Here is a 123,789-nt window from a genome sequence, read left to right as displayed (position 1 = left end):
CTTCTAAAATATATGTATCAAAGAAAGGTCTTGCTTGCTTGGCCCTAGGATCAGATTGATCCATGTACCCGGAATGAAACTTATCAAGTACAAAGTTCTTCCACTGGGAAACAGAAACAAAAATGTGCAGGCTATCTGTTTATTTAATCGATTTATCTGACTGCTTATCTGGCAAACACAACTCCAGACAGCTAACATGTAAAAACAATATATGTGGGTATGCACTGATATCTTGCCTTCATTATTTTTATAAATAACTCAAGTCAGTGAATATATCTAGAAATCTTTCCTCCTCCTATTTTCCCCACAACGACAGTCCTATGAGGTGGGATGGACTGAGAGTGAGTGACTGGTCCAAAGTCACCCAACCAGTTTTCATGCCTAAGGTGGGACCAGAACTCACAGTCTCTTGGCGATTGGCCCAAAGTCACCCAACCAGCCTTCATGTCTAAATTGGGACTAGAACTCCTAGTCTCCTGGTTTGTAGTCTGGTGCTTTAAATACTAGAGGAATACTAAATATTAATAAGGAAAGAATGACAGTGTAACTCTGTAATACCCACTCAAGAAAACCCCCCTAAAAAACAAACAGAGACTTACTGACTCTCAAGGCCTGGAGGACATCCAGCTCTTCAAAACTTACAAAAGACGTTGGGTGAGGAAAACTGGTTTGGAGAGAAACGATCTTGGAACGATTCTTGGTTGCCAACAAAATGTGAATCAACTGTGAAATGCAGTTGGCATAAAAACAAAAGCCATCTTAGGCTGTGTCAACTGAAAAAAGGCTCCCAATCTCAGGAACTAATCATTGCATTTTATTTCACAGTGATTAGTCCTCAAGACAAGGGTGATGTCCAATTCTGAACACTATAATTTTAAAAGGCTTCGGATGCACAAATAACATCAGGGAAGGACAATAAAGATGATTGGGAGAAAGCTGTCCACAGGATCTGGTCAGAAATTTTTTTAAAAAATGGTGTGGTTGATGCACATAAAAACAGATGGAGCTATCTTGATTATCCTCCATGGTTATCCCAGATCAGGAGTCTAGAAAGAAAGCCAGACCATAGAATTCATTTAATAATTAAGGACTAGAAACCAGGGGGCTATGAGTTCTAGTCCCAACTTTGGCATGAAAGCCAGCTGGGTGATGCTAGGCCACTCACTCTTTCTCAGCCCAACCTACCTCACAGGATTGTTGTTGTCGAGAAATAGGAGGAGGAAGAAGAATTAAGTATTTTGCTGCCTTGAGTTCTTTACGGTAATATAAACACAGAATATAAAATAAAAAATAAATAAAAACCAAGACAAACTGAAGCAAACTGAAGTTTTTAAGAAGAGATTAGATAGCCATTTGTCTGAAGTGGTGTAGGGTTTCCTGCCTAAGCAGGGGGTTGGACTAGAAGACCTCCACGGTCCCTTCCAACTCTGTTATTCTATTCTATTCTGTTCTGTTCTGTTCTGGAATGTTCTGGAATGTTCTGGAATGTTCTGTTCTGGAATGTTCTGTTCTGTTCTGGAATGTTCTTGATAAAGAATGGTTTGAAAGGAGATATGATTAGCACCTCCTGGAATCAGAATAAATTTACAGAATAAAAGTGTTTTAGCGGTGGGAGAAGTTACTCCCATTTAATTGGCTCAGCAACTAGATCAAGTTTCATTTCCTTTTGTGTGCGTGTATGGCTGAATTGAGAATTCTCACCCAAAGGTTTTGACAAAGATGAACACCACCCAAGATTGATGATTAAAGTATAAACAAATATTTATTGGACTTCCATTTCTAAAAAAATCTCACCCCTAGAATTACTGCCTTATCTTGCCTAAAGAACAATACTGTGAGACTCAAAAGTTGCCGAGCTTAAAAAGACTCAGAGATGCTAACAGAAGATAACGTTTTCTTGATGTCAGCCGTGATCCACAGAGACGGAAATGTTCCTTCAACAACTTTCTTCCTCAGAATGCTTCCATTATATTCTTATTAATCCTAAAGAAAATGTGAAGAAGTAAATTGGCCAAGTCTTTATTGGCCAAGTGTGATTGAACAGACAAAGATTTTGTCTCCGGCGCATAAACTCTCAGTGTGCATATAAACAACAAAGTGATAAATCGTAAATCATAATCCCAAAATACAATCATAAATCATAAGATACAGCCAATGAAGTGATACTCATAAGATATCAATAGGAGTAGGTAATAGGAAAGATGAGAAGGATAATAGCTTAGGCATAAAACAGTGCTGTAGGAATTACTGGTAGGTGTTCAGCAGAGTGATGGCATGGGGGCAAAGTTGTGTCTAGTTGTTTTGGCCTATAATGCCCTATAGCAGTGTCCTGAGGGGAGGAGTTGAAACAGTTTGGGTCCAGGATGTGAGGGGTGTATGGATATTTTCTCAACCTTCTTTCTGGCTCATGCAGTATACAGGCCCTCAATGGAAGGCAGATTGGTTGCAATTGTGTTTCTGCAGTCCTAACTATCTGTTGGAAGTCTGTACCTGTTTTGTTTGGTTGCGGTACCAAACTACACAATTATAGAAGTACAAATAACAGATTTAATAATTCCTCTATAGAACTATATCAGCAGCTCTTGGGGCACAGGAAAACATTGTATTTTAGGCTGAATTGGCAATGGAAGAAACCCTTTGTAACTTCATCAAGGTTGACCTCAACCTTGCATTTCCCATGACAGAGGTTTACTCAAATATATTTTCTTCAAACAAGGATTTAAGAAAAATCTCACCAAAATGAAAAATCTCTTTTGAACTTTGCTACCAATCCATAGGTGATTTGAAAAGCAAAATAGACCCAGGTTTACCCAATCAGTAGACAATCAGGCTATTGCTATAATGCATTGTAAGCCACCCTGAGTCTACGGAGAAGGGCGGCATATAAATTGGACTAATAAATAAATAAATAAATAAATTGTAGGAGGAGAGTTGGTTCCCAGTTGGCTGGGGAATTCTGAGGGTTGAAACCCACACATCTTAAAGTTGCCAGGGTTGAGAAACATTGGTTTACAGCAGTGATGGCTAACCTTTTTGCCGTCGCATGCCAAAAGCGGGGAGAGCATGGGGGGTTGCGGGTGCATGTGCCCACATCCATAATTCAATGTGCCCCGCCCTCCTGCGCATGCACACATGACCTCCCCACACTTCCCACTGCTTTTGGCACACAATGGCACAGTGGGCACGGTAGGCCCACTTTTCCCCCTCCCCAGGCTCCAGAGGCTTTCTAGGAGCCTGGGGAGGGCAAAAACAGCCTTCCCCATTCCCCTGGAGACCTTCCGGAGGCTGGAAACAGCCAGTTTCCCGACTTCCAGTGGGACCGGAAAGCCTGAAAATCAATTGGCTGGTGCGCGCATGTGCGCTGGAGCTGAGCTAGGGCAACACTCGCGTGCCCACCAATATGACTCCATGTGCCACCTGTGGCACCTGTGCCATAGGTTTGCCATCACGGGTTTATAGTGACATAAAATCAGAAGAAGTCTGGAAGCACCTTGTCCAGCTAACAAATTTTATTAAAAAGCAGCTCATGAAAGCAGGTGGAAGATCATTAATGAAAGATCCAACCTAGAATTAAGGAGAAATTTCCTGACAGTGAGAACAATTACCATATTTTTCAGACTATAAGATGCTCTGGACTATAAGACGCACGTAGCTTTTGAGGAGGAAAACAAGGAAAAAAATAATCTGCCTCTGTCTTCCAACATCCATCCGGCATTCATCTGGTCCGTTCGCTATGGCCCGTTTGCCACCACGGCCCGTTTGCCACAGCCCATTTGTGGGGGGGTATGTGCATCTTATACTCTGAAAAATACGGTAATCAGTGGAACAGCTTGCCTCCAGAAGTTGTGAGTGCTTCAACACTGGAGGTTTTTAAGAACAGATTGGACAACCATTTGTTCGGAATAGTATAGGGTCTCCAGCTTGAGCAGGGACCTCCAAGTCCATCCAACCCTGTTATTCTATGTTAAAAGCTTCTGCCTTTTAATAACATTTGTCAGTTGAAAAAAAGGTGCTACTAGACTCCTCCTGATTTATTCTACTCTGTGTCACTAGATGGTGCTAATCCTTTGTCAGCCAGACCTGTCTACAAATTTCTGAAGAAAATTGTAAAGAAAACAAGATTCTGTGTGGCAACACCTCCTGACTTCTGAGTTACTAAATTGCTGGGAAGATCTTGTATGTGGAATAATTTCTCAGACTGATTTATAATTTTAGGTGCCTGGGATACCCCTTGGTCATTCATTACAGGGAAATGGAACTTCCATGTACAAAAGCATTCTACCTCTGAGCCAGACATGCTAGGGACCAAGAGTAGAGGAAAAACATAGTTGAATATGCATTTATTTATTTTACTGGGTTCGATCCAATCCCTTTGTTATCAATTTGGATGAGTCGCTCCTTTACAAGGAGTCCTCATTTAGTAACCACAATTGGGACCAGCAACTCGGTCATTAAGCAAAGCGGGCGCTAAGTGAAACCACAACTGTGGTTATCATCTTACTTTTTGCATTCCTTTGATTTACAGGCCTCTGAAGATTGTTAATCTCAGGACTGGTTGCAAAGTTTTTTCTCCCCTCATCACTTTTCCCCTCATTTTAAACTGCTTTTAAATTTTATATGTTATGTTTTATCTCAGCTGTTTACCATCCTGAGTCCTGTTGGAGAAGGGCGGTATAAAAATAAAATAAAATAAATAAAATAAAATAAATCACTGTGGTAACTGAATGGTAACTAAATTGGGGAGTCGCTCAATAAGGACCACTGATAATTTTACCAAACTAGCTTACGTCAAACTAACCGGGGATCTTGGGGAGGGTTGCAAATCCAAAAATCCAAATTTAAAAAGAAGGATGTCAATTGGTGGTGATCTGTAGTCGAAGATATTTGATATTTGTTAGAGCAAGGAATGGGGTTTGGAATTTGCACCCATAAAAATGACCGCATTCTCCCCCTTACAAATGAACCAAGGCAAACAGTGGCTCTCCCTACCACCCACCCACCCTCCCTGACTTCTTTTGAAATGTCCCAGAATGCTGGCTCCATCTTTTTAATCAATCCCGCTGTTGCTAAGCAACCAGGCTGGCCATCTTCCAGGGAAACCGGCCTACCACACACAAGACACGCCCCCTTCGCTTCCACCCGGCGATCGGGGTTGATCTTGGTTTTAATATAAACCTTTTCCCCTGGTTTTTTTTGACTCAAATGCTTCATAGGGCAACTGATCAAGCACATTGTTGAGAAGATGCTTCTGGGGAAAAGAAAAAAAGGTGTGATCACAGATAAAAATGCTAGCCTGGACCATTGATTGATCCTCAGCACAACCAGCCTAGAGCTGCAAAAAATGTAGGATGATTTGCAGCTGGGCTGTCAGCCTGCATGGCCATCCAGAAACAATTGAGATCACCAGAATAAAGGGTGGATTTGCTTAGAGGGTCTTCTGTGGAATCCAAAATTAACCCTGGATATTGAAAATCGGGCTCCTTGGAATCTAGTCTTGGGAGGGGGAACTTATCTGAAACAAGACACCACACTTGGAATATTGCATCCAGTTCTGGTTAACACAATAAAACAAAACAAAAACACTGAAACCCTAGAAAGAATGCAGAGAAGAGCAACAAAAATGATTTTGTCTGAAGCAGAGGTGGGTTTTAGCAGGTTCTGACCAGTTCTGGAGAACCGGTACCGGTAGAGATTTTGAGTAGTTTGGAGAACTGGTAGTAAAAATTTTGACTGGCCCCGCCCACATCTATTCTCTGCCTCCCAAGTTCCAGCTGATCGGGAGGAAATGGGGATTTTGCAGTAACCTTCCCCTGGATTGGGGACGGAATGGAGATTTTACAGTATTCTTCCCCTGGAGTGGGGTGAGAATGGAGATTTTACAGTCTCCTTCCCCTGCCACGCCCACCAAGCCACGCCCACCAAGTCATGCCATGCCCACTAAGCCACACCCACAGAACCGGTAGTAAAAAATTTTGAAACCCATCACTGATCTGAAGGCTAAATCATATGATGAATGGTTGAGGGAGCTAGGTGTGATCGAGGGAGCCTAATGAAGAGAAGGATTGAGGGGATATTATAACTGTCTTCCAATACTTGAGGTGCTGTCACAGAGAAGAGGAGATTGATTTATTCTCCAAAGCACCAGAGGGCAGGACAAGAAGTAATGGGTGGAAGCTTGTTCCAGCCTAGAAGTAAGGATAAATTTTCTGAGAATTAATGAGTGGAATACTTGCCTCTTGAGATTGTGGATGCTCCATCACTGGAGATTTTCAAAAATAGACAGGACAACCATTTGACTGAGATACTATAAGTTCTCCTGCCTTAAAAGGGGGATTGGACTAGAAAAGGTCTCCTCCAGCCCTATAATTCTATGTTCTATGTCCTATATTTAAACCCAAGACTCTGTTTGATATCCTGTGAGGTTATCAAACAAAGTTTAGGCTGAAACGTCTCATTACCATATGGAAATGTGTGGACAGAAAATTAATGCTCACCCAAAAATCACACACCCACACATATACACAATTCAGAATCGATGGGGCTTCAAAATCCAGGGTGCCACTTCTAGAAATAGCCAGTGGTATTTTGCTCTTCTGATCCCCCTATTCAGTTGCCATGGAGACTGAATATACCTGGTTATGCAAAAATATCTTGATTATAAAAGTAATGGAAATGTCTGGATCCTGAAGCTAAGCAGGATTGGGGCTTGTTGGTAATTGTATGGGAGACCTAGCCTGTTAAGTCAATACACCACCAGAAGAAGATGATGGCAAGCCACTTCCACATTGTTGTCATGAAAGCTATACACACCTGTCTATTAAATCACCAGGAGTTAAACTTGAGATGAAAATGAATTTTATGGTCTCAAAAACAGCCTTTCATAACTTGATGAATGCCACTGCAGAACCTCCCCGTAGAGAGAGATGATTTAATAATAATGGAAACTATCAGTGGGAGTTCTCCCACAATCAGGAAAAAAAAAAACCCAGAAGATGATAACAAATCTGACAATTGTAAAAACAACAGAAAGTCAAAGAGAAACCAAGAAATCTGTCGGTAGAGGTTAGAGGAAAAAAGGTAAGAGACTGTTTGTAGACTGTTTCTACACATAAGGTTTTTAATTTACGTACCCTTCTCCTTTCCAGCCTACAGAACAGACTTCTCCATAAATTTTAACGTATCTGAAATTCTTCGGTTTTGTGGGAGCTTATCCAAATGATTCATTCCTGGCGGGGTGTTGAAACCTGACAATAACCAAGGCAACGCTTGTAGATAGAACAAAGATAAATTAAAATGAAATAAGTTGTTGCGTAATATTATAAACTTTAGAGCAGTGGTTCTCAACCTGTGGGTCGGGACCCCTTTGGGGGTCGAATGACATTTTCACAGGGGTCGCCTAAGACCATCGGAAAACACATATTTTCAATGGTTTTAGTAATAATTTTATGGTTGGGGGTCACCACCACATGAGGAACTGTATTAAAGGGTCGCGGCATTAGGAAGGTTGAGACCCACTGCTTAGAGGGTTTGACACACAGAACCAGGCACTGATAGATATATCCAGAATAACTTATTAATGGAGGCTTATATTTCATGGATTTAAGTGTAATTCAACTTTAATTCCAATTCAAATGTACACCAGTTAGAAATTGCAGCATTAGATAAAATTCAACATTCAGCTTCTATAAACCATTTTTTAAAAAAAAAACCTGGCAAGTTTAAGTGTGTGGAACTGGTTGGAGAATTCTGAGAGTTGAAGTCTACGCTTCTTAAATTTGCTAAGTTTGAAAATATTGTTCTATAAGGTGAAAGTTGTGTGCTTAAACTTTGGTGCTAAACAAAGAATTTTCACTATGAATCTAACATTTTAGAGACAATATGTTGTATTTGCCTAAATAATATTTAGGAAATTGGATAAGTATGATGGCATTAAGTACGGTAGCTTCTACACTAGCAGACCTCCACGCCTTCTGACAATCTGCCAGACGGCTTGATAGAAAAGCAGTGATCAGCAGATGGACTCAGAAAAACTGTTTTGTCATTATGAGAAATGTTTAGGAAATACCGTCTTTGTTTCCTTTAACACTTTAATGTTTGTATTTGATTGGGAATTTTTTTTTCTGAAATCAATAAAAAAACAAAATGGATTTAAGGATTCCTGCAGGGTAATTATTGTTAGTCCAATACTTAAATCAATTTTTACACCAAAGTTAACGCTTATATTTTAAAATATTTTAATGGTTCTGTCAATAGAATGGAATTTTTTTAAAGGAGGGGAATGAGGAATGTATTAGCTTTTTGAGTGACAGGCCAAAGGCCATATCCAAAAAATATGTAGAAAGAGGGAAGAAACTGGACCAGACCAAGAAAAAACTAATGTTACTTATATTGTGTAATTAAAAGTAATTTATTTGAATACAATTTGTTGCAATATTTTTCAGGATCAGACTCAATAAATTTAGTAAGAGTTAAAGGTTTAAATATATCTCCTTTTATTTACAATAGGCATTCTATATTCACTGAATATTCATAGGTAGAAGCAAGTAAGTGGGGACAAACAGCTCCTTATATATACAATGGGTGGAGCTAGATGTGGGAGTGGTGAATCATGAATACATTAAGCAGTGAAGAATAAGTTAACCCCTGATACCCCGTTCATATATTATTTACACATTACAGAATAAGGCATTTACATCTGACAAATCCCCCTCTAAATGCCGATTCGTTATACAACACCAATTACATTCAGATTCAGGACAGTACAAAACATATAATTTAGAAGTTAAGTATTTATGCTGCTTGGCAGGTAAAGGTTTTGTCAATATGTCAGCTAATTGTTCTGAAGTCTCACAATGCACAGCTTTAATAAATCCATCCTGAGATAATTGTCTCACATGTTTAAATTTTATGTCTATGTGTCTGGACCTTTGTCCAATGGCGTCAGATCTGGATATTTCAATAGCTGCTTTATTATCTTCATGCATAACAAAAGGTAAAGTAGGTTTTTTCCAAACATCTGAAATCAAATCATTAAACCATACAAGATTATTTGCAGCTTTAGATAAACAAACATATTCTGCTTCTGTCGTTGAAGTGGCCACTAATTCTTGTTTACCAGTGTACCAGTAAACTGGACAGTCATTTAAGAGGAATATATAACCAGATGTACTTTTTCTACATGATGTGTCTCCAGCCCAGTCTGCATCTGCATAACATGTAAGCTTTGGTTCTTTATTATCGTTAGGTTCCAACATTAAACAAAAGTCTAGTGTACTTTTCAGATATCTTAATATTCTTTTAACAGCTTCCCAGTGATACATTGTTGGCTTGCTGACATGTCTGGATAATAAATTGAGGGGTAAAGCGATATCTGGTCTTGTCCAATTAGATATATAAAGAAGTGAACCTATGACTGATCTATAAAATGTGTTGTCTTTGAATTCAGGGGATGATTCATCAGTATTTCTTAGAAAGTCAGTTTGCATAGGAGTATCGCAAGGTTTGGCATTACTTAGATTGCATTTGTTTAAGAGCTCTATGATCTTATCTCTCTGAGTAAGTTTGAACCCTCTTTTTGTTTTATTAATTTGAACACCAAGATATTTGTTTACTTTGCCTAAAGATTTCAATGAGAAATGTTCATTTAGCTTAGTTACAAAAGTTTCTCTTCTCTCTTTATGTTTTCCTATGTATAAAATGTCATCCACATAAATCAATACAAATTCCATGTAATCATCACCCTTTTTAACGAAAAAACAGTTATCAGCAGTGGTGGCATTGAAGTCCATGGTTTTAAGTACTTTTACTAAGCAATCATACCATCGTTTACCAGATTGTTTTAACCCGTATAAACTCTTGTTTAACAACCAAGTCTCATTTCTGTTAGTGTATTGACTGTGAGGTGCTCTTACATATATTTCCTTATCTAGTTTTGCGTGTAGGTACGCAGTCTGTATGTCATATTGGAATACATCGAGATTAAGTGCTGATGCTACCACTAGAGCTGTTTTGACACTCTCGGTTCTTACAGTGGGGGAATACGTGTCAGTGTAATCCTCCGGATATTTCTGTGCATAACCTTGTGCAACTAGTCTAGCTTTGTATAGGGTATTACCTCCCTCTAAGTTCTTAATTTTATATATCCACCTGGTACCAATAATTGTTTTATCCTTTGGTGCGATTGCAGGTGTAAATACATTTAGTCCTTGTAAACTTTCCATTTCTTTTTTCATTGCTAATTCCCATTTTTCTTTTTCTTCACGAGGGAGTTTTAACACTTCCTCATATGTATTAGATGTCTTTGACTCATCATCCATATGCATTATATAGTCCTTATATCTATTTGGCATCTGATTTCTGGTGTTTCTAATTGTTTTTTCAGGTTTACTATTGTTATCATGCAAATATCTTGCTTCCTTTTTTGTTAGTGTGTCTGTCTTTATTTTGTGTTGGCTATTTGTCCATGTTTTGGTTTTGTTTTTATATTTGTTGATGTTTTGTTTTTCTATGGTCTCTTTCTCTTGAGATTTTGTATCTTTGTTGTCACTTGGAAATATTTCATTGAGATGTATTTTAGACCAGTTGGCCTGTTCATGGAACACAGCTGTTCTGGAGACTATAAATTTGTTATTGCTATCAATGAATCTGTATCCTTTAGTACCTGTCTCATATCCCATAAATCTGAGTCTTCTGGATACGTTTTCTCCCTTTCTTCTCAGTTGCTTAGGTATGTGTACGTCTGCAGTGACCCCAAATATGTGCATGTGCGCCAATTTTGGTTTTCTATTATACATTACTTCATATGGTGTTTTATTTACAATGCTGGACCAGGTTCTATTCTGTGTATAATTGGAATAATGTAAGGCTTCTGACCAGAATTGTTTGCTTAAGCCAGCATCTTCCAATGTGCATCTAATCATGGTTTGTAATGTTGAGTTCTTCCTCTCTACAATCCCGTTCTGGAACGCAGAAAATGGACTAGACGTGTAATGTAACATTCCTTTGTCCTTTAACCATTGGGAGAATTCTTTAGACATGAATTCACATCCCCTATCTGTCATAATTTGTTTTATTCTGATATTGTGTTGTGTTTCTATGCGTTTATAAAATTCTTTAAATTTTTGGAAGGTTTCATCCTTGTGTTTTAATGTATAGACAAATCCATAACGGCTATAATCGTCTACTATGGTTAAGAAGTAACGTTTTCTATAAGTGATTGATGGAGTTAGTGGACCAACTAAGTCCATGTGTACTAAATCAAAAATTTGGTTGGTTGATCTGGTGGATTTTCTTGGCCTGGGGCTAGTCTTTAGTTTTGTAGATTTACATACTGAGCATTCCAAATAGTTTTCACAATTTTTTATTTTGACACCTTCTGCGTGTTCAGTCATTTTTTGTACTACAGGAAAACTGGCATGTCCTAACTTCCTATGTAAGATGTGAGCACACTCATCATGAATTGGCTTACCTATTTTTGTTTTTTTTTTCATTGTGTACATCTTTGTGATCATGAGATATTTTACATTCATCATTGTCACTGTTGCTAATGTTTCCATCATCTACTTCAATACAATCTTCTATATTTGAATCAATGTTGTGTAACCATTTTTCTTTTGTTATTAGATAAGGTAGGCCTCCTTTAATTATTACAGTGCCTATATCTATTTCATTTTTCTTTAAAGTCGCCTTTCCTTTAGAAAAAACTATGTTAATATCAGAATCTCTACTTAGTTTTATGGCACTTAGTATGTTATGAGGTATTTCAGGTATTAGCAATACCCCCTCTATTTTCCCTAGACCTGGCAGTATTACATTCCCTTTGCCTAACACTTGAACCTTTTCTTGGTTAGCTATCTTTATTACAAATTTATCTTCTACAAAAGAAGACAATATATCTTTGTTATTAGTGGTGTGATTAGTTGCTCCAGAATCAATAAGCCAATTACTATTTTCATTCTGCTGTGTGTTAGTGTTGTCTTGTTTATTTAATCCATTCAATGAACCAGATTTTCTATCCTTAGAATTATCTCTGCCCCCTCTATTGTCTTTGTAATTTGGTGGGCTTCTGTACCTATGTCTATCCATGGAAGACTGTCTATAATTGTATTTGTTTCTATATTCTGACCTATGTCTTTCTTTTGAAATTTTGGGGCAATCTCTTCTATTGTGTTCCCTGGATCCACAGTTGTGACATTTAAATGTTTCACTGTATTTTTCTTGGAAAGCTACTTTCCTATATGGTTTGTGTTCTATGTGGTTGTTAGAACGATTCCTTCTTGAATTGTCTTCTGCTATTAATTTATTGGATAGACTTTCTATGGATAAGTATCCTAGATTGATTGTGTCTAAATGTGACATATAATTGTCCCATGATGGATCAAGTGAGTTGATAATAACACTTTTCATTGTTTGATCTGAAATCACCTCCCCCCTTAAATGCAGCTCAGCTCTTATTTTGTTTAAAGATACTAAATGCTCACTTATGGAAACCCCTGGTTTTATCCTAGATGAAAAGAAATCTTTAGATATCCTTGTGGTGGTAGCTACACTGTCACTGTAAAACAAATTGAACATGCATTGAATAATTTCTGATACAGTCATATTTTGCTTAATGCTATGATACATTGCAGGAGACACGCTAGATATTAATAAGAAAAATGCTCTATGGTGTAAGCAGTCTATTTTTAGAGTCCAAGGTCTTTTTGGGGGACTAGTGATAAAAAAGAGTAAGTTTTCCTTCATAAAGACAACCTGGAGCTGCTGATACCATTCTTGCAAATTAATGCCATCTATCCTTAGCTTTGGGAAGTCACTGGGTAAATTTCCGACATTATTATGTCCATTACTTACAACCTGAGGTAGTCCGTGGTCTCGCAAATGCAGAAAGTTACAAAACGGCGTGGGGATGCTCGCGACGAGTCTGCACGGTCTCCTCGCCAGTTCATGTCTTCCCGGACCGTCTGCGTAGTCTTGCGCATGCGTGTTGTTCATTTCTTCCATGGAGTCGTCGTGAGAGGTTCTCCTCGTTGCGGCTCGCTCGTTCTGCTCCTCCTCAGACGAATTGGTCTCTGGCTCGATTTTGGGAGTCTTGACGATGGCGGCTGCTCTTCTTCTTCCTTTGACGGCGTTGGTGCTTGCTTCGGTCTGTGGCGTGGGGCGGTATCGGCAGGGCTCTCTGGGTTCGGGCGTCGTCACTCTCGTAGTCAGAATGGGAGCGGGCAGGTCTTGAGGCGTTGGCTTGCTCGCTCGCTTCTTCGTTAGCTTTTTTGTAATTCTTAGTTTTGGTCCAAAAGCAGCAAAAAGCGTTTTCATTGCTGATTTTATTTGATTGTTTGTTGAATCCCCTTCACTTTCCGATTCTGATTCTTCAGAGGTGTTAGAGTCTTCTTTTTCATTTTCGTTGTCTGATGTTTTTCGCGCCAGAAATTTTGAATTGAGCTTTCTGATTGGCTCTGCTTCGCTCACCCTGGAGGTCTGTTGAAACCAAGATGGCTGCCATTCAAAATTTCGCGCGGGATCACCGGTTTTCTTCTTCACAGCAATATTTTCTGTAGTCATATCACTCACTATTTTGGTGTCTTTTGATTTTTCATTAGTGATGTGCTTCTCTCTCGCTGCTCCGCTGTTCTTCAGCATATCTTGGAGGTTCGCGATGAGGCTTTCATCGTTCTTCTGGCTCTTCAATAGTTTTAATATTTCTGACCTGAGTTCGTTATTCTCTATTTCGATTTCCTCCTCATCATCATTTTCATCTATTATTTCTTCGTCTTCAGTGGTGTATTCTTCAGATTCTCTCGAAATCGCATTTGTGGATTCGTTGATTATTTCTTGTTCTGTTTCTATTTCTTTGCTGTATGCCCTGGTGTTGGGCCTATCTTTTTTAGACATTTTTAATTTTTTTATTGAGTCAATTAACCATCCTCTGCTACCAGCTTGTTGCAATATTTTTCAGGATCAGACTCAATAAATTTAGTAAGAGTTAAAGGTTTAAATATATCTCTTTTTATTTACAATAGGCATTCTATATTCACTGAATATTCATAGGTAGAAGCAAGTAAGTGGGGACAAACAGCTCCTTATATATACAATGGGTGGAGCTAGATGTGGGAGTGGTGAATCATGAATACATTAAGCAGTGAAGAATAAGTTAACCCCTGATACCCCGTTCATATATTATTTACACATTACAGAATAAGGCATTTACATCTGACACAATTAATATGGCAGGGGAGTTCACTCGGGAACATTTACTTATTTGTTTATCAAATTTAGAAACTGCCCCTCTCCCTCACAGAGTCTAAGCAGAATTGGATGTGGCAAAAACTGGATAGGAGACCACGAGAAAATCTGAGGGAAGTTGGTTAGATTGCAAGCAAAAAAAAAAAATCTGGAAGAAGGGAACTATTTAGCACTATTGCCAAGAAAACAAAATAAACATGCTCTGTAATCTTCAGGTATTGAACTTGACTTGAGGACATCAAAATGTAAAAAATAAACAGTGCTGTTGTGGCCCGCCAGTGGCCAGCAGAGCTGGCAGCAGATTCAGACAGTGAGGAGGTTGGGGAGGAATGTGGGCCAGTCCTGGAGTCTGGAGAAGGCTCGGACAATGGCTCTGAGTCGGAGGCAGAGAGGGGGCCTCCGGTAGTTCTTTGCTGCCTCCGGAGTCTCAGGAGTCTGACATCAGCAAGGCAGAAGAACAGCGTCAGCCTGTTCCCAGTGTGCGCATGTGCAGAGCTGCCAGAAGACAGGAACAATTAAGAAAACAGGGTCGACTTGGGAGTAAGGCTTGGAGATGATTGGCCCCTCCCTTAAGACATAAAAGAGAAGCGAACGGGACGTGAGCTTTTGCAGGAAGCAATTAGTTCATCTGGTCGGTAAAAGCTCTGAAAAAGTTCTGTTTGACTCTGTGCTAAGTTTGGCCTTGCATTGCATGTGGCAATTAGTTCTTTGGCAGCATTCCAAGGGAGATAAGGTAAGTGTTTGTAAACACTCCCCTGAAAGACTGTTTGAGAAGCCTTTTGGACTGGGAATGACAATAATTCACAGCCATATGAATTAAGGACTACGTTTCTGCCGTAGGAAGCCTAGGTCAGAACAAGTGCCCTACTGGACCTCTGGCCCATCTAGTCCAGCTGTCTGATCTCACAGTAATCCACCAACTGCACAATGAAGCCCAGCAGATAGCCTTCGGGGTAGTCACACTGTCGTCAATAACCATTGATCCCCAGGATTTCCATGACGCACTCCAATCCTTTTTTAAAACCAGCCAACCTGGTACGGAATTTCAAAATTTAATTGCAGGCAGTCCTTGACTTACAACCATTCATTTAGCGACCATTCCACATTACAATGGCACTGAAAAAAGTGACTTACAATTGATCCTTGCACCTATGGCCATCACGGCATCTCCACAGTCATGTGATCAACATTCAGGTGCTTAGCAACCAGCATGTATTTACAATGGCTGCAACATCCTGGGATCAAGTGATCGCCATTTGCGACTTTCCCAGCTGACTTCTGACAAGCAAAATCAATAGGAGAAGCCAGATTGGCTTAACAACTGTATTATTTATTTAACAACTGCAGTGGTAGTTTATTTATTTGTAAAATTCATTGGCTGCCCATCTTACCACTGGGTAACTGGGTGGTAAGGTTACAATCTTAACAATTTTAAGATTGTTACAATCTTAACAATCTTAAGCCCTGGTGGCTCAGTGGTTAAAGTGCAGTATTGCAGGCTAACTCTGCCCACAGCCTGGAGTTTGATCCTGACAGGCTCAAGGTTGACCAAGCCTTCCATCCTTCAGAGGTCGGTAAAATGAGGACCCAGATTGTTGGGAGCAAGAGGCTGGCATAAAGTACTATGGAGAGGTATATAAATCTAAATGCCATTGCTATTGCTACAATCTTAACAAATTGCTTTAACAATTGTGGCCAAAATGGTTGTAAGGTCAGGTGTGATTCATTTAACAACCATCTTGCTTAGCAATGAAAATTCTGGTCCCAATTGTGGTCGTAAATCGACGATTACCTGTATGTGTCGTGTAAAAACATATTTCCTTTTGTCTGCCCTGGTTTTTCAGGGAGTCAGTTTCGTTCTGTATTCTTTGTTTCTAATAGGAAAAAATAATTTCTTCTTGTCCATTTTATTCATCCCATGCAGAATTCTGTACACCTTAATCTTGATGCCTCTCATTTGCCTGTTTTCTACACTAAAATGGCCCAAATATAACTTTCTTCATTTTTATCTTGTCTGTTAAATACAGTTAATATGACTACTTCCCAAGCATTTAATAACATTCTTCTATGTTAACCTAACTCCCTTTTTATTTTAATCCCTTGATTCGGGGTAGAGTGGGATGACTGGATAGAGCTGAGCATTTATTGGCTGGATGCCCTTCCTGACACTATGCGGAGTTCGCAGCAGATATTTTTTCTTTGCGCCCTGAGAAACATCTGCTGCTACCTAGGATTGAACTCTCAACTTCCCAAGTGGGAGGCAAGTACCATATTTTTCGGAGTAGAAGACGCACCGGAGTATAAGACGCACCTTAGTTTTAGGGGAGGATAATAAGAAAAAAGCTGATTGGCAGGTGGATCCACCTCCCAGAATACCCCCAATCAGCTGTTCCCAGAGGTGAATTTTAGCAATGGGTTCCTTGGTTGTGAGCTCTGTGCCTTGCTTTTTTTTGGCTTTTTTTTCTGCCTCTGAAAGCCTTCAAAACAGAGCTTCAGAAAAAAAGCCTCTGAAGCTCTCTTTGGGGGCTTCTTTTTTGAAGCTTCCTTTCTGATGCTTTTTTCAGCCTCTGAAACCTCCGTTTGAGAAGCTGGGCGGGGCTACATTTGGAGTATAAGACGCACCCAGATTTCCACCCTCTTTTTTGGGTGGGAAATAAATACAATTCTCAACAATTCTCTTTTAAATACTTTCTGACCTGCTGCTTCTCTCCCCATTTACATCACAGATATATTTTAAAAGATTGAGCACAGCACAGCACAGTACAAAAAAAAAAAAAAAAAAAGATATAAAAGCTCCTTTTCAAAATCAGGACAGATATAGTAGGCTGAATAATGTTGCCTTCATTTCTGTTGTTGTTTTCCTTCTCAGTGATGTAAAGTAAAACAGATTTTAATTTCTTTCAAATGTGCTCTCGATTTGTGCTTTCCCTAATTAAAAGCTGCCTGAACCACCAACTGATTGAGAACGATGATTCTGTATATTTGCACCGAATCACGGGAGGAAATAGTTAGAGGAATTTCCTGACAGTGAGAACAATTAATCAATGGAACTGCTTGCCTCCCGGAATCCTGAGTGCTCCATTGCTGGAGGTTTCCAAGAAAAGATTGGACAGCCATTTGTCTGGGATAGAAAAAGAACTCCTGCCATGGGCAAGGGATTGGATGAGACCTCCAAGTTCCCGTCCACCCTGTGATTCTGTGAAAATTTATCAGCATTTGAATGTGATGGTGATTCCCCCTCCAATGGGCTTCCTTTTTTCATGTCTTAGTATTTCCACCCAGCAAATAATAGTCTTAGAAAAAGGCAGGGAAACCAAGAGGGATATGTAACTTCAGACATTTGATCTTGGAGAATTGTTTAAAAGTGAAAATGTAGCAAGAAGAACAAGAGTATTTCTGAGCATGTACAAAATATAATCTTTTCCCCTAAGAAAACATTGCCGATCATGGCAATCCTGGCATTCACAAGAAAAGATGATACAGGTAATCCTCAATTTATGACCACAACTGGGATCACAACTACCACGTTTCCCCAAAAATAGGACCTACCCCAAAAATAAGCCCTAGCCCGATTTTCACGCCTGCACCAAATATAAGCCCTACCCCTAAAGTAAGCCCTACTTAAGAGCCCGTGCAGCTGGCCGGCCACCCATTTTGTCTGGTTGCTGTTGACATGAGGCAGGTGGGGTGGGTGCAGTGGTGGGATTCAGCCAGTTCGCACCACTTTGGGAGAACCGGTTGTTATAACTTTCTGAGCAGTTTGCAAACTGGTTGTTGGAAGAAATCATTAGGGCAGAGAACCGGTTGTTAAATTACTTGAATCCCACCACTGGGTGGGTGCTGTGGCCACAAAGTGAGGTGGGGGTGATGGAGGATGAAGTGAGGTGTTGTGTGGGGTGGAGGATGAAGCCCCAACAGTATCCTTGGCTGCCTGGTCTGCAGAGCCCTGATGCTAGCGGAGTGAGTGGCCATGGCACCCCCCCCCCCATTTGCCTTGTACCTTGGAACCCGTGCATCTCTCAGCCTCCTACTCTGTTGCGGTAGGGAGCAAGGATAAGAAGCTTCATCCTACATCCTCCCCCACCGCCTCGTCTCATCCTCCACCCCACCTGCCTCAGCTGCTGCTCTGTTGTGGCCGCAAAAAAATAAGACCTACCCCGAAAATAAGCCCTGGTGCTTATTTTGGCTATCAAAGAATATATAAGACTGGGTCTTATTTTTGGGAAAGCATGGTACCATTGATAAGCAAGCCAGTTGTTAAGTCTACCACTGCAATTCTTCAGTTAGTAACATGGTTGTTAAGTGAATCTGGCTTCCCCATTGACTTGCTTGTCAGAAGGTCACAGAAGGGGATCACATGACCGCAAGGGATACTGCAGCCATCATAAATACGAGTCATTTGCCAAACATGTGAATTGTGATCACATGACCATGGGGAAGGCTGCAGTGCTCGCAGGTGTGAAAAACAGTCATAAATCACTTTTTTCAGTGTCGTCATAACTTCGAACAGCCACTAAACGCACTGTTGTTAAGTCGAGGACTACCTATACTAACCAAACCTACCCTATTTTAAAATTCTAAGCTCAGAGTCATCCTAATGGTTGCCATTTTCTGAGCCTAAAAATAGAAACTTTTAAATTATTATTAGTTTCAGCAAATTGCATCTACCCAAGAACTGAAGCATATTTTCACACTGTCAGCAAGCATTTCTGTACAACGTCCATTTTGCACATTTGAACCCAGGCATTAAATTGGAGTTAAGATGAAGCAGAGATAAGCATTTTCTTTACAGAATAATAGAGTTGGAAGGGACCTTGTAGGTCATCTAGTCCAACCCCCCCTCCGCCTAAGCAGGAGACCCTACACCATTTCTGACAGATGGCAGTCCAGTCTCTTCTCGAAAGCTTCCAGTGATGAAGCTCCCACAACTTCCGAAAGCAAGCTATTCCATTGGTTGATTGCTCTCATTGTTAGAAAATTTATCCTTATTTCTAGGTTGAATCTCTCCTTTATCATTTTCCATCCATTATTCCTTGTCTGGCCTTCAGGTACTTTGGAAAATAGCTGATTTTGAAAAAATCTTTTTTCTTTGGCATTTCTCAATTGCTTTAATGAGCATCATTTAATTATTTAAGTGTCCACGGATATATAATTCCTGCAAGGCAATGTGCAGAATCAAACCGGGCGGCTGGTTGTACAGAAAATGTAGAATATGCCACCAAAGCTAATATTTTACCGCATCCGTCTTTAAAGGGGTTTTTTTTTTCCTTTTAAAATTTAATTTCCTAGTGAACTGCTTTACATTTCCACATGATTTGGGGGACATCATAAAGAAATGGCTGTTGTGACTCTGAACCCCGAGCCCGTCTTATCGGAGGAAGAAGGTTCCGAAAGTGAAGGAGAGGAGTTGGCCAGGCCTCCCTCTCCAGGACCCTCCTCTCTGGCAATGCCTCAGGTGTCTCCCGAAGGAGAAGAGATAGGTATCTCCAAACAGTCGCAGTCGGACAGTGACGGAGATAAGTCTTGGCTGGATCCACGCCAGCGTCGGAGAGACAAGCGCACGCAGCAGAAAAGGAGGCGTGCCAGAGATTAAGCTGAGTCACTGGACCACACCTCATAGGGGATAAAAGGGGGTGTGGTAGCCATTCAGGCTTTGTGACGGACAAAACTAAACAACTAGCGAGTCGCATTGTATCTCTGAAACTACGTTATCTGCCTGCCTTGGATTTAATACGGACTGGACTTGACAATTCTGTGGCTTTGTGTATTTGTTTTGGTTTATCTGACGGAGGAGGAACACCTCCCTCTGTGAGTAAAGTTCTTGGCAAGCAGCTACTGGGTTGCTGCCAATCCTGTTATCGAAGGAATTTATTGTCTGCAAGTTTTATTTAACCCCTGGCTGACCGTTTGTGTGCGTGTGTGAGACGGGGACAGAACAATGGCAGTTTATATTGATCCTTCAAATCCAAAGTCCCTCCTTTCACCTAGTTACACTCCTGGGTTCTTTTGATGCTTTTTGACATGGACAAAGCCTGTCGGTGCTTTGGTAGGAAGGTTAGAGGAGAAACACAATCTCAGATGTCTCCTTCCGAGGTCAGAGCCCTCTTCCCGCCATCACAGCGGATAATGCGACAATCTATGGCTCCTGAGCACTGCCCCCGGGATCTTTGAATGACAGCTTAAACATCATCAAAAACATTGAGTCACGGTACGTTATGAGAAAACAGCTGGTTAAAACTTGCATGTGACATTAAAATAGCCTTTCAAGAGGGGGAGTGTGAAAACGTTATTAGAAGAAATGTTTAAGCCAGTTTGAAGGCTTAAAGCGCTCCAGAGGAACATCCTTGAGGAACCTCTGCCTCACATCACATCACTCACATGCACACACATCACCTCATTAGTTATATTAGCAAGCTGATCAGCAGGATCTCCAAGACATTTTGGGAGCAATATTGCACAAATAAAAATGGACCTCTATGTAACTTGACAGCACAGCATTTTGAAGAGAAGAAATTAAGACACACCCACCCACCCCAAACACTTTGAAATGTATCAAGAAAGATGATTAGGGAGCTGTAGGCTAAGGCATACGATGAATGGTTGCAGGAACTAATCTAATGAAGAGAAGGACCAGGGATGACATCAGGGGTGGGCTACTGAGGGTTTGCAGGGGTTCGGGAGAACCTCTAGCTAAGATTCTGTGCAGTTTGGAGAACCCCCAAATCCCATTCCTGGCTGGCCCCGCCCACCCCACCCCTGCCCTCCCCTCCCAGGAGTCCCCATGTGGCCCATTTTGGATACAGGTAAGTGCAGAATGCGCATGGAGGCTCGGGGAAGGCGAAAAATAGGCTTACTGGAAGTTCGGGAGGCCTCCAGAGGGTTTCCGGAGCCTGGGGAGGCCGTTTTTTGCCATTCCGGAGGCTCGAGGAAAGGCTCTGGAGCCTGGGGAGGGCAAAAATGTCCCCCCCTCATGGTGCAGGAGGCCTACTAGGCCACACCCACCATGGCCATGCCCACCCAGCAACTGGGCAGAGAACCCCTTGCTAAAATTTTTGAAGCCCACCACCGGATGACATATTAGCAGTCTTCCAATATTTGAGGAGCTGTCACAGAGAAAGGGGTTTGGGGTTTGACCTATTCTCCTAAGCACTTGAGGGCAGAACAAGAAGTAACGGATGGAAAATTAGCAAAGAGAGATCCAGCCTAGAACTAAGGAGAAATGTCTTGACAGTGAGAACAATTAATCAGTGGAACGGATTGCCTTTGGAAGTTGTGGGTTGCTCCATCAACAGAGGTTTTTAAGAAGCAATTGGACAGCCATTTGTCTGGAATAATATAGGGTCTCCTGCTTGAGCAAGGGGTTAGACTAGATTTACAGGGGTGTCAAACTGGCGGCCCGTGGGCCAGATGCGTCACACGCGAGCCACGCCCACCCCAGCTCCGTGAAGGGGAAAAAACATCACAATAGATCACGTGATGGCAACATGATACCACGAGTTTGACACCCATGGACTACATGATCCCCAAAGTCCCTTCCAACTCCGCTATTCTGTTATAGGAACCAGGAAGCAGTGTGAAAACTGCAAAAATTCGTGCCAGGAGTTCTTTCAGCCTATCCCATAGAAACATGTTTTATTGGTCAAGCTCAGATGTAACTTATACATGAATAACAAAATTCAGATTTGATCAGACTGAGTTGCAGGAAGATTAGCAACCTAAACTGTAATTCATGAAAGCTTATATCTTTTAATAAAATGCGTTACCCTGTAAAGTTGTTACCAAGCTCCCAATTTCCAGTCTAAATTCATATGATAATTGAATTCTTAATTTAACACAATGTCATGATATGAGTACAAAATGTCATAAAAATCAAACACAATAATGGTGTACTACCTACTAAGCTTTTCTGAATTACTAGCAGCTTTGCATGCCAACACCCAGATAGGATTATTAAGAAGCTGTCTTTTTAATGGCTTTATTCCAGTGGTGCGTTTCAAATTTTTTTACTACTGGTTCTGTGGGTGTGGCTTGATGGGCGTGGCATGGCTTGCTGGGTGTGGCTTGATGGGTGTGGCTTGGTGGGCGTAGCAGGGAAGGATACTGTAAAATCTCCATTCCCACCCTACTCCAGGGGAAGGATACTGTAAAATCTCCATTCCCTCCCCAATCCAGGGGAAAGTTACTGCAAGAGCCTTGGTAGTACAGTGGTCTAAGGCACCCTGTTATTAAGCTGGTTATTAAGACCAGATGCCTGCAATTACTGCAGGTTCGAATCTCGCCAAGGCTCAAGGTTGACTCAGCCTTCCATCCTTTCTAAGGTGGGTAAATTGAGGACCCAGTTGTGGGGGCAATAAGCTGACTTTGTATAAATATACAAAAGAATGAAGGCTATTGCTTAGCGCATTGTAAGCCGCCCTGAGTCTCCGGAGAAGGGCGGCATATAAATCAAATTAAAAAAAATAATAATAAAAATCCTCATTTCCTTCCGATCAGCTGGGACTTGGGAGGCAGAGAATAGATGGGGGCGGGGCCAGTCAGAATTTTTACTACCGGTTCTCTGAACTACTCAAACTTTCTGCTACCGGTTCTCCAGAACTGGTCAGAACCTGCTGAAACCCACCTCTGCTTTATTCACACCTTAACCTAGTTACTGAATTAACCTTTTTAAAAATTATTAATTTACACAATGAAATGAGTTGTATTCTTTCAAGTCTATGCAAGTTTTTTTTTTTTAAACCAAGGACCACTCTTGATCTTTGAGGGCTGAACTGCAGATTGAACAAAACTTTTCTGAACCCTGGGTAGGATTAAGGAAAAATGACATCTGATGTCCCTTAGTTTCAGTTTCGAAGAGTATCAGTAGAATATCATTGCTTTAATTACTGTTCAGCGGAATCTTCCTAAGTATGTGTAATTAATTGTATTTAATAATCCTTCTGTTCACACAACAGCGGACAGTCAAGCAGCAGCTTTTGGACAGAGATGAGGAGGTGGCACGTAAACTTTCAGGGGTCTCACAAAGCTCTGGGGTCAGGGGTTACCCTCAGGGGTGGGCTGCTGGGAGTTCGCAGGGGTTTGGGAGAGCCTCTAGCTAAGATTCTGTGCAGTTCAGAGAACCCTAAATCTCACTTCTGGATGGCTCCACCCACCCCTCCCAGGAGTCCCCACACAGTCCGTTTTGGATGCAGGTAAGTGCAGGAAGCATGCGGAGGCTCGGGGAGGGCGAAAAACGGGCCTACCGGAAGTTCAGGAAGGCCAGAAACGGGCCCGTTTCTGGCCTCCAGAGGGCCTCTGGAGCCTGGGGAGGTCATTTTCGCCCTCCCGGAGGCTTGAAAAAAGCCTCCAGAGCCCAGGGAGGGCAAAAACGCCCCCCCTGCCGTGGTGTAGGAGGCCGACTAGGCCACGCCCACCATGACCACGCCCACCCAGCAACAGGGCAGAGAACCCCTTGCTAAAATTTTTGAAGCCCATCCCTGGTTTTCATAGTGCAGGGACTGGTGCCATTAACCTGACTCTTTCCTAGCTCTTTCCTGGCCCCCTTCTCCTCCTTTCTCTTTTCCTTTATCAGCCTGGCATTATACATTTCCCATCTCTTGGGCTCTGGGGTTTCTGCACCCACTTCCAGACAAAGGGCTGAACCTGGGAGGTTTAACAAGAGACCCTTCCATTTGTGACGTTGCAAAAACCCCATCAGTGCATCGAATACTGGCTAACGACTGGTATATCTAGCTGTGGATCAGAAATACTTGAAAAACATTAGGGGACACATGCAGCTCGCTGGGAGTCAAACAGGCTTCCCAGAGAGCTGCCAGTGTCCCCTAATGTTTTTCAACTATTTATGGTCCATGAGTAGATTTACCAATCGCTGGCCAGTACTCGTGCACTTGTTGGAAGACATATCCATCTGGTTCAGTGCCAAGCTTGGAGAAAGACACTGGAAACATGGAGGCTGATTGGAAAGATGGTTTAATGATGAAGCAGACCCACCAAGCACATGGTTCTGGTGCAGCTGATCACATGGAGTTGAAACGGGGGGGGGGGGGGTATTTATACCTTCTCTTGGGCTTTGCACTTGAACTTCCTGTTCCTGTGCAAGAACATGTATTCTATTGGTTGTTGTCAGACTCCCATGGAGCCATGTACAAATCCTAGCAGTTTGTCTGAGCTACGTTTGGTTGAAATTTGACAGATGCAATGAAGGGGCTTGCTGGGCATATTCCTATTGTGCCTGAGGGCTAATCCTACCTTTGTTGAATCTTGAGTGAGGGTATTTGCTTATGAATAGAGCTATCTATTTCTTTATCTCTTTAAGTGCTGACATCTGCTGAGGGCTATTAAGAAAGGTGGGGGCTGCTTTCCAAGAGCACGTTTCCCCATTTCTCCATCCAGGGAAATATAATCTTCTGCCTTTTTAAAATATTTCTCAAAATATTTCATTCTTCTAGGAGGGGAGCGGGTGCTGACTTTCTACACACTGATTGGTGGTGGTTGTTGTTGTTTTTGCAATGTCAGAAATGAAAAGGTCTCCTGTTAAGGTTCAGAGTCCTGATAAAAGGCAGGATCGCGCCCACATTCCCGTCTTCTAGCTTTGCTAACAGCTGTAGGATTATGTGGTGGAGTTTCAGGAGAAGAGTTTTTCTCACTTTGGAAGCCTCCAGGTGTTTTGGAGTCCAACTCCCTTCACAGTTGTGCTACTTGGGGATGGTGCTAAGAATTGCTGGCTGGCGAAGGGAGGCGTCGGAATCCAAGAACAACTCCGGCGTAGTGTTGCCAGGTGTCCACTGTTTGAGCGGACAGTCCGCTTTTTTCACATTATGTTCACTATTTTTTTTCATTGGGAAATGAAAGTGGACATTTTTTTATTCAAAAGCTTTATGATGAAATTAAAATGTAATTTAATATTTTACATATTATTATAATATATTTGATGTTTTGAATTTTAAGTAAAGTTTTGAAGTGATTATTTTAATACGTGTTAAAATGTTTGTAAGAAAATATATAATTTAATTGTAAAAAAAATTTTTTTTCTTACTACTTAACCCCCCCCCCCCACCCGCACCCGCGCTTGTCCGCTATTTTTTGGAAGCAGAACCTGCCAACCCTACAAGTCTGGCGGGCGCTCAGGTGGAGAAGCCCGGCGAGCGTCTCAAACCTTCCTCTGCTGGCGCCAGGAGTGGGCGGGGCGCAACGAGAGCCACGCCCCAAATCCAAGCCGCTCCCTGTTGTGTACAGGTGTTGGGGCGGCAACAAAACTCCTCCTCTCTTTTTCAATCTCTTCCCCCCCCCCACCTCCTCTGGATTAGGAGAGCAGGTGCATGGCGCCCACTACAAAACAGCATCCGGACTGGTCCGCGTGGAAGGTGGCACTCTGGGTATGCTCAGATACTACCCCTCACCATTCCTCCCCCCCCACCAGTCATAGATGATACCATTCCTGCCTCAAAATTATTATTTGTATCATCGATCATCGTTGTGGCTGTTACTACCGGTATTACTATTATTTCCTATTTTAGTACTGGGGTTTCCCTTCTGTTCCTCCCCTTCCCCCTCTCCACGGGCTCGTAATCCTGCATTTGTGTTATTTTTCTACGGTAGCTCGCCATCCTACGCAAGGCTCCTTCTCTATGGAAACCAAAGCAAAGTCATACGGGCAAAGGCATGCAACGCGCGCACACACACACACACACACACACACACACACACACACACACACACACACCAGAGACGTAGCTCTCCACCATCACTACTACCTCCCCCTCCCCCTCTGCGCCCCCCACAAATCAATCCAAGCCCCCCTCCCCTTCGCCCCTTTGTGCTGAACCCTGCAGCAGCTGGAGGAAAGACTGACATGCACACACACACACACATACATTACACACACAAGCCATTTTGCTTTGGCAGAGGGAAAGGGCGGGTGAGATAGAGAGCTTTCCAAGCTCCTTCTGGTGAAGGGCGGGTGGGTGGGTGGGTGGGGTGCAGGTGGCCATTCTTGGAGTCCAAGCAGAGATCTCCACCCCACCCCCACCTCCTTTCACACGTTCCCCCTCTCTCTCTCTCCCTTGGTTTTCGTTTTTTTGTTTTTTGTTAAAACTGCTGGATTTGCTCTTCTCTCTTCGGAGAAGTGGTGGGCGAACTAACCTTTAAGGCAGCTCCTCTTTTTTTAATGAACGCCCCCTCCCCAATCGTTCAAGCCGAGAAGGGCATGGGGAAAATGCTACTCTGCCCCCTCCAGCAACCAGAAAGGTGAGAAGATTGGGGAAAGGGGTCCAAGCCGGGGAAACACCCCCCTCTCCTCCTGTTTTCCAGTCGGGGTGCATCGCAGATGTTGGGCAGGTATGTTTCATTCATTCATGCCTTCTTTCATTCATTCATTCATTCTTCCTTTCCCCTCCTCTCTCTCTTTTCCTTTATCCAACTGCCACTGCACGTTTCCCACCCTGGGTGCTCCTGGGGTTCTGCGCCTCATTTCCAGACAAAGAGTTGGACTTGTATTTGGTGATGCTTCTGGTGGCTGGGAGCACCCCAGAAAAACAAAAAAGAAAAAAACGAGGCATGCACCCCCCACTTCGCAATTGCCTCTACTGTGGGACGTTCCATCAACCCCTAGCAACAGCCATGTTTCTGGAGGCTCAGAGCCTTTCGGAGAATTTATCTGGAGAGGAGAGCACGCTTCCATTTTTTTCATGCCTGTTCTGTCTGGCCCCATGTAGCATTCGGGGTTAATTTTGGGGAGGGGGGCAGAGGGATGGGGGGGAGAAATGATTTGAAAACCAGCCTCTTATTTCAGCGTGATGGAATGTCAAGACCATCAATCATTCATTGATCCTCTCAACAGTTGCCACTCAAAAGGCAGACGAGGGGTGGAGGGAGGGAGGCAGGAAGAGAAGAAAGGGCATTTAACCAATGTGGGAAAACCTCTTTGCTCTCTCTTGACCACTTGCTAGTTTTTTTTTTTTTAAGCAGCTGCCAACACATTCACACACATAAACACACGAATTTGGAAATCCTGTGCCTTGGAACTTGTTTCTACCGTACATGGCAGGCATGCTTTTGCTGGCTTTTTTTGGTTAAAGTTTTCCAAAAGGCACCAGACAGAGCAAATGCAGAGGGTGATCCATCAGCTGTGATGGTTAAATGGATCCTGCATGTATAGAAGCCATATATATCAGTGAGTACAGGTGGTAGGAACAGTGCACATGGCTCAGCCTTTCTTTGTCCAAGGGCTCCTGTTGCAAACAGAATGTCAATATTAGAGATAACCAAAATGAGAGATTCTCCCCACATCGTTCTCTTCCTGCAACTGTTGTTATGGATCATTTTTTAGTGTGGGAGCTGCTTCGCTTGTCTTTGCATTGACCCTAGAGGAAAATTGATAATATTTTACAGAGGCGAGCATGGAAAGCTGAATCATGTCTACTGTCTCGTGTACCCTGTAACTAAACATCACTTGAAACTCTGCCGGGTTAACATAAATAATTAAAAAGGAAACCAAGAATCAGTGGATTGCTTTCTTGTCTCACCAAGTTTCAACTGAGATTCGGGATGGGTAGAGACTGGTGGGTTTTTTTTTTCTCCAAACAAGAATCTGTATCTCTGATCACTTTCAGAATCTTCAATCTTTCACTGCTGATTCAACATTCATTTCTGTAGAGAAACAGACATGACCAACATCTGTTTCATTCGTATTCTATGTATATGAAGTGTATATTATTCCTATTATGCTGTAACCACACTGAACTTTTAAAGGACGAATTCAAATGAAGATTTCTCCCTAAAGTTTTGGCGAGACCGCAGCTTGGGACTCAAAACACATGGTTTGGCTGTGCTAAACCAGATGCTAAAAAATCCTCCAGCTAAGCAAGATGTCAGATTGAAGGATCAGAAAGATTCTCTCTTGGAGGATTGCTAGAATTGCTACTGCCGAATAGAGTAGCGCGCTCTCGGCCCACCTGTTCCTCTGTCAAACTATCGTCATCATTCCAGACAAGTGGCATTATGTGTGATAGGAACTGTAGTCCAACTGTTCTAGGGGACATCGCATGTGCAGGGAGTCCTTGATTACGACCACAATTGGTCGAGAATTTCTGTTGCTAAGCAAAGTTGCTAAGTTGTTGAGTTGCACCTGATTTTATGACTTTTTCTGCCATGGTTGTTAACTGAATCATGCGGTTGTTAAGCGAATCCAACTTCCCCTATTGACTTGGTTTGTCAAAAGTGGGCTGGGAAGGTTGCAAATGGCAATCTCGTGACCCCAGGATGCTGCAATATCATGTATAAATTCTGGTTGTTTGATCACGGGATAATGGAGATGCTGCGATATGTCATAAATAACTTTTTCCAGTGCCATTATAACTTTGGATACTCGCTAAATGAATATTTGTAAATTGAGGACTACCTGTAGAAGATTGGAATAAATAATAATCCCAATTCAGATGGGACAATGGTGATCAGACTTGGCATGCAGCCAGCTTTGTTGGTCCGTTGGACTTGTTGCCTCTTGGGGATCTGGATGCCGGAAGGGAGGTGTGTAGGATAATGCACATTCCCTTATCCACTAATACCCCTTCTTCATGCCACATCTTAACAGGAGCAATGGGGTCTTCTAATATGTAAGGAGAGATGGTTATGGAGTGTGCTTGCAAATCAACATTTGGGTTTTGTCCAATGAGTAGAGTTTATGTTTCTTGTCCAATCTGCCAGTGGCAAAACAACACATGAAAACCATGTGGCTTGTAGATGCAATCTATGGGTGCCAGGATTTGAAACCAGCATGGTTGGTGTTTAGAAAATTCATTTCCAAAAGTGCCTGCCCACAAGAATGTCTAGAGCAGAGGGAATCAATAAACGAGCAGAGAAGAGCAACAAAGATGATTAGGGGACTGGAGGATAAACCATACGAAGAACAGTTTGAGCTATTGGGAATGTCTAGTTTAATGAAAAGAAGGACTAGGGGTGATATGATAGCACTGTTCCAATATTTGAGGGGCTGCCACAAAGAAGAGGGAGTCAACCTCTTGAAGGTAGGACAAGAAGCAATGGGTGGAAACTAATCAAGGAGAGAAGCAACTTAGAACTAAGGAGAAATTTCCTGACAGTTAGAACAATTAATCCGTGGAACAACTTGCCTCCAGAAGTTGTGAATGCTCCAACACTGGAAGTTTTTAAGAAGATATTGGATAACTATTGGTCTGAAGTGGTGTAGGGTTTCCTGCCTAAGCAGGGGGTTGGACTAGAAGACCTCCAAGGTCCCTTCCAACTCTGTTATTCTAAAAATTCTAAAGAGAGAAGGTTCATTTCTTTTACCTTGTTGGCAAGTAACCCAAAACCCTTGGATGAGTAGGACAGAAAATATATTAACATGCTATGCAACTGTTCTTCAGATATGTCAACTCACTTCCCTTCTAAGGACAAATTTCATAACAGTGTGAACAATTACAGTGGAATGACTTGCCTCTTAGAAGTTTTGGGTGCTCCAACCCTAGAGGTTTTTAAGAAGACATTGGACAGACATTTGTCTGAAATGGTATAGAGTTTCCTACTTGAGCAGGAGGTTGAACTAGAAGACCTCCAAGGTCCCTTCCAACTTCGTTATTCTGTTAAAGTCAAGATGACAGCCATATGATAGAACCTCTTTTTCCTTTTATGGGCAGTCCTTGACTTACGACCGACTCCAAAAAAGAAACTTGTGACCCAGTTTCAAAGTTTTACGTTCATACCTCTTCTCCTGCAGTCACTTGATTGCATTTTGTGTGGTCAGCAATTGAGCTCCACGGTCACTGAGTGTGACTTACATTTTGCTGGAAAACGAGGTTTACTTCCAGATTCTGGTAAAAATTGCCCCATGGTGAGCAATGGGTTTGCTTAACGACCACAGTGTTCGCTTTATGACTGTGGCATTTGCTTAATGACCACTGGAAAACTCGTAAAATCGGATCAGGTCACATGGTGACCTGCTTTACAACCATAACGAAACAACTTCCCTTGTACAACCCTGTAATCCCTTAATTCGGGGTAGAATCGGGGTGACAGGATGGAGCTGAGCATTTACTGCCAGATGCCCTTCTTGATGCCATGCAAAGTTCACAGCAGACATTTTTTCTTTGCGCCCTGAGAGAGAAACATTTGCCACAACCTAGGATTGAACTCTCAACCTTCCAAGTGGGAGGTGAGCATCTTCACCAATAGGCCACTACGCCACTCTTTCCAACCATTACTTATGACCGTGGGGCTTAATTATGATCATAGCTCAACTACCTGTATACGTGCATCCTTTGAACAGCACCTGTAAAAAAGATCAGCAGGGCTTCAGTTGCAATCATTATCTTACCTTTATGGACATTTTCCACCATAAATGCTTGTCCCTGCTCCTTAGAAATTTCAAAGACATTTTCCCTTCCTCTCCCTACTTTGCAAACTGCAACAAATGCACACACAGAGCCTCTTGCAGATAAAAATTGAGGATCTGTAGGAAGGCGTTGTAGGGCAGGAGCAGGGATGAAATTCAAATTTTTTTCCTACCGGTTCTGTGGGTGTGGCTTGGTGGGCTTGGCAGGGGAAGGATACTACAAAATCTCCATTCCCACCCCACTCCAGGGGAAGGATATTGCAAAATCTCCATTCCCACCCCACTCTGGGGCCAGCCAGAGGTGGTATTTGCCAGTTCTCCGAACTACTCAAAATTTCCACTACCGGTTCTCCAGAACCTGTTAGAACCTGCTGGATTTCACCCCTGGGCAGGAGGATAATATAGTATGTTGATTTGGGCCTTTGTAGAATTCTACTTCAGGTTCTGTCACTTCCCATTGTAGCAGTTTCTTCCATCTATCTATAGCAGAGGTCCTCAAACTTGGCAGCTGTAAGACTTGTGGACTTCAACTCCCAGAATTCTCCAGCCAGCATAGCATAGCTGGCTGAAGAATTCTGGGAGTTGAAGTCCACAAGTCTTAAAGCTGCCAAGTTTGAGGACCCCTGATCTATAGCTATATATCTTGTCTCCTAACAGAAGCTGAGCTGGGGCTTCCGTTCCCACGCCCTGCCCACCCGTTCCTATAAATCCCACTGCTGACACCATGATCTCTGCTAAGGACAAGACAAAGGCTCCCAAGGACAGCATGACGCTACTTCCCTGCTTCTACTTTGTTGAGGTAAGGACTAAAAAAAAATTAATGGTTTCCTAATCCACCATTCCCTGCCTCAAGAACTGGAGGAAGATGGAGGATCAGATGGCTCAAAGGTTTAAACTGGGCATCCTAGTTTAAGGGTGAATGTTGAACCCCCCATTTCTCTTTTCGGCTCCCAGATGTGGTAGCTCATTAGCACAGACTTGTTTTTCCAACTCTTTGCCCTGGTCCAATCTCTTTGCTTTACTTCCGGCCTCCAGTTGCCCATCGTCGCTTCCTCCATCGTGACTCTCTACTTCCTGGAGCTGACAGACCTCTTCAGGCCAGCCAAGGTGGGCTTCCAGTGTTACGACCGAGCCCTTTCCATGCCCTATGTGGAAAGCAATGAAGAAATGATTCCTTTGCTGATGCTGCTAAGCTTGGCATTTGCAGCTCCTGCAGCTTCTGTGAGTATTATTTGTTTGTTTATATTCTGCCTTTGTTATTTGTATAAATAACTCAAGGTGGTGAACATGCCTAATACTCCCTCCTCATACTTTCTCAACAACAACAACAATCCTGTGAGGTGGGTTGGACTGAAAGAGTATGTTCCAATATTTGAGGGGCTGCCACAGAGAGGAGGGGGTCAAGTTATTTTCCAAAGCACCCAAAGGCCAGACAAGGAATAATGGATGGAAAATGATTAAGGAGAGATTCAACCTAGAAATAAGGAGAAATTTTCTGACAGTGAGAACAATCAACCAATGGAACAGAAGTTGCCTTCGGAAGTGGTGGGAGCTTCATTACTGGAGGCTTTCGAGAAGAGACTGGACTGCCATTTGTCAGAAATGGTGTAGGGTCTCCTGCTTGGGTGGGGGGTTGGACTACATGACCTACAAGCAGCGGTGAAATGCTCCCGGTTCGGAACGGATCGCCCGATCCAGTAGCAATGGTGGCGGGTGGTTCGGAGAACCGATAGCAAAAATCCCTGCCCCCACCCCCCATGCCCAGCTGAACCGTGTGATCATCAGAGGCTTTTTTTTTACTTTTAAAAGCATTTTTTCTACAACCTCTTTGGCCAAAAAAATGCTTTTAAAAGTAAAAAAAAAAGCCTCTGATGATCGCACGGCTCAGCTGGGATCGTCAGAGCCTTTTAAAAGCATTTTTTCTACAACCTCTTCAGCTGATGCATAACCAGGTGTGAAATGCTTCCGGTTCAGACCGACTTGGGTGAGTAGGTAGCAATGGCAGCGGGCAGTTCGGAGAACCGGTAGCAAAAATCCCTGCCCCCACCCCCCATGCCCAGCTGAGCCGCACCATCATCAGAGCCTTTTTTCCTTTTAAATGGCTCTGACTTTCCAAGCTCTGACGATCCCAGCTGAGTTGCCTGCTAATCAGGCAACTCAGCTGGGATCGTCAGAGCCTTTTGAAAGCATTATTTTACATGGTTTTACATGTAAAAAAATGGTTTTAAAAGAAAAAAAATTTTGGCCATGCCCACCCAGTCACATACCCCCCCCCACACACACACCAAGCCACGCCCACAGAACCAGTAGTAACAAATTTTAGATTTCACCCCTGTGCATAACTCTGTAGAGCTCACAGTCTCCTGGGGATTGGCTCAAAAGTCATGCAGCCAGTTTTCATGCCTAAGTGGGGACTAGAACTCACAGTCTCCTGGCTTCTAGGCTGGCACTTTAGCCACTACACCAAACTGGTTCTTGGGCCATGGTACATTTCTCTACTCTTCTTTTATGTATTGGATTTGTAACCTAGCTTTATCTTGTACAACTCAAGATACTGTACATAATGCTCTCTCTTCCTGTGTTTTGCACAACTACAGTGCGGGGTGGGTTAGGTTGAGAGGGTGGGACTAGTCCAAAGGTTGACTTCCATGTTTCAGGGAGCAATACAATTCATAGTACCCTGGTTTTAGTCTAGCACAGTATTGCTCAACCTTGGCAATTTTAAGATGTGTGAGAACGTTAAGAATTCTGAGAACTCCCAGAATTCTCCAGAAAGCATATTGACTGGAGAATTCTGGGAGCTGAAGTCCACACATCTTAAAGTTGCCAAGATTGAGAAACACTGGTCTAAACACCTTAACTTGACCTCCACACTGGTCCTCGGTTCAGACATTTCATCCTATTTGCTCATTGGAAAACTTGTATCCAAAATGGCAATTTCTCTGGGGTGTCTACAGTGGAGGAAGGGATTCAAGATGGCATCTGAACCTTTGTGATCAAACTCTCACCTTGGAAGAAGACTGCCCAAATCATTAACAGCTATCTTTTTCCCCCCCATACAGTTCCCTCAGGAACACAAGGCAACCTACTCCCAACAGGGACCTTCCACATGGTTTGGGACTACAATTCCTAGTCACCATCTGGGAGTTAAAGACCCAAGGCATCTGGTAGAGAGCTGGCTGGAGGAAGGTGACATACGGATTCTGCTGGATCGATTCCCAAACCCCATTAATCCCACCGTTTCCAACAGTGACCAGCAAACGCTCACCAGATGGGCTTGAAATCAAAGAGTCCCTGCTTAGTTTTTCTATCTAATTTGGCCCTCCGAGTTGGAATTGCTGGTCAGAAAATCCATTTGGTCCACCAGGAGAAGCCCTCAGGCAGATCTTAAAGATCAGAAACGAGGGTTGCGCAGCAGTTCAGATGAAATAGCCAACACGGGATTGAGAGCATCCAAGGGCCCATCTAATTCGTCATGCTGACTGGGGAATTCTGGGAGTCAAAGTCCATCCTCAAATAGAGAGAGAGAGAGAGAGTCCAGGGCAGGCAGATGGAAGGAAGGAGCTGGCGTCTAACGCTGCTGCTTTGCTTGGCAGATCATGGTGGGCGAAGGCATCGTGTACTGCTTGCAGTCAAAGATGAAGGGCCGTAGCAATACTGAAGGCAGCATAAATGCCGGCGGTTGCAATTTCAACTCTTTTCTCCGCAGGACGGTCCGGTTTGTGGGTAAGCCTATTTCCACCCTTCCTCTTTTTTGGAATCAAATGTCCTAATGATGCCCCAACCACACCGTTGAAGCTGGCATCTTAACTTTTTTGACCACCCCAGTGTCTCTAGTTTAGGGGTGTCAAACACAAATTTCATTGAGGGCCGCATCAGGGTTGTGTTTGACCTTGGGGGGGGTGGAGTGGGTGTGGTGGGGTGGGCGTGGCCAGCTTGACATCACTCGTGTCAGGGGCGCTTGTGGTGGCTCGAGTGCTTTGCCAGCGAAAACGGGCTGGCGAGCTCCGTTTTTGGCTGCGACGGCCTCCTGCAACACTCTGCCAGTGAAAACAGAACTCGGGAGGGCCCTCCCGAGTTCCGTTTTCACTGGCAAAGGGTTGCAGGAGGCCGTCGCAGCCAAAAACGGAGCTCGCCAGCCTGTTTTCGCTGGCAGAGACATTGCGGGCCGGTCCTTCTCTGTTTCCAGGATGGCCCCGTGTAGGCACCCCTGTAGGCCAGATCTGGCTCCGGGGTCTTGAATGTAGGCCCTCCTTCAACTATGTACAGGTAATCCTCAAGTAAACCGTGATTGGGACTGGAAATTCTACACCTGCTTTAACAACCTTTTTGCTGTGGCTGCTAAGTGAATCGTGCAGTCATTAAGTGAATCCTCTCTCCCCCCATTGATTGCTTGTCAGAAGCCTCCTGGGAAGGTGATAAATAGAGATCACATGACGCCAAGATGCTGCGATTGTCATAAATACATACCGATTGCCAAGTGCCCAAATTTTGATCACATGACTGGGGGGACGTTGCAGTGGTCATGAGTGTGAGGACAGATCGCAAGTCAACTTTTTCAGTGCTGTTGTAACTTGGAATGGTTGTTAAGAGAATGGCCGTAAGTTGAGGACTACCTATATCCCTGAGTCTGAAAGACAAAGTGTTGGCCTACCAAGCTAGGATTACAAGGGTTTTTTCCCCCCCAGCAAATTCCAAATTAAAAAAAAAAAAGACAAAAATAGAAAATGAATACAAAGAGTCTTAACACTGCTGTTTTGAATCAACATTGGTGACCGAAAAGACACCTGTTTGCTTGTTCGCTGCGCTCTGAAGACCCTGTTGTTCCGCCAGGCAGGGCTATTAACATAATGTTTTAAATTGGGGTATTTTAAATTTCTGGGATTTTAATTGGAGCCTAATTATTTAATGATTTTAAATTTTAATTGTTGTCGTGTTTTTTGTGTTTTTAAATAGGCTGTACACCGCCCTGAGTCCTTCGGGAGAAGGGCGGTATAGAAATAAAATTATTATTATTATTATTATTATTATTGTTGTCACAGAAAAGCAGTGGATTCCTTTCTCAGTCAGATTAAGAATCCCTATTTATTTGATCATCAAATCAATTATTTCATTAATGATTCGGTCATCAGTAAAGCACCTTTTAGAACAAAATTCCCCCATTCCAGTAGGTCCTTCCCCCCCCCATCAGTTTTCTCTTTTATTTTTCATTCCTAGTCCACTGGGAAATTTGCCCCTCCCCTTGTTTAAAAAAAAAGATTGGCCTTAAAATTTAGAAGAGGTTCCTTTGTAAGAAAGAGGAAACCTTGATAGAAAACTGCCATCCTTCACTTTGTGTGGTGAGGGTTTGGCAGACAGCTTCTGTTTTTGGAGTGGAGGCTGGAAGATGCCCTTGGTCAAAGCATCCTTCTGCTTTCTCCACCAAGGGCATGGTAATTGGCAAAGCTGTGGCTCAGTGGCTAAGACGCTGAGCTTGTCGATCGAAAGGTCAGCACTTCAGCAGTTCGAATCCCTAGTGCTGCGTAATGGGGTGAGCTCCCGTTATTTGTCCCAGCTTCTGCCAACCTAGCAGTTCGAAAGCACGTAAAAAATGCAAGTAGAAAAATAGGGACCACTTTTGGTGGGAAGGTAACAGCGTTCCATGCGCTTTTGGCGTTTAGTCATGCCGGCCACATGACCACGGAGACATCTTTGGACAATGCTGGCTCTTCGGCTTTGAAATGGAGATGAGCACCGCCCCCTAGAGTCGGGAACGACTAGCACATATGTGCGAGGGGAACCTTTACCTTTACCTTGCTCTTTGAAAGCTAAGAAGAAACCTTCATATGCTCAAGGTTACTCTTTGTACCAATAGAAGAGAATATTTGTAGCTAAGGGTTTGAAGGGAGGGGGTCCTTGGTGCTCTCTGAGCTTGGTTGTTTTCCTGCAGACGCTTCATTGCCCAAACTAGGTAACATCATCAGTGCTGGTAGGGCGCGGGGTTTGCTCCCAGTTTACATTCTAGTGCAAGGGTGTCAAACTCAATTTCATTGACGGCTGCATCAGGGTTGTGTTTGACCTTGGGGGGTGGGTGGACAGGGTGGTGGTGGTCAGCTTGACGTCACTCATGTCGGGGGGCGCCTGTGGCGGCCCGAGTGCTCTGCCAGCAAAAATGGGCTCCCGAGCTCCGTTTTTAGCTGCGATGGCTTCCTGCAACCCTCTGCCAACGAAAACGGAACTCAGGTGGGGCACGTTTTTGTTGGCAGAGGCACCGTGGGGCAGTCCTTCGCTGTTTCCGGGGCAGCCCCACAGGCCAGATCTAAGCATCCTTGAGTTTGACACCCCTGTTCTAGTGGGTTGTCCTGGCAGTGTTGGTGATCTTGACGTTTCTGTGGTTGGGCTGTTTACAGTTAGCTTGTCTGGGGTATTGTTTACCTCTTGATTGTTAGTTTGATGTTAATCTTGGTGTTAATCTAAGCCAGGGGTCAGCAACCTGCGGCTCTGGAGCCGCATGTGGCTCTTTGGGCCCTCTGCTGTGCCTCCCTATCAAGTGATCTCAACACTGGCTGGCCCCGCCCCGCACCCTCCCCTCCTAGTTACTCCTCGCCTGGCATGAGAAGGTAAGGGCGACGGCAAGGGATGGAGAAGAGGCCAGGGCAGAGACAGAGAGATACAGAGAGAGAGAGGGGGGGGAGAGGGAGGGAGGGAGGGGAGAGAGAGATATGTCAAAAGGATTTTGTGGTTCCTTGTGTTTTTTAACAACTGGTTCTCTGCCCTAATGACCAGCTGGATAGGCTAGGGCCGTGATGGCGAACCTATGGCACGTGTGCCACAGGTGGCATGCAGAGCCATATCGGTGGGCACATGAGCTCAGCTCCGGCACACAAGTGCATGCTGGCCAGCTAATTTTCGGGCCTTCTGGGCCCACTGGAAGTCAGCAAACAGGCCGTTTCCAGCCTCGGGGGGGGAGGCTGTTTTCGCCCTCCCCAGGCTCCTAGAAAGGCTCTGGAGCCTGGGGAGGGCAAAAAAACAAGCCTACTGGGCTCATTGGGTACGCGGGGGTGGGGCACATAGAATTATGGGTGTGGGCACACGTGCGCGCGACCCCCCTGCATTTCCCCCGCTTTTGGCACGTGATGGCAAAAAGGTTAGCCATCACTGGGCTAGGTGGTCATGTGACCGGTGGAAGTGAGTGACATTGAGTTGGCCATGCCCACCCAGGTTTTGTGGCTCCTGGTGTTTTCTTTTCTGTGGGAAATGGGCCCAAATGGCTCTTTGAATGTTTAAGGTTGTAGACCCCTGATCTAAGCTTATCTAGATGCTGATTGCTGGTGGGGGAAGTATTTTGATCTTTTTCTTCCCTTTTTGGGGCTTGTTGATTGTCTCTTTTGCACAGCATGTACCAAAGACCCCTCCTTACTCTTGTCCTTTCATTCATTCATTCCACTAGTGACTCCCAGGCCTTAACCTTACCTGAATTTGCTCCCCCCCCTTCAGGTGTCCATGTGTTTGGCCTCTGTGCTACAGCCCTGGTGACCGATGTCATCCAATTAGCCACAGGATACCACGCCCCTTTCTTCTTGACCGTCTGTAAGCCCAACTACACTCTCTTGGCTATCTCCTGCGAGTCCAACCCTTACATCACTCAAGATATCTGCTCAGGGCAAGACCAGCATGCCATTCTCTCAGCCAGGTGAGTCCACCTACCTTTGTTTTACATCTGCTCTGGAAACCAACCTTTGCTGTCATGTGCAGTCTGGTTATTTCTAATTAAAAATTGTTATAACGTCCCTTTATATTCCGCCCAGAGTCACTCTGGATAGCCTGATGGGCGGCATATAAACTGAATAAATAAATAGGTGTAATTCCTTCAAGTTTACCTCAGTGGATCAGTTGCTATCACAACAATATTGACAATATTGTCAATATTGTCAGCAGGCTGACCTGGCCTGGCCTAACTCTCCTCTTTTAAATTTTTAATTTGTGATTTTATAAATTGGGTGTTTTAATCTGTGTTTCGGCCAAAATATTTAATAATTTTAAGGGATTTTTAATATTTGTATTATCTGTATTTTATCTTGGCTGTTTATCGCCCTGAGTCCTTCGGGAGTAGGGCGGTATAGAAATTTGATTAATAAATAATAATAATAAATAATAAACCACAGTTTGTTAGAAAATGTGCGTCAAATTTTGGGGAGAATCCAGTGGTGAAATTCAATTTTTTTTACTACCGGTTCTGTGGGTGTGGCTTGGTGGGCGTGGCAGGCGAAAGATACTACAAAATCTCCATTTCCACCCCACTCCAGGGGAAGAATATTGCAAAATCTCAATTCCCACCTCACTCTGGGACCAGCCAGAGGTGGTATTTGCCGGTTCTCCGAACTACTCAAAATTTCCGCTACCGGTTCTCTGAACTACTCAAGATTTCTGCTACCGGTTCTCCAGAACCTGTCAGAACCTGCTGGATTTCACCCCTGGGAGAAACTGACAGTCATTTGAAAATTTACTGTTAGAATTGTATTGTGCTTCTTTCTTGCACCTTTTTAAAGCCAGGTTTAGCCAACATCCAAGCAATAAGAGGTACTAAGATATTAAAAATAGATGTTAATGGTCCTAGTTAAGATTCCTTTCCTAAATAAACATTTTTGCAGCAGGAAACTAGCATTTAGTCCCTTGTACAGGTACTCCTCAACTTACAACCACAACAGAACCCAAAATTTCTCTTGTCAAGTGAGACATTTGTTAAGTCTTTTGCCCCATTGTATAACCTTTTTGCCTCAGTTCTTAAGTGAATCACTGCAGTTGACAAGTTAGTAACCCGATTGTTAAGTGAATCTGGCTCCCTCGTTGACTTTGCTTGTCCGAAGGTCGCAAAAAGTGAATGCATGACCTCTGCAATCGTCATAAATATGAATCAGTTGCCAAGCATCTGAATTTTGATCACATGTTCATGGGGATGCTGTAAAGGTCATAGCTGTGAAAACAGTCATAAGTCACTTCTTTCAATGCTGTTGTAACTTTGAACGGTCACTAAATGAACTGTTGTAAATCAAGGACTACATGTATACTAGTTTCTGCTTGCATAGTTGGTTAATTATTATTATGACTGAGCGCCAGTAGCACAATAATCTATTTTGCTACCTATAGATTTACTGTCTCATTCTGCTGTACTTATAAAGCCAGACATATGTAGCTGGATTGTACCTGTTTTCCCCTTTGCTTTTAACTTCCCACTTAATGACCCGCATGTCTTGGGGTTATGACAACAACAGGAATTGCCTCAATTTCTGTTGCTAAGCGATGCAGTTACATGTCATTGTGCTTTATGACTGCATCACTTAGGGACAATCCCAGTCCCAATTGCCGCCATAACTCAAAGACTATGTTGTGTCCCGCCAGCAGCCAGAGGAGCTGGTGGCAGACTCGGACAGTGAGGAGATTGGGGAGGAACATGGGCCAATCCTGAAGGCTCTGATGAGTGCTCTGCATCGGAGGCAGAGAGGGGGCCAGGGCGTCTGACAGTTGTCAGCTGCCTTCAGAATTGGACATCAGTGGGGCAGAAGAACAGCTGGAGCCTGTTCCCAGTGTGCGCATGCGCAGAGTTGCCAGGGGAAGGGAACAGCTAAGGAACAAGGGTCAACTCAGAAGTAAAGCCACAGGTGGACAGTGAATGGTCCCTCCCGTCCCTTCCAACTCTGTTATGTTAATCTGAATAAAGAGGAGCGAAAGGGGAGTGGAGTTTGCAGGAGACAATTAGTTTGCTTAATTGGTTCATGACTCTCATAGACATCTTGCCAAGTTTTGAAGATATCGGCTTGGCAGCTCTCCAGGCCAGATAACGTCTATGACTGTAAATTCTCCCTTGAAAGACTTTGCTGGATGTGAATGAGAGGAATTCACAGTAACTTAATAAAAAGGTTTTTTTTGTCAAGACAAGGAGTCTGCTTCATGCTCTCGGGAAGCCTGGGTCAGAACAGACTACCTGAATGGGTTTAATATTGCTATTTTTTACATGATTTTGTATATATTCTATGAATGTGTCAGTTTTAATTTTTAATACGATAAATATCACTAAATATAACCTATACCAAAAAAACAGCTTTTTTTTAGAGTCCGCCATAATTTTTAAAATTGGGAAGGGGTCTGGAGAGGAGAAGGGACGCGGTGGCTCAGTGGCTAAGACGCTGAGCTTGTCGATCAAAAGGTCTGCAGTTCAGCGGTTCGAATCCCTAGTGCCACGTAACAGGGTGAGCTCCCGTTACTTGTCCCAGCTTCTGCCAACCTAGCAGTTCGAAAGCACATAAAAAATGCAAGTAGAGAAATAGGGACCACCTTTGGTGGGAAGATAACAGCGTCCTTTGGTGTTGAGTCATGCTGGCCACGTAACCACGGAGACGTCTTCGGACAGTGCTGGCTCTTTGGCTTTGAAACGGAGATGAGCACTGCCCCCTAAAGTCGGGAACGACTAGCACATATGTGCAAGGGGAACCTTTACCTTCACCTTACCTGGAGAGGAGAAAGTTTTAAGAAATGCCTAAGTGCTTCTTCCTAAGTGCAGTTTTGGTTGAACTTTTCAGTGTGTTGTGAAATTAAGGTCTCCTAACTGCAGATGGATCATGGATGTTTGTATAATTGTCTTTTCTCCCTTCCAGGAAAACGTTCCCTTCTCAGCATGCCACCCTGTCTGCATTTGCTGCCGTCTACGTATCTGTGAGTTTTACTTGTTAATGTCAATACATTCGTGTAGCCTTACAATAAAGTAGAAGTAGTTCATCTAAAAACTTTCTTTTTCCAGCAAGCCGGGCTGGCCTAACACTTTTTAAAATGCTTTTAATTGTTTGTTATTATTTTTAATCATGGGGCCAAATTTATATATATCTTTTTAATTGTATTTTAATGTTTGTAGTTTATGCTTTTACTTGGCTGTTCACCGCCCTGAGTCCTCAGGGAGAAGGGCGGTATACAAATTTAAAAATAAAATAAATAAAATAAATCTAATGGTGTTTCCTGTCTGGTTTACCCTGGAAAGATGACCGTCTCCCTTATCATCCACAGATGTATTTCAACTCCATAATCTCAGACAGCACCAAGCTCCTCAAGCCAATCTTGGTGTTCGGTTTCGCCATCGCGGCTGGCATCTGTGGCTTGACGCAGATCACCCAGTACCGCAGCCACCCTATTGATGTTTACGTGGGCTTCTTGATTGGTTCTGGCATTGCTGCTTACTTGGTAAGTGCCTGTCTTTCCAAGTGCCATGGGAAGAAGGGGCAGGGAGCAGAAGGGCACCTGTTTACTAAAAGTAGAATAGAATGGAATGGAATGGAATGGAATGGAATGGAATATATGGAAGGAAAGGGAAGGGAAGGGAGAGAAAAGAGAAGAGAAGAGAAAATATGGAATGGAATGGAATGGAATGGAATAGAATAGAATAGAATAGAATAGAATAGAATAGAATAGAATAGAATAGAATAGAATAGAATAGAATAGAATAGAATATAGGGAAGGGAAGGGAAAAAAGAGAAGAGAAGAAAAGAAAAGAGAAGAGAAGAAAAGAAAAAAAAGAGAAGAGAAAATAGAATAGAACAGAACAGAACAGAACAGAACAGAACAGAACAGAATAATATTGTCACTTCGAATGTACAGTAATCGGCATACATTAAAATGAAATTTTGTTCCATACAGCTCTCAAAGGGTCACCACCTCCAATATACAATACATAAATATGACATAAATAAAATAAAATAAATAAATAATACAAAATTATGCATATACCCACATATATTATATGACACAGAGAAACAACACAGTCTAGTTTAGATGTATACATTTACATGGCAAGAAAAGCGAATCTTGCGAGTTTACCAGACGGATGGCATAGGGAACAAAGCTGTCACAGAATCTGGTAGTCCTGCTAGAAATACTTCGAAATCTCCTCCCAGAGGGGAGCAACAGAAATAGATTGTAAAGTGTGTGTGTGTGGGGTCACTAAGCACATAGCGCTTATAAGCAGTATCCTGAATGACAGGAAGCGAGCTTCCTATAATCTCGGCTGTCCTTACCACTCTCTACATGGACTTTCTATCTGAGGCACTGCTGCCACCAAACCAAAGAGCGATGCAGTTTGTTAAAACGCTTTCGATTGTGCCTGTCTGTCATAAATTGTGGTCACATGACTTCACGGTGCTGCAAAGGGTCATAAATGAGAGCCAAGTGCTCAAAATGGGAGGACATTAAAACTTCAAAACCAGGTCATAAGTAGCTTGTTCGGCATCTGTTATAAATTTAAGTTAGGACTGAGGACTGCCTGTATCTAGCCATTAGATCTCTCTTTTGCCCCACATTATTAAGTAATATAATGTCAGGCAGGAAAGACCAGGACCCATAAGTGAAGGTCCAATTCAACTGATTTATTGCTAAAAAGCACAGGAATCTTCTCAACTAATGATTAGCACCTGCTGTTCTGCCCCAGCTACAGACCCCAAAGAACGCTAAATTAAATCAGTCTTTTTCAAACAAAGGCTGTTAATTAACTTTCTTAACATCCTACAAGAATCCAAAGAATAAATAATCGTAATCTTACTATGGTTGGCAGAAAGCCCAGAAGCAATTTGCAGAGAACTAAGATCAAGACGCGAAGGAGAGTGAACAAAGTTGTTCCCTGCAAATTGCCTCAGTCGTCGTCCTTCCTTAAATAGGCTAAGGGAGTGGCCAATTAGCCCCAAGCCTTACTTTTGAGGAGACCTCCTCCTGAGGAGCCACTCCTGCCTTTTGGCAGCTCTGCGTGCCCGTGCATCGAGAAAAGGCTCCTCTTCTTCCTCTTCACTTATGGGAGCTTCTGGAGGTTCTGAAGGCCCTGGCTGAATCCCCACCTCTGGCACCACATCTTCTCCAGCCTCCTCATTGTCTGACTCGAGTGCCAGCTGCACAGGCTGCTGACGCAGCACCACACCAGCCTCCTCGCTGTCGGAATTAGCTACTAGCTGCACAGGCCGCTGATGGGCCACAACACTTGCTTGGAGTTAGATAAGGGCAGGGAGTGGGCTGTTGGAGGTTCACAGGGGTTCGGGAGAACTTCTAGCTAAGATTCTGTACAGTTCTGAGAACCCACAAATCCCACTCCTGGCTGGCCCTGCCTACCCCACTCTGCCCCTCCCAGGAGTCCCCACGCAGCCCGTTTTGGATGCAGGTAAGTACAGGGCATACACAGAGGCTCAGGGAGGGCGGAAAAGAGGTCTACCGGAAGTTTGGGAAGGCCGGAAATTGGACTGTTTCCAGCCTCCAGACCCTGGGGAGGTCATGTTCGCCCTCCCAAAGGCTCGAGGAAAGCCTCTGGAGCCTGGGGAGGGCAAAAATGCCCTCCTGCCATGGTGCAGGAGGCCAATTAAGCCATGCCCACCATGGCCACGCCCACCCAGCAACTGGGCAGAGAACCCCTTGCTAAAATTTTTGAAGCCCACCCTTGGATAAGGGTCCATGGAATTCAAGGGGAGTTAGACTGCTTAGGGAGTCTAGGCTGATCCCTCTTTTAACTCTCCCCTAGACTCTCCTCCTATATATAGTGTTGTGGCCCGTCGGGTGCCAGGAGAGCTAGCTGCAGAGTCAAATGAGGAGGAGGTGGAGGGAGAGCCTGGGCCAGCTTCAGAGCCTTTGGAAGGCTCTGATAAGGAAACAGTATCAGAGACAGAGCCGGAGCCTTTCATCCTCCCCCAGGTGGAGAGGCAGCTGTCTTCGAGGCCTGAACTGAGTGAGGGGGAGGAACAGATGGGGCCCATCCCAGATGCGCGTATGTGCAGAGAGGAGAACAGAGGAGAGCAAAGAAAAACAATAAACCGGCTCTCAGGGAGAGGCAGACGCAGACGATAGCCAGCCCCTCCCTGACTGGAAAATAAATAGGAGGGGTTTGGGAGTGGCCAGTTGTTGCAGACAACTGTTCGTTTCTAGGATACAGCAAGCAATTCAAATTTCTTGCCTAAACCCAGGTTTGTTGGGACTAATTACATTTGATTTTTTTGTTCATCCATGTGAATAAAACACCGTTAGTGCCCAGTTATAAAAAGGGGTTTGTTTTACTCACGAGTAGAGGTCTTATCATTACTTGCGAAGGCTGGGTCAGAACATATAGTCCCAGAGAGCTATACGAAATATGTTTTACTTATATAAAATAGGGAACAGGACAATATCTATTTCCATCCATCTCTGAGCTTTTTCAGATCTTTACCCCATGTTCCTTGCTACACACAGGCCTATCACGCAGTGGGCAACTTCCGGGCACCAATAGAAAAGGCTCCCTCTCACCCTCCTGCCAAGGACGCTCTGCGAGCCCTGACTCAACGTGGGCATGACTCCGTTTATCACCAGAACAAATCAGTCAGCACCGATGAGCTCAACCCCCAGACCCGGCTGGAAGGGATGAACCGGCAAGTGTCACGTGAGAAAAACTCGCTGGGGAGCTTGAAACGGGCAAGTGTTGATGTGGACCTTTTGGCACCTCGGAGCCCTATGGGCAAAGAAAACATGGTGACCTTCAGCAACACGTTACCACGAGTCAGCACCCCCTCAATGGATGACCCTGCCCGCCGCCATATGACCATCCACGTCCCGGTGGACGCCTCCCGATCTAAACAGCTGATCACTGAATGGAAACAGAAATCAGTGGAAGGCCGTGGAATGACCTTGGCAGAAGAGGTGGCGAGGCGGGTTGCCTCAGATTCCTTGGCTGGAGAAGAGGAGGATCATATCCCACCTTCCTTGTACCCCACTGTCCAGGCTCGAACGGCTGAGCGTGCCTCTATGGGTCCTCGGGTCCTCATCCAGCCAAGACCCAGGGCCACTCAACTGGTCCACATCCCTGAGGAAAGTCAAGCGAACGCCGGTGCTAATATTTCACCCAAAAGCAGCTCGGCTGTGAGGGCCAAGTGGATGATGATGGCTGAGAAGGGGGCCGCCCAACGAGTGGCCAACCCACCGCGCCTCATGCAGGTAATTGCCATGTCCAAGCAACCCGGGATGGTATCGGTGACACCCAAGCATTCAGAGACATCTTCGTCCTCCACCAGCTCTGACTCTTCCCAGTACTGCTCTCCCTCAGAAAGAGACAGCTCTAGCGTGGTTACCATCGATGCTCATGCCCCTCACCACCCAGTCGTACATCTGTCTTCTGGAAATGGCCCTTGGGAATGGAAGGCCACCCAGAAAGTTTCGGATAGCCAAGATGCTTACGAGCTCAACGAGATGAGCAAAGATTACCATGGATTCCGGCCTGCCAAAAGCGCTGGAGTCTCACCGGGTTCCTCTGTCAGCGACATTGAACAGGAGGAGGCCCGTTACGGCAGCGTGGCCACCATCAATGTGTCAGTGGGTCTGGGAGGGAGTGCATCGTTGATTTCAGCAGAAACCAGCCCCGGAGAAAGTCTTCTGGGAGCCTCCAGCCGGGAATCCACGCTGCGGAGAAAACCAGCTAGCTTAACAGTGGGGGAAAAGGACGGGCAAGCAGAAGAGACGGAAAACTATTATAAGAAGATGCAAGCTAACCGGGGATTTAAGGAGTAATCCCACCACCTACCTCCCTGGTCTCTGCTTACCTTGGACCAAATTATGATTAAAATTGTGACTTTTTTTTTCAAGCAAGCGTTGAATTTCAGATGGTGGGACTTCATAATGATTATATTCAAAAACCGAGGTAAAATCATCCGTTTTACCTGGTGCCACAGTCATTCAAAGGACTGAATATACATTCACAATAATGATGGAGTAGAGAGTCTCCCAAAGGGCCCAAACTTCTAGGATTCACAAAATGGAAGACGTTTTTTAAACAGAGAAGGTTTGGATCAAGTCACCTTTGGGATTATTTTACCTTCTGCGGTGGTAGGAGAGGATACTGTTGAAGAATCCTTGGTTGGATTTTCCAGAGGATTTACAAACAAACTAAAATGAGGACCCAGATTGTGGGGGCAATAAGCTGACTTTGTATAAATATACAAAAGTATGAAGGCTATTGCTTAACGCATTGTAAGCCGCCCTGAGTCTCCGGAGAAGAGCGGCATATAAATCAAATCAAAAACAAACAAACAAAAAAAACCCAACACAAATCTGGGTGGTATTAAAATAATCAAGGATTATTCCTCACTAGCGATTGTAACAATAACAAGAGTGAGAAGGTCAGAATGGAACAATCCAGTCTGGATTTATTTGGGGTGTCCTCCTCAGCAGTGCCGGTTGGATATATAACCCAGTCTTTCCCAACCTGATGCCTTTCAAAATGGTTGGATTTTCAAACTTGTCCTTTGGTGAGCCTTTGCTTGGGAAGCCTGAGGTCAAATTCCCCCTCTCCCCCCAGGAATCCGTATATGTATGTGGGGAGGTTGTAGTACTAAAGATGGGGTAAAGTGTTACAAAGGGGTGGGAGAATGTACCTCTAAAAGTTCTGAGATGTTTTGGAACAATGTTTCTCAAACCTGGCAACTTGAGATATAGGTGGACTTCAATTTCCAGAATTCCTCATCTTTGAATAGATGGGGAAGATAGGTGGACTTCAATGCCCATGAATTCTGGGAGTTGAAGTCATACCTTTTAAAAATATATAGACATATATTGATTTTTTTTTTAAAAAAAGAAACAATAATAAAAGACAATACAAACTAAACCCAGAAAGGAAAAGAAAAATAAGTAGAAAAGAAGAAAAAAAGGAAAGGGGGGGGAAAGAGAAAATATTTAAAGAAGTGATTTTTGATTGTTCATCACATTTACAAAGTTAGCCATTCTTCATCTCTTATAAGGTATATGCAAGTATATTTTCTTTCCATAGCTGATCCCTTACTCATATTCAGATTCATAAATTATTAACATTTCAATCCTAGTAACAACAAAAAGTTAATAAAGGGTTTCCGTAACTATATTGAAAAACATCTTAGTTTAACCTTGGTCAAACAAACCAACGTTGTATTCCTTTGCTTGTAGCAATCTTGAATTCATTCAGATGTTGTAAGGTATCATCTCTCTTCAGTTTTCCCATCTCAAAGGCTCCTTTGAAGCTTTAGCAAACCTCTTTTGTAAAACCAGTAAGGACATTCTTTTGGCGTATCATTTTCTTTATTTACACAGTATCTGAATGAATTCGGGATTATTAGAAGTAAAAAAGAGTACATGGTCGGTTTCTTTGACCAGGATTAAAATAAGACATATATTTTCACTTTTACTGTCATCTTTATTTTATAATCCATCTCCCAATATTTCTTGGAGTAATTCAAATGTCATGTAATTTTCTGCCATTTGTCTTAGTGACAACCTAAGCTGTCTCAGAGGGCTCAAACTTGGAGGAAACTGCTATAACAATAGCAGTAGCACTTAGATTTATATATCGCTTCATAGTGCTTTACAGCCCTCTCTAAGCGCTTTACAGAGTCAGCATATTGCCCCCAACAGTCTGCGTCCTCATTTTATCAAGCTCAGAAGGATGAAAGGCTGAGTCAACCTTGCTATCCTGCAGTCTTCTTAGGAGGAGGAACCATCCAGAGCATAAGTGAGCAATTTCCTGTCCTCTCCATGTTCAGAGAGGTTCTATGAGACCAGTCTACTCACTATTCTCTCAGTCATGGCTGCAACGTCATTTCCACTTGCTCAGAGACATGCTAGCTGACCATTCCTCACTCAGAAGTCAAAGTCTACGCATGTTGCCAAGTTTGAGAAACACTGCTTTAGAGAGAGAGATTTTTTTTCATTCAAGACTAAACTGGAAATCTGTAAATATCAAAGTGCTTGAAAGCGAAGAGAGAAGAGGATGGAAGTAAAACAGAAAGTTGTCACAAGCATTTTGGAGAATGTAATTTGGCTGTATTTGTTCTTCTGTCATACACAAGAATAGGTCATATACCAGGCAGTGGGAATAGTCCCTAAGTAGAGTCACGGTAAAGATTAGACAACTCTTAGTGAGTTTAAAAATATTGCCCATCACTATCAAAAGTATTTTCGGAAGCCCACTGAGCTTACAATATCTGCTTAGCTTCAAAGAACCACAGAAAAACATGTAAAACGCTTTGGGACAGAAGGAAATATTCATATAATTCAGTATCCATTTTAGGATCATTCCTCCATCCCATAGCACCTGAGATGTCGAGCGATGTTAAATATAGCCATAGAGTTTACATATTTAACTTGAAGTATAATTGTCAAGAGGAATGTTTCTCAACCTTGGTAACATGAAGATAGGTGGACTTCTAACTCCCAAAATTCTCCATGCTGGCTGGAAAATTCTGGGAGTTGAAGTCCACTTATCCTCATGTTGCAAAGCTTGAGAGATACTGGTCAAGAGGCTAAATTCTTTGCACAAAGCCTTACAGGCACTTAAACTGAAGGATCGAATGCCCCTGATGTCAATCAAGTTAGAAATATAAACCGTGTTGGACAGGCGTGAAATTTTAGACCCTATCTACCCTTGAAGAGGCATTTCTCAAAAATGATAGTTATTTCACAGAATTTAGTGGGAAATTTTGGATCTGTTTTACTGCATCTTCATCATTTTGAGGATGGAGTGAGGAACATGATCAGGATTTCTTCAAAGCAGGGATGGAAACAATGTAAAACAGCAGTTGCCCAATACCTAAAAAGCTGACCCCTAGACTGTAGGGCAGAGGTCTTCAAACTTGGCAGCTTTAAGACTTGTGGACTTCAAGATCCCTGCTGTAGGGCAACCCTTTACTCTGTTGTTTTGAGAGCATGGATGAAAACTAGTGAGTGGCTATCAGTTAAATATTAGAGAAACTTCCTAACAGTAGGAAATGCTCAGCAGCAGAACCGCCTATCTTACAAGGGGAGGAAACTTTTCTTGCAGGAGGTATTTAATAGAAAGTGCCCCTTGTTAGAGCGAAATGAATTTATTCTGGCAAAATAGAATTTGGGTTCCCACTTTTTGTATTTAATGCACTTGAAGGATCTAATCGCATTCAAATCAAATGAGGGCTTATTTCAGGCTGAGTGTTACTGAGATGTTGAAATTGTTTCTCACCCAGACCACTTTTGAGAGTGGCTTGCAATCATAGAACCACAACTGAATGAGGAAAGATATCTAGATACATTTAGCAGGATTAATCTATACTGGAGGAGGGCTAGTGGGATTCAGTGGGGTTTTCTTTGCCTAATCACCCCCTTTCAGATATAGGTCTTCTGTTTTTCATGAGACTCACTAGAAGAGTTAACCCAAACCAAGATCCAAGATGGCAGCTTCTATCTTCCTGTGGATTTTGCTCACGTTTTCCATTTGTGTGATGATGCCTTGAGGGAATTCAGTTTATCTCCGTAGCAACTGTGACAGGTAAAGGTTCTTTTAAGGGAATGTTGGCATGAATCAAAGGGTTTATCTAGAAGGAGGGCATATATATAACCATATAACCGTATGGTTTGGTGGGTGGGTTTGGGGGGAATAAGCCTTCCATTGAGGAAGTAAGAATGCTTAGATAGTGGTATTCGTTAGTGAAAGGGGAAGCATGAGGGAACAAGGTTGAGTTAGAAATTCATGGTGTTTTCGGGTTTCACCAATACAAGTCCTTGGTTTCTCCATGCCAGGATGTATTAAGATATTACAAAAGCCAGCTGTAAGCCAGGTACCTAAAAGCTGTCAATGATTTAAATATGTTTGGAACCCTGTTATTTCAATTAAAATTTGTAACTATGATTCCCCTCCAAAGTTGTAAGTGTGTGCTTGGGCACTGAAAAGCAGAATAAAGAACCCATTTGGCAGTGTCTGTTGATCCCGGGTTAAGAAGGATCTGGCCAATGCAGGCGTGGCAATGGCTGGAAGTTTGAGGAGCAGTTGTAAGTCCTTTCAGTGCCATCATCACTTTGAATAGTTGCTGAATAGATGGTCGTAATTCGAGGACTCCCTGTAGATACCAGGTCAGATCAGGACAATAGTCCTGCTCATCAAGGTGAGAACAAACCTAGAGCTAAGGAAAGATTTCCTGACAGAACAATTAATTAGTGGAGTGACTTGCCACCACAAGTTCTTGGTGCTCTAACACTGGAAGTTTTAAAGAAGAGATTGGACAACCATTTGCCTGAAATGATATAGCTGTTCCAAGTAACACCCCCAACCAGATAAGACTCTGAAGTAGGCATTTCCTCAAAGTTCCATTTTATTAGAGATGTCATATTGGCACATCTGGGAAAACCCGAATCTGAAATCTCCTGGGTTTTCCCCATCCAAAGGAAGGTCAGAGACCCTTCCCCTGCACCACGCGTCCATCACATGGTCCAATCAGGTCACCCTCCTAACTCGAGTTGCTTCCCAATCAACGCCTCTCCAGGTGCACGCCAAACGTACTTGAAACTCCCAGGGAAGGAAGGTTGTTATGGCTATACATCACACCCCGTCACCATCAACCCTCCTGCCAGTTCCCACAGCATGCCCGTCCACCAAGTGTGGCAGCCCTGAAGATCCAAAGAAAAAGATGGCCTCCAGGGCTGACAATAGCCGTGATGGTGAACTTATGGTACGTGCGCCAGAGGTGGCATGCAGAGCCCTCTCTGTGGGCATGCGTGCTGTCGCCAGCTGCTCTTCTGTTTTCCAGTGCACATATGCGCACCGGCCAGCTGATCTTCATGCATGCCAGAGCCCCAGAAACCCAAAGACTAGCTGGCTGGCACGTCTAGCTTTGGTTGGGCTTCGGGTTTCTGGCGCTCTGTTCTGCCCCAGCTATGGACCCCAAAGAACACAGCACACACAAAGTCTGTACAAACCTTCGTTTACTAAAATAAAATCAGTTTTTCAAACAAAGGCTGTTAATTAACTTTCTTAACAGCCTGCAAGAATCCAAAGAATAAATAATCTTAATCTTATTATGGTTGGCAGAAAGCCCAGAAGCAATTTGCAGAAAACTAAGATCAAGGCACAAAGGAGAGTGAACTGTTGATCCCTGCAAATTGCTTCAGTTGGTGTTCCTCCTTAAATAGGCTAAGGGAGTGACCAATTAGCCCCAAGCCTTACTCTCGAGGAGACCTAGTCCTGAGGAACCACTCCTGCCTTTTGGCAGCTCTGAGCACCCGTGCATCGAGAAGAGGCTCCTCCTCTTCGTCCTCTTCACTTATGGGAGCTTCTGGAGGTTCTGAAGGCCCTGGCTGAATCCCCACCTCTGGCACCACATCTTCTCCAGCCTCCTCATTGTCAGACTCGAGTGCCAGTTGCACAGGCTGCTGGCGCAGCACCACACCAGCCTCCGCGCTGTCCGAATCAGCCACCAGCCGCACAGGCCGCGTACGGGCCACAACACGCTCTGGCACACACGAAGACCAGCTGGCATGCCGGAAAGCAGAAGACCTGATGGCTGGCACATGCATGTGCGCCGGCAGCTGGTCTTCGAGTTTCTGGGGCTCCGGCATGCCCACGTGCACATGCGCACACACATGCATTCCGGGTTTGGGCACTCAGTGCCGAAAAGGTTCGCCATCACTGTGATATAGGATGTCCTGCTTGGGCAGAGGGTTGCACTAGAAGACATCTTAAGACCTCCCTTCCAACTCTGGAACAAATCAACCAACCTCCAGCTCTATTGTAATGTTTCTCAACCCTAGCAGAAGGAACAGAAAATAAGATGGTATGCTGGCTGAGGAATTCTGTCCATCCATCTTAAAGTTGCCAAGGTTGAAAACCACTGCATCTTATTTTCTGTTTCTTGCTCCAGGCTTCATTGCTGCTGTGACCAGTCCTTTATTGGCTTCTTCTTGGCAGCCTACTTGACTTGCCAGATGGTGATGGAATACATTTTTCCCCCCTTTGGAAATATCAACAGAAGTGAAAACGTTAAGACCTAGCTGGAGCTTTGTAGGATGCACTGCTGTGCAGTTATACCCCCCTGACTAAACCTTATCGGGGGGGGGGGGGGAGGAAAGAGAGAAAGGATGTTATGTAGTCCCACTGGATCTGGCAGACAATGTCAGCACTGACACTGCAGCTGATTCCTGCCACCACCAATCTTGGCATCTGCTATTTCTGTCTCTGGAAGTTTTTAATGAGAGATGTCAGGCTTTGAGACTTGAAACAGGGGGGCTCTGGTATCCATAATGAAACAAGTAAGGAAATGAGGCCAAGCGATCTTTTTGGGTAGCATAATGCAGAGGTTGTTTTTTTTTTTTCTTTCCAAACTTCAAGTTGAAAAAGTGCCCAAAACTTCTGATCAGGAGGAAAAGTTCTAATTGTAGAAAAAGGCTTGCATTCATCCTGATGAACCCAGTCAAATTCTGCAAGAATTCTGCCGTAGATGGAGCAGATCTGGTGCAGCCGTTCCTATTTTGACGCAACAGGAAAGCCCTTTCAGTGTTCTGCAGTGTCTTCATCACAACTTGAGTGATGAATTCTATCATCCCTACTATAGAGAGCTTGTAGAATTGACCATCATGGTGAAAGAGATGAATGTTCTGTCCCCATCTCACACACGCACCCCCACAGACAGGCAACAGTTAAAGAACTCAGCCGACAACAGTTTATCCGGTATCAGAATTGGCAGCAACCCAGTGGCTGGCTGCCAGGTATTCTTTACTCATGAGGGGGGAGTTTCTCCCTTCGTCCTTCGAACAAAGCCAATACACAATAATCAACAAAGTCCAGTAAATACAAAGAAGGTCGTCCGATATCCGTTTTTTGCTTGTCACAGAGCTGAACCGGCCACCACACCCTCTTTTATACCCTGTGGGGTGTGGTCCAGTGACTCAGCCTAATCCCTGGCACGCCTCTTCTTCTGTTGCGCGCGCTTATCTCTGCGACGCTGCCGAGGATCCAGCCAAGACTCATCTTCCTCATTACTGTCCACCTGTGGCTGCGTGGACGTGCTTGGCCCCGGGCCTATCTCTTGACCTTCGGAGGACACCGAAGGCATTGCCAGAGAGGAGGGTCCTGGAGAGGGAGGCCTTGTCAACTCCTCTCCTTCACTCTCGGAGTCCTCAACTGCCGATAACACAGGCTCAGGTAACGGAGCCACAACAATGAATTCTTGGGTAGAGACAAAGAATATCCAACACAATGGCCAGAGATCTGCTTTGGAAGCAATGGACTCGCTCAACCTAGGCCTCAGGATGACCTTGCTGTCCAATTTATTACTTATTTATTTATAAAATTTATAAGCTGCCCCTCTTACCTCAAGATAACTCAATTGAAAAATCCTATCGCACAGAAATTTTGATTTATTTTTATCCTGTCTTTATTTTTATAAATAACTCAAGGTGGTGAACATACATAATACTCCTTTCTCCTCCTAGTTTCCCCAAAACATCAACCCTGTGAGATGGGTTGGGCTGAGAGAGAGTGACTGGGCCTAAGGTCACCCAGCCAACTTACGTGCCTAAGGTGTGACTAGAAGTCACAGTCCCCTAGTGATTGGCCTAAAGCCACCTAGCCAGTTTTCATGCCTAAGGCAAAAGTGGGACTGGAACTCAAAGTCTCCTGGTGATAGGCCCAAGTCACCCAGCTGGCTTTCATGCCTAAGGCAGAACTAGAACTCAGTCCCTTGGTTTCTAGCCGGGTGCCTTAATCACTGGGCAAAACTGCCTCGTGTAAGTCCCACAGAGATGCTTCAAGTAGACTTCCTCAAGTGTGGAGAATTGTGTTGGTGTAGGGCAGGGGTCAGCAACTTTCGGCTCTGGAGCCGCATGTGGCTCTTTCACCCCTCTGCTGCAGCTCCCTGTCACTCAAAGTATGTGTCATAACCACCAATGTGCGACACCTGTCGGCACGTGATTTATTGACCTTTTCAACCCCCGGTAGGCCAACCATAGATAAATCCAAAAAAAGAAAAGTTTCAGAAGAAAACAGAACGTTTAATTCAACTACATATGCTAGTTTTGTGGCCACTCAAGAAATAGTCAGGCACGGGAAGGGTTTTGTGGCTCCTGGTGTTTTCTTTTCTGTGGGAAACGGGTCCAAATGGCTCTTTGAGTGCTTAAGGTTGCAAACCCCTGGTGTAGGGTGACAAAAAATGTCAGGAAGCCACTAGCATCTTTTCCAACTAACACATTTTATTAAAAAGCTCACACCAAGTCTCTAATGCTGAGGTCTGCAGCTCACAAGAGCTCATGACTTTTAATAAAATGTGAATCGGAAATAGTGCCACCTGTCTCTTATTTTGTTGTCTCTAAAGGGGAATGTCTTTTAAAGTATTCCGTAATTACTTGTCAAATTATTTCTCAAGGCAAATGCTTGGGATTAATTGCTCATATCCAAATAGATGAAAGCTAGAGTTCTGTTAACACCCTTGTATTCACCTAAACAGAGTTATCACCGAGTTGTCTAAAATACTGTATTTTCCACACAGCTGGTCTCTTATCATTTCAGAAACAAAATACGGACAGTGGTAGATCTGGGTCAAAAAAGAAACTCCTTGTTTAAAGACACAACCTGCGGCAAAACAGTTTCACATCAGGTCCTTGTAAGTGCTTCCATTGGGCACCCGGTAGATCGGTGTGCAAATACAGATACTCCTTGACTTACCTCCATTCATTCAGCAACCATAATGGCACTGAAAAAAGTGACCCAAGACTGGGTCTCACATTTATGACTGTTGCTGCATCCCCATGGCCATGTGACCAAAATTCAAGAGCTTAACAACTGGCATGTATTTATGACGGTTGCAGAGTCCCAGGGTCATGTGATCACTATTTGCAACCTTCCCAGATGACTTCAGACAAGCAAAAGTCAATGGAGGAAGCTGGATTCACTCACAACTGAATGATATACTTAACAACTACAGCAATTTGCATCAACAAGCATGGCAAAAATGTCGTAAAATCAGGCACCGCTTACTTAACAACTGCCCTGCTTAACAATGGAAATTCTGGTCCCCATTACGGTCGTAAGTTGAGGACTGCCTGTACACTGGGCAACTCACAAGCTAAGTTACATCAGTTTGGTGGATAATTATATGTCCCTCTAACCCTCCCTTGCCTGTTTCCGTAGTGACTAACAAGCAGCCAGCTTGCATTGAGTTGCAGAGACATAAATATGTACTCGGCAATGCTTTCTCCCTAAACACACACCCACACACCACAAAAGCTACTTCCAGCCCAGCCCTAAAGAGCACAATTGTTTCTTAAGCATCCAGTAGCTGGAATATTAGTGTAACTTCTTCTTACACTAATGCATCCTTCCCCATTTATCTCGTTCTTGGTTTTACAACTTTGTGACAGGGTATGTTTAGTTTTGGGGTGGCGCAGTGGCTCAGCAGTTAAGACACTGGGCTTGTTGGCTGGAAAGCTGGTAGCCCAGGTTCGAGACCCTAGCACCGCACAATGGGCGAGTTCCCGTCCTCACCCCGGCGCCTGCCAACCTAACAGTTCAAAAAACGTGCAAATGCAAGTAGATAAATAGGTACCACTTTGGTGGGAAGGTAACAGCGCTCTGTGATGTCATGCTGGCTACATGACTGTGGAAATGTCTTTGCAAACAGTCCTGCCTCAATGGCCTTGAAATGGAGAAGCGCCCCGCCCCACTATAGTTGGCAACAACTAGTGGAGTAAAATCTGCAGGGGCCCTTCTACCTTTATTACATCTCATTTTGGATTAGCAGTCGGTATTGTTGGATTGTGCATCTCTGCAAAACTAAGAATGAGCTTCTAATAAAGCAGGCTGGGATGAGGTGAGAAAAGTGTACTTGATTTAAGCTGTTGGAAACAGGTGTAGTGTGCACATTTCAAAGCATCTTTTTCCCTTTAAATCAGAAGCATTCCATTGTTCTCCTCAACATCTAATAAATGTCTGATATTTCAAACATTTAATTGTGACAAAACACAGCTGGGTTTGTTTGCGTGTGCACACATGAATACATATGTACACATTTACAGTAGAAACCCAATGTAAATGTTACATTATTCACGATATTAGGATATTTTCAAGCTTAAAGCTACAAAGGCCAGATAATTCACTTGTATACTACAAAATATATTAGTCCAGAAAATTTTGTTGTTACTTGTTTTGTTTAGAGGCGAGAAGTCATAGCGATCCTTTGGAAAATGAAGAGTGAAAGCCATCTGTACATCCTCTTCCAGCCTACATATTCACCAATATTGCATATGGCAGATCAAAAGTTAAATCGTGGTTGAGTTTATATACAGGTAGTCCTCAATTTACTATTCGTTTTGCAACCGTTTGAAGTTACAATGACACTGAAACAACTGACATGAGTGTTTTTCACATGTATAGCCGTTGCAGCCTCCCCATGGTCATGTGATCAAACTTTGGATGGTTGGCCATTGGCTCATATTTATGACAGTCGCAGTGTCCTGGGGTCATGTGATCTGCTTTTGGGACCTTCTGATAAGCAAAGTCAATGGGGAAGCCAGATTCACTTGTTACTAACTTAACAGTTACTAATATCGTTAACTGAATCTGGTCTCCCCATTGACTATGCTGGTCACGAAATGAACTGTTGTAAGCCGAGGACTATCTGTACTAAGCCAGGAGCAACCATTACTGAATGCACTATAATTATCTCTTTTAAGTTTCAAGTGCACATAGCATTTGGGCCATTAATATCCGCAGACAAGGTTAGTTAAAAGGATAGTACACAATTCGTGGCGTGACTGATGACTGAGTGCATCCACTTCTGGCAATCGGGATAAATTTAAATACTTTTTAAGGTCCTGCAAATGTTATACCATCGTTGAACGTGGCATTGACTGTTCTCAGACCGAGGCACAGGCTGGGAAAAGATGGCTTGCAACATGAGGCTGGTCTCCATTTCAAGGTTTGCAAAGCTGCCGTTTGCTGATCAAATCGCATCTTCTTATCTCTCTGGACACACACACACCAACCAACCCAATTGTGTCAGGAATATGTTATGGCTTAACAAGCTCGGCTGCCTTTTATTAGAAGGAAAGCATTGTAGCGAAACGATCTTGAACCAGAAGCCCAGAATTGAAGACTCTTTCACTCTTTTTTTAAGTTTTAAAAAGTACTCAGTTGTTGCACTGTATTAGTATTTATATTTTCTTGCACTTGAGACAAGGGACATCATGGATTGGTGAGTGAGACAGCATGGGGGGGGGGGGTAGAATTTGGTCCAGCTTCTCTGAGGGCAAGGAAACATTTTAATTTGAACGGTTGGTGGAGAATGGCAAACAGAAGCAAGCTAAAAACAGGGAACCAGAAGCAAGAAGAAAGAAGCTCTAGAGATAAGGCAGAATTACTCTGCTTCAGTTCCCCCCCCCCCCCAAGTTATTCATATTTTACTTACATTTCTCTTGGGAGAAATTTAAACGACAATCTTAAAGACTCAACTCTTTAGAATGGGCAAGAGATAAACATGATGCAAAAAGACGTAATGGCCAATTTGTAGCATAGCTCTTTTGTGGAACATTTTTTTCCCTCTTCTTTCAAAACCTCTTTCAAATGAGGAAAAGTGGGATCTTCTGGACAGGTTATTCCAGTGGTGAAATCCTGCTGGTCCTGTCTGGCTCGCGCAAACCGGTAGCAGCAGCGGTGCATGGTTCGGTAAACTGGTAGCGGAGGCAGCGCGAGGCTCCACCCACCCACCGGGATGTCATTACTTCCTGGTTTTAACCAGGAAGTAACCCGTCTTTTGACCCTCTGCGCATGCGCAGAACGCTTTGCGCATGTGCAGAGGGTCAAAAATTGAATGTGATGATGGCGCGTGTGCACACTTCCGAACCGGTAGGTAAGGTAAGTAGATTTCACCCCTCTTATGACATCTATAGCACGTCTGGGGAACCCACACATCCTATCATAAGGCACTTGTCAAGTGCCGGGGAAATCAGGAAATTCAGAGAGTTCAAATGAGTATAAAGTTTTATTGCAATCTTAAGATCTCTACAATAATCTGAACTATTTTACTATCAAGGGAAATTAGCGGGAGTTATATAAGATATAAAGGAATCCTAGATCTCTTGTAGGTGTGCACTCATGACTGATGATGCGTTTTACCCCTCCCTCTGTCTGAGTCTGGTCATCTCCTACAGTACTACCACTCATAGTGAACTACAGTACAGTTCGTGTGACATCTTTTGGCCAGCATTCATTTTTCTATGTGCCCTAAGAATTAGATGTATCATCTAATCAAACTCTGCAAGCCATACCTGTCTTTGAAGGGACTTCGTGCTCATTTCAAACATGGTGTCATATTAGAAGAGGACAAGTAGGCCTGCGATGGCTTCCTCTATCGGATGTCCACCCTCTGCAACACGAGAGAACTTAGCCCTCCTCCAATTGAAGCAGAAAGCTTCAAAATCTAACGTGCTAAAGTAGATCACAAAAATATTCTGGCAGGAAGAGGCAGAGGGAAGCATAAAATATGCAGGGAGGCGAATCCCCTTTCATTTCAAAGACACCCAAAGGACAACCGCATAATCCTTTTCCGGAATGTGACACCTTTTAGTGCACAAAAGGCCACTGTGCCTTGCTTATTAATTTGCGAAGACATTTTTCTTTTCCTGGATATTCTGCAAGAGGAACTTTCTGCAAAGAAACGCGACATCGCCAACCCCCCACCCTGCCGAGATGTAAAAGAATTTGACAAAGCCATAATTGCTCTATTTATCCAAGATGAGCCAGTTCAGCGGGCAGGGACAGAGTCAGCGAAGGGGGCCTCATCTGTTACAAAACATGCCCAGGGAGATTGGGGAGGGGGCGTCCCTGGAACCGCTCAGTGTGGGAATCCAGAGAGGCTGGGTGGAGGGATCAGGTTGTCATGGAAAAGCTAGGAAAAAAAAAAGTTAAGCCAAATAGGGGAAGCAGCTGGGCTGCCTACAGGTCAAAAACAAACCAATTGTGAAACTTGATGTTCCTCTTTTGCTCAAGAGTGTGATGGATGCCACCTGTTGAGGACTCCTGAGGGAGGGAGAGGGAAATAGAAGGGTTTGTTCCATGGGGGACACTGTCTCAGGTCACAGCTCATTCGGATGATTTATGGGGCTGCCCTGGCTCCCTTACTGACCTTGCTGTCACCATAGCAACAGCTCCCCCACCACCCCCAGTTCTGGGCATCACTTCCCACCGCTGTCGATAATAGCCAGACATGCTACGCATTTTCCCAAGGGAAAAGGTTTTTTTTGGTGGTCCATTCTGGTAGGGGAAAAAAAAATCACATTAAATGCCTACTCCTCCGAAGGGGAGTTGTTTTCCAGCTATTTTCAAGGCCTGAAAAAGTCAAGCCATTTTACAACTGCAAACCTGATCAGTGTTTGGTAAAAGGTGCAGTGCAGGGGGCGGGGAGGAGGAAAACTCCCAATTCTACAACGGAACATTTGTCTCGGGTTGTTGATATGTAGCAGGGAGAAAAGTCAAACCTCTAGATAAAACTCTGAAAAGGTCTGGATGCAGCTCAGTCAACACTGAAAGAGGATGAATGCATACTAAATCACCTGAAAATAAAGAGCCTGTGTTTTTCACAGATTGGTAACCTTAATTCAATTATTTTAAAACTAAAGCAATGCAACCTGTTGTTTAAATTAACAGAAAATAGCCATGTAAGACTTAATGGGTTAATAAATGGCACAGGAAGAAAAAAACAATGATTATGAAAAGGCTGCAGATCTTGGATCATGTTAAGGGAAACATAACCTGTGCATGACAAAACAAAGCAGGAGACCATCAAAATATAAACAACACCCTCCCATTTAATAGAATTTCTAGAACAGACCATTCAAATTATTGCCAAATAAGGTACATTTGGAGTTCAGCTTGTGGAAAGAGAGGAGTCAAGAACGGAAAACAGCCATCCCATTTGTCCCTTTCCACTATTTAATATAAAGATGCTTGTTTCCTATAATAAACTTGAATAGAATCCTATAAATAGCCAATAATTAACAGCTCATCAGTATGCATGGTAATCTGAACAGCAAGGGCAAGAGCCACCATACCAGAAGAGCCTCTTGCTTAAATTTTAGCTGGCATGTAACATTTAGTTATTAGCAGCCAGGCAGAAACAGGAACAAAGCCACTGATCAGTGTTGATAATGGCCCAAGTGGAGCTTTTAATTTATTTAAAGTCTTCCTTATTTTGATGTCCCTTGAGATGCTTTGGGACCGTCGTTCCCAGAATGCCAATCCGTGTCTTAGAAGTAACCAAACACACCTGGAAGATGCTACCATAGGTAGGGAAGAATGGGATTGTCAGATAATACACCTTTTCTGTAGCTACGCCTGCTCTCTTGTGCCACCTGAGGTTCGGCTGACCTCAATTCTGCAAGCCCACACTATTGGTGAATGGTGAATCCAATTTGTATCAACAAGTTGAAAACGGTGTATTTTTAAAAAATGTGTGGTTTGACCAGGGGTGCCTACATTTTTGGATAGAACTGCAAATGTATGAGTGACAATGTAGTAGGACTTTTCAGACAAATATCTTTAGTATCTTCTGAAGCTTTCTTTTCTACTGGGTTTCCTAATTTTGGTAAATATTACCTACATAGTTTAGTTTATTGTCACTGCACATGGTACAATGAAATTAAATGCCATCTTCAGTGTACATTATAAAAATAAAAACATTTTTTTTGTGTTAACAAAATTTATTTTCTAGCGAATTTATCTTGTGGCATTTATTTTCCAGCAAAACCCCAAATACCATAAAAAGTCATCAGGATTAGGCGTATTATAGAGTACCCCGCACCTTCAATTTCTCCATTAAGTTTCTCAATTAAAAAAGGTACACCAGAAAATAATCAAAACTAAAAGGGCAGATTATTAAACTTTAATCTTATTCTGTTCAGACTAGAATGAGAAATGAGGCTCAGTCTGAAGGAATTTGAAAGATTTATACCAGGCAGCAGCAGTAAATGCAATGGGATTGTTCCCCACCCCCAACTCTTCTAGAAATGTCGTTCTTTTTCTCTGTTACTGTGCTGGGCAACTGGTCAATTTTCCCACTAAAACCCAGACGGCCTTCCCATCTGAGCAGGCTTGTGTCAAATTCCGCACACATATTCAGAAGCCAAGACATGTGTAGACAAAATTCCACCTTAAGAATACACAGAGGAAGCTGCATTTTTAATAGGATGATGTCATTTCATAAATCAAGTTAGAGTGTAAGAAATTCAGTGAGGAGATTTGGGTCTAAAAGAGCTCATGCAGGCAGTCCTTGACTAACCATAATTGACCCTGCAATTTCAGTTAAGTTATGATGGTCATAAAATTGGTTACCACAGGACAGAACCTGATTTTATGATCCTATTTTGCCAAGTGGAAGTAAACACCAGCTTCCAAACCAGAAAGCCATACTGCAGTCACATGATGTGGGGCATCGCAAACAGCTATAAATGCAGGCTGGTTGCCAAGCACCCAAAATGCAGTCATGTGACGGGTTTGTGTTGGAACACAGAAACTGGGCAGTAAGTACCTTTCAGGAGGTCCTAAGTGACAGGTTGTAAGTTGAGGACTACCAGTACACATCATCATTGGAAGGGACATAATATAGCTTGCTACAGGTCGCAAAACCATATTTGTTAGAGAGGCTTAGTTCAAATCATCTTATTGGCATTTTTTTTTTCATACTCCAAAGGAGGATCTACGTGTTAAGAGTACAGATCCCTACATCACTAGATGTAGACAATGCATACCATGTGGGAGAAAAAAGATTGCATAAAATGGGAGGCAGCTAGAGTCACATTACAGGAGGAAGGGGTGTTAAGCCAAAACAAAAATAGCACAATAATATAGGTAGGAAAAAAACAGAAGCAAAGAATACAGAAGACATTTATTGAAAGCCAAAATAAAAAGTAGTACAGATAGGCCATTGACTGCTTTCTACAATCCAAACAAGCAAATAGCTAAACACTACAGAAAAGGGTACTACGTTTTGTTATAAAATACTTTTAATTTCAATTTTTTTTTTTGCATTACATTTTTTAAGCCAGGCAATCAAATTTGTGGTGTGTTTGGTAGCCCTCCCATCCCAACCCCAATACTGAACCTTTAATAGTTGGTTATCAAAATATACAATACATTTGTTTTGCTGTAAAAACTCGAGTTCTGCCATCCCCTCATGTCTTACAACAGGTATAAAAAATTATAAATATTTACACCTTTTTTTTCTCATTACTCACATTTACATGCAAAAAAAAACCAAAAAAAAAAAAAACACAGGATCAGGGAGGAAAAAAGATGAAGCCCCTCTTCCCAATTAACTACAATAAGATTTGTGTGCTTCTTGGAAAAACACACAAAGAAAAATCTTAATGTCTTGCCAACTGGTTCAAGTGATCGAAGAGGTCAGCAAGGAGCCTGCGTTCTGAGGACAAGAGAGGCTTATGGAACACTTAGAAAGTTAAAGTTCAGACAATTCTAACCAAGGTTCTGCTAGGATCTAGTGTTACTTCTGAGTGCCACTGGTGGCTGAATCATTGTGAAGGCCTAAATCCGAAAGGATCTTTAGCACTTGTCCCTTTAATTTTTAATATTGTTCTGGTGAATGTCAAAAAGTATTGGCTGTGAGCTTGCAGCCACTGGGAAACTATTTTCTGTCCCCCCCCCCTTCTAATGCCCCTCATCCTTGTTCTGGGCATTTAGAATGGAGTTAGGTACACAGGAAAGACTCTATTCCTCCACTGCCTGCAAGGCTCTCTAAATCCTCCAAGAATGGCTACTGCCAATCTTGCCTGCTGGCCCACTACTGCAGAGGGAAATAGAGGCTTTTACTTTCCATTCCCAACAACTGATTTGAAACTATGGCTTAATTGGGGCAAGTTGGCCAAGAACACATTCAACTTTTTACACAGACATAATATTCTCCAACAGCACTGCATAAAGACATCTTAGTGGCAAACTTCTTGCTCTGGGCCAGCCTCTGGCTATCTTTATCTGTGGCTGCAGAGGTTTGGAATGGAGCTGCCCTGTGCATGTGGTCAGACACCTCTCCAAGTTCTGCCATGCTACCCTTTACCCCAAAGTTAGCACCCTCTTATTGTGTGAATCAATATTTGTGATGAGAAACTCTAATAGGGGAATTGTTTAGCAGATAGTGTTATTCTAACTTTCTGAGATGGTACTGTTTGGCCAAAAGAGGACAGTTGTTAAATAGCTCAAATCTGTATTATATGCTGGCAATCCAAGCAGAACCTTACTCAAAATATCACACATTCCTCCAGCATAGTTCGGTTCCCCATAATTTTGGGGAGGATTTTTTTTTTAAAGTTAAGACTTTCCCAAAAGCAATGACAAAAGCACATCAACAGCTCATGTGAAACAGCAGGGAACACAGTGACTTGAGACAACATCACATACATTGAAAAAAAATAACTTTGGTCCACAATTTGAGTAAGTAACCCTGATATTAAGTATAAGATTCTGGTTTATCTTTAAAAATCTTACATGAGTTGGAACGCAATGTAAGGCAACACTGGAATACAAAGAAGGTAGATCAGCATGGAAAAGTTGGAGGCCACTAAGGATGGCATTTTAGGTGCTACTCTGAAAAAGATGTTAAGTTTATATTCTTTAAATAAAAGCATGGTTATTAAACTAAAATGACCCTTTAAACGTGGATCTCTTTTTTCAAAACGAGTGGCGGTCACTACTTTAAATATTGTTCAAAGTATAACATTAATTTTCAGCCATGAAATCACCTTGATAAACTAAATTCCTGCACTAGTTTTCCAGCTTACAAACAAAAATACAAGAGTACAGGATACAAGGGTAATAGAAAAGCAAGTCAGATATATTCATACCATCTTATCTATAAAAGAAAATATACTATTGCCTTTTTATATATGAATTAATTAGAATATTTGGTCAACTGGAAAGTATTGCTAGGCAAAAACAGATCGTATGTAAAAAAAATTATAATAAAAGGAATTAAAACAAGAAGTTGAAGCTATTACTATGAGAGGTCTTGCTGTAAGGGGTGAATCTAGGAGTGGGGTTTAAACGGCATCTTAATCCTTTAAGAGCCCAAAATATATTAATCTCAAACTCAAGTTCATGGAGTTTGATACTCCAAACAGATCTGTTCTTGGATTTCAATTTATGAAGTCTGGGACTACTTGTATCAAACAGAACTTGATGAAACTTATTGCAGACAATGAAATGTTGACGAGCAGGATAAGGAAACTTCCCTCTTCCTCCATCCCCCCATCAATCTGAGCTTCAATAGACTAGAAATGAAGGATTTATTTTTAATCAGCCTTCACCATGAGAAACATTGTGGGCATGGAAATTAACACAATCTGCAAGTTAAAGACATTTTAGGCAGAAATGTCTAGATTGCTTAACTGAGAAAGGTATCTGTCTTGTCTCCTCCTCTGTGGAAGACAGTAACCTTCAACTTCCCAGTTATCTACTGTTCCTTCTACCTCAGGTAAAAAAAATGTCTAAGGCACCAGAGGATAATCAATGAAAGGCTGAGGAAAAAGGCATCCCTCTCCCCTTCCCAAGGCATCTGTGTTTGGGGAATAATAAAAAAAGATGCTAAAGCTAACTGCACAGTTTGGGGGTCTCTTCCAGAGCTCATGGATAAAGGCATCACTGTGAAGTTGATAAGCTGTTTGGGGGAGGGGAGGGACTCTTTTGTTTTAAGTATGGGAGAAAAGGTAAAAGACTCCCAGAGAGGCTTCCAAAAAAGAATGTAAACGTTTAAGCTTCTGATTTTTTTTTCCTGGTCAAAGATTGTTATCTCATTCTCTGCAAGAAAGATTATAGCAATGTGAATTAAGATTTACTCATTGTTTTGTTTTGTTTTTTTAAAAAAACAGTAAACTGTTTTCTTCCTTAAAAAAATAAAATCTGTTTAAGGTCACTTCAGTTGCATTCTCTCTCTCTCTTATAAAGTGGCTTCTTTTTGTTTCTGGAATGATGGAAGTTGTCCCACCCCATGCTGGTGGTCCAGCCGTTGAAAAAAAAATGCAAGGCTGAGCCTATTAAGAAGAGTGGTGATTTGTTTTTTCAGTCAGGTCCATCTTGCTGCATGCTTTCCCAAAGCACTTAAATTGTGGATTTTGAAAAGGAGACACGCAAGTGGTGGTTCTCACCAAGGTCGTGGTTATGGAGGTCGATGAGTGACTGAATGGCTTCTTCCACGGTTCCCATCTGGATGAGAGCCATCTTGCGGTCTCTCCTGCCAAAAACAACTTCGGTCAGAGGAACAAGCAAATGTGTCCTAGACAAAATTAAGTTCATTTCAAACATTAGAGTCTAGCATCAGCCAACTGTCATGGATAGTAATCCCTTACATTCCGATGCGAGGTGATTTCATGGAGAATTTTTTATGAAAAAATAAGCTAACACTTATTTTCAAAGGCTTTAGAGAAATGCTAAATGTCGGATACAAAATCCAACAGATAATCCTCGACCTATGGCCATAATTGGGATTGGAATTTCTGTTGTAACTCCTTGCAGTCATAAGTTGAGTCAGACCTGATTTTGTGACAATTTTTACAGCAGTCATTTAAGGAAATCACTATGGTCATTAAGCAAGTACAATGGGCTTCCCCAATGGGCTTTTTTTTAAACTGAAAATTTGCCAAATTGTTGCGAATTGCAATCACGTGACTGCAGGATGCTGCAACTGGTTATAAATGTGAGCCAACTGCCAAGTGCCCAAATTGCAATTACATGACCATAGGTGAGACCAAAGCGGTTGTAACTTAGAACCAATGTTAAACAGTTGTAAGTTGAGGACTACCTGTACTAATTTATATAGAACCAGTCATTCTTGAATTGTTTGACCTAATTACTCCCTTTCTCAGCCTTGAATATTATTCCGACCAAAAAAGATAAAAGGCTGCGATTTTGAGGAAGGGAGGGAGAAAGGGGGGGGGGGGGACTCTGTTGTTTGGCACAAACATTTTGGTGGTGGCAGCAGCCCCAAACTGAGTCTTCGGAGAGGGGAGGCATACAAATGGAATTAATAAATAATAACAAACTGTATCCTCAACTCACAAATGAGCAATTATTCACAGGATATACCCAAAGTGCCCCCAGTTTAAGAAAGACTGCTCCACCTATTGCCTATAGAAAGCTAGACGTTCCCACGTAGCAAACAGAAACCTTCAGAGGAACAGGCAATCCTCAAGCATGAAGCAGAAAAGCATTCAAGGAAACCACTGACTGTCCTCCTCCCTTCTCCAGGGAAACTAAGGCCACTTACTGGAAGAATTTGAAGCCTTTCACCATCCCACCGTTGCTTGAGAAGAGCAGCTTGAGATCGTCTTCTATTATTGAAGGCCTGGAGCAGGAGGAACAATTGGGCACAAATTGAACAATGGGAGACTGGGATTTCAGATTCTCCCCCCCCCCCCAATGTGGAATCCTTGCTTCATTTCTGCAAACATCAACAAGTATCATTCCAACATCATTTATTTCTAATCACAATTCTATGATTTATAGAATCATCAGTCATTAACAGAAAAAGGCATCCAATTAATTTTCCCACTCTGATATAGACCAATGATATCAGCAAGCTACATACAAACAAGGCAATTTACCAGTTATCATGACCAAGGAGGAGGTATCTTCCACCTTCCGGACATATACCAACTGCTCCAAGGCAAATTCAGAGTGCGATCACCTGGATGTGGTAAGCCTGTTCCAAGTGGGACAAGCTCACAGACATCATGGAGGCCATTAATTTCTGAGCTATCCTGAACTTGTCACATTGCATTTTTTTTGTAAAGTTTTTTTTTTACTTTTTAAACACACAAACACACATATTAAACATCTTTTCTGAACAGAATATTGGCCCGGTCTTAAATTTGTACAAATTTTTGTTCTTCTTTAACACAATTTTATACAGTCAGGTCCAGAAATATTGGGACATCGACACAATTCTAACATCTTTGGCTCTATACACCACCACAATGGAATTGGAATGAAACAAACAAACACAATGTCCGTTAACTGCAGACTGTCAGCTTTAATTTGAGGGTATGTACATCCAACTCAGGTGAACGGGTGTAGGACTTACAGCAGTTTGTATATGTGCCTCCCACTTGTTAAGGGACCAAAAGTAATGGGACAATTGGCTTCTCAGCTGTTCCATGGCCAGGTGTGTGATATTCCCTCATTACCTCAATTACAATGTGCAGATAAAAGGCCCAGAGTTCATTTCAAGTGTGCTATTTGCATTGGGAATCTGTTGCTGTCAACTCTCAAGATGAGATCCAAAGAGCTGTCACTATCAGTGAAGCAAGCCATCATTAGGCTGAAGAAACAAAACAAACCCATCAGAGAGATAGCAAGAACATTAGGCGTGGCCAAAACAACTGTTTGAAACATTCTCAAAAAGAAGGAATGCACTGGTGAGCTCAGCAACACCAAAAGACCTGGGAGACCATGGAAAACAAGTGTGGTGGATGACCGAAGAATTCTTTCCCTGGTGAAGAAAACACCTTTCACAACAGTTGGCCAGATCAAGAACACTCTCCAGGAGGTAGGTGTATGTGTATTCACCAGAGTGAATACAGAGGGTTCACCACAAGATGTAAACCACTGGTGAGCTTCAAAAACAGGAAGGCCAGATTAGAGTTTGCCAAACAACATCTAACAAAGCCTTCACAGTTCTGGAACAAGATCCTATGGACAGATGAGACCAAGATCAACTTGTACCAGAGTGATGGGAAGAGAAGAGTGTGGAGAAGGAAAGGAATTGCTCATGATCCTAAGCATACCACCTCATCAGTGAAGCATGGTGGTGGTAGTGTCATGGCGTGGGCATGTATGGCTGCCAATGGAACTGGTTCTCTTGTATTTATTGATGATGTGACTGCTGACAAAAGCAGCAGGATGAATTCTGAAGTGTTTTGGGCAATATTATCTGCTCACATTCAGCCAAATGCTGCAGAACTCATTGGACGGCACTTCACAGTGCAGATGGACAATGACCCAAAGCATACTGCAAAAGCAACCAAAGAGTTTTTGAAGGGACAGAAGTGGAATGTTATGCAATGGCCAAGTCAATCACCTGACCTGAATCCCATTGAGCATGCATTTCACTTGCTGAAGACAAAACTGAAGGGAAAATGCCCCAAGAACAAGCAGGAACTGAAGACAGTTGCAGTAGAGGCCTGGCAGAGAATCACCAGGGATGAAACCCAGCGTCTGGTGATGTCTATGCGTTCCATACTTCAGGCTGTGATTGACTGCAAAGGATTTGCAACCAAGTATTAAGAAGGGAAAGTTTGATTTATGATTATTATTCTGTCCCATTACTTTTGGTCCCTTAACAAGTGGGAGGCACATATGCAAACTGCTGTAAGTCCTACACCGTTCACCTGAGTTGGATGTACATACCCTCAAATTAAAGCTGACAGTCTGCAGTTAACGCACATTGTGTTTGTTTCGTTCCAACTCCATTGTGGTGGTGTATAGAGCCAAAGATGTTAGAATTGTGTCGATGTCCCAATATTTCTGGACCTGACTGTATGTTCAATTTTTATCATAGCATTTATTCTAATTTTAAAAAACCAATATTACCCTTCAGTCACATTGCATTTGAGGTACATGACAAACTCACATAATAAGGATACCCAAAAATAAAAAATACAGGGCTACTTGTTACTTAAGGTATTTAGGTACTATGCTCAAAATTAATAAGAACCTGTTTTAATTAAGGAATCTCATTTCCCCCAAATAATCTGTGTGAAGGCTACAGCACTGGGCAAAGCTAGAACATGAAGTATTAACGGCCCATTTCTTCTCTCCTTGTCTCTGAAGCTGACACCTTTCTCTCAAACAGCAAACTATCATAGAAAGATTAGATAATCCTTGCTAGGGGACTGAACTGATTACTTATACATTGCATCTGAAACTGTTGCTCTTGCCCCAAATACAGGGCCTCAGGGATCTGATCTTTATCAGCCACCACTGTGTGAGCACAAAATCTCATCTGAGATTCAGTATATCTGAGATCAATGGGAGAGCAGACAAGGGAGAGCTGAATAAATGGAGAACATGTAGGATCTTCTCTGCTGATAGAAATCCACTTATCAAGTTGATATGCTTGAAGCCCTAAAAAAAAGTATTATATGATAAAAGTCATGACATTAACTGTGAGTATTGCTGGTATGAGTTGCTCTTAGACCTGAAAACAAACAAGCAAATTAACCGAACTACTGTTACCTTAGGACGGCACTACTTGAACACAAGTAGACTACTTACGGAATATTGGAGAGGTGAAGAGTGGCAGAAGGGGGAAAGATGTTTTGAAAGTTCTTGGAACCCGGTTTCTTAAAGCGATGAAGAGGGGAGTTGCCATAATCCTTGGTCAGCCCTTGGTCTTCCTGTCCTTCACGGGGCAACTGCACTGTCTGATGTTTTGACAGAGTTATGCGGATGGGCTTCCCGTGAAGCTTTTGACCATTGAGATGGCTCATGGCTGCCAAAAATGGAGAAAAAGGAGAATAACCTATAGTAGTTTGGCTTTCAGTGCAAATTCAAATGCATTATTTAATGGACTTGTACAAACCTCTCCACCACCAGGTACAAAAGTTCTACTTTCAATACAGCATAGCACTTAATTTGTCAAGAAATAAAACTCTGCTGACTTAAACCTCATTGCATAAGACCTTGGTTCAGACAATGCCAAAATCCCTTAGCTGTGCTATTCTCATAGGACAGTCAAAGGGTTCTTGAAAGTCATACATAGACACAAAACTTGAGGAATGGGTTTAATAAGAAAATACAAGTTGTCCTTAACTTACAACCATTCACTGAACATCCAAAATTACAGTGGTGCTTATGATTTTTGCAGCTTCCTTAGTCACATGATTAAAATTCAGCTCTTGGCAACTGGCCATGTATTTATATCAGCTGCAATGGCCCAGGGTCATGTGACTGCTGTTTGTGATCTTCCTGGCCAGCTTCTGGTAGGCAAAGTCAATGGGGAAGCCAGATTTGCTTAATAACTGCACAATTCACTTAACAACTACAGTGATTTGCTTAACAACTGTGGCAAAAAAGTCATAAAATTGAATGTGACTCATTTAACAACCACTTTGCTTAGTAACAGAAATTCTAGTCCCAATTGTGGTTATAAGTTAAAGACTACTGTATTCTGTCCACTATAAATGCCCCTTGGAAAAAGAAATTATTTTTAAAAAAATAGCAATAAGGAATGCCATCTTCCCTTTCTGTGGCTTTCACCATATGATTCGGGATCCTTCTGCCCCACTTTTTTTCTCTTAAAAATCTTTTTTTTAAATATATATTTAGGCAGTAACCTTAAGAATGATTAAGCCATCCTGAGAGCCTATAGTTGAAGAGGAGAAGAATAAAAATGCTTTAGGTAATGAAAAAATTCTAAGTGGTATTCTCTCAAGGATAAGCAATAAGGTTCATTGTTGAATTCAGAGCTAAGTCTATTTTTCTGCCATCAAGACAAGAGGATAAATTGGTATGGATGGAACATAGCTTACGTAGTACACTGCTCTAGGCTAAAAGAATGACATTTTTCGCATGTCGTTATTTTGCAGTGTTAACCTGATTCTTGGGGTGGAATCATCAATAGGATTAGATTCCTAGCTGAAAAACCTGTTCATGGAAGAATGCAGAGAATCGGTTCCTACATTTCCATCACTCAACTGAAAGATGTGAGTTTCAAAATGTATGTTAACAAATCTAATTTCTGATCTGGACAGGTAACAGCTTTCATAATGCTCTGCAATTCTTAAGATGAAAAAATATATGTTACAGCTATGTATTGCCACAAGGCTTAATGATATAAAAGACACAGAAAAACCCTGAAAAGCTTCAAAAGGGAAACCTTTCAGGATTATGTGATGCTTTTTATGATTTATATGCAAGACTGTTGCCAGTCAGATAATGTCAGTACACTAGATTTAATAGAAATTAATTTTCTGTGCTATTACTGTATTTCTTCACTGAGGTGTTATCACTAATGTTTAAGAAGATCCAAAGTAAAACACATCCTTTGGACCCAGCTCAGTCAAAGCCTTGCTGTTGCCAGTGGGAACCATGACAGCTTTGCAAGACAAAGAAAAGGCATGACATTTTATAGATGCACCTGACAAACAGGGTGGAGGATGGGAATGTAAGACCAAAGCACTTTCTCACTTTGGTCCTGAATACCTGCACCTCCTTAAATATGCCTGATGCACAAGACTATTTCAACCTCAAAAAACATATGCATGCCAAAACATAGAAAGACTGCAGAATTATTTTGGTCAACTAAGAAAAAAATACCCCACTAACCATAATGCATTAAAGAAAAATATGCATATAAGTGTAACCTCTCTGGGAAAAGTATGAACAAAAAAGCATTTTACTTCTTAACTTCTTTAAACATTAAGGCTGATTAAGGAAACACAACATTTAGTTGGAGAAGCATAAAGATTTCTATGTATTATATATAAAATGTATGATAATCTGCTTTTAATAAAATGAGTTTCAGCAAAAACAAAAACAAAAAAACCACAAAACAATAGATCCATTTTATTCACCACAGAAAAAAAATAATTAAAAAGTGTATATTTACCCAGTTGAGATTGATTGCCATCTGCCATTTGAACCAAGGCATTCTCCTTTTTATTGAACAAAATCTTCACTCTTTGTACATCACCATATACCCCTTAGGGAAGTCAGCAAAAAAAAAAAAAAAAAAAAAAAGCAAGTATTCAGAAAGAAACTTTACTTATCTCAAATTCATCCAAGACCCATTCAAACCCCAGACTGTTTTCACTCCACTTAAAAGTTGCTTTATTCTGCTGAGGATAAATCTGATCAGCAACAGAAAACTGGAGCAATTCTTTGGAGTACTGTATTTATAAGCATACTGGGGAGCACCCAACAAAATGCCAACTGCCGACAGCAGAGCTGAGATGAACCATTTCACATGCTATCTGTTCCTGAACTGCCCAACTGACATGCAAAGCAATCAAAACCATGCACAACAGGTAAATGAAACTAAACCAGCACAAATTTCGTAACTGGAGCATTCAACTAACGGCAAACCCTCCCTCAACCACACTTGCTTTCCCCAAAGTAAAATCTCAAAATGAAAAAAGGTAATAAAAAAAGTGTGAATGATAACATACCGAAAAGAATAAAGAGGCATTGGGGTGTAACTCTCTTTAGAGAACAGCAGAGCAAGGCAGCGGAGGGACAGGGAAGAGGTAAGGAATCGGAGGGGAGAGTGAAGGTTGCGCAAATCGTCGACAACGAAGGAAAGGTAGAGTCCCCGCAGGAAATGGCGAAATTGGTTGATGGATGATGAAGTTTTCAAGATGGTTAATATTGAAGGGCAAGTTGGTTTCCGAAGAGCAGGAAGGTTTTTTTTTTTTTTTGAGGGGGGCATTTTTATATATATGTATATATATTTGTTTCAAGCAACAACAGGAAGCAGAAGTACCGTGCAGTCAGTTGGCAAAGAAATTCCGGATCAGGGAGAAGGGGAGGAAAAAAAATATTGAGGGATGGGGTGGAGAGAAAAGAAAAAAAGTAGCAAAAAACAGGTCAGTAAATACATAAAAGAAATATGTCGTGTTCCATCAGTAAAGATTTATAGATTTCTAAAACATACAACACTTTCAACAGAAAAAAAAAACTAGTTAATAGGTTTTTTTTAACCTAGTGGAACACAACAATAAAAGAAGAGCACTTTACTTAAGTAAGATATAACTAAGAAGGAGAGGCAGTATTGCAACAGAGTGACTAAAGGGCATGATGGCAAGGTTCAGGACAGTGCCAAGAAACAGAGGCAGAGGCCCATTTAAAGCTCCAAAGAAAAACCTGCCAAGGACTCCCATCAGCTTTCTAAAGCAGAAGTGTTTACTTAGTTCTACCTTTAAACAACCCTGGAGAGGTTTTCAAGCAACGGGTGAAAAGGTTCTCTCTTCAATCTCAAGTTTTAAGCTTCTCTCCAAAATCTGGTGGGAACTGATTATTGTGAGAAACGTTAAGGCCCCAAGGAGTCATTGGTTTTAAATCTATATCTTTCTCTTAAGATAATTATCATCTGCTGAAAGTTAAAACAATCTGGCTTTAAATTCAGACTAATCTGGCATCAAATGTATACCAAACTGAAGTAAAATCCAGCTTTAACCTGGGCGAGGGCGGGATTCTTCTTTCCCCACCAGATATTTAGGTAAAGCTCCAGCTATGACAACGTTGCTGCCGAACTAAATCTAGCCCAATTTCTCCTTGTAGATTCTTCTACCTGAGAAATAGTATCTCAAGAACACCCTATATTCATAATAAAGTAAATGGGTGGCACAAAGGTGCCTTGAGTGGTCTTTCTAAAACCCAAAGTGTGAAGCAGCATTGTGCACACTGCATTTGAGATATACAACCTTGATACCCTAAAATGTCGATATACCAACTGACAGGCACACTTTGGTAGCACTTTAGCTTGAGGCTGCAGGCAACATTTATAAATCAAGAGTGATCAATACAAAACCCGACAAAAGTCTGAGAATCCATACTAGTCTACATCTCCTCAGCCACAATAGTTTGCCAGTCTCCTGTCTCTTATATATAGTTTCCAAAACTGGCGAAAGGGGGGGGGGGAAGGAGAGGGAGAGTATGAGTCCCTCTGGAGAATACTGCCTCTCAACTGTATGCACAGATTAAGTTTCTATAACACTGATTATACAAGCAATGAAAAATAAAAAGTTGAAGTCGTTAGTTCAGCTTCACTAGAGATATTTGTAGCTTCTAGCCCAAAAAAAGAAGCTGGATGAATGAGTAAAATAAAACACACAAAGAGGCATGAAATCAGTTGCTCAGCAATACTCACTTAGGCATATCTACTGAGTAAAATAGTCTCAGAATTTTGGTTGTACCGTTTCTCAAAGATATACTAACTAAAAAGCGCTACAGAGTATTTTTCATGCAGATCTGAGGTCAGAGGTGCTAAATCGAAGATGCAAAAAGAGATCCAATCAATTTCATAGTAACTTGTATTTTTGGTATGCTCAACCAGTATTCAGCTCTTTCGAATTCAGTTCCAGACATTTATTTTCCCTCTATTTTCAGAAGCACCTGCTTCAGCTATCCTTTTCTAATTTTAAAGAATTTACCTACTCATTTTCTGATCTCTACAAAAAATATTTTTTATTAAAACTGTAGAGATATCTGATTGCTAGGACAATATAGGATAGAATATGCTTCCACTCTGACGCAATTTGAGTTAAATCCGTAACAAGTTTATTAGGAATTTCCTCCTATTATGTTACTGAACATGAAAAAGGATTGAACAATAGTGTGCCTGATGCTACAGTCTTCACTTAAGTTCATTAATTGCTTACTCACTTCAGGAGACTCTGTAGCCATCAATCAGGTGCTTGAATGCTTAATTTTTATTTTGGAAAGAGAGTAAGAAAATGCTCAGGGAGAATTGAAACATTTTATTACTGCATCCTCCTTTTACTACAATTATCCAAGCCCCCTCTAGGATCTCAAATTAGGGCATTTGCTCTGTAACTAATCATCCATGCCAAATTTTTCCTACTGAAAAAGAGAGATCTGCTATCAGAATTCTAGCAATTCATAGGATTCCAGAGGGTCCTGGAATGAACTGAGTATTGCTGGCAAAATCTCATGTCCTGAAAAGAATAGTTATAGTGGATAGGTAAAAACAACAAAATGGTTAATTTCCTATTAATTTTCCAATTGATAATTCTTTCATCCATCCCTCTGCAGTAGAGCTTCTTACATAATTAATGTAAGCAGAAATTTAACTTTTAAGCATAGCTTTAAGCACTGGGGTTCAAGCAGTAAGCTCACCGCAGAGGCAAAACTGAATGTAATTTCTACTTCTTCAGTAACCCACTTCAAAGTCCAAGTGGATTTATTGAATTACATCCTTTGTGCAGAAGATCGTTTAACATGCCTTCAAGGTCCATTTTAAGGCAGCCAAATGTTTCAATCAAAAAGGGGAGAAAGTTAAATGGAACTGAAAATGTAAAATTATTTAAGAAGTTAAAGAACAGAATAAGGCACACAATTTTAAAGAATTTTGGTAAAGGAAAATGTATCAATGCACATCAAAGAAAATACATACTTGGCAAAAGATAAAATGAAGCTAAGCTGGCAGGGGAGGCAAAGATCAAGGCACCCATAAAGAGGACAGAATGAACACTGTCACTCCAACTGCAGGGTTTGAAAGTTACAACATGCCAAGGGGAGGACTACAGGGTTTTTGCTGTGGTGAGGAAGACCCAAGTAGAGACAAAACCAATAGGGTAAAAAGTACAGTGGAAAATTTCACAATGAAATGGTCTTAAAATTTTGCTTTGGGGAGTGAGAGCAGGCCAGCAAACACTTTGGCTCACATCAAGGGAGGAGCAACGATGTTAAGCCTTCCACCCACAGCCCATCAACTATCCAAACGCAGATGAGTGTGCCTACAGCTATTCTGGACGACAACTTCTAAGGCATACAACTGCCACCATGGTTGAGGGCAAGGTAGCGTAGTCCATGCCCCTTATTTCCTTTTGAATCAGCTGCTGGACTTTGATTTTAGACACTCCATTTCGGGGAGGAAAAAAATTCAGCATTTGAAGCTTCAGCACAAGATTTTTGGGGGAAGGAATAGTTGAGAGAGAAGCAAGGTCAGAAATTGGAAGGAAGCAAAAAATAAATGAGATAAGTTGGATAGAAAAGATTACAAGGCTTCCACTAACCTCTGGGTTCAAATTGCTAACCAGCAGAACAGAGTTCCCTGCCCCGGTAAGGCCGGGAATACCAAGCCGTCCTGCGGCAGCTGCGGCTGCTGCGGCTGATGGGATAGCCAAAGGAGCAAGTGCTCCATGTACATTTGGAACTGAGAGGCCTGAAAAAATTAAAAAGTATTAACCAGTAGAGTCCATAGCACATTCCCTGCTACGGCTTGCAGTGGAAATAAGGACCTTTGACCAACATGTTTCTTAAAAGAAGTACTTTTAGTGTACATTTTCTTTCATTCAGGGACCCAGAAACCAGATACGCTTGAACATTAATGGGCTGAAGCATCTCCAGTTCTGGCATTGCTCAGGACTCTGCTCTCAGCTTCCGACAGAGGGAATAAGCCTTGTGGGGCTGCATTTGGCTCTCCTTGGGTGATGTGAGAATCAGACAACTGCTTTTAAACAAGTTCTGCAAAATTTCATAGGCTTATTTAAGCAAAGTCACTGGGGGGAAGGGGAAGCAGGAAGGGAGATGACACACAAAGCAGTGCATTTGTACGTTTTTTTCACCAAGGCATGCTGGAAGTGCCTCATTCTTTTTTATCATGCAGGTATTAAAACCATAATTATGTACATTCCAGTCACTGACAAATGACATCATCCCAATACAAGCATCTAAACACGAGCTTATTCCATTGTATCAAAAGCACATAATCCTGAAGGGCACATAAGAGTCATTTACCTCCTTTGTCCATTAGAACAGGGATTATTGTGTGGGAATATGAATAGTTCTGCCTTATTTGTTTTTTATAGGATCAATGGGAGGAAAAGTATGTATATCTTGCAAGGATTATCAGTGTGTGCTTCAAATATTTATTTATTTATTTATTTATTTCAATTTATATGCCGCCTTTCTCCGGAGACTCAGGGCAGCTATATTCCCTTCCAAGCACTACATCCAGCAAAATTTAACAGTAAAAAAATCCATCAAAAGTTATTAACAGAAATTTTACACTTGAGACATTAAAATTATTAGAATTTCTACACTGGCTCGCGGTTGACTCAGCCTTCCATCCTTCCGAGGTGGGTAAAATGCGGACTCAGATTGTTGGGGACAATATGCTGGCTTTGTAAACTGCTTAGAGGGCTGTAAAGCACTATGAAGCGGTATATAAATCCAATTGCTATTGCAAATCTCAAATCTAAGACTTTTCAGCCTCTTCCCTTCCTATCAACTATAAAATCAACATACCCATGTGCTTTCCTCAAGGTAAAATACATTGTGTTCAGATAGACTGAAATGTTGCCACAGCCTAGCTATCTAAGCAAACTCTTTTTAATTAATGTATTGCCTTTATGGTGTCCATACTGTAAATCAACCTGAATGTTTTTATCTTACTAGGACAAAATGTTCCAAGCAAATGTTGAAACAAAAATGATATATAATGCACATTCTCATTAGGATCTAAGCCACTACATGTAAGAAGACTTTGGGCACATTGAAAACCCACTACTGGAACTAAGGACATATGTTAGTACAATTTCCATGGTGACAAGGATCATCACAGAATATAGGAACCTTATGAGCCTGTGGTCATAGATTTCTCAAATGGTGCTGATTACTATTCCCAATCTTCTACTAGCATTTAGGAGTCCAAAATAAGAGGGAGGAGGAAGGGCAATGGTACAACAAAACTGTGAGCAATGTTTAAAGAAACAGTACCTGCAGCTTGAGGAATTGCAAAAGCAGGAGGGAAGCCAGCTCCTGTATAAGGAGAGGCTGAAATGATCCCTGGAGCACCTACAAAATAGAAAAGATTGGTTAGTTCATTAGACATGACAAACTCCAGTTATCTGTACTAGGGTACATTTTAACCAAGGTATCTCACTGCATCTCTCTCTCTCTGCCTCTCACAATCCCTATTTTGAAAAACATACAAGTCTCACTCCCCTGAACTAACATCCTAGGAGCTGTGGTGGCACAGTGGTTAGAATGCAGTATTGCAGGCTAATTCAACTCACTGCCAGGAGTTCGATCCTCACCCACTCAGCCTTCCATCCTTCAGAGGTCGGTAAAATGAGGACCTAGATTGTTGGGGGCAATTATGCTGACTCTATAAAACCGCTTAGAGAGGGTTGTAAAGCGCTATGAAGTGGTATATAAGTCTAAGTGCTATTGCTATCCTCATCTGGATCAATATTTCAGACTTGTCCCTTCACAAAAAGGTGTGGGCAGATAAAGTTTAATAAACTGTCATTGCCAGCAGGACAACTGGTTTCCAATATTTGTTAATTGACAAGATGGTAACTTCTCTGCACTGCATAAGATTTACAAATTTTCTTAGAGGCAACTGAACTAATTTAACTGTTTTAATTGTTCAAACTGTTCATAGTTTCCTTTTGGATTGGGTATTCTGATAACCGTTCGTGTAAATTATAAATAAAGCTTAATTACCTTTTTCTTCACAGGTATTTGTAAAACTAGAAATGCTAGAATTTCTGTGGGGAATGCCTGGAAAGCTGTATTATAAACAGGTACATTTGACAAGTAAATTTGCTTCATAAGGCGAGAAAATCAGAAATCTCTGTATTCTTTTTTAGAGCAAAATAGAATGCTTGGAACAACTTTTGACATTTTAAATCTGCAAAGTAAATTTCCATGATACAGAGTTCACTCTGCCAATTATTTCCAGTAAAGGCTTCTGCCCACTAATTTTACCTTAAATGTGTCACATGATTTTTTTACTCTTCATAAACAGTTGTCTCACAGGAAATGAAGGAAATTCCCCAGTCTTTTCTTTCCTGATCAATAGAGCCTCAGGTGCCTCTAGAACACCACTCAACACATGGCTCTAAGAGAACTTGATACATCTTTTACATCAAGGGATTTTTATGTATGCAAAAGGAGGAAGACATATGAAAGGCTTAACTGTACTGAGTCTATTTATGAATGATAATATAACTTAAACATTTTATTTCATTTGTTGTTTGCTGTTCTTAGTGATTGATTCCCACAACGTCAAATAATTTACTAAGACTGTTAGTAAATTATTACTATTATAGTAATAATTTTAGTATTTGTACTAAATACTAATTTACTAATAATGTTAGTAAATTATTACTATTACTACTAATAATAAAATATTACTATTATTCTTCTCTTCCTTACTAGTATCAATCTCTTCCCACTTATTACTATAACCATTTTGCTTGTATCTTTCAATTTATATTTTTTATTTGTTTCCTAGTACAATTTGATAGCTTATTAGTAATCTTGACTATCACTAAGTCTTTTATCTTTTTATTCTTGATGAATGTATTTTATTCTCCTTATGTACACTGAGAGCATATACACCAAAGACAAATTCCTTGTGTGTCACACAAGGCCAATAAAGAACTCTATTAAAATTCTATTCTCTTATTAACTATTTAATTGTTGGATTTGGATATTATTATTTTCACCTACTAACAAGTGAAAAAAAATACAACCTTTTACTTAACAGTCACAACTGGGAATTTTAGTAGGTAAGTAATGGTTGTTAAATGAGTTATTGTGTGATTGGACCCATTTTATGACTTCTTTTTAAAAGGGTCATCATGGTCACTAAACAAATTTGGCTTCCCCAATTAACTTTGCCTGTTGGAAGCTGGTTGAGAAGGGCACAAATTGCAATCACTTGACTGTAAGATGCTGCAACTACTATAAATGCAAGCCAGTTGCAAAACACCCAAACACATGGCCATAGGGAGCTGCAATGGTTGTAATTCATTTTTCCTGAGGCCATTGAAACTTTGAACTGTTGGTAAATGAACAGTTGTAAGTTGTGGACTATCTGTACCTAGTTGTTTAGGATAACATAATGCCACAAGCTAGCAGAACATGGAAAGGAAGCTTGTAGCTACATTAGCACTTTGTGTTTGTCATCTTTCTGTCCTTACAAGCACTGTGTAAAGTAGAGTGATCTGATAGGAGGAAGAAAAGATGAAGTGGGCTGCCTAATTTGCCAGTTAATTATTGCTAAGAAGAAATAAAGATTATCCCAGATTTCCCAGTTAAAATTTTCCTGCTCAATCCCTTACCAAAAGCAGCTGCCATGGTCTGATCAAGGGAAGGTTGGTTGTCTCCAGAAGGCAGGTCTGGCCTGGTATAATCTCTGCTCTTATCGTTGTTGTATTTTACATTGAGGCTTGTGAGCTTGGAAAAGTCAATGCGGAGGGTGCAGCAAGCATTGTAGATGTTCTGCCCATCAAGAGACTATAGAAAACCAAAGCAGAGTACATCTAAGTCAAGCAAGTTACTTCAGGGGAAAAAAATTCTATACACTCCACATCCATCCAATGTATAATCTTAAGAGAGGAAGTCTTAAGAGAGTGCCCATACAATTGTTTGCAAAGACTTGACAGTTACATTTAGATGAACATGAAGATTAAATCTTTAAATCTCTGAGTAATGTACATTATAATGTAATACAATGCTGTAGCTAAAATTTAATCTAGAACAATCCTAGATTAACATGTCTTAGGTCCGGGGTATTTGCAGGACCATCTTGTACCCGCCTCCCACCATCCTGTTCGATCTCACAGGGCTGCCCTCCTCAGGGTACCGTCGGCCAGACAATGTCAGCGACATCCAGGGGTAGAGCGTTCTCTGTGGGCGCCCCTGTCCTCTGGAACGAGTTACCCACCGAGCTTCGGATGGCACCTGATCTCCGGTCCTTCCATCGGGACTTAAAGACCTGTCTGTTTCAACAAACGGGTTGACCTTGATCCTTGGGTATGTCTTATTTTGTTTGTTGTTTTAACTGGGTTTTAATCATTTTGAACTTTTATTATTTTATGTTTTTAACTTGTGTTCGCCGCCCTGAGTCCTTAGGGAGAAGGGCGGGATATACATTTTTGGTAAATAAATAAATAAATAAATCCTGTATTCCTCTGGAAAGAGTACACAGGAGCAGGCAATGTCTCAGAGGATGGAAATCAGTAGCACTCCTTGTTCTGCTTTTCCAACAATGCCTTTCCCTGCTATGTAGTTTTAGCAAGATTTCCTTCTTACTAGTGTTAAGGGATATGTACTATTCCTTACCTGGTTAAAGTAATTATATTTTTTCAGATTTAAGCCCTTTCAAAATTAACATCCCAATTAACAACTTAAAACTCTTATGTTTAAAACTTAAGACCTAATTCATAAAATTTGCATGATCTCTTTAATTTTCTAAAACTCACAACATTCCTCTAAGTCACCCAAAATGTCCCAGACAGTACTAGTCATAATGGTTTTAGTTTGGTCCTGCTGCATAGGCTTGCTTCTTGTAATATATTTGTATAATATGTTGAAGACATTATAGACTGGAAACAGAAACAAGAAAAGAACTCACCAATTTGGCATGCTGGGCACTCACAGGGTCTGCATATTGCAAGAGTGCTTGAAACTGGTTGTTCTTGGTAAATGTGATTATTTTCAGCACTGTCCCAAATTTGGAGAAAATCTGTGTTCGCACAAAACATAAAGAAGTCATAAAGTGATTGCTTCCAAGACTTTTCTGCAAGTGTGAAATAGGTTGGGGAATGATAACAACTTAACACAACAGAATTGCACCACAAACTTCCACTTCCAGAGGAAAAAGCCAAAAGATTCAAACATGTAAAGGAGCTAGTGACAAATTCTTTTTGAGGAAGAAGTTACATTACGTAAGTCATCTTTGCCCAGTCTCAAGGGACAGATCACATTTTTTGCAATTCCATCTTGAATTTAGCAACTCTAGGTGGCACTAGAGATACAGTAAAAAGAAACCTTGTAGGCCTCTTTCCCAAAATTTCCTTCATTTTGCATGCAGTGAACCAATCGCTTCTTCCAGAGCAAAGCCTGCTTGTAAACATTTACAGAAGCATGATCCCCGTGCTTTGCTTTCTGATAATATTTTAGAAAGACTGGAGAATTTTTTTTAACATAGCCACACAGTGGTTTGGATTCAATCTACAAAAGATACATCAATACATCTGAAGATTGGTTTTTTGTGATCTAAGCAAAAACCATTAGCTTCCTTAAGGTATTGCAGAGAGGTGCCACATTTGAGACCTTTTATGTTCAAAAACATGTTCCAGGGATTAAATCCAAAGTGTTCCACAGTCCTTGTGAAACAATGTCTAATATATGTAGCAATGCCATATTAACTGATAAGGACACAGGAACTCTTATTTTCATGGGCACGTGCCAGAGTTTTATCCAAAAGGCGTATCAGAATTTTTCCCTAATGCACCCGTAGTGAATAAACATGAATTACACATGGTAACTAGAACAATGTTCCTCAAACTGAAGGTGTCTGTAGTGCAATTCCCAATAAGTCCCAATAAGCATGATAAATGGTAAAAATAGAAGCTAGAATCAATTATTTGGTAGGAGAAAGCAAGGTTAGAGGACCTAGATCTAACACAAAAGCAGCTTTTGGACCTCAAGAATCCAATCTATTTTATAAGGATGGGAATAAAAATAATGCCTTGTAAGTAAGAATATACTGTATATGCTCCTAATCTAAGCAAATGTCAGAAAAAAACAGCGTGAGGGTTAAAGAAAGAAACCATAAGTAGTCATGCCACTTGTGGCACAAGTTATCACAGCTAATTCTCTGCCACATGCTGGCCATTGAAAGCTGGAAGTCACATCTCACCTGATGGAGGACATCTAGAGTAACAGGATAGAAGAGGTTTTCCACAATGATCCTCAGGACTGGGCTCTGACCAGCCATGGCCATACCAGCATCCACAGCTGCAGCAGAAGCAGACAGTGCCAGATTCCCAGACTGGACAGAATTGACTGCTTGCAAGGCGGCTTGAGCACGCTATGGAATCAAACGTTTTAATGCATCAATAAAGTAATAAACAGAAAAAAGCACATATCCATTATCCTATACTAGCAAAATTATTTTCTTTCAAATTCTCTCAAATGTGACATTCAGTTGCTACTTTATGAAGAAAAAAATTCTAGAGATGTTGTCTTGCGATTCTGCCCTTTATGAAAGGATGATTCACAACAAATTATTAGGAAGAAGCTGGGTAATCTGCTCTTCATATAAGATAAAAGGTTTTTCAATGAGTGCAGATATGCAAACATAAAAAAAATCCAGAATACAGCAACAGGTAGTCCTCACTTAACAATGTTCATTAGGACCAGAATTTTCATCACTAAGCAATGCGACATTATGTGATAGCATCACTTAGTGACGGCAATCCAATTCCCATCAGTGAAGATGGCAGGTCATTAAGAGAGGACCTCAGATGACCAGGAATTGCAACTTCCTGCCAGCTGCCAACAAACAAAGTTAATGGAGAAGCCGGAAAGTCCCAGTCACAACAAGCCTTTTCTTAGGTGGCTTGTAAACAGCCCAATGGGTGAACAGTGCTGCGGCATAGCACAAACATAGCCAGGCAACTATGTGTAGACTATAGAGTGTGGGCAGGGATGTGGGTGTGCACTACAGAGTACAAGATCCCTGGGATCTTATTTTGTCTGGTGAGGCTCCTTGGAAGAAAAACCTATGGGAGAGGGAGCAACCTTACCTGCTAGCTTCCCCATTGACTTTGCTTGTGGGAAGTCAGCAGGTAAGATTGTAGATGGTAATCACCAAAGCCACGGGATGCTGCAATCATCGTAAGCCATCATAAGATGGCTGTTTAAACTACTACTCATTCAGTGCTGTCACTGAATGAGCGGTTGTTAACCAAGGACTACCTGTGTTTCGCCTTAGCAATAATTATGAGATTAGCTGCAATACAATGTTTCCATGGTTAATGAATTTTTAAAAAGGCTGTAGTATAGGTCTAGCCCACTAAATCCCATTAAACCTAGGAAAACCTGCAGTCATATACATGTTTATTTAACACAGTAGCTATAAAACAAGACTCCAATCCAAATTATTGCGTCTAGCAAGAATTACTTTATTACAGGGGTTCCCCAACCTGCACGCTGTCGCCCACTACTGGGCTGTGGCCTATTCGCAACTGGGTCACATGAGTGGTGGGCTGGCGCATGCACGAGTGGTGGGCACCAACACTCACAGCCCAATTCTTGTCTGCTACTCACAAATGAAGATTGCAAAAGGAAACACTGCTTTTTTTATTAGATATCCCCCGATAAGCTTCTCCCAGCCTGTCATTTTTGTATTAACAATGTAAGAGTAATATCGACCGTTACTTCCTAACCTCAGAAAAATACTATGCAATTTGTTTTTTAGACCTCTTATGTCAGTAAAATCATAAGTCATTTTTTTGTTTCACACATAAGTCTCCAAATGATTTCCAGTCAGTGTAAATGTAGATAACAACTTCACATCCAAATAATTTGATAGGACTTTAATTAGTTTTTCTTTAATGTCTTCAGCAGAAACCTCTGGAATAGCTACAAGTCTTAAAGAAAACGTCTCAATTACAAGTCAGATTATCTAGTTCTCTTTGTAATTCTGTCTACAACTTCTGTTACTCTTCAAAATTTCCACTTCATCATTAATTTGTGTTATGTCTCCAGCACTTGTTTTACAGTTTCCCATCTTCTAGACTTATGTCATCTCTTCATCTTTACAAATCTTTCATCCATTTTTTTCAAAAGCTGTCAATTTAGTAGCAAGTGACTCAGCTAAACTACTCATTTTATGAAGCAAATCAGATATGATTCCTCTTTCTGCAGGTTGCTATAATGATCCTCCTCTCTCCTCTATTCTTTTGAAGTAGTTGCCATTATGGTATTATAATCCAAAAATAAAAATGTCCCAAACAAGGGAAAACGAAAGGTAAACTTCCCCTCTCCTTTCTCCCTTTTTTTAATCTTCCTGTGCCTTTAATACTTTAGACTCTAATGGTACTCTGTAGCTACAATCAGTATCACAATCCACATCCCCATAGTTACGGTCAACATCACAGCCTGGGTCATGTCATGCTTCTTTTGTAAAATCCACCAAATGTCTGCATTCTTTAATAATAAACAAAACATATTCCCACGAAGGTCGAGTTCGTTTGTCTTATTGAATTCCAATTTATTCAAAAGCACTTTCACTAAAAAAAAAAATCAAAATAACTGTTCCCTTTATCTGTTTCAAACTTTCTTACTTAACTCCTTGTTAAGCTTTTTGCCAGAAATTCTTAAGTCCTTAGCACTTTTTTTTTTTGCTTTGTAATGCAGAAATGACAACTCACCAAATGGAATCTTATTCTGCTGCCCAGAAAATCTCTCTTTAGCTGTAAATTAATTAGATCCAAAAACAATTAAGAAATGTGGTCCAGCTGAACTTTATGTCCGTATAGGCTATATTACAGTTGTGAGCTGAGATGGAATCCCTCAACATGAGCAGCAGCTGTCCAGAGTTCAAAATGGGCGATCTCACAATTCTTCCTTTGTCCAGAGAGCCAGCATTCATCCTCTGGCTGCTGTTCTCCACCACAATGTCGTCCCCACTCCTTTAGAGATGCCTAGTTCACCGTGACCCTCACTGGAAGCCTTACCCATATTATTTTGTTTTTCCCAAAATCAAGAACAAAGCATTCACAATGCCAAACTATGGCTGACGTGAAACAATTCAGAATTGAAGCATGATGGTTTGTTTTCAGCGCAAGATACTTTTTCATTTCATACACATCCCCATTAAAGATTCTGTCCTGATCCAATTGTAGTGTATTCACCCAGTGAATCATCCTCCTTGACCAGGCCTGTCAAATTGTTGGCCCATGGGCCGGATACATCATGTGCAGGCCACACCTACCCCAGCTCCGCAAAGACAAAAATGTTGTGATATGTCACGTGACATGATTGAGTTTGACACCTGTGCTCTTGACTATTATTTTACTCCTTGGAGGGTAGAGCCGAGGATTTTGTTCAATATCTGTATGACAAAATCACTCAGATTCGGGAAGATCTGGACTCCGACTGGGTAGTCTCAGGGGGAGGGACTGGGGCAGGTCTTGAGAATGTTATCTGGGATGAGTTTGATCCTGTGACCCCTGAGGACGTGGACAGGATTCTGGGTAGAATGAACGCAACCACTTGTTTATTGGACCCGTGTCTCTCCTGGTTAGTGCTGGCTTCTCGGGAGGTGACACGAGGCTGGTTCCAGGGGATTATAAATGCTTCGTTGGGTGAGGGTGTCTTTCCTGCCACCTTGAAAGAGGCGGTGGTGAGGCCTCTCCTCAAGAAGCCTTCCCTGGACCCGGCAATGTTGGTAAATTATCGTCCGGTCTCCAACCTTCGTTTTGTGGTGAAGGTTGTTGAGAGTGTGGTTGTGCAACAGCTCCCCCAGCACCTGGATGAAACGATGTATCTGGATCCGTTCCAGTCAGGTTTCAGGCCCGGGTACAGCACGGAAACGGCATTGGTCGCGTTGGTTGATGATCTCTGGAGGGCTCGGGACAGGAGGTGCTCCTCTGTCCTGGTCCTGTTAGATCTCTCAGCGGCTTTTGATACCATCGACCATGGTATCATGCTGCACCGGTTGGAAGAGTTAGGGGTGGGAGGCACTGTGTTGTGGTGGTTCTCCTCCTTTCTCTCTGACCGGTCGCAGTCTGTGTTGACAGGGGGACAGAGGTCGACCCCGAGGCCCCTCATATGTGGGGTGCCGCAAGGGTCGGTCCTCTCGCCTCTCCTGTTCAACATTTATGTGAAGCTGCTGGGCGAGGTCATCCGTGGTTTCGGGGTGGAGTACCATCAGTACACTGACGACACCCAGCTGTACATCTCCACCCCGGATCACCCCAACGATGCCCTTGAAGTGATGTCCCGGTTCCTGGAGGCCGTACGAATCTGGATGGGGAGGAACAGGCTCAGGCTCAACCCATCCAAGACCGAGTGGCTGTGGTTTCCGACGTCCCGATATAGTCAGTTGGCGCCATCACTGACTATTGGGGCAAATCATTGGCCCCCATGGAGAGGGCTCGCAACTTGGGCGTCCTCCTGGATTCATGGCTGTATTTAGAAGAGTACTTGACGGCCGTGACCGGGAGGATTTTTCATCAGGTTCGCCTGATTCGCCAGTTGCGTCCCTTTCTGGATCGGGACTCCTTACGCACGGTCACTCATGCTCTTGTCACCTCCCGCCTGGACTATTGCAATGCTCTCTACATGGGGCTCCCCTTGAAGAGCACCCAGAGGCTCCAACTGGCGCAGAGTGCGGCTGCGCGGGTGGTAATGGGAGCGACATGGCGCTCCCATGTAACACCTCTCCTGCGCGAGCTGCACTGGCTCCTGGTGGTCTTCCGGGTGCGCTTCAAGATTTTGGTTACCACTTTTAAAGCTCTCCATGGCTTAGGACCTGGTTATCTACGGGACCGCCTACTACCACCAATAGCCTCCCACCGGTCAGTACGCTCTCATAGAGAGGGACTCCTCCGGGTGCTGTCAGCCAAACAGTGTCGACTGGCAGCCCCTAGGGGGAGAGCCTTCTCTGTGGGGGCACCTACCGTCTGGAATGAGCTCCCCCCGGAGAATCCCGGATCTGCGCACCTTCCGCTGTGCTGTGAAGACCTTTTTATACCACCAGGCGGGCTTGGCCTAATCTCTTCCCTCTTTTTAATATGTAAATTTTAATCTGTTTTTAAATTATTGGGGTGTTTTAATCTGTCTGGGCCAAAATGATTTAATTTGATTTTATCTGGTTTTTAAATTTTTTGTATCTATGTATTTTATTGTTTGGCTGTTCACCGCCCTGAGTCCTTCGGGAGTAGGGCGGTATACAAATCAAATAAACTAAATTAAACTAAACTTAATTATTTCTTCAAATTTGTTATAGCTGCCTGACTCCAATGGGCTCTATCACATGTCCTATTGACTATTATTTCTTTCCCTGTCCTTACAAATCCAAATTGTGGTATAACATGTTCGAAAGTATAAAATCTGTAATATTATAAATTTTGACTCACTGCCTGGTTTGGAGAATTATCTGTCTTCAATTCTTTGTGATTAGAAAATTGGATGTAGATCTGCTGACTCCGGAGGACAGGAGCAATTGTGGTGTAGTAGCTCACCATAGTATTAGCTGCTTCTTCTGTGTTCATTTCTATAAAAGCCTGGTATTATAAGGAACAAAAAAAATTATATTGCATTTGCACAAAGATTTCTAACTACAATCTGGTAAATCAATTTTTAAAAAACTGTCTCTATTCTCATATAGGCAGATAAGCCTTTAAATACAAAATAGAATCAAAGTTTCGGCGTAGCTAAACTAAATTTTATTTAAAAATAAAATAAAATCTGAAAATGGCTTACCTGATTTTTTCCTTTTAACATTAATAAGTTTGTGACCTTCCCAAAGGGCAATCCCAAGGAAATAACCTCAGCTTCTGTCACGTCACTAGGTAATTTACGGATATGGATTACTCGTGATGGAACTCCTGCACTTCTGCTGTCACCTTTGAATTTTTTGCTATCATTTCCATTGGCTACAAAAAGATTACACAATAGGTAGTTTCTGATATAATCAAGACAAATAGTGCATTTATCACAGACTAGAAATTGAACACAAGATGAGAAAAAGTTGGTCACTTCACTGCTTCTGTTCAAAAGACTACTATATAGCAACTTCCCTTTTAAGAAAATCTAGCAAGCCTGATCATATTATAAATTAATTGGCTCCAAACACTGCAGTGCAGTTTGCTAGATTATAGCAGAAATGCACAATCTGATGCCCACCAGTGTATCTGCATACATCTCCCATCAATTTTCCATTTTTAAAAGCCTATACTCACATTTAAAAACTGGTATGGAACATCAAATTAACCATTACAGTAAATACATCTCTCCAAAACAACTATTTCCAAAAGTTCCCTAGGGCTTTATTATTCATAAGATTTACAGGCATCTTTTTAGAAAATAAAATGGCAGGTAGTTGTTTTACTTTGGCATAAAAAGCAAAGTTAAATTACAGTGCTACAGGATATCCTGGAGTCTAATGGAGTCATGGATATTAATTTTGCACACTATTTAGGTTATTCTCCCCAGTGCAGCCATTTTGTAAATGTATAAATCAACTCATAATAGTATGTGATGAAAACTGTATGACACAATTTCAAGTTTCCAAATATGCACATCAGCAAAACTGTTACTTATAGAACAGACTAATTTATTCTAATGAGATTGCTTAATATAGTTAATTATATTGACATAGCCATATAAGTACAGTATATACAAAAGTAATCCAGTAAACTTCTACTTCAAGTTTTGCTACCAGCAGTCACCGTAGTAGCTTGTACACTGTAATAACCTATATACTGATAATCATAAAATTACCTTACCTTACTCATAATTTAAACTCAGATGGGAATTTCACCTCCTACATAGCTTTACCTCCATGTCTGTTTGCTGTACAGCAACTTGCAACCAAGAGTAGCAATTTAAGACTGGCAACCAATGGTGCTTTAGAACTATTACATACAGCATAAGAACATGTTCACTAGCTAATCACCTAGCCCTAATAACAACTATTTCATAATGCTTCCATAATCACACAGTTGATCAATACAATAGCATTTTTATACTCCAACAGAGTTGGGCATGAGGCACTTAAGCATATGTTGCAATCCAAAGATATCATGATCTAGACAGCGAGGGCAACTTTATAATTTCATTTTACTTTTAATTCAGTCGCCTAGTTTTTTTTTTTAATTTTAAAACAAACTTTATTCATTCTTAAAAAACATTTAAAACAAATATTAAAAAAAACATACAAGTTTCTCTTAATCAAAAACAAAATTACATATACAGTATATATACAGTACTCAACTTCATCTATTGACTACTTTCTATTATTATATATACATATATACATACACAGTGACTTATTTCCTTTTCTATCTATCTAGTTCTAATAGCAAATAGAAAGCAAACAAGCAAAACAAGGCAAGCAAACAAGCAAAAATAAGCAATTTATAACTTAATAAGCTAATTAGTTGATCCAGAATGCAATGGTGCCAGGAGTGATGGGCATGCCCCAGTATGTCCATGTTGCACCACTGCTTCACTATTATCAGGTGGTTTCCAGGTACAGTTCAAGGTCTGGTTATCACTTTTAAAGGCCCTTTGGGATACTGCATTGGATTATTTGAAAGACCATCTACTCCCATGGTTTCTGCCTAACTGGCAAGATCAGGCAGAGTTGGTGAGCTAGATGCCATCCAGTATCTAGATCTAGAAAGGGTGTTCTCTGTCACGAAATCTGCCTTCTGGAACAATATTCCCCCCCCAAAAAATTTCTGTAACCACCTCCCTGATTTTTCAAACTTCTTTCAAAACTTGGTCTTGGGGTCAGGAGGTTGTAGAACTGCTATTGATTGTATTTTGTATTACTTGATGTGTGCTGTGTCTGGACATGCTTTTTTTGTTTTCTATCCTTTAAGCCGCCCAGTGTTGAGCAATCTATTAAATAAGTAAATTTAAATAAATAAATAATTTAAATAATTTAAATAATTTAAATAAATAAATAAATAAATAAATAAATAAATAATGCCAGACCAGTAAATATTGACTGGCTTTGTAAAACATGGTTAAATATTCAGAAAAATATCATTCTGCAGCAATAGATTTGCTACATAATGCCCAAAAGCTAGTCTTAAGAAGAAACTCTGATGAAACAAGACTGTAGGCACAACAGTGAAGGTCAGGAGAACAAAACCAAAATAAAAATCTCCAGTACACTTCAAACAAATACTATTCAGTTGCAGACATCGGAAAGTAGTCTTTATACGGTGATCTTACCAGTGTGTGTCACATATTCAGGAAATAACCCTTACACGAAGACAAGTCCATTTTGCAATAATTTCCTTTTTTCTGCAAATGGCTGTTACTTGCTCTTCTAAGCTATGCAAAATATTTCATCTGCATTAATCACCTATATAAAACTTGAGACATTATTTCAGGTGTCAGCACTAGGGAACTTAGACTGCTGAAACCCTTTAATAAATGGCAGCAAAAGCTCCTTTGGAGCCAGTTGCTACCTAAGAAGTTCAGGTTGCCTTAGAGGTCAATTTCCCCTGGCAAGTAAATGCTAAAGAAATGTTAAATTCTTGGGGCTATCAGTGTTACCTGCAGAAGCAGAGTTGCTGCTCATGATAAAGGGTCCGTTAGTGACACAAGTAGAAAAAAGTTCGTCAGATCCCCGCTGAAAGAGAAACAGAAAGGGAAAAAAAAGTAAGTTGACAGCACTTTGCTAATTTCTATTCAGGTGCTATGAAAACAAGAATTAAAAGTGGTAGAGAAACTGAGATGGGTGGAGAAAGTAAAAGGAAAGCTTGATATTCCACTCAACCCTACATATAATGGGATCAGCAACAACATGTTAAGAATCATACAAGCAAGGAACAGAGCAACTCCAACAGTGCCCATAACCAAGAGTAAGATTTATATTCTGAAAATATAAGAAAAGAAACAATTTATTTGAATGATTGTTTAGACTGCAGCCTTCCTCTTTTAAAGCAAAGGAACTACAAAGAGCCATAGCTTGGCTTTGCAACATGAAGGTAAAGTCAAGCCTTGCAATTCAATCCACTTTGAAACAATTTTTATTTGAGTGAAATATTAGTGAAATAGTAGGATACTACTCCCATATGAAAAAGGAAATAGATTCTTAGATGGACAGCAAACCAATTAAAGCATGTGAAATTGAGTTCTTTCTCAAAATGCATTTTTCAAAAGCAGCATCTTTTGCCCCAAAGGTGACAGGAAAAAGGGGAAGGCATTTATGGGGCACGGTGACTCTTGCTTTATTGATAAGAAGGCCAGGGGGTTAAGTCTTCAGGTGCAAATGAGTCTGGCAACATTTTTTGAGTTCAAGCTTTTTCTCAGGCAGAAAGCTTGGCATTATCCACCTCTTATTGTAAGAGGAATACCTATCTAATTTAGCAGAAATTTGGACAAAGCTTGATATAGTCAATCAGATTGGTGAGATATCTAAATTGCAGCTGAAGCTTAGAGGTTACATGCCACATGTTTGCAAAAATATTTCTCTAGACGGTCTTCATTTGAGAAAGTATTGTAGTTAGAAGACAGATAAGGGAAACTAGGGAAAATTCTTGACTAACAGGGTCTGCAGGTTACTAGATATACTGGAGCTTTCTAATCATAGCATCTTTGGATGAGCATGTTGAATGAGTAAATGGCAGGATTCTGCCCATCCTAACTAATTCCCTTTTGCTTTTTCAGTAATAGTGATTTAGTAATGCCTATATAACGAAGCTCTGTAAAACATTGGGTATTTTAAAAAACATTGAAAGTCTTCTTTTTTTTTAAACATTCAAAATCTTTTTATGTCAACCAGTTTGCCCCATATCCATATCAAACCAAAACAGACGTTTATCCAAATTGGGAACTGAATATTATGATCTGAATATATCTGTACCGTATGACGAAGGTGAAAAACACAAGGACTCTGGCAACAACTGACGGGTGTGTACGAAAAACCAGACTTAAGTGTGTCACATCACTTTTCATTCAGCAGGCCCAAATAAGTTTCTTTTGCTCAACCATCACATGTCCCAGCATGGTAATATCCTGCCCACCCCACACCCCCCTGTGGGCACACACTGATTTTATATTGAAAAGGTGGCCACTGCTGCTGAAGAAGTGTAGCTTGGAATCAGTTAGTCATGGCAATAATAGAAGGCATTGCCTAAAATTATGCAGCCAATACATATTTTCTATTGCTGCCTCAAAAAGAAAAAAAAACATGAAGTTTCCAGAGATTGTAGCATTTGCACAAAAAACTCGTATCAAAAAATGTAAATTTCTATATGAAAATTCCATTTTAACGCCCCCCCCCAAAAGCAGCATTCCAAAATATAGTTATGCTGTATAATTAATCCACTAAACTAGTGAAATCAGCACTGTGTACAGGTAAGTCCTCGATTTACTACCAAAATTGGGCCAAAAACTTGCATTGCTAAACACAAGAGTTAAGTGAGTTTTGCCTCCATTTTACAACCTTTCTTGCCAGTTGTTGTTAAGCTAGTTACATGCTTATTAAAGTGACTCTAGCTTCCCCATTGATTTTTTTTATCAGAAGGTCGTAAAGGTGATCTCATGACTCAGGGACACTGCAACTATCATAAACACATGCCAATTGTCAAACAGCCAAACTTTGATCATGTGACCACAGGGATGCTGCAATGGCCATTTGTGAAAAAACATAAGTCACTTTTTTCAATGCTGTTGTAACTTCAAATGGTCACTAAACAAATGGCTGTAAGTCAAGACTACCTACCGGTATATCTCTAAAAGGAAACGTTAAGAGTTAAAATGGGTTATCTTTGTTGGCTGGTGGCAGCTGAGGAGAGACAGGGAAGGTGCTGGGAAGATTGAAGGTGAGGCTAGTGGCATATGCAGCAATGAAATACTACCATTGGCTGAAAAAAGGAAACAAAGAGTAAGTGCTAGGAAATTTTGGGGGTAGGTGAGCTACCAGGCAGGGCCATGCAGAAAGCAACTCAGATGAGGAAGGGTGCAGAGAGCCTACCAGTCCCTGGATTTTGTTTTATCTGACTCCTAAAAATGATCCAGGTTTCAGTTCTGCCAAGCTAGGGCTGACTCCAGCAGAACTAATGGAATGCAGTGATTTGTTCCAAGTCTGAAACAAAACAGTGTTTCCATTCCATGAATACCCCTAGTTATTACAGAAAAGTGCTGATTTACACATTTATTAAATGCTTATAATAGTTTAAAACACTCAACAGCTGGACAAATAAGCTAGAAGGACCTGTCCATGTAGGTACCATTTATTGGCCTGATATTACAAGTCCATACTGCAGTGAAAAAGAAAATATTTCAAACTTTAATAAAAACCTAGGCTAAATTATTTTTATATGAATTTATTTTAGTATCATTTTGTTTTTAAAGCAAAAAATCACAAGAAAAAAGAATTCTATTATAAATGAAATACTCAATCCTATTATGAATTAATTTTATGATTATAACTTGCCTCAGAAACGTAAGAACGCAAGAAGGCCTCCTTTAACTCAACGTAACTTCATGGACTCATCATGTTGTTTGCTAAACATGATGCGTTTAGCCATTTATTACTGCCTTCTTCCCAAGTTTCCCCTCTCCCTTTTTCCTCTCTAAACCTGTATCCTTGCCATTTCTTGGTTCCCAACTCCAGTACTAACCATGGCCAATGAAGCTTTTTTTTTTATCAGCCACATTGGCTAATGAGGAACAAGATGGCTTAACCACTTTTTAAACCAGAAAGAATCTCTCCTTTATTATTTAAAACTATTTTTGTTGGCCTCAGATTTTCAATGTGGGCACAAAAGGAATCCTGGCTAGCTGTACTTCTTTCAAATCTTTCAGCAACTCAAATTTCCTTGTTTTTTATGGCACACAATTAATATTTGAATTAGATTAGAAAACTTGCCTCCAATGATTTTAGATTGTATTATGCGGTCTACTAACTCTAGCTAAGCCATAGAACTGATGCCCTTTATAATATATTAGACCTTTCATACACCCTTATCACTATTGTTGGTGCTTCGGAATTCTCCAATTTTTGTTCAGCAAATCTGGAAGACAATAGGGGTCCCTCCCCACCTCTTCAACTGTTGGTCCTGTTGGGTCCTCAACTGTTAATCAATTTTTGTCTGTTTCATAAAGGTCTCTTGACTGCTCAAAAGCACAGCTCTCTTCTGCTGTATTACCCTCCTTAGCCTTCTCAGACTTCTTCCAGTTACTATAGAGACAAGTCATAAAATAAACCTCTACTCTGAATGGATCTGAAGGGTGGGGCTGTCAAATGGCTCAGAGTTCTTGAACTCAGAATAATCAAAGTTATGCAGTCTTTCTTGTCTGATATAGAACTCCACACCCAGGTTTACAGCTGCCAACATTTACAAGCGCATTGCACTGCAAGAATCTCATCCAAACCAAGTTTTAATGATTTTATTTCATTACAGGGAACACAGAATCTCTTGACTAAGTTTGCTTACATATTCCTGCACATTTATACAGTTAAAAGTTTACTTAGTTTGTACAAATCAGACTACAAAATATTCAACAAACTATGGCAAAATAAAATGCAACATAGCACAGTGTCTAGTCTAGTTAAGTCTCTCAGTTGAAATTTCCAGCTGTTCCACTGTATAATGTTGGAAATGGAAGCATTGTACTGCAAGGGCCCAAACAGGATGTCTGTTTTGATATGATGTAGGATAGACAAAGATAGATAACTCTTATCTCACTGAACCTTTGAATCAAAAGATTGGCAGTTAAAAATGAAACTATGAACATTAATTTCAGTCTCAAATTGGTTCAATTATGACAACACTCCACCCCAAAATAACTCAAGGGAGCAGCAAGGCTCCAGCACAAACACTTGGCCCTGGTCTAATTGTAGAAAGTTCACACAAATATGTTTAGCTTATAAAGATTGCTTCATTAAAAAATAAATAAATTTTCAGGAGTATCAGAACTACTGTTGACTAGAGCATTCCTTGACTTGATACCTGTTTATCTACTCCTAGCTACTTATTGAGACAAAGATACCTTTCTTTAATCCTTGTTAATCTTCAGGGATTTTTATCAGAAATTATCAGATGTGATCCTAGCTGTTGTAGTTAAAACAAGATACAGTCAGTCCTTGTTTAGCAACACAGTTGGGACTGGTAACTCAGCTGTTAAATGAAGTAATTGCTAAATTAAACCCCAACTATTCTTTTGATCTTACTTATCATTCCTTTGCTTTACAGACATGTGGAGTTTGTAAATGTGAGGACTGATGCCAAAGTTATTTTTTCATCACATCTGTAATGCAAAAGTTCACTCTCTGAGGCAACTGTGAAACGAGGACCACCTGTACCCAATTTAACATTTATTGCTGATTGAAACCTATTAGCTTTCCAGAAACTGTTTTCTTCACACTGATAACCATCAATATTTCCTGCCAGAATAGTTATCATGATTTTCATTTTTCAGAATCTGAAACACAAAAATTGTGTTTTAACCCTAACCGTTCAGATTCTGGATGAGAACTATGATTCTAAATGCTCCTTAATTTGCAATACAACAATTGGGTTTAGTACTGAATTAGGCTAGAATTTGATTCAGCATTTCATGTGAACTAGCCCACCACATGAAGCCATAAGAGTTATATTCGGGAATAACACACATGCACACACATTTATGTATCTATGTAAAATTTATATGGCTACGCACCTTACAAATGAAGTCGGGGTGACTAACAAAAACTAAAACCCTCATTAACACCAGCCAGTTAACACAAAGTGGCTCCCTAAAACACAATTCACCAATTCACCAGCAGTTGTTATATGAATACAGCAGTCAAATGTTTAAGCCTAGGTTTAACTTTGTTGTCTTTTCCCCTATCACCTCATTTCTCATTTTAGAATTAAATAACCATTTTTAAGCAAGGACAATAATTTACTTCCTACAAGAATTTCATGAATTAAAGGGTTAAATTTTGCAGAAAACTGACCTAAGATGCATACTCTACATGCTTTCCATATTTTCAAACTGAGAAACATTAGTTAATATTTCTTTGTAAACACATGTGGCTCACATATGTGATAAAGCCTGTTACAGCAAGCCCACCAAGAGCCAGCTTGTAATAGAACTGAAGATGCACATTAAGGCCTGGAATGTCTCCACTGACATTCTTGGCTTGTGGCCTGAAGCCATATTCCCTGTTTCCATGGCAAAGATCCCAGTCTCTGTACAACAGTAGGTCTATCTAGCCTGACAGAGTGAATACTCTCTAACAAGGTCAAGGCAGAGCGTAATGAAGCACATTTATAGACCCTGCATTACTTCTGTAGTAATACACAGATATTCCAAGTCTATTTATGCAATGAGGGCATAAGCTGATATGAGGCACAACTTTATAACAATATAGTACTTTATCGAAGTATTAGGACTGTAGAATCATAAAACCGGAAGGTCTTCTAGTCCAACCTCCTGCCTAAAGTCTTTACTCCATCTCAGATGGTTGACCAATCTTTTCTTGAAAATCTCCAGCAATGGAACACTCTGGAGGCTGGTCCAATGATTGTTCAATCAGGAAGTTTCTCTTTAGTTCCAGGTTGGATCTTCCTCTGAGGAGCTTACACCCATTGTTCCTTGTCCTGCCCTCAGTTGCTTTGAAGAACAAATCAGACCCTCTTCCCTGTAACAACCCTTCCAAGTATTGGAAGATGGCTATCATGTCATCCCAAAACTTTCTCTTCATTAGGCTAAACGTAAGTAGTTCTCTTAGTCAATCATTATATGGTTTAGTCTTCAGATCCCTTATCTTTGCTGCTCTTCTCTGCAATCAAAGTTGTTTATTATTTCACTTCTTGGATTATCAATACTGTAACAACAATAGCACTTGAGAAATACTCCTTTTTTTGGTAAAACAAGTCTTTCAACGGTTTAAAAAACAGCTGTCTCAAATACAAAAAAACTGAGGCATCTCAAATATTTCAACTATTTCAGACTTCAGTCTTCAACATAACCAGTATAGTGTAATTTTCAAAATTAAGAGTTCTTTTTCTGCACAATTCAGATTTTAATCACATCACCCTTCCCTTCCCGCTTACCAATTTGAATATAATTCTGATAAATTTAATTGACTGGAAATCTTGCTGACTAGAAGATTCACATTTCATAGATAGCAACACATTAAGAAGACTACAATATTTCATAGCCAAGCGATGTGATGCATTCTCCGAACACCTATTTCTCATTACCGCTGATATGTGTTTACTCATCATTGTCATCTCTATAATTAATGGTGATAAATCTAGGGCCAAAATATCTAGACTGAATAGTCATGTTTTGTTGTATTCAAAGATGTTTGACTAGTTTTTAATTAAGAACCAGTCCTTTCAACAAAGACTTCTCAATAAGCACTGAGGAAACCTGAAAGTTTAAAAAAATTATTTCCCACAAACAGAACTGGTCTAATACTGTTTAGAATATCAAACTGAGTTATCTTCTTTGCACTAATCTATCAAAGACCTCTTGCATATCATCAAATATCCCTGAAGCATTCTAGAGTTCACACAATTCTGGCATGTTCCTCTATAATTTCACTATTACTCTGCATACACTGCAAAGAATGCAATATTTTCTTTTGGAATTTTTCAGTCCTGAAGATTGGATGAGAGGGGAAGTTGCTTTCCAAAGAAGTCTGTGTATTATTAGCAATCTTCCAAAGATGTCTTCATGGAACCTGTTCCCCTGGAATATAGCAACCCACTCCCAAAAAAAGCATCAGACAACATCAATGTGATAATTACAATGGAAATCTCATTTCATTAACAAAGTCATTCAGAAACCTAAGTCTTAAAATAGTTTAGTTTTGTGAGAATGGTTTTACAACATGTAGTTGCTGAAACAATGAGAGGAATAAAAATACCTACCTTTGTTCCAACTGTTATATCTTGGACAATGCTGTAAAAGAAGAAAGATTACATAGTTAGCCGATTTACATGTATACATCAAAGATATGTGAAATAAAACAAAGCGAAATGAAGGTTAAAATGTGAAATTCCTAGCAGATAATGCATGCTTAAAATAGTGCTGGAATCAAAAAGTAATCAGAAATTTAATTTATAGGAAGATACATATCTCCCAATAAGTCTACTGCAAATACCACAAAAACTGTTCTTCCTAAGAATGCAATACAATTAGACATCAGACTATATTCAAGCCAAATATACAGTATTGCACATACATTTCAATATGTAAAAGCCATATGACGTTTATCTCCATATGCTTAAAACAAGAGAACAAACCAAATGAAACAAATTCTATTGAACTTGAAAAAAGGTACCCCACCCAACTCTATATAGTTCAGAGAAGTAGGCTTTTGAATATGATAATGCCTCCCACATCAAATTAAGCTTTATGGTAGTACAAGCTTAATTGTTCCTGCAGATGTATAACTACATCTAAAACCTGACTTTCAAGACTAAATAACAAGGTTGCACCCTTTGTTTTAAATCTTATGCATCAAGTAAGTTTTTTTTTTATCCTGGATTTAATGAACTCATCAGCCCTCACTCCAGAGCCTACAACAGTTTCAACACATCCTATGCTCTCTCGGCAGCTAGGGCAGCCCTAAGGGAGCCGACACTGCCCCTGCATGCACATATTACACACCCCTTTCCCAGCATTAGCACTGCATGTAAGAATTTCCATGAATGAAGCTGAAGTAGTAGTCACAAGGACAAAGAAATACATGGGAAAAGAACAAAGGCTGCATAAAAGGCTTTAAGTTCTTTCAAGAAATGCCATGATTGTTCTCTTACTGCTTTATTTGCTTTAATCAGCTTGGGTCATTACAGATAATAAACTCAGAAATATATGCTACATAATTGTTATCCCTCTACATAATTTGACAGATGTTTGATTTTCATCTCCCACAGTTCCTGCTCTTATTTAGATTGGTTGGATGATGGGTTCATGTTCACCAGGACACGAACCACAGTCATCAGCCCATTATTCAACTGTGTCTGACAAATTTAGTCTTTTCATGATTGATGAATCCCTTCAGAAACACCACCAAAAACAACTGCAAACTACTGCATATCATCAGTGCATTTTTCTACAGCTTTTCTTGAAAAATAAGGTGTAAAGTGTAATAATGTAAAAAATAAGTCGGCAGCCCCCAACCTTTTGGCACCAGGGACTGGTTTTGTGGAGGTTTTTCCGTAGATTGGAGGGGGTGTGGTTTTGTCTGTTGCCTGCATCCAGTGGATGCGACATCGCTTGTCTGCCTGGCTTGGTTTCTGGCACGCCACGGCCTGGTGCCAGTCCAGAGACCAAAGGTTGGTGACCCCTGTATTAAATCACCAAAATGTTTACTGTATCAGCTTACAACTTAGCTCCAGAAGCTAACTTTAGATAAAAAGCCAATCTGCCAATGTAGACACCATCTAATTTATTATGGCAGAAATTATTTTTTATACTTTCAGAGACAATAATGATTGGCCTGACAGATTAGCTAAAATGAAGAATATGTAGAATTGTATAATGGACAAACATTTGTCCAAAATGGTATTGCATGAGCAAAGGGTTGGACTAGAAGACCTCTAAGGTCCCTTCCAACTCGTTATTTTGTTCTGTTATTCTGAAACAAGACCCGAATTTGAACATAATCTGTAATAATGGCAGTGATACCAAAATGGTGACTCTTATGCTGTGACATAATACAAATGCCATTATACAAGATGACATCACAGTGTATCATTTGCCTTTCTTGAGGTCCATGCAAACATTATAACTTCTGCTAAATTTCTATAAATCTTTTATTGTTCCAAGATCACTTTTAAACAACTTAGATAAAAAGCAAAGCTTCCTCTCATCTCCACACATTTAAAAAGCCTGCATGGGAATTCTTCATTCTCATCCAAAATGTAATTTTTATTCTTCTAGGTTTTCAGAAGGAAGAAATGATGCAGTTCTCACCAAGAACATCTACAATTAATTGAAAAGATGTGAAAACCTTTCTTGGCATAAAAACCATTCTAAGAGGACTATAAAGCAAGAATTTACAGTACACTGGCCATGCTAAACTTTTTTTTTAAGGAAAGTGAAGACTGGCCAAAAATCCAAAAATGGATTGAGAAAAGTTATAGGGAGGGAACTTTTTCTGTAACTATGCTTTGCAAATGAAGAAACAAAGCACAGTACTTATTATCCAATTACCATATCTACACATAATATCATTCAGAGTTTTAACTTTTGTCCAGCTTGTCAAGTCACCAAACAAAAACATTCTACTGAATTTAAAAACTTGACCAGGTTCACAATGAACAGATAAAAATAACAAATGTCTGATATATGAAAAATGGGATGGATGTAGAGCAGTTTCTGCAACTAGTGAAGGTGTCACTAAAATGACAAAACATATAGTATGACATCAAAACAAAAGTTCACTCTTTTATAACTGCTTCTATGAAATAGCTTTAAAGACCTTGTTTAAAGATATCAACAGCAAAGAAGATCACAATTTCTAAATATATTTCAAGTCTAGATTTTGAACTCAGTTACCAGTATGGAGTAAATAAAGAACAGAAGCAAAACCAGAGTATTTGCAATAATATCAGAATAGTCTTGATGGATTAGGCCAAGGTCCATTTTAGTCCTTTTATTTTACAATGTAGCCAAAGAAATATTTACATTAGGAGATGGAGACATATTCCCATCCAATTGCTGTTTCCCTGAAATTTGATTTAGAAGTATGTTGCATCCAAGATAACATGGTAACAAAGTAGCATGGAGTATCAAGATTAATGTTCCCTTGAACAATCCTGTAATTTATCTAATCCCCTTTCAACCATTCCAATGCAACAACCATCAAGAACAGAGGTGGCGCAGTGGTTAGAGTGCAGTACTGCAGCAGACTGCTAGTTCAGCAGATCAAATCTCACCGGCTCAAGGTTGACTCAGCCTTCCATCCTTCAGAGGTGGGTAAAATGAGGACCCAGATTGTTGGGGGCAATATGCTATTTAGTATACTGTCTTTGGTGTAAGCTGCCCAGAGTCCTCGGAGAGTGGGCCGCATAGAAATATGACTAATAAATAAATAAATAATCAGGTGATAATCATTTCTATATATTCTATGTAAAGCATTATCTTTTATTTATTCCAAATCTTTTTCCAATTAGTTCTAATTTTTGAGAATAAAAAGAAAAACTTCTATGTCATGCATGTTTTTAAAAACCAGGACCATGTTTCCACTTAGCTGTATGCAAGTATTTTTTTCTTTATAGGAAACATGTTCAATTCCATTGATCTTTGTAGTTGTGTTCTATGCTTTTTCCTATTTTTTAACAGTGGTTAAGAACAAAGGAGAACTAAACTTATAAAGACACTACAATGTTGGAATTTTTTATTTTTAATTCCTTTGACTTTGCTAGCATTAACCTTTTTCACAGCTGCCAGTTTTATATATTGAGCTATCTACCATAAACCCAAAGCTTTAGTTTCTTACAGACAATTCATTATATGTGACTTTTTTTTCTCAATGAACACTATTTTACCCTTAAATACTTAAACTATCTCTGCCGTTTGGTTGACAATTCACCAAATTTAAAAAAAATCTTTACAATAAAAATTGGTTCATATCATCCAGATTATTTAGCATTATTTGTGAATTTGGGTTGATAGCTTTACAAACAATTTACGGAAAAGCTTTTGCTCCTATATTAAGATAATTTATGAACAAGTTAAAAAGCACCAGTCTCAACACTGAGCTCTTTTTGCCTGCCACAATCAACACACATCTTATTTCCTTCATTCCTGCCTTCAAAACAGGCTTTTATCTCATGACCACTACAGTTTACTCAAGAGCCCTTAATGAAGAACTTCATCAAAGACTTTGTGAAAATCCAAGTACAGCATATTGAAAAGTGCTGCTGACATGTTCAAATAATGGAACAAAGTTTATCCTTATGGAATCGATATTTGTTCAGTTGTTTAGTTATCCTGCTTCCCCCAAAAGAAGACATCCCCTGATAATAAGCCCAATCGGGCTTTTGAGCGCATGGCAATAAGGCCAAGCACTTATTTCAGGGTTCAAAAAACAAAGACAGAGTCTTATTTTCAGGGAAACACGGTATTTTTCTTTTCATTACTAACAATTTGCTTAGCCTTAGAGCTACCCAGCTTATAGTTTTCCAGGTGTCCTACAGGCCTCTTTAAAATATTCTACTATGGGGTCAGAAATTTCACATTTGGGTTTTTTAAAAATTCAATATTTGTTGATTCCATTTGCTTTTGGTTTTCTGCAGCTATTACCTGGTGGATAATGATTCATTAATTATTTGTATCTGAGCTGGTCTTAATAGTACAAACTATATGTGAAGTTGCTTCCCTGCTTTTCTTACTTACAAGAGTCTCATTTTTAAAATGAACTATAAACTTAAAGGCTGCATTGCAGATCTGTCATATTACAATAATTGATTGCTCTTAAATCTTTTGGCTTAATGAGCAAAATTAAATTCTTTGAATAAACATATGATAGGGAACTGTATTGAAGGGAGAAAGACACCACTAGATTTCACTTGGATTAGAAAATATTTGAAACAAAACAAATGAAGGCAAAGGACCTTGGATTCAAATGTAACTTTGATTTTTAAAAGACAGGTGTCATGGAATAAAAACCAATTAGATGAAAAGAACCTACTCTGAATACAGAACATCACATCACATCATCAGGAATTGCATTAAAACTGAACATTCAACAACTAGAAAGGCTTATTAAATTTCTCTTTATCTCCCCCCACATCGTTTATCTTCCCCTCCACAACTCTTACTCTTTTAGGCTAAACGGATCTTCCCAACTGTGTCCATCTCAGATCATCCCACCATTTAAAAAAAAAAAAAAAAAACCCCAAACGTATTTTAACTCTTAGATGCCTCCAACTTTTTGGGGGGTCATCGTTCAGCATATATAAACCGCGTAAAAAGGGGAACTATACCTTTTATTTTCTTTAATGCACGTGTTTAAGTCTCTTCCCCTCTCCGAAATTATTTTGTCTTTTAAGACGTTAGAGAAGCAAGAGTGGGATTAGGGCGGAGGCAGAAAAGAAAAGCCCTTTAGGCTAATTAATATCCGGGAGACGGAAGGAGGCCAAATGTGGGAAGGGGGCGTGGCCAGAACACGAGCACGAGGCAGCCCGAACCCAGCAGGAACTACCTTGAGAGTTAAATTATTTAAAAAAAAAAATGGAGAAGCGAGGAAAAGGGGCGAGGACGCTCGGGCGCGTTCATATCCGGAATGTTGAGCAAGTCACGCATTTGGGACTTTTTGAGTATAAAGCTCAGGAAGGGGAGGAGGAGATGGGAGCAAAACCGCGGGACAGTTTACTCCAACCCGCCACACACCCCACGTCGAAAACGACACCACGAGTTTTCCCCCCAACCAAACCACATTCCTGTGAATTATAGAGCAGCCGGAGTGGGGGGGGGGGGGAGGGCGGGGGACACCAGGTTGGGGGAAAGCCACCAACCATGTGCCGGAAATGGTTAGGCGGAAAAGGGCAGCGAGACAGAACTCGAGGCGCAGAATATCGGGCAGCCGGATTTAGGTCGCGCGCGGGAAGGGGGGGGCGCTCGCGCGCGGGTGGTGGATTTTTAGAACGTTCAAGGGAGGGTCGGGAGCGTGCGCGCGCAGCCCGCGAGCGAGGAAAAAAGGGGGGAGGGGGGAAAACGATGGCGGCGCAGAACTTTTTTTCAAAAAGGGAGGGCAAATTCCGGTAGAGGAAAGAGAGGGAGGGGGGGCTATCGTGGGACGGCTGTACGTGTATCCCAGAGTCTCTTCGATTCTGTTTCCAGAACTCGGCCAAAAGTTTTTGCCATGGTGCGAGTGGCCTAGTTTCCGCTTTCCCTTTGCACACCCGCGTCCAGCGATTTCTCTCACGCCGGGCGGAGAGCGGCCGCTCCCTCGCCTCAGTTATGCGACACGGCCAGGTGGAGCCGTGAGCCTCTCCCGAAACAATATCGCCTCACAAGTGACGCCGTCCTCTCCCCCCCGTCCTTGTTATCGCTTACCCGTCCATGGCACACGAAGGCAACCCGAAGGGAAGCGGAGTGCAGGCGCTGGAGTAGCAGGAGCGGATCCAACGGCTACGTGTTATATAGACTCACAAAATGGCGGCTCGGAAAGGCTCCGCCCTCGACTCCTTCCCGACGCTGAAAACTGATTGGCTGCTTGGCCTGTCGCTTGGAAGGGGCAGGCAACGGAACCTCGCCGTTTCGGCTCAGCGCGAGCCGACTGGGATTTCTCATTGGTGGAAACTAAGCGACGGGGGCGAAGTTGGACTCCGGCTCGCGGCTGGATTGTCCGCCGTGGGATTCGCGGGGCCTTCTTGAGCTCTGGCGGTGAAGACGGGGAGCGGCCATCTTAAAAGAGGTGGGAGGGTTGGGATTTTTTTTTTTTTTTTTTGGTTCCCTCCGCTGTTTGAACCCGGTCTGTCCCGACCGCCATTGTGGCTACGGGCAAATGAATCCAGAGGGCGACTTGCTCTCGAGACGGCCATAGTTGGATAGTTGGAAAACCAGGGGTTGAAGCCTTGGCGGCTCTTTTGAAAGATGGCAGAACCAGAGTCTGCCGGGGAAATCTGTTGAAAGACTTTAAAAAGTTGGCCGATCAAGTTGAGGAGAAACAGAAAGACGATGATTGTAGCAGTTTGCTAGACTCGTTGATCGTTCTTTGAGTTCTGCCCGTTCTTTGAAAAGAATTTATGTAGTATCTACATAATACATTTCTAATATATTTGAAACCAGCACATGTCCTCCGTTTTATACCCTTTCTGGAGAATTCAAAGCCCAAGTGAATTAAAAAATTGTCCCAAGTGACTTAAAAATCTGACTTTTTGTAAGACTCTTTGTGATATGTAGTCCTTGGTAGTTTTTTTTTTTTAAAGTTACTTAATGTTATATGTCTTTAAACCCCACTCTACCCCAGACCACAATTTGTACCAACCCCTAGCCATGGGTCCTTCAACTGTCTACAAGCTGCCCATTCATGATTTACACAAATGAGAAATACACAAAAGAATATATAATTAGCATATATTCTCCTAGGCTTCCTGGCCTGGATCCACAGGCCGGTCTTGGTGATGGTTCTGACAGAACAGAGAACAGAACAGAATAGAATTCTTTATTGACCAAGTGTGATTGCAAACACAAGGAATTTGTCTTTGGTGCATATGCTCTCAGTGTACATAAAAAGAAAAGATGCATTCGTCAAGAATCATAAGGTACAACACTTAATGATAGTCATAGGGAACAAACAGCAATCAGGAAACAATATCAATATAAATCGTAAGGATACAAGCAACAAAGTTACAGTCATGCAGTCATAGGTGGAAGGAGATCGGTGATAGGAAGGATGAGAAGATTAGTAGTAATGCAGCTTTAGTGAATAGTTTGACAGTGTTGAGGGAATTATTTGTTTAGCAGAGTGATGGCGTTCTGAAAAAAACTGTCCTTGTGTCTAGTTGTTCTGGTGTGCAGTGCTCTATAGCGTCGTTTTGAGGGTAGGAGTTGAAACAGTTTATGTCCAGGATGTGAGGGGTCTGTAAATATTTTCACAGCCCTCTTTTTGACTCGTGCAGTATACAGGTCCTCAATGGAAGGCAGGTTGGTAGCAATTGTTTTTTCTGCATTTCTAATTATCCTCTGAAATCTGTGTCTCTCTTGTTGGGTTGCAGAGCCAAACCAGACAGTTATAGAGGTGCAGATGACAGACTCAATAATTCCTCTGTAGAACTGAATCAGCAGCTCCTTGGGCAGTTTGAGCTTCCTGAGTTGGCACAGAAAGAATATTCTTTGTTGTGCTTTTTTGATGACGTTTTTGACGTTAGGTGTCTATTTTAGGGTTTGAGATATGATAGAACCTAGAAATTTGAAGGACTCTACTGCTGATAATGTGTTGTCTAGCATTGTAAGAGGTGGTAGTATGGAAAGGTTTCTCCTAAACTCTATAAGATGGAATACCTTATCCCAGAATTATGGGTGGCTGTAACTCTCCTTGCTTATTAGAAAGCCAATTCAATCAATGCTATTCCAGTGAGTCTTTGGTCTTTAGTTTTGTTGATGTTATTATCCAAACTAATATTTTAGCTGTTTGATTTTGCTGTATGTTGCTCTACCCTATTTTGTGCTTCTAAGTCTTGGAATTAGACAGCCTTAACAAATCTAGTCATCATTATCATCTGGGGGAGCTTCATCACTGGAATCTTTCAAGAAGAGACTGGACTGCCATCTGTCAGAAATGGTGTAGGGTCTGCTTGGGTGGGGGTTGGACTAGATGACCTTCCAAATCTATCTGTATCTTAGAAAAATACTTGGTGGATTTGGATTACATAGAAAATGCTCCAACAGGATTTTCATATCACACTAAGTCACTTAAAACACACACAGACTGTGTGCTGACTACAGTAGAGATCATTCCTTGTGATGGAATGTGCACCTGGAGAAACACTGGAGGTGGAGTTTTGGCATCACAGAGCTTTCCCAGGCAATAGAGAAGCCCAAATTAAGAGACTGCGCAGTCCCAGGGGAGGGGGGGGAATGAGGTTCAGGATAGCCATATCTCAGGATATATCTAGTAGGTAAGAAAGTTATAGCAGTTATAGTTATGGCAGTTTTCTGTCCTGTAAGTGTAAGCAATTGGACTCAATCTGATTTCTCTGTGTTGTCTTTGAGCCTGGAATGGCAGTCCTGCACTTGACTTTGAGCACAGTGGAGCCAATTAACTTGTTTCTTAGTTGCTCCTCCAGAACAAATGCTAAGGTGAGGATATTGAAGTGTTGCTGTTGGATAGGGTGTTTTGAGTTCACTATGTCCTGCCTCCAGAGAACGGATGAGTCCTGCTGCCCCCACCAAAGATTTTTTTTCCCTCCTGTTCATCACCATAAAAAGGAATAAAGGAATAAATACCAGGATGAACAAGGTGCTAGGTTCCTCTGGTAATTACTGTGTTCCACTTATTGCCCAGTTGGATGGATGAAACATTAGAAGATAACATTAGAAATGGGCTACCAGATCTAAGCTGCAAAAATCCAAATGACCAGTTAGTGACAACAAAAATACATAAAACAACGTTACTCTGCCATCGTGTTCAGCTGAAATATTGCAGTTGGTTAGAATACTTCAAAGAGGTTCTCTTCACCAGTGCTCTAATCAGGTAAAAATTTTCACAAAAATGGTGTGATTTGCTCAAAACCACCAAGGGCCAGCCAGAATGTAAGACTTAATAACTTAGCCAGCAGACCAGAAAGGGTAAAGAAAAGAATCAACCCCTTACCCAAGACCTTCCTAACTCACTAGTAGTTCAAGTGCCTCATCCTATGTGTTTTTCAGAACAAGGTCTTGGGACAGCTCTCTGGATCAGGTGCCTTCTGGGTCTGCTTTCTTCAAGATATCAAAATAGTTGAGCAGCCATTTTTGTGGCTCTTTGGGACAAGTGATCCTCAGATCAAGGCATTCTGGTGGCCACCCAGTCTGGAGAAGCCCTAGCATTAAACAAAATGGGCTGCCATCAATAGGAATTCTTGGCAGGTTCCTTTGTTGTCATTGAACCTTATAGTACAAAGTTAAACTTTCCCATGGAATGCTTGAAGTAAGGTTTATTGACTTTATTCTCAGGAAGAGGTAGATAAGATAGCAATGTGGTATTGTTAACCTTAAATAGGGTAAAAAATATGAGAGAACGAAGCCTATAGTTCAGTTTTCTGCACCTTCATTTCAGCTGAGTTGTCCTGTCTCCAGTTTGCCAGATGTCAATAAATTGTGTGTAGGAGCAAAATAACACATGCTATTATATTACTTCACAATATTGAGTTTCACTGAGGAGGGATTTCATTTCACTGTCAGTCTAACTCCCACCACTTGGGATAAAATTAAATAGCTTTTCCTCTTTAACTAGTAAATGTTTGATCAGGATCGTCTCTGTACAGCACCTAAAGCAGTATTTCTCAGCTTCAGCAATTTTAAGACGTGGACTTCAGCTTCCAGAATTTCCTAGTCCATGCATAGGCTGGAGAATTTTGGGAGCTGAAGCCCACACATCTTAAAGTTGTTTAGGTTGAGAAACACTGACCTAAAGCACTAAATTTATACAAGAAATCTAGGTCCTGCTGTTAACGTGAATTGTGCAAAACTATTTTGCTGAAAATGGAAGAACAATTCTAGGAAATCTCTGAATAGGGGATGAAATAAACAATTGTTCCGTTGGTCCCTCTGCTTCCCATTGCTTAGTATTCAGACAGCAATTTTTATAAAATATGGAGGTTCTGTTTAACAAATAGAGACTGAAAACTCTTCCTGTTCCATTAATTTATCTGGTCCTAAGGCAGGGGTTTGCAACCTTAAACCACAGAAAGAAAAAAAAAACACCGGGAGCCACAAAACCCTTCCCGTGCCTAGCATATGTAGTTGTAGTTAAATGTTCTGTTTTCTTCTGAAACTTTTCTTTTCTTGGATTTATCCATGGTTGGCCTACCGGGGGCCGAAAAGCTCAATAAATCACATGCTGGCGGGTGTCGCACATTGGCAATTGTGATACATTTTGAGTGACAGGGAGCCGCAGAAGAGGGGTGAAAGAGCCACATGCAGCTCCAGAGCCGCAGGTTGCTGACCCCTGTCCTAAGGTGTTTAAAGGTGCTAAAGCAATGCATACAACCACATATTGTGTCAGTAAGTTCCATAAACAGCAAACTGCTCATTAATGTTACTGTGTGATCCTACAATCTAGAAAGAGAAATATTTAATTTTATTTCAGTTTAATGGACTTACAAACTGTTCCATTTGCAAACGTTTCTGTGGCATATGTTCCACTGTTCTTAAATTAAGTTAAAATATAAAAATATAATACTAAATCATGTTAGCAACAACCTATAACAACACTACTGGGAACATAATCAATTTAGCAGACAAATTCTACTGTCCAAGGGGAAAATATCACAACATTCTGCTCCCAATGCCTGCTGGAAAACCACATTTTAATTCCTTTCCTAAAAGTCAACAGAGTAGGAATTTTCTGGAGAAATGCTGTTCCATAAGGGGAGTCAGCAGCTGAGTTGGCTGTGATCCTTGAAGACGGCCTTCCCCGAGTGAAGGAATATGGAGGGAAATGTATGCATGGATGTATAGATTTGTTTCATTAAATGTATTATGGCTGGCTATTGTAGTAGACTCTGGGCAGCTTACAAAATCCAAATACACAATTAAAACAGTTAAAGAGATAGAAAACATAAAATAGAACATGACAGGCTGGACTATAAACAGCAATAATAATGAAAACATAATAGGATCCCCATTAATATATAATACATTACTGCCAGGCCTGGGAACAAAGCTAAATTTTTGATCATCTGTATCTCTAGGGTGGTTGTCCCAGAGGGCAGTAGAAGCAGCAGAGAAAGTATGCTTTTTGAGTCCCATAAGATGGCATGCTTTAATTGAGCAGATCTGGAGCATAGCCATTCTGTCCGAATGAACCCAGCACAAAGATTCAATGGGAGATCAGGGGACCCTAAGCTAACTAGTTCCTATGCCATGAAGAGTTTTTATATAACGATCGGCGCCTGGAAGCCAGAGAGCTGCCTCACCTTGACAAATGGGTGTAGGAAGAAGTGACTCTTACTGCTTGCACTGCTGGATTTTGAACCAGCTGTAGCTTCTAGATCAGGAGTGTCAAACTCAATTTCATTGAGGGCCACATCAGGGTTGTGTTTGACCTCGGGGGGGAGGGGCAGGGGGGGCATGGCCAGCTCGACGTCACTCATGCCGGGGCGCCTGAGTGCTCTGCCAGTGAAAATGGGTTCCTGAGCTCCGTTTTCGGTTGCCACGGCCTCCTGGAACCCAGTCAAAATGGAGCTCTGGAAGGCTACCCGCAGTCCTCCCAAGCTCTGTTTTCACTGGTAGAGGCACTGTGGGCTGGTCCTTCACTGTTTCCAGGGTGGCCCTGCAGGCTGGTTCCGGCCCCCAGGCCTTGAGTTTGACAGCCCTGTTCTAGATGATTTTCAAGGGCAACCCCAGGTAGAACATATTGCAATCAATAATCTAAGAAGCTCTAATTAGACAAGCAGGTAGTACCAGTATTGAGAAGGGGCAGTTGCACAGGTTGTGAGCTATGAAGGGCAGGTGACAATTCAGTCCACTGTTGTGACTCCGTTACTTGAGCCTGTGTCATTGGCAGGAGAGGACTCTGAGAGTGAAGGAGAGGAGTTGGCAAGGCCTCCCTCTCCAGGACCCTCCTCTTTGGCAATGCCTTCAATGTCCGCCGAAGGGCAAGAGATAGGGCCGGGGCCAAGCACGTCCACGCAGCCACAGGTGGACAGTGATGAGAGTAATGAGTCTTGGCTGGATCCACACCAGCGTCGCAGAGATAAGCGCACGCAACAAAAGAAAAGGCATGCCCGAGATTAGGCTGAGTCACTGGACCACACCCCACAGGGTATAAAAGGGAGCGTGGTGGCCAGTCAAACCTTGTGACGAACAAAGCTGAAAGCTTCCACGCCATTCTGCATTGCCGGACATTTGCTATAGACTTTTGCTGGATTATCTTTGGACTTGATTGACTCTGTAATTATTGAGCTTTTTACTTTGATGTACCAGAAGCGGAGAGAAGTTATCTCTTTCCTTTGTAGTAATAAACTCTTGGCAGGCAGCCACTAGGTTGCTGTCAAGTTCCGTTATCATAAGGAAAAGGATTTTGTCGGCTGGTTTGGTCTTTAACTCTCGAACGTCTGTTGGTGTGTGTGCGTGTGAGACGGGGACAGAATATCCACTGAATTTTAACCTAAAGGAAATTGGTAACCAGCGTAGCTCTTGAGGCAGTGTTACATGGAAAAATAGAGAGGAATAGAAAATGGATATAAAAATATTTTAAGAAAAGTTACTAGACTGCATAGTGGAGAAAGGCATCTTTGTCCTAGTTCACAGATCATGATAAGCTATATTTTTATTTGTTTGGCCCTTGTATGTTATGTGAATTCAGCAATTGCAAATTGTAAACAAAAGGAAATTACCAGTGGTGAAATCCAATTTTTTTTACTATCGGTTCTGTGGACGTGGCTTGGTGGGCGTCGCAGGGGAAGGATACTGCAAAATCTCCATTCCCACCCCTCTGGAGCCAGCCAGAGGTGGTATTTGCCAGTTCTCCGAACTACTCAAAATTTCCACTACTGGTTCTCCAGAACCTGCTGGATTTCACCCCTGGAAATTACTTTAATCAGTAATTTCCAAACAATTCAGATATTCATAGCTAAAATTAACGAGATCTATGAATACAGTTACTGGCTCTATGATTCCCTAGCCTAGCCCTTCTTATCTATTTTTTCTTATTATGTGTATGGTTATTTAAAATGAAACTGTAACCAAATAGATAAATCTAAGCAAAATTCCCATGTGGATCTAAAACATTTTTTTTCTCTGACCTTCCTAACCTTCCTGACCTTTCTTTTGTAAATGGGCAAATTTATCCCATTACCCTTTCCATGCTTTTTCAGCACTTTCTTGCTTTCTGTATTCCTTTAGAATCTTCTGATTACTCATTTCCTTGTATAAGAAACACCAGCCATTTCCTGACTACCATGCTAAGACATTTTGTTGAAACCACAAAGCCTGGATATCCGAAAGGCATGTCCATCTGTGTATATGTTTAAGGTCCGATTTGGTCAGCTTCCCTTGTACAGAACTGAATTTTAGATATAAAATTCCAGCGGCTGCCTCCTTACAAAAGGACATAGAGCAATCTTTGCAAAGGAGGCATTTCACCCTCACCAATGGTTAATTGTCCAGTTACAAGCAGTTGGCCTGTGATCGTGGGCATACTTCCACTAAAAGCTTCATTCGGTTCAGTGGGACTTACTTCTGGGTTAAGGTTATTGTGTGAGAACTGCCTAAATGTGATTAAAATTTCATGTAATTACTCTTTAGTCATTACTTCCACATTGCAACTCTTCCACCTTCCCACAAAATAAATACGAAGGGCAGCTTGTCGTTCTCCAATATGAATAGAAACTTCCCCTCAGCCTAAAAGCGCTGTTCCACATTTTTTCCCCTTAAAATATTTCAAGTTTACTGAATTCTTGCTGCTTTACTATTGAGTCAGTTGGAGAAGAGAAATGTTAAGCTGGGTAAAGGTATTCGAGAGAGGCTTGGGTATTGCAGCTTCTTAGGCTATGAGATCTACTGCTAAATAATTCAATTTCTAGATTATTTATTCATGCAGCAGAGCTCAGATGTCCTCCTTTTCTTTCATCTCTTCTGCATGTCATGGAAAGTTCCTGACAAAATATTGTAAATGGGTCCAGAAGCTGCTACTGTAAGAACAGAGTAAAATCCACCCCCCTTTTTTTTCCTGGCCCATTTTCCAGAGGTAAATGTCATTTTATTTGCAAATGTAGAATGTATAAAAAGTCAAAAACTTAAAACCAGCAAAACAGTTTGCAATTGAATTGGTTACCAGTGTGCTAGTAATTTCTAAATGGATCGCATCAATACATTAAATGAGATTAAGTAAAGGATAAGGAAATAATATCAAGATTGCATTTATTGCTATCGGTGAGAGAGCGAAGAAACTTGAAAAATCTATATGTTGTGTTCCATTTCTGATCAAATTCTTACTGCTTTCTGTGAAAATCTGTCATTTAATTAGCCAGCATTTCAACACTACTGTATACCATTACAGTTTTGCCAGGGAGAGGCAATTGAAAATTTAACAACTTTCAAGAGATTTCTGTTTTTGAATTTTTTTTTCTTCAAATTTCATTTGAGAGGCATACAAGCAGCATTTTTTTCAATTTGGCATGTGAAATCTTGCGAAGGTTTATCTCTACCACACATGGTCATTAGTTTTTACATTTTGAACATCTTAACATATGTTAATGCTTTCATTATTTTATATTTTTATTTTAAATTACATAGCATTTGATCTGCGATCTTAATGGTTTTTAATGCTGTATTTCTTTTGCAGATGCATATCCTGACAGCCAATCCAGAAACGTTTTGAATAAACAATAAAACATATTCCAACAGCATAAATAAAACTTGAAGAAGAATTGATTTCCAATTTCTTGTGAGAGAAGAGTGAAGAGTATCTGCCTTCCTTTGCTATACCGCCGTTTTAGAATTGATCAATTAAAAACATAGACACAGGAGCAGGCTAGATTCTTCATGATGGGAAAATCAGACGATGTTATTAATCATGTCATCCTTATTTATGTGAGTATTCAAAACATCTTTCTTCAAAACATTAAGATGCTGCACATTATTTTATATATGTACAAAAAGAGGAATCCCCTGACTTTGTTCCATTAGATCAGGGCAGTGGTGAAATCCTTCCCGGTTTGCCACCGGTTTGCTACTGGCACATGTGTGCCAAGTGCATGCTCTGTGCACACATGCACAGTGCACACCAAACATGCGCAGGCGCAGTGTGCACAAGTACATGTGCAGTGCATGAAACGCATGCTGTGCGCGCATAAGCAGTACTCACCAAATGCATGCTTCGCATGGAAAAAGGGTTGTGAAGGTAAGTAGAACAGCGAGGGGGGGAACAGCTGTGCCGGGCAATTTAGATTCACTAGAAAGCAGGGTTTCCTGGTTCATCCAGGTTTGGATGAACCAGTAGCTTTTTTTTACTGCCGGTTCGCCCAAACCGGTAGTTTTTATCACTACCGATTCGCCTGAACTGGTGCGAACCGGTAACATTTCACCGCTGGATCAGGGGTGTCAAACTGGATTTCTTCGAGGGCCAGATCAGCATTGTTGTTCTCCTCCATGGACTGGCTGGGGGGTGGGGGAGAGAGTATGGATGCCTCCTGCAGCACCCTGCCGGCCAAAATGGGGCATGGTGCCTGTTTTCGGCCTGGACGGCCCCCTGCAGCACTCTGCCAGCCAAAGGGGGCGCAGGGGGCCCTCGCACAGTCCCCTGTGCCCCATTTTGGCTGCCAGAGACACCGCGGGCTGGTCCTTTGCTCTTTCCAGGCCGGCACCGCAGGCCAGATTTAAGCACCCCACCCCATGGGCCTCGGGTTTGACACCCTTGCATTATAGCCCATGTTCACAACATTCCTGTGTCCTATTTCCCCCTAACAACAGGCATCTTGTTGGATAAGTTAGGCTGTGAGACATTATTGAGTTTTGTGGACTTAATTCCTGTAGGTTTCAATCTGTTTCACCAGCTGCATCCTATGAAATGGTGGACTTGCCTTGTGAACTGCCTTAGGATTTATGTATACTGTACATTATGTATTCACCAGCTTACATGCCTGGGACGTCCTCCTTCCCATGGGAACAGGGGCTGGTGACTTATACGTCATAATATTTTAACAAAGCATTTGCTAAGTTAGGAATCTAGAGCTAGGATTCTCCAGGGTTTGTGGCCAAATAAACAAAGGTGGGTGGAATTCATATCTTCAGGCAGCTGCCCAAGTGCCAGCATTCATGCAGAGGGCTCCATTGTCCCCAGCAGTCCTTTTCACCCTGTTGCTCTGATTCAGTCAAAGTTGGGCAGACATTTGGGAAACTGTCTTTAAAAAAAAAATCACAGAATGAATGGTGCATAGCACTGATGCCAACGGGCAGGAGCTCTTTTGTTTATTTCCCAGTTCTGCTTGACTGCTGCAGCACCATTGTGGCAAAGCAGTTTAGCAGTTTGATTGCAATATTGTCGCTGTCAAGAAAACCCACAGGTCTAGAGGAGATGCTGCTATGGGGATGGGATGTATGTGTGTGTGTGTGTATTTTCGATGATTTCAGAAGTAGTTCACCATTGCCCACTTTGTTTTATTTTTATTTATTTATTTATATCCCACCTTTACTATTTTTACAAACGTACGGCAGCAAACATATCCAACAAATCTTCCTCCTCCTATTTTCCTCACAACGATAACCTTGTGAGGTGAGTTGGGCTGAGAGAGCATGACTGGCCCAAAGTCACCCAGTTGGCTTACATGGCTAAGGCAGATTAGAACTCATGGCCTCCCAGTTTCTAGATTAGTGCCTTAACCACTAGACCAGTGATAGCTAACCTTTTTGCCATCGCATGCCAAAAGCAAGGGGAGCGCGCGGGGTGGTGGTGGTATCACATGCATGTATGCCCACATCCATAATTCTATGCGCCCCCCATGCTCCCCCTGCTTTTGGCAAGCGATGGCACGGTGGGCCCGGTAGGCCTATTTTTCACTCTCCCCAGGCTCCAGAGCCTTTCTAGGAGCCTGGGGAGGGCAAAAACAGCCTTTCCCACCCTCCCTAGAGGCCCTCTGGAAGCCGGAAACAGCGTGTTTCCTGACTTCTGGTGGGCCCAGAAGGCCCGAAAATCAACTGACCAGCGCACGCATGCGTGCCGGAGTTGAGCTCGCGTGCCCACCGATATGGCTCCACGTGCCACCTGTGGCACCCGTGCCATAGGTTCGCCATCACGGCACTAGACAAACTGGCTTTCAGTGTGTGTGTACCTGTGCACACGTGTACATGCACATATACATATATTTTCGTTCTGAGGAAGGTCTGTGTGATTAGTAAGGGTTGACAACAAGTGGACAGCACATAACCACCCCCATGCATCCCTGTACCCGTGTATGTTTTATACACAGAGAGAGAGGGAGAGAAAGACACAAAGGGAGACAGAGTAGACTAGAAGAAGGTGATTTCTGGAAAATTGAAACTTGTAAGTAGAAGGGTTGAACATGATAAATAGGGACAAAACGTCCTATTTTGCCACATTTTAAAGAAGATTACCTATTAACTTTTCAGGGAGAGACAGGGAAGTTCAGAAACAGCTTTCTTCCTCTGCTGATATGCACAAACCTTTTTCTTAGGCCATCCTCCTAAAACCAGTTTTGCCCCTTACTTTGGCCTCCACTTTGGTAAATGGGTCATCCCCTGCAGCTGCATGCTTTTCATTCCACGCTATCAAGGATGAATATATATTGAGACAAATAGGCCCATTCCTTTGCAGATTTCCCCCCCCACCCCCAATTTTCTCTCCACTGGACTCTTTTGAAGTCTGATAGGTACAACCTGGCTTTGCTTTCTTGTATTTTTCCATCCTTCCCCTTTTATGTTGGTGTAATGCAGTCTTACTAGCCGTGACACTTTAGCATTTTCCAGAATTTCTGTAAACTTATCCAATATTGGAAATTATAATTGCCATTCAGACATCTGTAGGGCCACAGGTCGTTTTCCCATCCCACCAGGCTCCCAAAATTAGAGCCTCGAGGCCAGAGATAAGTGTATTGTGATTCTGATTGTTGTGTCCTGCATTTTTTTCCTGTCATGTTTTAACAATTGCTTTAAAAGATTTAAAGACAATGTTATTTAAATTCTCCTGGTTAGGATATGATTTCTATTGCATTTTTCAGTGGTGAATGTCCTGCTGTAATATGTAATTAATCTCTCTGACACTGTACATGGGTTTTGCTAGGAAAATGTCCAACAGAAATTCTACTCCAGGATATTCATTCAAGAAATTTAAAATAAATATTCAAGAACTCTGAGAACAGTTGAGAAGTAGAAACCTTTTTTTGAGAACTTACAAGGCAGATTTGGAGATGCTATTCTGTTCTCTGGTTGAAACATTAAATAATAGAAGTAGATGAAAAACTGTTTGCACAAGAGATCTGATTCAACCCCAAGGAAAATGCTTTCCATAAAACAACTCTATTATATCCAGGGGCACCAAACACATTAATTTCTGTTTCTGTTTCAGATCCAGATCCTCTCTTAGTTTTCGTCTTCTAGACCAGAAGAAATATTTCTGCTGGAAAGCTTCATAGGGTGCATCTTTGCAACATCAATGTATAGACTCTGACGTAAACAATTAAAATTATAATAGACACCAAAACTCCGGGCAGAATACAATTGTATTGTTTTCTGTTGTACAGATTTTCTAACTTTAGGCTATAAACACAATGGACACATTTCCTTTGATAAATGACTTGCAAAATTTTCCAGTACTGTACTGGGCAATTAGTGAAGAGTTCAATGGGAATATTGGAAAAAAAGGAGGGAGGGAGAGGGGAAGGAAGGAAGGAAGGAAGGAAGGAAGGAAGGAAGGAAGGAAGGAAGGAAGGAAGGTTCCAAATGAGATTCACTGATGAAAAATGAGGATAGAAAGCCATTTTAAGGGTGGCAAACTATTGTAAGCTGCCCAGAGTCACTCTGGATAGTGAGGAGGGCAACATATAAATTTAATAAATAAAGTAAATATCACTCTCAACATGACTGGGAAAAGGCTGTGATGAAGTCACATTTGTATGAAAAATGTATAAGAGCAACCAGCCAACTGGATACAGTAGCTATCTGAGTCAAGACCTTGGAGAATTGCAAGTTCAAAATTCATACATAATTTCTTTCTCTTTCCACTGCTGGGCATGTGGAGAGCTTTGCCTCACATCTGGCTCTTGGCCCATTACGCATCTCCACAGTGAGTGTTGCCAAGGGACTAACTTTCTTATTCACTGTTTTAGTCTAATTTCACTCAAACACCCCCAAACCTGGAGCAACTCCAAATTCTCCACGACCAGTGCCTTGTCCTAGTTTCCTTATTTTCCATTACCTGTTGCCCAAAGCCTTTTTTTTTTAATTCCACTCCTCCCTGAGTCAGCCACAGATCCCTTACTCTGTTTAAATGCTTTATTTCTATTTTTCCTCTTGCCCTGTGTGAAGCACCACCCTTTAAATTGCAGCCTTGGTATACTCTGCTGCTCAATCCTGCCCAAATCCCTCAATAAACGTTATTTTCGCACTCCTGCACACACTGAAGCCTCTTGGATATTTAATCTGAAATGCCCTGCAGGCCTATTAAAGGATCCTGCCTGCTGTGCCTGCCACTTTTCACCCTGTTCATCACAAAAGCAGTGTTGCAATGTCACTCTGCAAGCTCCTCCTCCCCTTTGGGCATGTATGTGACAGCATGATATATATATAGAATAGGGCCAAGACTTGAATACCACGAAAACGCTTTCTCTAGCCCAGTGATGGAGAACCTTTTCGGCACCGAGTGCCCAAACTGAAAATTGTGTGCATGTTGTGTGCATGTGCACGCACCAGAGCACTGGAAACCCGAAGACAGCTGGCCAGCGCATGCATGCCCAAAGAACCGTTTTTTGGCTGGTTCTTTGGGCCATTTTCAGGCTGTTTTTCAGGCCTGTTTTTTGGGCATTTTCAGGCCATTTTCAGGCCATTTCCTGGGCTGTTTTCCGGTGCTCTGCCACCTGTGAAGACCAGCTGGCCAGCATGCACGTGCACGCCAGAAACCAAAAAAGCAGCTGGCGATGGCACGCATACTCACAGAAAGGGCTCTGCATGCCACCACTGCTGGAGTGAAATGCTCCCGGTTCGGACCGGATCGCCCGATCCGGTAGCGATGGTGGCAGGTGGTTCGGAGAACCAGTAGCAAAAATCTGTGCGCCCCCCCCACCATGCCCAGCTGAGCCGCACAATCATCAGAGGCTTTTTTTTTTTTTTACTTTTAAAAGCATTTTTTCTACAACCTCTTCCGACGAAAAAATGCTTTTAAAAGTAAAAAAAAAAAGCTTCTGATGATCGCACAGCTCATCTGGGATCATCAGAGGCTTTTCAAAGCATTTTTTTTCTGCAACCTCTTGGCCGAAGAGGTGGTAAAAAAAATCCTTTGAAAAGTCTCTGACGATCCCAGCTGAGTTGCCTGATCATCAGAGAGGCTTTTCAAAGCATTAGAAAAAATGCTTTGAAAAGTTAAAAAAAAAAAGTTGGCCACACCCATCCAGTCACATTACCCACCACCACCAAGCTACACTCACAGAACCAGTAGTAACAAATTTTACATTTCACCCCTGCACCAATGGCATGCATGCCATAAGTTTGCCATCACGGCACTAGCCTCTCCCACTCTGTGCATCAAGATAACCAGGAGTTCGGGCAGGATAGTTTGACTTTAAAAAAAAAACACAAATTTTATCTTAACAAAATGTAACACATCAGATGAGATATATACAAAGATACTGCTTCCTTGATGATTTAAACATTATTAAATTTGGTGTGGATTTTTGAGATAATATGTAATGACAAACTGCCGGACGAGAATCTAGCCATATTAACATGGTCAGAAAAGTAAATCAGATTGTTTTAATGTTTGGCACATTCCTCTTTCTGACCTCAACATTTCAATACACTGGAACCATTTTGGAACCAATAGTGGATTTTCACCTTCCGTTAAACAGAGTAGATTCTAAAAGCAGAAATCTGTTCCTAGGATGCCATCTGTTCTAGATTTCAAAAGTTTCTTCTTATTTAGAAGTTCACTTTTTTCAAATGAATAATGAGAACATTTTTTCTTCTTCTTCTGTCCTTTCTAGACAGAGACAAAACTTTTATTTTGCTTGTCATCTGTACCGTCTGGTTGAGATTATTGTTCTGAACCAGCTCCCCAAACATGACAAACCCTCTGAAGTTAACTCAAAGACTCCTTTATTATTTTGCCGGGGCAGCGCTAGCAGCCCCAGCAAAAAGTTTCTCTCTCACCGCAGGCTAACAAGTCCGTCCGGCAGGGAGATGAATAGTTGTCTGCCACATCTATTCATCTCCGCCCCCTGCCTTTTATCCCCAAAGTTAGGGTGGGACTTTGCTAGCAGCGGTGGCTCTTCCTTCCCAAGGATCAGCCCATGGATTTCCATTGCTCTCCTCTCCTCTGCCTTCTGCGCATCCGCACATCAGGCACTGGACCCAGCTGTTCCTCCTCTTCCTCATCAGCCACCTCCAGACCCGGGGGCTGTTGACTCTCCATCTTAGGACTGATGGAGGGCCCAGGCTCTGCTTCTGTCTCTCTCTCTCTGCCAGCTCCATTTCCTCTTCCCCCTCAGAGCTCTCAGGTTGCCTTGATGCTGACCCTGACTCCAACACCTCCTCCTCCTCCTCCTCTGATTCAGCTGCTGGATGGGCACCGACTTAAAGTGGTGAACATACCTAATACTCTTTTCTCCTCCTGTTTTCCCTATAACAAGGAGAGGGTGGGTTGGGCTGAGTGAGAGTGACTGGCCCAGTTGGTTTTCAAGCCTAAGGTGGGACCAAAACTCACAGTCACCTGGTGATTGGCCCAAAGTCACTCATTTGGCTTTCATGTCAAAGGTGGAACTAGAATTCACAGTCTCCTGGTTTCTGTCCTAGTGCCTTAACCACTAGACCAAACTAGCTGTTAACCTATTAATAAACTATTATGTAAACCATAGTTAAACAAAAATGATTTAATGCAGTGAGAGTCTTTGGATTGGGACAGGTGAAAAATAAATAAATAAATAAATAAATAAATAAATAAATAAATAAATAAATAAATAAATAAAGATAGATAGATAGATAGATAGATTGATGATTGATAGATAGATGATAGATAGATAGATAGATGATAGATAGATAGATAGATAGATATAGATAGATAGATTGATGATAAATAGATAGATGATTGATTGATTGATAGATGATTAATAGATAGATGATTGATAGATGATGATAGATGATAAATAGATGATAGATGATAGATAGATGATTGATTGATAGATGATAGATATAGATAGATAGAAGATAGATAGATAGATGATAGATAGATGATAAATGATAGATGATAGATGATAGATGATAGATAGATAGATAGATAGATAGATAGATAGATAGATAAATAAATAGATGATATAGATGATTGATAGATGATAGATAGATGATAAATAGATGATAGATGATAGATAAATGATTGATAGATAGATGATAGATATAGATAGATGATATAGATAGATAGATGATTGATAGATAGATGATAGATAGATAGTTGATGGATTGATTGATTGATAGATGATAGATATAGATAGAAGATAGATAGATAGATGATAGATAGATAGATGATAAATAGATGATAGATGATAGATAGATAGATGATAGATGATAGATAGATAAATGATTGATTGATTGATAGATGATAGATAGCTGATTGATTGATTGATAGATAGATAGATGATTGATAGATAGATGATTGATAGGTGATAGATAGATAGATGATAAATAGATGATAGATGATAGATGATAGATAGATGATTGATTGATAGATAGATGATAGATAGATGATAGATAGATAGATGATTGATTTATTGATAGATAGATGATAGATAGATGATAGATGATAGATAGATGATAGATAGATGATTGATTGATAGATAGATGATAGATATAGATAGATAGATGATATAGATAGATGATTGATAGATAGATGATAGATAGATGATAGATGATTGATTGATAGATGATAGATAGATAGATGATTGATTGATTGATTGATTGATAGATGATATACAGATAGATAGAAGATAGATAGATGATAAATAGATGATAGATGATAGATAGATAGATGATAGATGATAGATAGATAAATGATTGATTGATTGATAGATGATAGATAGCTGATTGATTGATTGATAGATAGATAGATGATTGATAGATAGATGATTGATAGGTGATAGATAGATAGATGATAAATAGATGATAGATGATAGATGATAGATAGATGATTGATTGATAGATAGATGATAGATAGATGATAGATAGATAGATGATTGATTTATTGATAGATAGATGATAGATAGATGATAGATGATAGATAGATGATAGATAGATGATTGATTGATAGATAGATGATAGATATAGATAGATAGATGATATAGATAGATGATTGATAGATAGATGATAGATAGATGATAGATGATTGATTGATAGATGATAGATAGATAGATGATTGATTGATTGATTGATAGATGATATATAGATAGAAGATAGATAGATGATAAATAGATGATAGATGATAGATAGATAGATAGATGATAGATAGATAAATGATTGATTGATAGATAGATGATAGTTAGATAGGTAAATAATGATAGATAGATTTATTTATTTTATTTATTTATTTATTAAATTTTTATACCGCCCCCTCTCCCGAAGGACTCGGGGCGGTGAACAGCCAAAATTAAAAACACACAATACAAATATTAAAATACATTAAAACAAAATTAAATTATCTTAGGCTTCTCCAATTTAAAACCCCGTTACCCATAAAATTCACCAATTAAAAATTTTTTTTTTAACCCAGCCCAGCTTGCTGAAATAAAAAAGTCTTCAGGGCCCGGCGGAAGGTCCGGAGGTCCGGGATTAGTCGTATCCCTGGGGGCAGCTCATTCCAGAGGGCGGGTGCCCCCACAGAGAAGGCTCTTCCCCGGGGGGTCGCCAGCCGACATTGCCTGACAGACGGCACCCTGAGGAGACCCTCTCTGTGGGAGCGTGTTGGCCGGTGGGAGGTTATCGGAGGCAGAAGGTGGTCTCGTAAATAACTGGGTCCTAAGCCATGGAGCGCTTTGAAGATGAGAACCAACACCTTGAAGCGCACTCGGAAGACCACTGGAAGCCAATGCAGCTCGCGCAGGAGAGGTGTCACGTGGGAGCGCCATGCCGCCCCCATAAGTACCCGCGCGGCCGCATTCTGCACCAGTTGGAGCCTCCGAGTGCTCCTCAAGGGGAGCCCCATGTAGAGAGCATTACAGTAGTCAAGGCGGGAAGTAACGAGGGCATGAGTGACCGTGCATAGGGAGTCCCGATCCAGAAAGGGGCGCAACTGGCGTATCAGGCGAACCTGATAGAAAGCCCCCCTGGCCACGGCCGTCAAATGCTCTTCTAAGGACAGCCGTGCGTCCAGGAGGACACCCAAGTTACGCGCCCTCTCCGTGGGGGCCAATGTCTCGCCCCCAATAGTCAGCGATGGCACCAGCTGACTATATCGGGACGCCGGCAGCCACAGCCACTCAGTCTTGGAGGGATTGAGTCGGAGCCTGTTCCTCCCCATCCAGACCCGCACCGCCTCCAGGCACCGGGACATCACTTCAAGGGCATCGTTGGGGTGGTCTGGGGTGGAGATGTACAGCTGGGTGTCATCAGCGTACAGATGGCACTGCACCCCAAAACCACGGATGATCTCGCCCAGCGGCTTCACATAAATGTTGAACAGGAGAGGCGAGAGGACCGACCCTTGTGGCACCCCACAAACCAAGTGCCTTGAGGTCGACCTCTGCCCTCCAGCCAACACAGACTGCGACCTGTCGGAGAGATAGGAGGAGAACCACCGTAAAACAGTGCCTCCCACTCCCAACTCCTCCAACCGGCGCAGCATGATACCATGGTCGATGGTATCAAAAGC

The 123,789-nt window shown here is 41.5% G+C and overlaps 2 protein-coding genes across 3 annotated transcripts; one reads left to right on the top strand and one right to left on the bottom strand.

The window, feature by feature from the left end:
* Window positions 1–31,307: 31,307 nt before the first annotated feature.
* On the top strand, window positions 31,308–46,111 carry PLPPR3 (phospholipid phosphatase related 3). Its single transcript, XM_070931769.1, has 7 exons — window positions 31,308–31,382; window positions 31,619–31,804; window positions 34,180–34,309; window positions 38,060–38,255; window positions 41,215–41,272; window positions 41,618–41,791; window positions 44,804–46,111. The coding sequence occupies exons 1-7, from the start codon at window positions 31,308–31,310 to the stop codon at window positions 46,109–46,111; spliced, it is 2,127 nt and encodes a 708-aa protein (XP_070787870.1).
* A 16,114-nt stretch (window positions 46,112–62,225) lies between these two features.
* Window positions 62,226–104,694, bottom strand: PTBP1 (polypyrimidine tract binding protein 1). 2 transcript variants are annotated; one of them, XM_070943596.1, is made up of 15 exons: window positions 104,616–104,694; window positions 98,477–98,507; window positions 91,155–91,230; window positions 88,344–88,516; window positions 87,998–88,144; window positions 82,768–82,938; window positions 81,478–81,588; window positions 80,183–80,357; window positions 77,826–77,903; window positions 76,121–76,269; window positions 72,533–72,566; window positions 71,974–72,066; window positions 69,639–69,855; window positions 66,631–66,708; window positions 62,226–65,640 (listed from the first exon to the last, which is right to left on the bottom strand). In XM_070943596.1, the coding sequence occupies exons 1-15, from the start codon at window positions 104,621–104,623 to the stop codon at window positions 65,466–65,468; spliced, it is 1,716 nt and encodes a 571-aa protein (XP_070799697.1). In that variant the 5' UTR covers window positions 104,624–104,694; the 3' UTR covers window positions 62,226–65,465. The 2 variants fall into 2 exon arrangements, with proteins under 2 accessions (XP_070799697.1, XP_070799700.1); XM_070943599.1 differs by having other exon boundaries at window positions 62,226–65,598.
* Window positions 104,695–123,789: the final 19,095 nt, after the last annotated feature.

Source organism: Pituophis catenifer, unplaced genomic scaffold (assembly GCF_029215685.1).
Source record: "Pituophis catenifer annectens isolate HBS135680 unplaced genomic scaffold, rPitCat1.0.hap2 SCAF_1, whole genome shotgun sequence".
NCBI lineage: Eukaryota > Metazoa > Chordata > Lepidosauria > Squamata > Colubridae > Pituophis > Pituophis catenifer.
Note: the sequence above shows the minus strand (reverse complement) of the source record. Positions and strands in the feature narration are given on the sequence as shown.

Bases quoted from the DNA above. Each gene is read 5' to 3' on its own strand.
- PLPPR3 (XM_070931769.1), top strand. From the start codon at position 31,308: ATGATCTCTGCTAAGGACAAGACAAAGGCTCCCAAGGACAGCATGACG. The intron at 34,310-38,059 runs GTAAGCCTATTT...CCCCCCCTTCAG, and splicing joins CAGGACGGTCCGGTTTGTGG to GTGTCCATGTGTTTGGCCTC. The intron at 41,273-41,617 runs GTGAGTTTTACT...TATCATCCACAG, and splicing joins TTGCTGCCGTCTACGTATCT to ATGTATTTCAACTCCATAAT.
- PTBP1 (XM_070943596.1), bottom strand. The intron at 91,231-98,476 runs GTAGGTATTTTT...TTTCTCTTTCAG, and splicing joins ATATAACAGTTGGAACAAAG to CGGGGATCTGACGAACTTTT. The intron at 72,067-72,532 runs GTATGTTATCAT...GACTTCCCTAAG, and splicing joins ATGCCTCTTTATTCTTTTCG to GGGTATATGGTGATGTACAA.